Source organism: Amblyomma maculatum, chromosome 1 (genome assembly GCF_055883805.1).
Source record: "Amblyomma maculatum isolate TAMU_Amacu chromosome 1, ASM5588380v1, whole genome shotgun sequence".
NCBI classification, from domain to species: Eukaryota; Metazoa; Arthropoda; class Arachnida; order Ixodida; family Ixodidae; genus Amblyomma; species Amblyomma maculatum.
This window is the reverse complement of record NC_139344.1, coordinates 213,511,004-213,655,182: the sequence shown is the minus strand read 5'-3', so window position 1 is coordinate 213,655,182 and position 144,179 is coordinate 213,511,004. Positions and strand designations below refer to the sequence as shown.

The window sequence follows — 144,179 nt, the reverse complement described above, 5'->3', positions numbered from 1 at the left end:
GCAGTGCACGTTACATAGAGCTCAAATTAGTTGAAATCGTTGCGGTGCCCTTCACTACGGCATGCCTCGAAGCTCAGTTTAGTTTTGGCCCAGAAAAGTCTATTTCCTTCTTTGCCTTTTCTTATCGCGCAGGAAAGTGGGCCTCTCGGGGCGCTTTATTTTCCCTGTCAAAACACCCGCCATCCACAGGTAATATATGCTGCGAGGGAGGGCAAACACGTAGATTAAAAACAGGCACGGTCCAAGGAAGGAAAGTCTCAGATTGCCCTTAAAACTAACTAACCCTGCCCGTGATACTGAGGGGCTATAATAAACATGTTGCCTTATTCTATTTTCATTATAGCCCCCTCTGCGAATAGAGCAGTGTCCTGTTTCCATATGAAACGAGCGAAAACCCACAAAGGAATGCCTGTGTATCAGCGCAAGCGCTCCCTGCACTCAGTGGCAGAAGCGATAATCGTGACAAGATGGTAGCAGAATGCTAACACGTTCTACGTTCATTATTTACGCTTATCTCGGCTCAAACTGCACGAACAAGCCGACTCAAAAAGCACTGATTCACTTTCTGGGCGTTTTTAGTGTTCAGAACTCTACTGTTTCAGCGTGCAACGTGTAAAAAAGCATTATTTTGGTCGACAGATGAAACCCGCGACTTAAAAAAAAAAACGCTTTAGTTGTTTTCACGTGTTATAGGGTTATATCAGGTATTTCCACCAGATTTAAGCCGTTAGCAGTCGCAAGCTATGATTACTTAGCATGGAACCTAAACCCATCAGCGACATTATAATGCTAAGCGAGAACTGTTCGTTTTCCTAATCTGTTTCTGCTTGCTATTTCAGGCCCCGTTAAAGCATTGTTTTAAGATGGCAAGACGACGAAAGGTTCTGACACAATATTCCCATGCAATAATTTATCAGCACGCGAATTAAAGCTTATGACAGTAGGTATCATAGCGGGAACAAAACAAAATTTGCTAACAACTGAGTGCTTTGTTAGCATGTACAACTCGCGAAAGGAAAAATAACACAAATATACGAGAAATTACTGAGGTCATTTCATGCACACGCAAGTCCACCATGAAAGCAACAAAGGAGCATGATAGGCAAGGACATAAGACAACCAACGTTCATACATGCAGTGAGGCTCCGAACTCCGCGTTGAGCGAGCATACACGACCTTTAGAAAAGCCAAACTGCGCACGAGTGAGCCATTGTAGAAACTGGATTAAGGAGAAGGACCACATGTGTCACTAGCGACAGCTAGAAAGCTTTAACTGCGGAGGAGCAAAGAAACAAAAAAGGCAGCGTTCGAGTGGCGTCGTCCATTAGCCGGGCGCAGCGGCGCTGCCGGTAGGCAGCAGAATTGGGCTCGATCAAGTGCGTCGACAGCCGCGGGTTCGGGTGTCCCCTATCGACGGCGGCAGCAAGGGAGTGGCCAGGGTGCCCTTCGGGGCCTACGTCAGCGCAGGAAGGGGCGGGCCCGCAGTCCCTCCTCCGAGGCCGCGTTGCCCCCGACGCTCTCTCACCCACGCTTCCACCTCCTCGCAGCCCGAGCTCGGGATCCGTCGCGAGGGGGAGCGACTCGAGCCCCGCTTTTTTCCCAATCGGCCGGCCAAGTCCACGCGGTTTTGTCGGCTTGTTCGCCTCCAGCGCAGTCGACTGAGCGCAGCGTTGCCGAGAACTCACCACTGCCGCCGCCCCCACGCCGGGGGATTGCGGACCCCGCGCGTCAATCCACGGGCGGCTCCCACCCTCTCCCCCACCCGAAACATGGCGCGTGCTGGCAGCGCAGCGCGACCGGGCGCCTGAGAGCCTCCGCAGCAGCGAGACCATTCGGCAGCATGCATAGCCTGTACGGTGACCATCACGGCCAGGGCTACTATCGCTACAGCGGCTACTCAACGCCGCCAGCGGCCGGCGGCTCCGGGGCCAGCTCGCCCGCGCTCCTGTACGGCGCGGCGCATGGCCAGGAGCCGCTGGGAGCGTACCCGGGCCGCATGGGCCGTCAACCGCAGTACGTGGCGGCCCCGTACGCGGCCGGCGCCATGACCATCCAGCAACAGGCTCCCAAGGACATGGTCAAACCACCCTACTCGTACATTGCGCTCATAGCCATGGCCATCCAGAACGCGCCCGAGAAGAAGATCACGCTGAACGGCATCTACCAGTTCATCATGGACCGATTTCCCTTCTACAGGGAGAACAAGCAGGGCTGGCAGAACTCCATCAGGCACAACCTGTCGCTCAACGAGTGCTTCGTCAAGGTGCCCCGCGACGACAAGAAGCCTGGCAAAGGCAGCTACTGGACGCTTGACCCAGACAGCGTCAACATGTTCGACAACGGCAGCTATCTGCGCCGGCGCCGGCGCTTCAAGAAAAAAGACAGCACAAAGGACGCCAACAAGGACGAGACACAGCGCAAGACGACCGAACTGGAGGACAAGAAACCCGTCATCAAGCAGCCGGCGAACAGCGTTCCCAGCGGTGGCCGGACCAGCGGCGAGAGCCACCAGGCGGTCACTCCCAAGACGGAGCCTGTGGCCGATTCCTGCTTGCTTGCCTCGTGCAAGTACGAGGCGCGACCCCTGACGCAGCCGCTGGCCGAGCAGCAAGGGACTTTGGCTCTTGACCCGTCCTTGTCCGCATTCAGCGTGGACAGCCTCATGACGCGCGACCAGGCGGCCGACGACCTGAGCCACTACTCGCGGCCCCTCTTCCAAGCAGCCATGACCCCCTGCCCGAGTCCGGCGACTCTGAGCTACACGTGCAGCTCGCCCGGAGTGTACGCTGATAGGGGCTCGGCCGGCGACGACGCTGTGGCGGTCAGCGGCGGCACCGACACCCTTCCTGCAGGACAGCAGCAGCACTACACAGGCTCGCGGCCCGCCTGGTACACCATGCAGCAGCAGCTGCTCGATCCCTCCGAAGCGTACGCAGCCTCCAACGGGTTCAGGGAAGCGTACGCGGGCGCAAGTGCCGCGCCAGGAAGCAACAGCACCACCGGCGGCCAGAGTTCGTACCAGGTGGGCTTCCCGCTCAACAACGCTTACCAGAGGTCCTACACGGCGGGCTATGACTGCACACGATACTAGGTACTGTGGCCCCTCTTCTCTAGAACAAGTTCTACGGTCGTAGTGCGTCGTGCCCGCGGTCTGTGCGTGATCCGTCTTGACCAAGAGTCTTCTGGAACGTGAACATTTTGTGTGGATGTGAACTGGCACGAATTTGAGGGTCCGTGCTGCGCCCGAGGCTTAGGACGCGCTGCCTGGCCGACAATAATGGACACGTGCTGCTAGTCTCTGAATGAAAAGTGTTAGGTAATGTCCTCATGTTGTTTCGATATGTATATGCATTCACGTTCTGCTCATTCTTCATAGACAGGGCTGAACCCCACTGAGGCGACGATGCGTCAGCGGCGCTTCTTGCTTCACTGTGGTTCAGCTCCGTCCAGCGATTCTTGTCAAACATAATCATTACTTGTTCTTTTCTGTAGGCAGTAAGCGCTGTATAAATCTCATATCATAAGAACTGCAGGAAAAACATCTTAAAAGCGTCTTCAAGGAGAGAGGATGGGTGCTTTGTACCATCTTATACGGCCATCTTAGGGCACTGTAGACTCTCAATGGTTTCAGAAAAAGCTGTGAGCAGTGTAAAATAGATCCTGCATGAAAAAAAAAAAAGGAATAACAAAGCGACTGCAGTGGGAAAGTGCACAGGTCTGCTACGCCACCATTAATCATCTCATTGAATTATCGGGACCAGATTCACGAAGTCGTTGGTCTAACCGGATGCGTACGACCGTACTACGTCTACCAGGACATCAGCTAGCCGACAACGCAACTCGATCTTGCGCACGAAGGCTATGACGAGCAGTTTCGTGAATTTGGTGCCCGCTAATTTGCCGGAAACATACCTGCCTGGCCCGTTTTACTGTCCTTCTTTCGAGGTGTTTCAGTGACTTTAAGTATTGACGCTAATCGATTTACGTCGCTTCATTTGAAACGGTTCAGTTACTCGGAGAACGCACGAAAGCAGCGCACAGCGCACGCCCTACTTGAAGCTCAGTTTTAAGGGGAATGCACAGACGTATACCCTGTCTAATAGTGTGTTGTTCGGAATGCAGTGAAGCTAAGGAAAACCGGGGCCGAGTTCCCATACCGTACGTATACCGTCTTTGCCAAAGGTAACCAGGCTGCATGTTTTTCTTCTCACTCGTATTACAGGGCCCGTAAGGCTTCCCAGAAGATTAAAGCGCCTTAGAAGGGGAGGACAAATGCTCGCCATAAGATTAGAATGATTCACAATTTCAGCAGCATGAACTTTCTCCTAAATAAGTAACAAGCAGACAGTGAAGCCTGGTTACTTGTGGGAAAGACAGTACGTTACAATAGTGTATGATTATGCCTCGCTTCCACCGTCGTAAGCCGAACTACCAACACTGCCCGAGCGATAGGTGCTAGCCAGCTGTAAACCATTCTTATAAGAGTAAAGGCTAGATGTTTTGACAGGTCGACACCTGAATCAGTAAGGCTAGCTGTCGTTTACTATTCGGTGCTAACAAAGTGCGACGCAAAGTGTATGTCATATTGTCACCTAGCGGTGACATATACATGTATACTTGGCGCCTCCATGCAACCAAACCGGAAAAGTTACGCATACATAAACCGACATATACCAGTATGCGCACTCTGTAATCTATCGATCAGGTTAAAAACAAACATACGCGGACAACCAGTGCTGAGGGGCATACAAGGTGACTGGCTTGAAGCACGGGTATCCTCTGTACTCCTTTCGTGTGTTGTCAAAGTAGCAACGTTGTTTCAGACGGTAAAATGCAGAGCAACCTGCCAAACTGTCTGTTCTTGCAGGCAGTAGTATACTTTTGCTTGCACATCCACCAACTCTAGGAATTGGCTTGCGTATATGACAACCGAACTGTGGTACCTATGAAGGACTTTAAAGTTCCGCTTTTTCGCTCACCTTTCTTCACCTTAATTTGTGCAGTAAAACTTGGGCAGGAGACAAAACTGTCCAAGAGCGGCAATCGTTCACCATAGAGTCATTTCAAATGGAGGATGCGATCACTCACCGTGTTGCGCGCGAGCCTTCCAGTATCCTCTGGTTTTTAATAATATTATATTTTTGGAAGATGTGTCTTTCGTTGTTTGCTACCTGATGAAGCGCGAGATGCTGGTTTGTGTGTGATTTTTGGGCCCGGGAAATTAAAAGGACATATATGTCCTATGTCACAGGGAGGAATGAAGAAATGAAAACTAAGAAAAAAAAAGAGGAAGCTCAACTTGGAGTGAAGGCTCGAATAAAATTACACGAGCCGCTGTATTCGAGGGTATACTCCGGCAATACCTGTGCTGGTACTCCAAATAGCATCGACTATTGGAGCACCATTGAAGCCAGCCTCACGCGCTCGTACGTGAATTGGCCTTTCAGCAAACTGAAGGTGAAGCGTATAGCGTAGCAGTGCAATCGAGTCGGCTTCCACATGTCTCCGAGAACAGGAACGGGGTGCAACAAAAGAGAGAGAAAAAAGAAAATGTCCCGAGTTGCAATAGGCGAACAAAATAAAACACTGAATCTAAAATGTAGCATTTGTTTTTTTCATACAAAGTCTGCGCTCTCTCACAAACCTATACCCCGCGCAGCCCTGCTCAGTTTTGTTATGCGCAGTGCTTTGTACGCAGGTGTCGCATCATTTTTGCTTTAACGCGATAGAGTTGATGGCGAGGAAGAGAACGACTCTGGGGAGAACAGAAATGCTGTTTCAAAGAGTAGCAGCCTTACATTGCTCGTCAATTTCTTGTCCATTGCACAAAATGCGGTGAAGCTAGCGGGTACTGAATGTCAATGGTTTTCAAGAAATTGAGATCCTCAACTTGTGGACAAGTGAGCGCTGAAATCGCACGTGTATGGTGAATTGTGTAATAATAGTGCTGCCTGATAAGTTAAAAAAGCGCCCCACCCGTTTGTATCACAGAAACTAGAACGTAGGTATTTCTCATGGTGAAGCATTGTGAGGCGCTGCGGTCGTCTGACGAGAGACTGCAGAGGCTCATCATGCTTTCCGCCATGACAGTGAAGAACTGTAAATATGTCGCGAATGCATTAGTCGAGCGCTGTCTTCGACAGGGATAGCGCTTGCTTACGACGGTTTAGGATGAGTCCGCAAGATTCAGAGTGAGCGATCCTGCCAGCTTGAGGGCCTGAAGAACGTTTTCTTGTGAAAAAGAAACACGTTAGGTTGCTACTGTTCGTACAGACCAATGTATGTTCGCAAGCTATTTCTGGAAATTTAGCGATATACGCGCGGCTGTCAAGTGCGTACACGAAGCAATGCGTTTGAAAGGTGCGGGAGCGTAGGGCACTCGATCGGTGTCGTTAACGTATACTATGCGGCATGCACGAGCCGGGCTCCTTTAAACTGCCACCTGACCTCAATATCAGAAGCTTGAGTTGATTTTAGAGACCACGCACATTACTCGAATGCTGGCTGCGGTGACTTGGAAAGGAGCACTTGGATGCCTTTCTAGGCGTAGCGATGCAGTGTTTCAGCAAAAGGTAAAATAATACGCTATGTTATAACCGTATGAGTCGCATTCTTGATAGAACATAGAATAAGTGACTTGGACTTAACACAGAAAATTTAATCCATGAGTCCATCGAGTATTACATGCAATAGTGACCTGATGCAGATTCGAGAAGAGGGCTGCAGGATTCAGATTTAAATTTGAAAACGGCGAACACCTTACGTCAACTAAATTGTGCAACATTTTGTTGTAAATGCACCGTAAACAATGCTGGTTGGTTTCTCTGATTATTTTTGTGCGTGGTTTGTGCTTTTAGAGGAACATAAGAGGGGCCTGCTTTCGGGGTTCCCTCTTTGCTTCACGATTAGATTGACTCTATGAGGTACACCGCGGATGAAAATTATATCACAGCTACAAGCACTGGCATGCTTCGGAACGATTGAGAAGTTGTTCCACCGTACCGATAGCCTCACTACATGCAGGTTGTCACGTATTGCAGTGTGTGAATTGGGGCTATACGGTATTTTTTTTAATGGCTCTAGCAACATATACGCTCTGGGCTACCTTGCGTGCGGTATCCACCTGTAAACGTTTATTCATGCGTAGTTTTGCAACTGAAGCAGTAGTAATCATATTAATATCTGCAGTAAGTGGCTGCCTTGAATGAACAAATGCCGGTCTGAAATCCTTCATGTGGCCTTGGCTAATTGTCTTCTTTTGGAAGTAAAAAATCATTAGGTATCATACAAAACTACAGTGTAAATTTTTGAAAAATATATGGCTCATACTATGGAGACATGTAGGTTACACTGGCGTGAAGGACTTCAAATAAGCCACATGCATGATATGGGGAGAGTCCCGGACACAATCATGGATGCAATAACGTGAGCCACACGTTGACAACCATTTTTACGACGTGCCACATAACGAAAATTAATGGGATTTTGGTACCTATGAGGGTATACATACCACTTGCGCGCTTGTGCTTCATGGAAGCAAACTTTTCTGTTCTCATTGAGCTAAGTAAGGGGATAGTTTTAACGCAGTACGGTGGTGTCTATTATTCCGCTAGCGACTGTTCGTTTACACCATGTAGATTACAATGATTTGAAAATTCTGTAGGCAATTTAATAGACAGTGAAAAGGTGGGCACAGGTTGCCGAACAGCGTGCTATAGATTATTCGCACCGCAGCTGATTCCGGCACGTGTTTTGCATTTGACATGGTGGCGCAATGCCCAGGCGGTACTGCAGTGCTGGGAGCAAAATCGTATTTTTGGTGTGACTTTCATCAGTGCACATCTCAGGGTTCGGCGCTTTAGTGCGCAACATGGCTGCCCTCTATCGCTGAGAAAACGTTAACTGTGCGGCGGGCAAGTACTCGTGATGGAGGGGTGTGCTCGGGCTTCGCGTAAATGCGGTAATTTTTTGCTTAAGGAATATTGATATTAGTATCTGTTTCGCATTTTTTTTACTGGGGACCTTTTCCTGTACTTCCTAATGCATTTTTCATCTTTCGGTGTATGTTCAATTTAGCTTGGTCAAACGACCGGTGAGAACGAGAAAATCCTGCACAGACCTGGGCCTGTTTAAACGCTCTTAACGACGAGCCCATAAGCAGTGCAGACCATTTCAGTCTACACTGGAAGATTACGGCGGCTCACTTGGGAGAAGAAAGAGAAAGGTTGTTTGCGGCATACCGAAGACCGCGGGTTGCCTCAGGGCCGCAAACGCGAGTGACGACTGCCGAACAGGCCAGCACTAAACGTGATACAAGGCGCGAGTCCGAGCACGCGACGGCTGTATGCGCGCGGCTATGCGCAACCACGTTGGCCAGAAACGAATATATTTTTGGACCGATAGCGTGCGCGTAAAGAGGAAATATTCTCGCTGTGTTTACATCCCCTTCCCCTCGGCGTGCGAGAGACGAGCTCCCGGAAAGGAGGCGCGAGTGCGTACAGCCGCGCGGACGTAAAACCAGCGGCCCCCTTTTTTCGCTCGGGACGTAAGGTTCTTGGAGCGAAGCTCCAAACAAGATGTTCTCTGCCCAGACGTCGGCTTTCTGGTCCAGAAATACCGGCCGTCCTGCAGGGCGCGCGGATGCGGGCCTTGTGTAAGCAGGGACGCGACTGCGCATCTCTTCGCGCTTTCCGGGTGGTTTTTGTCACGGGGGACACCTGAGTGAAAACATGTTTCATCCGCGGTCGGGCTGCACTGCTCGCATCGACTGGGGAAGTCCCATGCGGGGGCAATCCGCCGAGGAGCGGAAATGTGCCGGATTATTGCGGAGCGGAGACGCTGCTGCCAAGCTTGCGCCTTTCTTCACATACCAAATGTCACACTACGTGCGAGTTACTGTACAAAGGCCTCATGCTGCCGCGCGTAGAGTTATGTCCGGAAGCGTCGCCTCTGTATCAAGCCACGTGTGCGGGGTTCTTTCATTTGTAGCGGGGGTTCCGTATTTGCAGCCTTCAGCTGCCTGATTTGTGAGGCTGGCTGATTCATTATCTTGACACCTCAGCACAACAGTCATTTTAAATAGCCGTTGATAAAAAAAAAAAAAACAACGAAAAATTCCAGGGCTGAGCTTATATCTTTCGGGGAGGGCGTGCTGCCGGGCTAGTTGGAGTTGCATGCCATGAAGAGGGGATACGTGAATTAATAGACGAGGGATGAAGAAAAGTGACACGTAGATGGCGATTGACTATAGCTCTAAACGTATATAATACACCTTTATTTGCTCGATGACATGACAGAAATGCGTCATTTCGAAATTTCCATCGCGTCAGCTATTTCAACGACTTGAAGTAATCTATCTATGGCCGTGTGACGAGATTATTTTTAAATCATACAGTGCGATTACAATAATGCTAAAGTTGCAAAGAATACCCCTTATATTAAAACGCGGGTCGCCGTTTCCAAAGAATGAAATTTTGTGCCATGCCGAACGACCATTCTTTTCCATGCTGAGGAAAGTCACTGTCACACTTGGCGTAAATTCTTACTCGTTTGTGTGCATATCTATTTTTACTTTGCCGCCTTGAAGAGTTATAATGATTTTTAAGAGCGCGATAAAAACGTTTATGATTACAACACGCTATACATTTTGCGGCAAGAACACGGACGAAATATGGCACGAACGGGCTGTCTGGGCCAGTGTATTTGGTTCATGTTCCTGCTATAAAGTGTACCACGCTTTATTATTAGGAACGAAAATATTTAGACGGACAGCGGCTTACCGTTGTCCGACCGATCATAATTTATATTTGCCGCTGTTCATGAAATACAGCGCACAATGTCAACGAAAGGGACTATCAGAGAAAATGACTTCATCAGTGCCGTAAGTGGCATCAAAACTGATGAGTGACATCATTAGCATACATTCTAATCGCGAAATACCTCGAGGTTGATTTGCTCCTCGGCAGCGGTTTTCGAAAGCGGGTGCAGCGAAAAGCGGACAGGTTATGACGCACAGTATTCTGCAACCCATGCGAAGGATCCACCAAAACAGTGCAAAAGGACATGCACAGAGACTTCCATAGCTGGTCTGTGAGACCCTGACACTGTTTCACTAGACGTTTGGCTCGAAAACGAATGCAACAGGTAGGTAATAAGGAATTTAGGTTCTGGTCTTAGGGCTAGCTGACACTCATCAGCTTATGCTTTATCGTTGCAATATCTTTCAGAAACAGAATACTATTGCAACGACCAAGTTGATGCCTTGTTTTTGCCATGTTATATCTGAAAGACTCCTTTGTTTAGCGCTAAAAGCGAAAACCAGCATTGCTTTCACACCAAATAGGCCTGCTTTTTACAAGGCCTACACGCACGTCACTTTTGGCAACGTTTGTTCAATTCGGGATTTACCGCATGACAGGCGTACTGTGGTGGTTCCGGCGAACAGGTTTGCTTTCAAAGAAACTCAAAGCCTTTTCGGGGTTAGTTCGGCGCTATATGTATGCATGCATGCGGAGTTCCCGAAGCAGGGCGCCACAAAAACCAAATAATCAGACAACTTGCACCGAATAGAAGCCGCTTATGGAAACAAACAGGGTTGCGGAACTTAGACATTGTTTTCTTTTGAGGAGGTCAGGTGCGGAAGAGTTTATGTATTAGCCACACTTAAGCCGGCTAGGTGCGTTCAAGCAGTGGGGCTTCAAGGTTTTTTTCTTCGTTTTTGTGAAAAAAAAAATGACTGTTTACCATTGTCGCTCTTTGCATCTAGAATTTTGTGACAATATTTGCTTGCATATTTCTTGTTTATTTTGAAGCAAGAAAAGCTAAAATAAACTTTTTGTGTCAAAGAAAGAAGAGTGCCCTACAGAGCACTTATTGGTCGGAAGCCACATTATACGCTGTGAAATCAGAGGGACAGCAAATATAATTAATTACGCATAAGGCGTAATATTGAAACGGATCATAACAGTTGCTTCGGCTTTTCTTCTTGTTTTGGTTCGTGTAACAAACTCGTTATTTGGCTGCCTGAACATCTTGCATTTTATTATAACAACAAATAATTCGGAAAAAGTTATTTGACGTATCATCAGTGGCAAAGTAAAGACCTAAGAAAGGCACAAAACCATACGCAGTAAGGCAGGCCTAGGTTAGTGCAGTCTGACTTGGTCTGCGTTACCTAATGAAGTTTTATTGCCATTCTTCTCGGCCCATGCACTCAGAGATACCTCCCGAAAACATCACGCGAGACATGTTTTCATTTTCTTCTAACCATAAAATACCAGTATACTTGATCATGTTGCAGGATTCAAGGACTAAATTTTAAGCGCTTTGATGAGTCCCGTATACGATAACAAACAGGGAAGTTCTGTTTTATGCGTCTATCGTATTTCCCCTTTAATAGATGCAAACAATCATTTTAGAAAGATGAAGCATCTTTTTAGTTGGTCTTGAAAAACAGTGTAAGTAATCTTTTTCGATTTGCTTCAAGTAACAAAAATATTACACATGAGCTTCTAGTCTTATAGGTAGTCGCATGTTTTTCAGTATATGAGCAATCTTGGTTGGTTAGAATGTTGCCATCTTAACAGCGAAAAAAAGTAAAGAGACCAAAAGGAAAAAAAGCACTGTACCCTTCGCAAATATAAAGATGTCGTTTAATGAACAAAATTTGTGAAATATACAAGAAAAGGTGAAATTATAGAGTACACAGATAAAAAAAAAGGCAAAAGAAACGGAAAAATGAGAAAATAGGAAAATAGGAAAAGAGAAGAATGTGAAAAGTTATATTTTGTATCAAATGCTCCAATGATGGCACTTTGTATTTTACAGGGAGATCTAGCGAAGGCCTAAGTACACATTATCCTTTTCGTTGAAGTGCATATATCGCATAACCCATATATCCCCTAAACCAGTTCTCAGGCTTTCTGTTTCGGAATTTGTGGCTGATAGCGGCTCAAACGAAATACGAAATGCACTTCTTGGAGTGTGCTTGCTAGTCTTTAATGGAGCTCAGGAGTGCCGGTTGTTTTATTTGTTCTTCCTTTTTCATGTGCATAAACTTCATGACTACGAATATATTTGCAAATTTTCATGAATAAACTTGAGTTTTTAGGTCAGCGGAAGTTCAATAGTCACTTTCTTCGTGTCTGCAGAGTGCTGTTTTCTCTGTCTTTCTTTTTTGGAGTTGGTTGATATAACACAACACAAATTTGCCATTTTATGGCCATACTGTTAGCTTTAATAGGTTAGCTTGCAAATCAGAGCAGTGACTTCGGTAGTTGAGGAACCCAGCTAAAAATCCCTAGAGCCAACAGCAGTGGCCTATTTTGTTCTTGCCATTTGCTTTAAAACTGGGTCAGTACGCTCGAATTTTTCGGGAGTGTTAGAGGCTTTGAGGCTATAATTTAAGATGACATGTATCTCGATGTTATACGCTCTCGGTTTGTAAAGTTTAGGTTCCCGTAGCAGCAGCTCCTCAGCGCCAATGTGAAGGAGCGCTAAACGCTACCCTAAAACTTGCCGCGAGAAAAATTTACGAAAAAGCGCCAAAGAAAATCGCAAGCCAGTGCAGCCAACGCCTCGAGGTATATCGCAAATGCAAATCGAAATGCAACCACTGCCATTGTTTGCATTGAATTTGAGCCCATAACTCATGCAGCAGCGCAAGGTCATTTTGCCAATAAGTCGGACAAAAATATAGTCAAGAATGTCGCTTAAAGAGTGATTAATACACCTGAAGGAAATTTCACATATGTGTATGAGCTATAGACTGAACCACCTGCATCACAGCCAATTATTCGGCTGCAGCTTCTTCTTCGGCCCCGGTACTGTGCCATTCATAGTTTGCATTATGGCACAGCCCATATGAATCGAGGAGTCTTGCGGTCAATGGGTTGGCATGCCAGGATTCTAATTCCTGTATTTCGAGTTCGGCTTTCCAAGGCAGGCGTATAAACTGGCCCATTTAAGTGCGCCAATAGCAATTCCCGTGACCAGTCAACACATTTTTCCCATTTTTTGCTACAGCCAGGCATATGCTACTATGTTCTGTGTTAAATCTAAGCGCCTGGTAAGTAAAATAACTCAAGGCTTCACCATCATGTCTTATGACGTGTTCTGGCACAGGCACATTCTTCTTTATTCGCACTTAGAGCACGCCAACACTTTGCCTCTGTTTCTCATCTATTCAAGACATGTGTGAGCAGTTATTTCTCCTTGTGAATAAACGGATTATATGCGTTGTGTTTCGTGCACAAATCACTTGAATATCTCGTGGACACAAGCTGCTACCAAGGAAAGGGTTTCTAGGAGGCGCGTTGCAGTTGATCTTAAGAAAGAAAGAAAACAAAAAAAAAAAAACCTTGTTGCTTTGTGTTGTGCCATAGTGTATATATTTCTCTTTATTTTTATTTTTACCTACTCTGTCCTTTCTCCCTGTCGCTCACCTCTTTGATTACCTCTTCCGCTCTCTCATCATCCCTTTATTTCCACCGCCGCGGTTCAGGTGCTTCAGATAGCAGGTAGCAGATATCGAGGCAGGCAAGCACCTTTTCCTTCCATTCAGATATGTAATAATATAACCACATACTACTACTGCGTTTTGAGAATTGAGAGCCCAGCAAATCGGCCAAAACTATGAACGAAATTACATAACCTTGTTTCTAAACTTGTACGAGCAGATTGATTAATTCTGTCAAGTTTCTTCGTTGCGACACAGCTTATTCATATATATGGCTATTAAAATAAAAATAGGCTAATTATTCCGCGACAGGCTCATGATAGTTCGGTGTGCACTATTGTAATTCTCTACACGGTCTGCCAAATAACTGAATCGCCGGCAGTTATTTTTCGATTACAGTTTAAACTATATCATGGTCCCCGTCAGAAGAGCTTTGCTACGAAGTAATGGTCTCTTCTTCAAACATGAATAACAGTGCTGAGCAAACGCTATGCTGGTCAACAAACTAGGACCGCTTCTAGTTTCGTTATTAATGCTTTTTTCCTGAAGTTGTTATTACGTGACCGTTTAAAGCAGCACAATTTTGATGTACTCAGGAAAGCTATTGAAATTAAATTTTTGTGTATTTACTTGCACATGCGGTTATTTGCTTAAAAAAAAAGAACAAAAAAAAAACTTGTCTCAATTGCAAAGCAAACTCGAAACGCCTCATTAGAATGACATCGGTGATTAAAAGAGGAGATCTCTTCCATTTGGTTGACAAGATTTTTCTCATAGTTCCGATGATACACGACGACATATTTCAAGCTATCATGATCCTGATCATATGTTTTCAATGGAAGATCGAAGCTCTGACACTGCAAACCACGATGTTTAAAAGCTAGAGGACATGAGAACACGGTTTGGATGCCCACTCACAAAAGCAGCGGCTGCTTGAAGTAACCATAACCAGAGTTCGGTAAGGTAAACCACACGCCTCTCAAGCTGTAATTAAGGCGTGGGTATCGACTCTCAGCACTGCAAGTACTGATGCATGATGAATGGGATCGTCTTGCCTATGAGATGAGAACAAAAACAGACATGCAGGTTTAAGATGGTTGACTCTCCTTCGTGCGACCACTGCAGAAGTGTAGAAACAACTCAGCACTTCACTTTGTATCTGCATCGGTTTCTAGCCAGCCTCTCAAAGCAGCAATGCGTCGAATGTGCTCCGGTCAACACGCAGAGGACGAGATTTCCCAGTTTGAAATAGGATAACTTGGGTGACTTTTTTTTTATTATTATTGGTCACCCATCAACGCTGCGGAAGAAACTTTTCTCTTTTTCCTTTTACTACTTTCATCCATGTTCTCGAGATGGAATTGGAGTAGTCAACCGAGAAAAATGCCTGGTTGGCCATTCTCTTTTTTCTTTTGCGTGTGTGTCCCTTCCTTTCGTCGCATATGTTTGTAGTTGTAGATTGAAATGTGACTCCGATATTCAGCATTCCGTATATAGACATGTTTGCTAGGCGTACTGGAGTATTCCACATCAGTATGTAATAGATGAGCCCGTGGCGCTATTACGAAACTTTGAGAGCACTGGTTACCCCCCCCCCCCCCTCGCGTTTCCCCTCCCTTTAACAAAAAGTAAGTCTGAGGAACTGACGACGCCATGGGGCATACAGGCAGTGGGGTCGTCTGCAGTTCGGGCTAGCATGTGCGTCAAAGGACATATGTCGCTTGTCATTCCGAGGAGACAGACAATTCTGAGGCAGTCCGGGTACACTGTCAAAAAATATTTCCCTGGTTTACGGCGAACCTTGGAGGTAATTTATTGCCGAGCTGTTTCCGTAATTTATATAACGGGCATCTTCAAAATATCGTATAAACCGTAATACAGACTCTGTTATTTCATTGCGGAATATTCGTTTCTGAATTACAACGCCGTGCCTTTTTCTGCTTAAGGAATCCAGCCCAATTCGTCATTACATATTTCCTCTTTTCTAATTATACAGCAGGCAACCCGTAGCACATACCTCTATAATCCGATTACGGAACTCTCTGCTTCTTGCGTTACCGGCCCACAGTCAGCAAAACACGAAATCTCTTCGTTTTTACCGGAATTATTTTACAGGTTGTATATGTCAAGTTCATATCAGCCGATGGGATAGGGTTATTGATTTGTCCTTTCGTAGAATGTATACGTATTTTTTCAGCGCGTGTAGTTCAAGCTGTAGAGTAGCGTCATCGACCACATGTTGAAGAAATGCTGCAGTGGTCGCCCCTCACAGTGACTGATGAACAACATGCTACTGCTCAAAAGCGATCGAGGTAACGTTAGTTTTATCACTGTCGTTAAGGTCCGGTCGCACTAGGTAGAACCGATGACGAAGATATACAGGTGTTAAACATGGAGATGCCGTCGTGACGCACCGTCTGTTGCACTGTAGACCAACGAGGCCAGCACGGCTAACCACCACATGTTTTCGTAGGGTGACAAAGTTCTAGGCCCGCCGAAACCTGGTCGACGTCCACACAGTCGCTCAATCTATATTTTTTTTTTGGGTAGGCGGCTGAACGAAATCCTCACGCCCAATGAGGCAACGATCACAGTAGCTGCGTTTGCCTATACCTTATCCGTATTACAAAGAAGCGAAGCGAGCGGTTACATTTCTAATGATCATAGTTCGATGTTCACCAGCGATTAAATGCTGCCATATTTTTAGCAAACGGAAATGGTCATCGGGTGCAGTTATATAACAGGGTCACAAGAAGCGGGAAGCACCGATGTACCCCAGTCTGCCGAGCAACGCTGCAGATAGTTCGAAACATTCGTTGGCGCAGCTTGCAGACAATAAATAAATAAATAAATAAATAAATAAATAAATAAATAAATAAATAAATAAATAAATAAATAAATAAATAAATAAATAAATAAATAAATAAATAAATAAATAAATAAATAAATAAAAACACATTGCCGTTTTAATTTATACAAACAGTTGCCGAAATTGCTTCCGAACAAATCCATTTAAAATCATGCATTGGTCACATCTGAGAAGGCAGATAAAATTAGAGGAAGTGAAGGTCGTCAACATCGTAGCGAGCTCTCGAGCGTTTCCCCAGCAGACGATCGCATCATCGGCGATTCTTGCAGAGTTATCGTAGTTTGCAAACGAGTAAAACTACAAATGATGCGCAAGAGAAGATAATACTAGCTATATGAGGAAAGTTCAGCCTGCCCTTTGAGCCATGTAAGCGAGCAGCTGCTCGCAAGACATCAATGGGGGCTAGCTGGTTGTGCCCGCTGACGGATTTAACGCGCTGTTCCTAGGAATTGCACAGGACAAAACGAACAACAGCTGAGAAGCATGTGTCTTGTTAGCATGCTAAATCCATCAGCATGAGAAGCGCAAGCAGCGATATATAAAGAAAGGTACTGCTGGGACACGGGCTGAAGAAAACATACATTCGCCAAACAAAGAGTGTGCTGGGGCACATTCGTCGTAATTAACCGACGCATTCTTCTTTCTTGGGGGAATTTCACGCTCATGCACTAAATGCCAAGCGTTGTAATAGTACCTTAAAGCAATCATTTAGCGAACGCACGGGTGATATCTGCTTGCTGAGAAGCAAAAAAAAAACAAAAAAAAAGCGAGCAGCAATTGCCTCGTGAGCTGAAGGAGGAGCGCGCGGCGTTTCTGTACGTGGCGATGTGAGGATTGTATCGGCTATTGATCGGTGCTTGCAGGGGAGCGTCCGAGTGGATTTTCGGGTGGATTCTGCCGGCCCAAGGTAATGCGTGTTCGACTAACACGCACGCAGCTTCTCAAGCGAGCCCGCCATGAAGAAGCCATCGCATTTTACAGTTTGCCTTGCTCCTTTCAAGTTTTACTCCAGGGCGCTTCGCACCAATTTCACTTTTTAATCGTCAACCCGCCACACCGTCGCCACGCACTTCATGAGATGCATCTCTGCCATGTGAATAATATGAATACTGATGATTTAATAATGCTGCTTGAGCCCATCAATTTAATTATCCTGGAGAATATCGAGACGATCGACACGAACAATCTCACTTCAATGATCATAAGCTCATGCACTATGGTGAAAGGAAAAAAGAAATTGAGAAATTACCTTTATCAAGTTTGTTGACCTAAAAAAAAAAAAAAGATAAAGAAACTTCGAGCGGCCGTCATCGACGGCTTCCCTATACAGCTCCTGAACATATATAGCGAACAAAGTGCAGCAGACGACGTGGTATCAGCAATCAGAGCTTGCCCGGCAAGAAAGCTGTTCGCACAAGGAGCGAACAAAATTAATTGTAAAATTATCTCACCCAACTAATGAACTCCAACCTGAGGAACTGCATCTTGACGTAGGCTGAGCAAAAAAAAAAAAGAAAAGATAAGCATTTTATGTGTTTATATCCCAATCACGCCGGATGAGCACGGTAAAGGAGCAGGGGGGGGGGGGGGGGGGTAAGAATGCCGCTTTGCTTTCTCAAGCTAGTGTATCTCCGGAACGATAAAAATTCTGCTACGCAGTATAAGCATGAGATAATGCGGAGATGAAGTTACCGGGACACTTGTTTTCTACACAACACTCATCATCTTAATGAAGGGTTTGCAAACCTCGTAGCCATCCCGGCGACTATCAGCTTTCGGGTCAAAAACCAAGTTTGCACAGGTTATGTTGTTCGTGAGAGTATGGGGCGCAAGCGATTTACGACTTCTTTAGCTAGCGTTTCACGAAGACTCGCCAAGCAGACAACTGTTCGTGACAATGACCGATAGAACACGCAGAGCATGCTAGAACACAATACAACACGTGTCCGTTTACAACATAAACTGATACGTGTTGCAGACTGCCGTCAGATATAACTATTTAGGTGTGCTTGTCAATTCGAAACTATGTTGACATAGACCTGTTGGTTATGTTTCTGAAAAAGAAAACAAAAAAAAACGTTGTGAATGTTTTATTCTATAAATCTTACATTATGTCTCTGCTGAACATGCAAGTAATGTATGAGATCCACCCACAAATTTTCACAATAGTAAATTAAGAAAGATTCACAACTTCACGACGCGTTGCGTTTCCGGAAATTAGAGCAAACAAGTCAGTATGGCAAGTGTAAAACAGAAATTAGATTGGGAACCTCTTGAAGTGAGAAGAAAATTTTTCATTATATCTGCAACAAAGCTGCTAGTCCAAGAGGAAAAAAAAAAACAATTGTTTTATTCACACCTGTGATCTGAGTCCATTGATCATAACCACAATATGTGTGCGTTCAGGACTCGAACCAATCTGTTTAAATAATCTTTCTTTGCCTTATCTCCATCTATCGGTAGTACTGACACTGGAGTGTTTGTATTGTTAGTGTATTTTATTTTTTGTACATATTTTCTGTTTTGTATACCCCTTTCCCTACTGTAAGGCCGCAAGTAGAGTTGTGGATGATCTAAATATACACAAGTCGATACACTGCAGTAACCGACTGAAGAGTGAGCGTAAAAATAAACAGTTTCGGTGCTTTTCACATTTTCTATTTTTCTTTTGTCACACAGACGTACGTCTCAAGAAGGGGCTGATGAGGGTGCATAAAAAGATGCATAATTTGTTTCCACGATACCGCCAATGATGTGACATGTCCTTTTTGCACAGCTCACGACTTTTGCTCTGGCATAGAAAGCAAGGTGTTCGCAGAAGAGCATTGTCAGCACCGCAGCTACGTTACTGGCCTATGGCTAACGTCAACGTGTGGCCCCGTTTTAGAAAATCCTTTTAACAAAGTGCATCCCTCCTCCAAACGCCTAATTATTGCTATCAACGTTAAAGGAGGTCGGTACACTATGAGGATCCTCTTCCCTTTCATTATGTTCTATTCTTAGCACTCCCTGGTTACAGCGGCACGAGGGGAAGCTTCAGCTTTCATTTGCATATAGGAGCAACACTATGCCACCAGAAGTCATAACACCGCTTTTTAAAGTTCAATATCCTGAATATTTCTAGCATAAAATTATACACGTTGCGAGTTGCTTCGTCATTTGTGGTTAACGTTGCCGGACTCTGAAAGCGTTTTCATATAGCAAACCATCGCTAATTGCCGAAGTCTCTGGCGAAATGTATTTAATTGCCACCTTAGCATCATTACTTGTAAGCCATGTACTTGTACTTGCAGCTCATGAAACATCATACTGCCTTATACTCAATTCAGAGTTCTGCTGATTCCGCCATAAGCTTCCGAATTTCTGCATATAGTCCCGCCTTACTTTCTACAAAAATAAAAGCAGGTTATGGTACTTGCATCAATAATAGGCGTTCGCTTCAGGTGTTCCCGAAATTCCCAAGGACAGCACCCCGAGAGGTTTTTATCGAAGCTTATTTTGAACATTTGGCAAACTGAAGTTGACGTTTTAATATGTCGCCTTACAAGCCACACAAGCCCGATTTCAGATAGTATAGTGGAATACCTTGAACCGTGTTGCTTTTCACAGAACAAAAAGCGAGGTTTGCTTCGTGTTATAGTTTAACAGAGCTATTTACTTTCGGATGCCACAAAGCAAGAAAAAGGTCCCCCGGTCGTACTACTTTCACATGATTATACCACTCAAATAAAAGCTCACTGGATATTACGCGTGCAGACTGGGTAATTGAAAAAAAAAAAAAAAAAAACGACGCTGCAGCTCACTTCATGCTAGTTTGAAACATGAAAGAATCCAACCTTTTTATCACACTTCGGTTTGCTTGCGCCGATCACCATATAGGCATTGTCGCAAGCGTACAAAGACGTTCTGTGTACTTTTGGGTGTCTGATGACCACGTACACCGTTCGGACAGAACGCATTGCATAATGAATAATGAGTTATATCTCTGTGAATTCAACTAGCAATTGCTTTATTATTTTTTTTTTTATTATTGCTAAAGCACTTGTAGAGGTCGTGCCCAAAGCACACCCAGATGTATTTTTGGTTAGTAGAGCGTTAACTTTAACCGGTTACAGAAAGCCCTGGCCCTGAACATACTTGCATTATATATATATATATATATATATATATATATATATATATATATATATATATATATATATATATATATGCATTATCAAGCGCATTTGCATTTGCTTAAGTAGCCAGATCACTGTGTTCTTGGGAGGTCCTCCTCATGCCTAGCAGGTACCTTGCGACACCAGGACTATTAAAGGGACAGTCTGTTGAAAAAGCGTATAAAAATATTGACATATTCTGGTAGCACATGGACGGAATAGTGAGGATAAAGCTCGCGGTTTAAGCGAGGATTTATCACAAATTGGCGCCACTATCCCTAATTTGTGTACGTTCTCTCGTTGCGACGAACATGGCACTCAACTCGAGCGACTACATTTCATGGCTGTGCCCCAGAGTATGTATTCATAGTTAATAATTCGAAATCATTATTTGTCCCATTACGAGAAATGCCAGGAGTGGTCGTGCCCGAGAGAGGGTTATAGAAAAAGGTTTCATCAGCATCTGCACAGAAAAAGATGGCAGAGGTTCAATATTATTGAACCAAGTTTCACGAACGTTAACCATCGATCGCAGCCGCAGTCGCTGCTACCTTCTTCGATGTTGGCTCGCTCCGCGCTCAGTGGCAAGCTTCTCGGCAACGAACTTGTCTGGCTTCTCGTTGTTCAATGGTCTCGGCGTCCTGTCAGGCATGGCGGCGATCTCATGTCTTTAGCTAGATGGCGTGTTTGTGTGGCTCGGTTAAATGCAGGAGAGGCGCAGATGGTACTTCATGAGGACGACGGGGAGTGTTTTGTGGTTGGAAATCGATGAAGACGACAACGTTTACTGAACAGCGCGGCGAGTGTTGCAGTTTTACACGAGGCGTAATCGGCTTCGGCGATAGCATGCAGTGCTCTCGTGCCTGGGCACGACGATGAAGACAACGATGTTTGCTGTTGAGCGCTAGAGTTCAAAGACACAATTGTATCATCCATTGACCTTGAAATTTGTGCATTTGGCGACCTCTATGCGACTGGAGCTTCCTGACAATTGTATCAAAACTAACGCATTTTCGTTCATATCAACTTCAGACAGCGTGATTTTCTTCATTTGAGAAAATTAGAGCTACTTTTATTGCTCAGTCGTGTATGAACCTTTTTTTTTTTTTTAGAAGCTTTCGAGAAAGGAATGACACAACCAACGCCACATGCTACATTTTCTGGGCCACTAGCTATCGGCAGAGCTACTAGCTGCAATAAGTGTTTTGGTATTTCTTATAGATATCCCGAGTTTTACTTTATTGATAGTTTCTTTAAAACTACCTTAGTGCTATCAATTATAGTTTTGTCAAACGTTCTGCTTCTTTTATAATGACATGTTAATTTTACCACCACTCGTACCTAGGTGGCTCGGCATTTATCGTACCACAGAGTTGCATAGCACAGAGTCACTATGCTAACTATGTGTCACGTGGTAAACATCGAATTCGCCATGTCAATGTTTTAAGATTCCATCAACCATTGAGAAAACGAGACTATCCCATGGAAAAATGTTTAAAATAGCTTAGCAGTATATCTCAGAGCCACAGCCAGGTGTGCGCTAATTTGAACAAAAACCTTTCGATTGACGCAAAAAAGAATTGAAAAATTCGACATATTTTCAGGCGCAACTACCATCTCAGCAACGCTCACCTGATACAAGCAAATATTCTACCCGGACAGAACCCTATCATTCGAATGCTGTGGATCAGTGCGGCGTTGTGCACGTATTAAGAGTTCAAATAGAATCAACATGAGCATGTAAGCCAGTAACACGACTACCTGGTTTACTTGAGCGGAATTTCTGTATCCTCTCTTATAAAAAAGGCAAGAAGCAAACATGTGCAGAGAGACAATTTATTTTTTCTTATCTAGAAATTAACGATTCACTGAGAGACTCGGAGGCGAACTTCTACTTGCTGAGAGATTCAGGGGAGCGCAGACGGCAATAAAATAGAACTGTCAAGCGAAAAAATAGCCCAACATAAAACAAATAGTGTCAAAAATAACAAAGAAACCTGAAAGATGTTGTCAATAAAATTTGTAGAAAGAAGTGGTTAATAGTTGTGTAAAACAGGCAACTAATGGTATATTTAGCGACAGTTTGGAGATCAAGGGAAAGAAGCTTGGCTGAGTGTGGCACAAGATTCGTAAATTATGCATGCCGCGGCCGGCGCAAGACATGGCACCGGCGATCACTGGAAGATGGCCTTCGTCGCACAGTGGTGATCATGACGTAATCGGAACTGTTCTTATTTCGTCTCCGAGTGATCGGGAAACGGCAGCCGCATCTCGTGGGGAAGTTAAGCTCTCCGCCTTTGCAATGGATAGTGATCGTTCTCGACCTTTTCACAGCACGCCCACCTCGCTTCATGGTCTTCATTGCAGTACAAGAACACCGTAACACACGTATACCTTCGCACGTTCTTTGAATGCGCACATCCAAAGCAAATACAACCAATTTGGGAAGCTCAAACTGCGTGAGATTAGATTACGTATACAACTTCGAGTGGCACCGGGCCGGATTCTCCTAACGCGTAGCTTTATTAATCTTCTTTTGCCCTTCACCGCGCTCATTCTCCCTGGTCCGCGGCTGTCACAGGGTATCCCTCGAGTGAAAGGGGAGGGGGGAGCTGTGGTGCGCACTTCCTTTCGTGCCTTCCCGGCGCGGCCGCGGCGGTTCTCATTACCGCCCGCAGTACCACTGGGCGAGGGGAGCCGGGGTGCCGCACAGCGTGGCTAGCTGCCGGGCGAATTAATTCTCCCGCTCGCTCCTCTTCCACGCAACTCGGCGAGGCAACAGAAAGTCCTACTATCGATTACAATAAGCTGCTGCGCATCCGGAATCCACGCTGCTAGGGCGCCTGTCTGGGGGAAGGAACCCGGAGAGATCGGGGCGACCACCGCCACCAGCAGCAGAACAGGATCAAGCAAACCGCAGCGGCAAACACGATGAAAAGGAAATGATCCCGACGCCTCCGGGCTTTTGATAGGGGAAGGTGGGGACAGCGTCGAGGGCGGGGGATTCCACGGGGGGGAAGAGATCGATGTCCCTTGCCGGCTCGGCCAATCAGGGATGCGGCGTGACGCAAGGAGGGGAACGCGGGCGCATCCCAGGGTTCCCGCAGAGCCCAATCCCCACGGCTGGCGCGGGAGACGCGCGAAGTGGGCCACACTGGGGCGCCGGAGGCGCTCGCGACGCCCAGCCCACTCCTCTCACCCTCTCGCGCCCGCTCTGTCGAGAAGGTGGGACTTGGGCCCCGGCCGCTTCAACTGTCTGCGCTGAACATTCTTCGATCCATTCTTGTAGCATGCAACCGTTGCTGCTCTTTATTTTTTCCTCCTTACCACTCCGCTCCATGCTCTTCAACTCCCCACGCTGATCGCAGGCCAGCCGTCGAAGACGTCGGCTTCTTCCTAAAAACTGCAGAAAAAAACTTCAGAGAAGGGCGCTAAATCTAATAGAGTGCAAGAGAGAGAGAGTGGGAAAAACGAACAGAAACCAGGCATCGCACACGCTCAGAAAGGCACTTCAGCTCAGTGCACTCGTCTGCATTTTCTGTCTCATTTTCCTCCTTTTCGTCTTCACTTATTCGTCCACTGCTTCACTCATTGCGGGAGCTTCGTGACCGACTTCCATGTTTGCTTTTGTTCGGCGGTAGGCGTTGTCACGTCCCAGGGGAATAGTGCAAGCGAGAGGCTCTGACCACTGGCAGCCCAATGCAAATCTTATCAGCAACCAGCAGGGTTCGCACGCACGGGTGATCGGGCAGCAGCGAAGCTACACGTTTTTCCTGAACAGTTTATTTGGGAAGTACCAAGAAGAGTGCGGCCCGACCACTTCTGGGCACGGAAAGTTCTGCGCAAGAAAAAAAAAGGGGGGGGGGGGAATGGAAGTTTGCTACTTAGCAAAGCAAGTGCAAACGAGCACTATAGCTAACAAACTTACGAAGATTATTTGCTTCCCGGAATACGCCGTGCCTGACGTGCAGAATGAAGTTAGAAAGTTGTTCGCATAAAGCGACACTGAAGGCAAGCTACCTTCTCCAATCAGTCTAATATGTGGGCTTCGCAGGCTTTATTTCAAATTACCGGCTTTCAGAAAACTGTCGTTCCGTCGACAGATGACCGTGAATAGCGAAAACTGTAGTTCATACTGGAGGAAAGAAGACTGCAGCATTTAACGACGATTGAAATTAGTGGACATTCGCTGCTGACGCACGAAAGACTCTGAGAACATAGGTAAAGAGATGCATGCAAGGTGAAAGGAGACGACGGAGGGGTTGACTAGAGGAAGAAATACCGGTTAGCTACCCTGCATTAGGGGAACTTGAACAGTTGGCATAAAGGAGACATTAAAAGATATCTAAGTTACAACTTCTCAGTGTGAGATGTCTAGTCAAGACGCCGTGCCCGACAATGTGATATCAGTCAGAATTTTGCAACCTCAGTTAGGAGAAGGGCAACAGAAGGGGACAGGAGCACCGCAGCGGTGGCGCAGTGTTTAGGGCACTCGACTACTAATCCAGGGGATCTGGGTCCCCTCGCGGCCGCAATGAAGGCGCCTGTACACTGAGTTAAATCCAATATACGATACAACACACCAACTGGAGAGGATAAGCGCTACTCGCATGGTAGGTTTATTTAGAACGCTATTACGTTTTTCGGTGCACAGCCGGTTTATGCAGTCGCAGTCAGCATGGGCTTGCCAAAGGAGATTACGTTACGCAGGTAGACATTGCACAGGCGGACCGCAGAGACGGACTATTGACCTGCAGAAAAAATTTGAAAGGTGATCGATGGGTCGATCCGATGGTATAAGGCGGGAGCATGGATTGTTCCCACTGGATAGGTAACCACTCACGCTTTATTGCATTCTTTTACTTCTCTTCCATTTATTGCTACTTAATTTCGGTTAAGTGCGTGGCCCGCGCACGCGCAGCAGCAGTGATACAGCTCCGCCCATTCTACTAATTTTCCCGGAGTCGCGCACGACATGCAGTGCCGACTCCACGTAAAGGTATTCCTTCCTGCAGCTCCCATGACGTGCTATGATAGCTTAGTAGAATGAGTGCTGGGTTCCAAACACCAAAGTTGGCAGTTACAGACTTGTCGCCTGCATATTATGTTTATTCAGTTTCTTTGTCCGTCATCTCTCGTCAGCGGCGTCGGACGACGGAGAGCTTTTTATTTTTTTTTTCCGTGACTCAGGGCCTTTAATGCAAACGCACTAAAAATGTTTTGAATAAGCCCGTAGGGGCGAGTCGATTGTCCTGTTCACTTCTCTCATCTCTTGGCTTCAACTGCAATTACGAAATTTTAGGAATTCAATTCAATTTTAATATATTAGGGTTAGCGTTAGTTACAGCACATACACGTCAACTCTACCAATTAACCCAAAAGCCAGTTTTGTCAAGGCAAAGTAGCCTGGTAACCTGTTATACGTGCACTTCTTCGAAAAGCGGAACGGTGCCTCTCAAGCCTTTATTGGAGTTAGTGATTGCTGTCCGAAGGCTCCGAAAAAGCGCTTTAACGGTCGTCTTTTACAGTGAAGAAGCATGCGATTTTCTCTGATTTGGCTGCGTGGCTTGAGAGAGTGAAGAATGTAGGACGGAGTTCGGCCTTGGCCTCACGTACAACACGCAATCATGGAAGACCAATGAGACTACACCAGTCCATCCCATTTGCATCAGTTGGACAATGCTCCTTACGTCTTTTGTGTGTGCGCGCTCGCATGCGCGTTTATTTCTCCGTGGGTGTATGTTGGGTGCGCGCTCTCTGAAGACTGAAGCGCTCGAAATATGGTTAAGTACGGAAAGGCGACGGAATAAACACAGTTACATTGGCCTTTCGGGATACAGGTGCTTTCATGATTATGTGTCAAGACTCAAAAGCGATGCACTGCTTGCATAATTGGCCTGTGTATGTCATTGTGTTACGACTATATTTTTTGTCTCTAGCTGAGATATCTTAGCCGTTCCATAAATACTGATATCCAAAAAGGTTGAAGCATTTAAAAAGGGTTGAACATGCTTGTTTGTTACTATTTGGCAATGAGAAAGGGACGAAGAATGGAATGTAAGGGGACGTAAATATAAAGCGCACCATCTATACTGTTCTGTCCGAATAGGCGCGAGGATTAAAAGTGGTTGGATATTAATGAATTTCGCCGACCACAGCAATGCTCACTGGGTAATGGCTCGAGCACACAGGAAGGGCTTGAAATCATTATCGTGAATTACGTATCGAAACAGCTATTACAGCAAGGAATGCGCGTTAAGAAACACTTGTTATTGAGATTATTTACAGATGTTTAATGGGTGGGAACTTCATACTTTGCGTAGTACGAACGTCAGGAAAATAGCAAACACAAATTTACAAGTGTTCATCAGCATTAGTGAAAGTGATTACAGAACACAAGCCGCCGAGGAAGACGCCTATGGTGGTCCGCTTTCCGCAGTATAAGATGGGACGCGGCTTCACGACCGGCGTGGGAGCCGTTTCCGTATAGACCCATTAATTCACCCTTTTTATAGTATAGTTCGGCACACCACACGGGACCTTTTTCAAAACATTCGACAAAACTGAGCTTTTTGAAAGGTGCCATTAAGCTGCAGGGTAGAAACAGCGATGAGTTCAACTCTTTTTAGCCGCCCCTGCTTTCATACCAGAAGGGCTTTACGTAGCAGAAATTCGCCATGCGGCGCACAGTCATCACACGCTCATTTCCGTTGGCTTGATTTTGAATTTATCATATTTTGAGCATGCCGAACAGTGCTGCTACTCCCAAGGCTCGCATATTTACGTATACACAGTAAAAATTATAGTACTATACACCATAGTAGTATGCGTGAGGCAGCGAGGGCTTTCTGCCATTGGGGAATAAGGTATGCGATTTAAACGTTTAGTGAGCTGGAATAGTATTTTGCACATGGAGTGTATTTGGGAGCTTTGTCCAAGTTGTCCAAGTGTTATATAATCACCCAAATTTCGGTTACACGTCTCTATCGCATTATTGTACATGGTTGACCACGTGACATTCGTCTACGACAGCAGAAGGATGTTGGTTTTAACACACGAGGGATATCTATGACGATCAGACTGTACAGATAAAGAGAGGAAGGAAAAAAAAAACTGCAATCGCTTCTTCTTTAATCTTTGTGATTGTGGATCTTGAGACGGGCTGGCTGCAGTTAGCGTTGTAATGAATAAAATGACGGCGCAGCGATTTTACCGATTTTACTGCAATTTCGTTAATGCCTAACTTGACCTATCAAGTATACATTTGACGTCACAACCATCGCTCGGCTGCTAAAACTGGATCTAGAACAAGCAAAAGAAAAATAATTATAAATTGTTTTACTGCTTTACGCATCATTACAATGAAGAAAACAGGTGAGCAAAAATTTGGAGCCTGTACTTGTTTAAGTGCCACCATCTATCAAGCTCGCAATGCTAGCGCCAGAGATGCAAAGCGCTCATTAAGCGAATAGCTTCAGAAAATTATTAGTTTTCCTTTCATTACCATTTTGAAAACTAGATTTGCAAAATAAAAAAGATCTATGCAAAATGCACGTCGAAGCTCCACACTAATAATAATTAAAATTATAGCGACTTTTTAGCTCCGTGTTTGAGTGTACGACGCGACAGCGTTCAAGGCTTCACTCTACGGCTTCTCTTGCAGACCCTCATTCGCGTACTGGCCCTTATGCCAGTCGCTTGATCACTGATCCCTTAATTTGAACCTGTACTATCTCGCGCATACTCATTAGCATACGTCGTAAAATGCCACATTATATGAAAGAACTGCCAACATAAATATAAAGCCCCGCTTTAGCTAAGCCACACGAACGGGCCTCCTAGCATGTCACCTGCCAAATAGCAACTGCCGGAGGCAGAGAAGCTAGACGTGTTTCGCTCACAATGCCTACAGTGATTGAAAACTGAAACGCAAGACTCCGCGAGTGACCGTCGTGCGGCCACTGCCGGAAGATTGCGCGCAAATCTATCCAGGCGGCCGTGCATGCAGCAGTGTTTCCTCGGCGTTGTATCAACGTCTCGGCTGCCTCAGTCACCGGGGGCGAAATTACGGCGCTTGGAGCGAGGCGACGCAAGGAAACGCAGATATCCGCCGATTTCAGACCACATGAAAAGCCGCGCACCAGCAGCGACTTCCGCATTACTGCACCATGCAACATGACCGACCAGAAAATCCCATGCTCTCTTCGAAATGCCGCCGATATCGAAGCAAAATGACGTAGTCACAAGCATTCAGCACTGCGCACGCGCCAGAGCTATGACTTGTAATTAGCGTAGCAGTTCGTAACCGCGCTGAGTGTTTTTTTTTTTTCCTTTTTTTTTTTTTTTTTTTTGCTGAAAGCCGGCTTCCGCACTACATCTCCGCACTAACTAATCCACCAAGAAGCGCGAAAATCACGCATTGGCTGTATGACATAGATGTTGGAAGGCTAAATCAATAACTTGCCAATATGTCATAAGGCCATCGCGACGTGCACTCTATCGCGAAGCCAAAAGGGTTCTCGATGTGCCAAATCCTGTTATTTTGAGTCTTTTATTTATGCACTGCTTGGACAAATGCTGCTACCGTAAAGAAATTTGTGCAGTTTTCATGTTTTAATCTACCTCTTATACTACGACGGCTAAATAATCTAAGCATATAAGCTAGGACGCATCTCATAAAGGAAACGCATAAAAAAAAAACTGCATTTCTTGTGATGGCTGCAATTAAAAACAGTCGGTGCAACGAAGCAGATGTATTTAAAACGTGGGATTGTCTCCATACCTCTCTCTTCGCTACAAATGCCTGCGCTCAATTGGGCGCCCAGCCAGTTGGACCAGCCACCACTGCGAGGCGGGCTTCTACTCAGCAGCCACGCCTCTTCAGAGGAGACCAAGGCGTCCTGATTTATGGTCTGTCGCTCAACTTCTCATTAATCCTGGATGAAGACGGAGTGCGCCATCCATATCCCCTCTACAGTGAGACGGAGCAGCCGTCCCCGAATACACTTTTCACGCATAGCTCGAAGTCCCGCTTGAATATATGGTCTCATTCGCTGTCCACGTTGGCGATTAGTACTTACGTACGTTTTACCCTAGCGCATAAGCCCTCGTTGTGGTTATCAGAAGACAAAGGCGAAACTGTTGCAACTTACTCTGCCAGAGGCGGGTTTTCCTTACAATAGGAAGCTCGTAATATTTAGCGAAGTATTTACTGCTAAACAAAAAAAAAAAAATAGAGAAGCCTGCCAAAAAGGACACTGCGACGATGCTTGACCGGCAGTTTGCCATTTCAAGATAGCACAGCGCTTCCGAAAAATCTACGCATTTGAGGAAATTTCAAGCTCCGGCCAGATGCAGTTAGCGTTAAAAGTTTATGGAACTCAACTCTGGCTAATTAATTCAATTTGTCTGCATCTCTAATACAAGTTCTTATTCTCGAGCAATGGGAGGCCGTGTTGGTCAGCTCAGACCTGGGAGTTGAAACCCGGGCCAGTGAATGGGCTACTCGGGTCGCTGTCGGCCGTCGACTGATAGCCGCCTAGCTCGGACCATCTGCATCTTGCCTTTTCTGACGAAATAAATACTTTGCAATCCAATCTCTGCACCCAGGGGCTTCTTGGTTGAGACTTAATGGTTCACTGCTTAGTCCACACATTAGAGATACCGTGCAGGGTGCTTGAAAGAACGGCGGTGCAATTAATGTTGTCCCGTAACTGAGTGCTTCACATACTTTTTACAACGGGTACGTGTACAGGGCGTTTCGTTTTGGAAGATCCAAAATTTAAAAAAAAAAAGGGGGGGGGGGGGTAGCTGTCTTAAGAGTTATGCTATAGGTCTGAAGCTATATTGAGGTGCGGCGGGGACATCAGGTAAGAGGCAGACTGCTTCAATTAGTTCGATAGTTAGCTAAATGTGTTAACTCTCTGTTTATTTTTATTTTAGGGAGTATGGGTGGGGGGGGGGGGGGGGGTTGTATTTGCAGAATTTAAGCTCGTCCTGAATAGGGTAGGCGAGGGAACAATTTTTTCTTTTTTTAATATTCAAGCGTGCGTACAGGCCCCACAGATGATATGCGGATTCACGCCCTAAAATAGCATGTGTGATGCAGGTCGCTCAACTCAGAGTTTTGTCACTCTATTGACATCAACTGACAGCTACAATTGTTTAAAAAAAATTTTCTCGGCTATACTGTTGGAAGACGAGCTGCAATTCTGCAACACAACACATCCCCTAAAACAAAGAATAAAGCTCAGTTAAAGTGTTTATTTAATTAGCTAACTAATTGACGCAGTCCGTCTCTTGCCTGGTTTTCATTGTAGCCCCCAATACAGGCCTAGCCGAATATAAATCTGATGCAAGTTCCTAATTTATAAAACATTTTGGACCTTCTAAAAGAAACACCTTCGATACCGGGTGTTTCAGCAAACACTTTCAAAAATGGCTAGGCATAAAGAGTTCTGAAAAGAAAAAATATTTGCTGATATAAATTCAATTGTTGCGGGCACAATTAAAATGCGAAACGCTTCTAACTAAAAGTCAGAAATAAAAAATTAACTCACAAATTATTTAGCCCAATTCGTCTCTTAGGGTCAATGGGGAATTCGATGTCGCGTACAAAACGATGCCATGTCAGATTTTGAAACGAATGAAAGTTCATTTTCTAAAGACAGAGCGAGGAAGTCTGGTGCTCACTCAACCGAAATTGATCATATTAGACGCGCAGGAAGCTCTGTGCAAACACGACGTCCGTTGATGACGTGTTACAGTGACTAGAGTGCCAAATCCTTACTGCTTGCTTTACGGGGCCGTGCCATGCGAATTAATCCGCTCCGTTGCTCTAAAAACTTTAGACCACACAGTTCGCAATGACTGCTCTTTTTGTCGCGCCAATTAAGCTACGAAACAAAAGAATGCGAATGGAAAAGTGAGTTTTTCGTTGTCTCAAAACCATATATGGCATCGTCTTGTCCCCAGCTTCAAAGTTTCAATTGACACTAGTAAGTAAGTGAACTGCGTTTTTAAATATTTATTTACTCTGTCTTGCTTAATTGGGCATACAATTAGTAGAGTTCTGCAGTAGATTGTGTTCCTGCTAATATAAAGTTTTTCTTTTCCGCGATAGAGCTCTCTGAAACACTCCGTCCGGGCCCATATGAAGACAAGTCCCTTTGTCGAAACGTTGGATCGGCTTGTGAACTAAGGCTCTCCCTTAACATGTTCAGTTCTGTTTTATACTGTGCAGCCATCTTCTTCCCTCTTCTACACTAGGTATGTAATGCAAATATATGGGAGAAAAGCGCACCAAGACGGAGGCTTCTTTGCTGCTCGTATATACATATTGCATATGTCGGAAACCTTTCAACTTGTCAGAAATTCCTGGGAAATTAGATTCAGATATTCATGCGCTTAGAACGAGTCCTTCTCTTTTATAAATTGCGTCGATACACTTAGCTCTTAGAACTTTCAGCAAAATCAAGTTGTTTTTGATTATAAGCCTAGTAGTTTGGAAGCTACTGTGGTGAGAATTTAACCTTGGCGTTCTTATTTAAACATGCTGTTTATTTTTATTTTGGTTTTCGGGGCTATAAATCCGGTGCTGGAGGAAAAAAGAAAAGATTTAAAAGGAAAGGAAACATCAGGGGCACATCAGTACCGCAAGCGACTTCATCATCATCATCAGCCTGACTATACCCACAGCAGGGCGAAGGCCTCTCCCATATTTCTCCAATTAACCCGGTTCTGTGCTAACTGCATCCACTTGACCCCTGCGAACTTATTAACCTCATCCGCCCACCTAACTTTCTGCCGCCCCCTGCTACGCTTTCCTTCCCTTGGAAACCAGTTTGTTACCATAAGCGACCATCGGTTATCCTCTCTTTGCACTTGTCCTGCCCATGTCCTTTTCTTCTTCTTAATTTCCGCTAGAATGTCGGTAACTTGAGTTATTTCTCTGACCCGCTCTGCACGCTTCCTATCTCTTAATAAACATTGGCAATTTTTAATATTGGCGTACGCGAACAGAAGGCCATCCATCAAGATAACCGGTGGGATGCGTGTGGCCATTTACCGAGCCTTTGAAAGTTAAAAACTATGACAAACACCTCTGCTTTGTATCAGCCCTCACAAGCGAGGTCGGGGCGTGCGAATGTTCGGAACCCATTCAATTTCCCGGTATGCCAAGTGCGGTGCCGATTGCCGAACTCAAATCGCAAGTCCACTCGGGCAACGTTGTGACCTCTTTTGAGGATGAGTGGTACTGGGATGGCTGTATGAACAGAATCCTCTGACCGGGACCCAAAGCAAGGAGGAAAAAATAAAAAGATTCAGAATAGGGTCAGAGCGTTGACCGCGCCTATAGCTTCACTTTTAGCATTTCCAGGGTAGCATTCTGCGCATGTGCAGTAGAGCTCTGCTATACCCCTATCCCCCCAACAACCGATAGGGGCCCTCTGTTATCAAACTCCCTATTATAACTTCCCCTGCCTTGATGACGCATGATGTGCATATCTTCAAAGAAAGATGGGATGCCATATTATGTAGCTGAAGTATCAAATCCTCTCAACGGACAACAGAAGCCTGTAAGTCATTATTTATAGCAGTTATGATTTGTTTACCTGTCAGAAACAGAGAAGTATTGACACAAGTATAGTAACACCGTGTCGGCGATCCTCGGACTTTGTTTTAGCAGCACTGGAGAACTTTCTCAGCGAAGATACTTCCCCAAACTGACACATCGATATCAAAATTCTGCACACGCCTCCGAGTTGGCAGTCGATTCAGTGTCTAATCACTCAGTCGCGCTGTGGATACCATTTGAAAACAGCGATGCATCTTTCGCTCTTCAAACTCATCGCAATTATCATAGCAGAAAAGCGCAACAAAATTGGCTAAAAGAGTTTTTCGGCCATTTGACTGCGAGAGTTTGGTCGTGTACGTCATCCTTGTTTTGAGTAGTGCTGCCATATGCTATACCGGGTGTACAAGCTAACTTGAGTCAAGGGCTAAAAAATAAAATTGTTGAGATGGGCGAGGGAACCCAGTTGCATATTTCTGGCAGCCACTTCTTTGCACCACGATCATTTTTTTTTTCTTTGCAAGTAATTAATGAATTTAGCTTACTTAACTAAATTAATAAACATTAACGTTAGACAACAAAACGTGATTTGAGAACTTGGAGATCACCTACAGAAGCCCTTGTTGCATTATTTACAGCAAAGGAAAGCCTTATGCGTATCTTTTTTTCTTCGATCCAAAGAGAGGACGCAAGTATAATGGAAACCATGTAATTGGCGCATTCGCGCGTCTTGATAGTACTGCTCTCAACTGTGGTATGAGAAAACGAAATAAGCTGGGGCCATGACTCAATGTCCCCTTCGCAGCGGTATAGGGCTCAATTTTGGCCATGGTTTCTTCGTCTGTGTTAGCCAAGCTACAAAATGCAGCTCTATTTTATCGTTTTGTTTACAACTGGCCAGTAGAACATTTCTGATTTGTATCACAGGAGGGTAGTCTGTATCGCTATTACACAAAGCACGGTGCGCCCGCTACAAATTTTACCACCACGCGCACCAGCTGGCTGATGCCGGCGAAGAAACCATCGACAGTATAGCGGCCTGCCACTGCAACGGAGCCGTCTTGTCAAGGCTGCAGCTGGTTTCAATCGCTCAAACCACGTTTGAAAGTTGTGCAATCGTGGCGCACGAATGCGCTAGGCACGCGGTTTCTTTTGTATTTCGTGGGCTTTCTATCAAGCCGGAAAAAAAAAAAAAAAAAAAAAAAAAAAAACATGTAAGGCTTTCCTTATCGCAAATAAAGGAATTAGGTTTCTGAGGGTTCTCTCTGTCCTTGTAGGTGTCATTTATTGCCTAAACTCAATACTCAGTAGGGTAATGAACGTAATCTATTAATTAATTAATTGCAAAATAAACAAATGTTGGCGGTGCCCAAATTGGCTACCAGCAAAATGCAGCTGATTTCCCTTGCCTGCCTCATTTACTTCATTTTTTAGCCCTTGATTCACGTTACCTGGGAATAGCTTCGTATATATGCGTTTCAACACTAAATGTGTTAATCTTAGTCACGGTAAAGAACTTTCATCCAATGGGCATATTCAAGTTGAGCGCTATGGGCGCAGTCCTGAATTCGGGATCCCATTAGTTATCGCCCCCTGCTGAGCATTCTGAGCCAGTTTCCTTCTCCGGCAGGGGTCTTAGCTTTGACCGTGAGGGTTGTTTGAATGCTTTGAAAAGTTTGGCTGTTCCCTGTCAAATACATATACGGGGTCGCCCGTGGCCTCTCAAACGAGCTGCAAGGGCTGCGTGCGACACGTGGGGTACGTGTTTTAAACGTAACTAGAAATATATCTTCTTGCGTGCGCTGAAGTCCGTTACAATTTCAATTTGTATCTCTTTGTTTTCTGCCTCTTTGCTTAGAATTAACCAGTCGCTGCGTAAGTGTGCTTTCTTTTTCATCTAATAAAAGCGGTATTCTGTTCGTTTTTTTTTTGTTTTTTTTTTTAATACATGATCCTGTAAAATGAGAACCAGTGGTGCTTCTTTAACGGTGAAAGAAATCAAGAGCATAATGAAATTTCTATTTGCTAACTCTGCACTTCTGTTAAGTTAATGCATATTATCCAGGTATTATTTTCTGTTCTCATGCCAAATAAGCAACAGTAATTAAAATTGCTTTGTATTGCTTTTGCACAGCCTCGAACAAGGAAGCTCTTAGACACCGGTTAACAAGGAAAGGCTGAAATCGGCAATGTGGCAGGTAGCGGATTTTCTACAGATCGGAGATTGATGCAGATTCATTCGGAGATAACAGGCTACTTTCCTCTTTTCAGCGGCAGTTATGTCCTAATTTCCTGCTCAATCGCGCAAGTGGCTGGCTTGTTCGCTCTCTCATAAGGACGTAGACTGCTCACGTATACTACGGACCAACGAAGTGCGACGAAGCGACGACGGCTGCTGTCCGTCCAGATGTATAAAGGGCCAGGAAGATCGTCTTTACGGCCTTCCTCCATTACTTTTGCGCCATTCACCGCAATTCACGGAACGTTAAAAACGAGGCTTTATCCAGACCGCAGTAGACAATGACGCGCTAGGGTACTGAATTCAAATGCCAACATGCGCATAGCTTATTCCTCGTGTTTGCGGCCAGACATCGACATGAAACACGTCCATGAATGCACATCTCGCATTATGGTCAACATACACATGGAAGCATACCAACAGCTCGGAATAGGTGAACGCGAAACGCTGATAGGTTGTGCTGCGTTGAAAGGTTTTGTTCGCGATTGACTCCAGCCTGACAGCATATCTCAGCAAACGCTGTCCATAAGTATATTCGGCGGTGGCGCATACGAGCGCGTGCGACATAAAAGGGAACAAGGTTGCTGCTGCCTTACGTCGAAAACCGATTGCATCATCGTAATTATGGGAAAAAATCTAGGCATGCGCGTCTCGTCGAACTGCATGCGAAGTGCTTGACCAGATGCGGGCTCCCTTTTCTAAACCTGAAAGTACTCACAGGTGTTCCATCGGAGGTGAGTGCACGGTGTACCTCCGAAATTCAGCACAACCAGAGGCACATCGCTCGCCTTCGTAAGTACCTGTTAGTAAGTTCACTTCGTTTTTTTTTTCTTCTTACCGTTGTTTCTTGTCATATATCAGGCTATAACATCTACAATTGCGATGGTAAATAAAAATAACTGTTTTGTTATTACTGCGATTTCAGAAGGTGGCTTTCATAATTTCATACGTCTGCTTTAGAACTGCGACGTCATGGCGAATAAAGTCGGCGCTGTGTTCCAAAACAAAAAGAGTGCACTGTAGAATCTTCACTGGAGAAATGCGAAAGCTTGAGCGTTGCTGCTGCCCACGGTACATCGCGCACGCCTTGCATAGCTTTTGCTAGCAAGGCCAGGGCTTGTGGCGCACAGTGGAAATTTCCTTTCCTTGGCACGCGTTCGCTGCAGTGCTCCTGCACTTGTGGGGTTGGGAGGTACGCCGTCGCTCCCGTCACGTCGTTCCTTGGCGCGTGTTCATTGCAGTGTTAAGAAAGAAAGAAAGAAAGAAAGAAAGAAAGAAAGAAAGAAAGAAAGAAAGAAAGAAAGAAAGAAAGAAAGAAAGAAAGAAAGAAAGAAAGAAAGAAAGAAAGAAAGAAAGAAAGAAAGAAAGAAAGAAAGAAAGAAAGAAAGAAAGAAAGAAAGAAAGAAAGAAAGAAAGAAAGCAGGATGTGCCATGCATGGACTCGGGAATAATTATGACTGTTTGGAGTACTCACATCGCACGGCCCGTGGGCGTCTTTTACGACTATATTTATTCCATCCATATGTACAGTTGTTTTGAAATACTCTACAAGAAATAAGCATCTTACTATATCTATGCACACACAATTTCCTTATTCTAATAATAATAATAGTCATTCCATGGGGTAAGAATAAATGGCAGAAGATAAAATCATGCCAGAGGTAATATATAGGAAGAGGAAGAGTCCAGGCAACTGTTTTCCGGTATGGTCATAATCACCCATAGCCATAGCTCATCACGAGTGTAATCAGAGACAAGTGATCGCTTCCAGTACAGGCTAGATGTCGGAGCGTTACAAGGGGCATTTACAGAAGCTGTCATTCATTCAGTGAAATTGGGCGGTATATCTTGGACGTATGGGATGAGAATTCAGCATTTTTCACAACATATCTAACTTTGAACAGTCACATGATGCTGCAATAGATCACATGATGTTGCAGTTGATCCTGTTGCAGGAGCAGAACTTGGCGGAACAATTCACTGGCGAACGGAACGTACGTACTACGCGCCTCTTAGTACAGAGGGTTCTGTCCCGCTCATCATGACTACAGTGAATGGTCTGGGTAATGTGAAGAGTTTGTCAGATGAATTCGGACCTTGTAGATGGTTGGGCAGCTTTTCGCTGCGCCCGCATGAAACCACCGCATTAATAAGAAGCCTTCTGCCATTTCGAGGCAGCTCTCCAGATAATAAGGCGCATAAAGGCAATCATCTCTAATCATTCCTTCTCATGACATCAGGCTTCAAAGACAGGCTGAACATAATTATTTAGTGACTGTCGTATCATTTCTGTTTTTTCTAAGGATTTCATTGCCAAGGCTACAGAATCCAGACAGATTGTTCTCATGTGCAAGAATTCTCTCCTCCGAGACACCGTATACGTTAATTTAAAAGCAGACTTCAAAAAACAGGCACTGAGGCAGATTCCGCCCGTTTAGCCGACCAAAAAAACCCTGCAGCAGCACACCGCTGCAATGTATGCACCCGACACATTTAGGTAGGCCCTGCCGGGGTGGCGCAGTGGTTACGGCGCTCGACAATACTGCTCCTAAGGATGCGGGATCGAATCCCGGCCTCGGTGGCCGCTTTTCGATGGAGGCCAAAACAAGGCGCCCGTGTGCTGTGCAATGTCAGTGCACGTTAAAGAACCCCATGTTATCGAAATTTCCGGAGTCCTTCACTGCGACTTCTCTCATAGCCTAAGTCGCTTTGGGACGTTAAACGCCACAAACCAAACGAAACGAAACCAAACATTTAGTGAATATTTATTGCAACGGTGTGCTTTCTCACTTTGCCCTCCGGGCCTCCTCCAGACACACAAGCACACGAGCTGGGAATATAGTGTTATTCCCTCCTCCATTTGTTGGGTAGCCTTATATACATTCTCAATCTGGTTCCACGTATGTTAAATAGTTCGTTATAAGTTGAACTACCGTTATAAGTGGAAGTTCTACTTACAACCGGAACTTATTTGACACGTATGTAGAACCAGATTAAGAGTGTACCGAACACATACACATTGCTACTTTGTGTCTTCCTTTTTTCCCGCCTCTTATGGCGTGTTTCGACGTTATGCACTTACTGTCACTTGCCGTTACGGTCACTATAGCATGCTTGAGTAACCAAGACGCATAAAATTTGGCCTATTACACTATACGTTTTGAGTTTTCGTAATAATTAAACATTTATAGCACTGGTTCTTTCCTTTCGAGAGAAAGATACAAACATACATTCGCAAACTAAACGCAACATGTGGGAAGACTCGGGATAAGCGGCTGTGGCTTGGATTACATGCAGGACAAGGGTCGGCACATTTGGCAGCGACAGTTGTATACGGGACTCATTGCATGGTAAGCGGTACTGGCACTCCGTATGTATGTATGTATGTATGTATGTATGTATGTATGTATGTATGTATGTATGTATGTATGTATGTATGTATGTATGTATGTATGTATGTATGTATGTATGTATGTATGTATGTATGTATGTATGTATGTATGTATGTATGTATGTATGTATGCATGCATGCATGCATGCATGTATGTATGTATGTATGTATGTATGTATGTATGTATGTATGTATGTATGTATGTATGTATGTATGTATGTATGTATGTACCATGGCGACAAACAACTAACGCGTTGTCGTTCCAGTCGATTGTCACCAATATGTTGCACCGGGAAGCTTTTAATAAGTCAAACGCGAAAAGAGTCGATAGTTATCACAGTCCTTTACGCTGTCCTTCGGACCTCCCGTTCAAGCTTGCCCACGGCTGTACAGACTTCAACAGCTTCTCTTCGTACTGGCTGTGCCGATGTAGAATAAAGTAGTCGTCATTTAGCGGCTCTATCATCCCCTGAGATTTCAGCGCGCGATGACAGGCGCATGGAAAACAGATTCTTTCAGTGTCGCCACTTATGCTCCCTTGATTTTGCTCCGAGTCACAGCGCGCATGCTTGTTTTCTGGGGGCATGCGCATTTTCTGCTCGACGGAAGGTGACACTTCGTCGCTGGTCCTAGTTTTAAGAAGAGTTCTTTTGTTCAGTGTGGTGTCGCAGAGCTGACAATGTAGCCAAGTTTCATTGTGAAATACCAGTATAATAGGGCTCTGTCACCAATCACACGAAAGGCGGAGCGCGTTTCACTCGTTATCGGCCATCAGGATACTCAAAGCAGGAACACCAGTGCACGTGTACGCACTACGCACCTGGGTTAGGAGAATGTGAGTAGATATGCCTCCGTGTATCACTAGATGACCCGCTGATTCTTTTCTCTTGAGCTGACGACCACCATGCGCGAAGCTGACAAGAGGATCGCGAGCTAGCGCTTCGCATCTATACCCACGCAGGTTTTCCAGCGTAACTATAACGCAGTTACGTACTCATCAGATAGCTCTGGATCGAAAGGAATTCGAGTAAGGACTTTCATGTATTTCGAGTGAATTGCTTTTTATACTGGGCAGTCTGTTCCGGGATTTAAAATTCACACAGCCTTGGCACGAAAAATAAAAGTAAAGGGAGGCTTCCTTTTGGTGTCGCGAAAGCAAGCAACGATTCCATAAAACTCGGATGTCGCCAGGGCTGCTGTCACAGCCGCATCAATTGCTCCCAAGGGTGACGTCCGTCCTGTTGCGGCATGCAACCCAGCGGTCAGCGGTCGGACCGCGCGTGACGCGGTGGGAGTGGGCCGCGGCGCGCAATTGGTCGCCCGTGGCCGGCAGCGCGCGCTCTCAGCGTTGTCGGCGCGCGCATGCGTTGGCCGCCGTTCTTCTTCCCCGCCGCTTCCGGCAGCGGCGGCCCCGTGTTATTCCTGCTTGCTCCTCATCCGGATTAGCGGAAGCCCTACCTGGGGGATTGGTCCACGGAGAAAGCAGACTCCCTCCCCGACGATGCTAAAACTTAATCCGCAAAAGAAAAACAAGCAGCCGGGCGCATAACCAAAAGGGCGCCACAGTGTCCGTCTGGCGCACCCGGGGCCCTCGCCCCGCATGAGGGAAGAGAAAGAGTTTTCGAGAAGCAGCCGGAGCAAGCGCGCTTTTGGGGACTTTTGTTTGTTGTAATAACAAACTTATTTATTTATATGGATCCCGCGCAGGAACACACGCACGCAAGCGCTCACATATAAAGATATATAAACACATATAAAAAGGCAAGAAAGAAAGCTGTTACGGGTGGTCTTTCCAGCGGAAGACCTCATGAGGAAAAAAATCGGCGGCTGCAGAGCTTACCGCGACTTCGCGCCATGCAGCCGCCTATTCGGAAGCCCTTCTCGCCCGAGCGGCGAACGCGGCCAAGAGCGCGCGTCAATTCGGCCGCCGGCACAGCGGCGTCATTCGGAGCCGTCCTTCGATGCCGCCCAGCCGCGGCGGCGCGTGCCGTGAGAGATCGCCGGTGGCCGCCTCCTCGCCGACACCACCGTGAAGATGCAGGTCAGTGGCGCTTTCTCACTCCCTCTGTAAGACCGCCGGGATGCGCTGCAGAGGCCTGCTGCGATCAGCGGAATCTCTCGGGGTTAGGTCGCCCAGCTGCGCGCGCTGCAGGCCGTTAAATGAGGTAACGGCCTAAGTGCGGGCGCTAAATAGGTGCCTGCTCGGCAGAATAATAGGCACTGCTAAGCATAAATGCCAGCCTACAGAGGTTTGACTCATGCTTTTAGTGGTGCCGGCGGCGGCGACAGAAGTCGATACTAACCAGGGGATGGCGTTGCCTTTAGGGTTGCCACCGGTCATGCTTTTAGTGGTGTCGGCGGTGGCGACAAAAGTTGACACTAACCACAGGATGGCGTTTCCTTTAGGATTGCCACCGGTCATGCTTTTAGTGGTGTCGGCGGTGGCGACAAATGTTGACACTTATCAGAGGGGGGCGTTTCCTTTTGGGTTGCCACAGGTCATGCTAACGTACCCAGTTATGTAGCCGGCAATATAATTGTCAGACATAGCAAGCTCAAGGTGCAGTTTTGAGGTTGTAGACGAGTAATAAAAAAAAAATGGATGCTGCAGACGCTTGGCGCCGTAACACAGCTGTCGCGAAACGTTTGTGGCTCGTGTTCCGTTGTCTTTCCTCTATAGTCTGGGAAAGGCACATTAAAAGCCTGTATACATAACGTGGCGTGACCGACTTGCTACGTGTTAGTATAGTATATAAACAACTAAAATATGCTAAAATATGCATAGCAGTTTCGAAACCTAATGTATAATGTTCGTAAGATGCGATCTCCTTTGCATAAGAGTGCGAACATCGAAATGGTCAGGTGAGGGTAACAGGATTTAATTTCATCATTCTGCGATATCGGTTCCAGCAGACGGGCGTGTGTGCAATGGACCGTCCGCTGCAAGGGAAAAAAATAATAATAAAGAACGATGCACCTTAGAGGATATCTGCTCTTTCTGACGTCCATGTTAGTTTCCCCTGCACAGGCGCATTTCAATTTCTCTGTTTTTGTGCATTAAACTCCGCCACATCTTTTTTCCGGAGTATCAGAGCAGGACTGAGACGCTGTGTTGTGTTCGGAGCGTCCTTGTGTATGTCGCTATGTACAGACAACTAAGTTATCGCAAGAGCGCTTCGCAATACGACCATTACAGTGACACAAGCTACCATGCTGTATTCCAAGAATGAGCGATGATTGGCTAGTTGGTATGACATGATTACAAAATATAAAACTGAGCAGGGTACAAGCTGAACTCGTCCCCGCTTGCTCTTCTCCTGTGTCTTGTCCCCTGTTTTATGTTTTGTAACCATGCTGTACTTTCTCCTTTTTGTTCTTTGAATCGAACTAAAGCTATTTATAGTCACCAAGCATATTTTCTTCGCACAAATATGACAATAGGCTGTATCTTGCTGTACTAAACATGGGATGACAGCAAGACTATTGCAGGGTTAGATGTGATACTTCATAACCGGTATTTGATGTATGGCTTTGGTGAGCTCGTAAGCGGTACGGTTCTAGTTTTATGAGCATATTCACGAAATCGTCTTCGAAATTCAACTGAACGCCCACGGATTAATTTATCTTCTGCACGTGTATTAAACTTAACGAGTTCTCATTCTTGTGTAGTTGTCTATTGCAACAGATATAAGTGATACGTCCCCCAAACCTTGCTAAAAACTCTTTTTTTTTCACCCACCTTTTTGATTGCCGCCTAATAAGTATAACACCAATAGTGTTTCCTCTCGTGATTATTTACTACTCACATTGTCCCGTAGTTTTTATATTTTATTAATTACTTTTGTAGTTGCCTCAGCTGCTTTCAGAGTTGCTCCGGTAGAGCTATAATGGAATAATGTATTCGTAAAACGCTTTTGCCATTAGGTTTCAAGCCACACTGACTACATATAACCTAATACAATGATGTCTGTTCTAGCCAGAATAACAGCAGTACTCGATCGGATAATAGTCGCTGATGAATGTTCTTCAGGCTGTGAATGACGCTCTAGAGGAGACACGCCGAATGACACGCTAGACGCTGGAGGAACAGTGGACGATACTGGCTGCAAGAATTATGATTTAGCTATTTCCATCGGCTACTCGCAGTCCACATCCCTTTGACCGCGTTATCTGTGTGGCCGTCCGACATATTCCCCACCATTATATACAGCTGAGAAGCTTGAGTAGCATCATGTCTCAACATCCGCTTCTGGAACATTGTAAAGGACGGAGGCATAGAAGTAGGAGCAGACTGTACAATCCACATTTTTTTTTTTTTTTTTTACTGCGGGAAGTGAAGCGTAAGAAGAGTGAAAGCAGTAGCAGATGCACGAAATATGCACGGATGGCTAGCGCAACTGTGCGCCGCAAAAAAAAAAAAAAAAAGAAAGAAAGAAAAAAAAAGAAAACGAATATTCAAATATGCATTGATTTTTCCAATAAATCCAGAGAATGAATTCTGGTGCATTTATCACATTCCATATTTTTTTCCATTGCAAGGTCTTCTTAGTCTCGTTTTTTGATTGCCTCCCACGAGCACTTCTAGCATTGAACTCTGCCGTTCGATGACGGCGCCTTCTGCAATAGTCAGCCAAGAGGCCAGCTCCGCTAAATATTTTAGCGCCACGCTATACCCTCCCAACCAATCGTCCAAACTCTTTCCATTTTGGCACACGTAACATTTCTGCATGAGAGGTCGCATAAACTACCGCTGTTTTTAATGTTTTGAAATCAACGGCATGCTTATTTTGCAACTATGGGTTGTATACCTATGGCTACACGCATAGATTCCGAGTAGGATACAGCTAGGTACACAAATGCTAACTGGTTTGGTGCTAGAAGGAGTTGTCTGTTGCTTCTGTGTCCCGATATTTTGCGACATCGGCTTAAAACTGCTAATGCAATGCTCCGAAATTAATTAGGTGCTTCTTGGGTGCTATAAAAGAGTTGTCAGACATTTTTGCTTCCCGATTCCAACATTGCTGCTTAATACCGCTGACGAAGTGTTCCGGAAATTTATAGGTGCTCGCTGGGTGTTAAAAGGAGTTGTCTGCCGCTTCTGTGTCCCCAGCTTTTGCAATGTTGACGGTAGCTTAATAATACTGATGCATTATTCAGAAATTTGAATCAGAAACTCCATCACACTTGTGCCTCAAAATGCTTCAGTACAAGTCTGGTAACTATCATGGTAAGTAACAACTATGCTGCCATTGACCAGGGCGTATCCTTTGTTGCGAACGGGCACCCTCATTAGAGAGGTAATGCGCTCGCGCATATTTCAGAGCAAAGTTTTCCGGATCATTAAACTTCAGAAACGACTTGTACAGAATACTGTTGCTGTGGCCTGATTGGCCCTGCCCTGATGTTTTGGGAGCAATAGCATCAGGCGTAATCATTATATTAGCCAACCTCTAGCTATTTGAGGCATTTAATTGTTCCCTCAGCATGATGGGCTTCTCTGCCTCGTATATTTCTGCGTTAGTATCAATATAGTAATCTTGTCGAGCCCAGAAATGCATTGAGAGTTTTTAATCAATGCAATTTCCTACGTGTAATATAAAATTAGCGTATAGTTTTGTTGTCTATGCAGATCATGTTAAAGAAAAATGATCTAAGTTACGAGAATTGGCACCTTTGGGTTTATCGAATGGACTGTTGATAGAACTAGCGCATATGCTTTCTAAATAAAACTTGCATAAGTATTCACATTCCAGGGCAATTTATCCAACTGTATAAAAGTACTACTTGAATTTTACTTATCGCGGCCGAAATCATTCACTTCCAGGATAAGCTTGCTGGAGATATGTGAAGAAAAAAAACTAAATATGGAATGTCATTACTATGTAATCAGTTACAGTTGTGTCTCTTGCTTGCATTAATTTAGATAATGATAAAATCTCAGCACTATCTAGCCTTCGTCTTTGGCACGTTTTTATGTGGCAGGTTTCTTCCATTTTTCTTATGTGTACTTCGTTCATATCCCGCATAAAATTTACAACTTTGGCGCTATAGGCGACGGCCAGCACCACTGCAATGCACGTTGCGAAAGACGAGCAAATTCTCAAAAGAAAATCTATGAAACGGGGCAGGGACCTTATGATGTCCACTTCAGGCGTCGCAAGTTGCTCAATACGCTGGAAATGCTCTGTGTATGCGCTACTGACTTCAATGTGTCCAGTGTGATATAGCAGCAGCCTGAGAAGCCTTTTGCAGGGGACGCCAATATGACAGCTTATCGCCTGTACTCACTGCGGAAACTGCGATTTCTTGCCTTATAATAATTTGTTTTTAGGACTGGTTTTGAAATTGCGAGAGAGTGAAGAAAATTTCATTGGCACGTCGATAAGCGTCATTCGCCAGGTTATAAACGTGACTTCAGGGAGCAATGTGCAAAGTCCTTTGTCGCAATCGTAATTTATGGCCAAACTGTAGCAAGCACGACATTTGTTTTTTTCCTGTGTAAAAACAATACGTTTCTTTATGGACCTGTATTTACTCGTTTCATCTGTGCATTGAACTGCATTTGTGGCTATAGTGTTGTCTTCTTAATGCCAAAAGTGTTTTTTTGTACCCTACTTTACGCTGTCGAAATCATAGGCGACACTTTCAATTCATCACGCGCAAAAAGCTGGAAACCTCAATCATACGCTTTAGGTTAAGTTGTACAATCCCATGGCCCATTTTCGCGCTATGAATTTTATACCTTACGTGCTTGTTTCGAGTATATGCGCAGTTGTAGTCTGTCAATATGCGAAAATTTAAATATGCTTTTACATAACATATCTTTTTTTTATTAACTAAGTGTTTACAATCTTTGAACCGTTTGAACAACAGTACAAGAGGAAGCGAGAACACGGCTCACAAAGTTCAATCAAAAATAACTTATTTTTACCACTGAATGCTGTTTCATTTCCAAAACGTAAAGCAACCTCATTTTTGCTTGCGTACCTTCAGGCATCCACGGCGCTGATCGTTGTTCGCCTTTAGGCTTAAAAGGGAGTAGTATATGAGTATACAAGCTGATAGCCTGAAATAAGTCACTTCATAAAGCACGACGTACTGCTGCCATTTTTAAGTCTAAAAAAAACGGTGGTTGTTTGGCTACGGTTAAGCTTAGTGTGTACGCGATAGCTTAATTCACACGGTTACACGTGGTAAAGCTCGTTATTGTGCCGAAAGGTATTCCTTGGCTATGGCTACGAAGAGGCTGCGGTGATCCGTGTTGAAGTTTGTTTTGGCTTCAGCTTGGCGCACCTGCAGTCACGACCCCTCTCAGAAAGTTCAAGTTATGCACGATCCCCACTGGGGGGGGGGGGGGGGGGGGGGGGGTAATCTTGGGTTGGTACATTTCTAAGTCCAATTCGAACCTCTAGTAGTTAAATTAGGTTTTAGAGAAAGGAAAGCGCTCTACACTTTTGGGTGGACACCTACACCAAACCAAGTCAAGGTCCTGTTTTCATTATGTTTTAGTAAATTTTAAATTGTTTTATAAGAAAGGAAAGGTGCAATATCTGTAAGACTTCTCGCTGGCACCTGAACCGTGCCGTGAGAAAAGGGAGAAAGGTGGTCGTGAAAGTGGAAAGAGTGGAAGGGGTCGCGATATGGAGAGCAACGGTATAATTTCGGTCATCGGGGGGCTTTTAACGTGCGCTGACATCGTAAAACACAGGGCTGCCTCTCTATTTAAGTTAGATTTTGGGGAAAGGAAGGCGCAGCATATTTTTGGGTGCACTCCACGGAATCGCGGACAGCCACGATTAATTCAGTCAAGGTAACTTGAAGCACCAATTTAGTGTTACGCGAAGACTGGCTCTACCTAGCGTAGTGAAGCTCTCGCTTCAATTGTAAATGGTTTATAAGAAAGGAAAGCCGTAATATCGGTCAAGTTCACTTGAAGGTCAAATTCCTGCGCACGCAGACCTTGGCTTTACATTTAAAAACTGTCTGTTAGTACAGTTTCAAACGACCGAGCAAACATTCACAGTAAAGCAACGCACTTTCATCATGATGTGGTCTTTGCTACCGTTTTCTACTGTGATGGCACAATTCGAATTCGAATACTAGAGCTTTTGCATCATTCGCATCACTCTGCTCTCACAAACATTGTGATGACGCTAGTTAGCATTCTCTTCTTATCCTTTCTTTCACTATCACAAATAGCAATGATCCGACGACATCAAACGCAATTTTACGAACTCCCTTCTCCATATACCGAGTTCGTGCTTGGGCTTCTTGATTGCAACCACCCAAAACACTGCGAGCACGGTCGCTTCGACACTGCTGCCACGTCGCTGTAGAGAGTTGAGGCGCATCCTGTCCCCTGCACACAAAATCTAAGCCAAATACACGTGAGCCGTGTGCTCTTGAATGCGATGTGACATTTACGAGAGACATTGGGATTTGGTTCCGAAGGTCACATTAGAGAGATTTAGCATTGCGGATACGTATACCAGTTTACCAGGCGCTACCTTGCCTCCCGCCCCCCCACACACACACTCTGCCACTGCCCATGCGGAACGGGCGTCCGGTAAACCGGTATACGTTTACGTTAGTGCGTCTCCGGTATGCTCAGTATACTATTTTCACATAGCTGCGCGTACACATGCTCGGTTTGCGATTGGCGGCCCCCCCTTGCGCTGACCATTCACGGCAGCCAATGAGAGGGCTGCCAGAGTGCCAGCCAATTGTGAAACAGACCTTAAGCATGAAAAGCAGTTTTGCACTCTACGCCGCGTCCGCTAAAGGAAGCCTTGGCATGAAGCACAGTCCAGACACCGCAGTCTTGTGCGCTTGGCGTTATGATAGCTGTTTACTCACCCAGATCGGTATCAATACCTCTTGAAAATGTCGCATGCAGTGCTGTTTTCAAAACTGGAAGCACTGTCAAATAATATCGTGCTTTCCTGCTCTGATTCAAGCTCAAGGTTTTAGGAAGGCGAAGTGATTCTTATTGGGTATTCTGATTTGGAGCGAATTCGGTGTGAGTTGTTTAATGAACACTTGGGGTACGTGAATTAAAGAGCCTTATTGCTACGCTAAATGAGGAACATCGCGGTACGAGATACCGGAAGGTTGGATTTTTTTATTTCGGTTATTCGCCGCATATTACTCTGCAGAGTACCAGTTAATTGTATGTCATGAGAAGAAAACGTTTTCATCATCCAAGGAGGTTAATCCAACGCAAACAAACAAACAAACAAACAAACAAAAAAGAAGCCAAGGGGCTACGCACGTCATTTATACAAATTTATACAAATACCTCACAGGTTCCAAACATGGAACATTGTGTGAGGGGGAGGGGTTACAGTGTATCAAAAGGAACAATGGTACATAGTTTAAAATACAAAAGTTGACAGTAATACAGGACTGGAACTGCAAATAAGTATTAGAGCATGCATGGGAAGTAATAAACCGAGGATTATGACATTATACAACAGTTAGCGGCATTGGACGAAATCAACCTGCACACAGTGAACGCAATATAAAAAAGTTATTCTGACTGCAAAAATGGTACTCAATTCGTTTTTGAATTTTAGTGGGTCAGATATGTTAGCGATGCGTTCGGGAAGACCATTCCAACCCTTTATAGCCCGTGGCAAGGCAGAGAAGTTAAATGCATGTGTTCGGCCGAATAGACGTTGAAAACATATATTATTATTCAGGCGGTGGGAGGTGCGAGTCGGTCTAGTAAGTGGCACTGTTGATGCATGGTGACTGTAGATTAGTTTATGTAGCAAGCAGATAAGCGCGATATCCCGACGTGATTGTAAACTTGTGAGTGATAAGGACAACTTGATGTTAGTCACGCTGGTATGGCGGCTGTAATCATGGGAAATAAAACGTGCGGCACGGTTTTGAATAGTTTCTAGGGATTTGATTAGATACTCTTGATGTGGTGACCAGATGGCTGATGCATATTCTAGTTGAGGACGAACGAAAGTTAGAAATGCGAGCTTACGAGTAGAAATAGGTGCGCTATGTAGATTTCGCTTTAGATAGCCGAGCGTGCGCGATGCTTTGGCGGTTATATTTTCAATATGCGTCGCCCATGAAAGATTTTCGGTAAAATGAACGCCGAGATATTTATAAGAAGATGTGCGGGTTGTGAAATCCTGTTGAGTGAATCATCGTAGGTTGAGAGGGAATGCTTCCGACTGACTGTCATTATTTTGCATTTTTCCGTGTTAAGTGTCATTTGCCATGATCTGCACCAGTTAGTTGCGTACTCCAGGTCCTGCTGAAGGATGACATGGTGAGTGAGGGAACGGATTTCACGATAAATTATGCAGTCATCAGCGAACAGTCGAACTGATGATCTTATGTGAGATGGGAGGTCATTAATGTATATTAAAAATAATAAAGGACCGAGGACGCTACCTTGAGGAACGCCAGATGTGACGTCGCTAAGGGGTGATGAAAAGTTATTGAAAACAGTGAACTGCTTGCGAAATGACATAAAATTTCTAATCCAAGAGATTGTTAGGTTGTCTAAATTAAGCAATGACAATTTAGCTATGAGGCGACAATGGGCGACGCGGCCGAATGCACAAGAGAAATCAATGAATATGCAGTCAGTCTGGCAATTTTCGTCCATGTTCTTAAAGAGGTCAGTAGTAAATTCTATTAATTGTGTGTCACAGGAAAACCCTTTTCTGAAACCGTGTTGGTGTGGGAAGAAGAAACTGTTTCGCTCCAGGTGGAAGGCAACGTTAGATGCAATGATGTGTTCTAGCAATTTGCATGGAACACTTGTTAGCGATATGGGGCGGTAGTTACTGACAGAGTGTTTGTTACCAGATTTATACATGGGGATTATTTGACCAATCTTCCAGTCATGCGGAATTTCGCCAGCTTCTAATGACTGTTTGAAAATATGACAGAGGATGAGGCTAGAGGCATCTACAGTGTGTTTTAGAATTTTGGTATTTATTCCGTCTAATCCTGAAGAAGTAGATATTTTGAGACTTTTGATTAGAGATGCAATGCCTTCTATAGTGATGTCTATTGCACTCATGAAAGGGAAATCGGTTTCTTGTGGGCTAGGTAGGTTAGAATAGTCTTCGTTAGTGAAAACAGATGTGAAAAAAATCATTGAAAACTGTTGCACAGCTGTCCTGAGGAATGGGACATCCGGTTGCATCCAGTAAAAAATATTGTCAGACGTGCGTGATGGGGGGGAGATGGTTTTCCAGAATTTGGCTGGATTATTTTTCATGAGCGATTGAAGATTATGTGACAGAAATTTGCGTTTCTCCTTACGGACGGCATGGCAGTATGATGCTTCACATAACTTATATTGTGTTTTCGAATACTGCGTGCAAAGTCGCTTCGCTGATTTAAAAAGGCGTTTCTTCTTGTTTTTTAACTTGTACGAAGTGATTTGTTTTAGATACGTTAACACGAAACATTATTAGAGGAATGCAATTGCGCACGAGTTCTGTCATTTTTTCCTTGTATAAAGACCAGTTTTTGTTAACAGACCAGGAGGAAAAATCGCGAAAAACACTGTTCAGAGAAACATTCCAGATCACGATTTATAGCGTTGAAGTCAGCCTTGTTATAATTTAGGATTTGTTTAGGTTGAGCGCGAAGTGAAAAAAAAGGAGCATTGCCATTCCTTGCCATTCCACCAATTTAGTTTAAACAAAGAGTGTTTAAAGCGACTTCTCTGCATATTTCACCCAAGCCGCATAAGTTGAGTTTGTGACATCCAACAAGGAACACAACAGTGATCCCTACAAGATAAGAAGGCTAGCAAAGAAAGAGTAGGCGGTTAAGGAAGAATACACGAAATATGGCGAGGTTTAAAAAAAAAAATGTTTTCTGCACTCTGAGCATATATACTTAAAGGTCGGAAGGTATATTGAACGTTGTGGAAAATTTGCGTTGAAGAAAACAATGGCACAGAAGAAGAAAATTTAGGAGAAACAAAAAAAAAAAAAAAGATTCGTCTTGAAGCTTTGTCATTTAAAAGTGCCGTTTTGTCTACCTGCTTTGGTTTACAGGGTTTAATGTCTAAAAACGACTCCGGCGATGAGGGGGGCTGTAGTGGAGGACTCCAGAAATTTTGACCATCTGGGGCACTTTAACGTGAGCCGGTAACGACCGGCCGCGATGCTTTTCGCCTCCGTTGAATAGCGGTCGCCGTGGCTGAGATTCAATTCCGTGTCTTTGGGCTCACTGGTCGAGTACCGTAACCATTGAGCCAACGCGGCGGGACTTGTCTTTCAGCAACGCCTGTGGAGAAAATGGCATCATAAAGTAACAGAGTTATGCGTTTTTAATGACAGGAAATTCCAGGATTAAAATTTTACGATTCGTTTTGCTCGACTAACAACTTTCTTTTTTAAGACTGGGAGTCTATTAAAGGACACGAGAGGATTAAGTCATATGATGTGAGAAAAGTCTCTGGTCTGCAGTATAAGTGTTATATTTGGTCTGATAGAAGTGGTCACGGTGGTGGCGGATGTGGTGGTGACTGATGACAATGATACTGGGAAGGGGAAGCTGGAGATGTTTTAGAATCCGGCAAGCTTGAATGGATCGAAAGTGGAAAACTTGGAAGGGAAGCAATCGAAGTCGTTTTTGCTACTAGCGCATTTGGAATGGGGACGTAATCGCCATTTAAAACAACGAAGGAGTTCAGAGTTGGACTGCTCATCACCAGTTAGGGAAGGCGTGATTCCATCATCTGGATGGGGCGGTACAGTGGTGAGCAGCCTTGTTAGAGCAGCCGACGGCGCTCTGCGGTCTCTGCGGAGCAAGTCAGCGACATCTAACGTTAAGCTCTGTGTATGAGTTATCCGTCCCGCGCGCATGCGTATCAAATCAGAGGGATGCCTGCTCTTCGCCTCCTTGCCCAGCCCCCGCCTTGCGAGTACCTTTCAAGCCGCTAGGGCCACACTGCCTGCATTTATGGGGACTCAATTATTGCACATCGTCTGGGGAGGATCACCTGGCAAAAAGGGTGAAGTAGAACCTACGTCATGGCTACAATCCTGGTTCTCCTGCCCTCTCAGCAGGCTTTTTTCTTTATTAACTTTTCCCCCACTTGTCTGACAACCCGGTGGCGTGAATGGGGGAGCGTGTGCATCCTTGCCCTCGCTTCACGCCTTTTTTTTTTTTTTCGAACTTTCTTTTCCTGTCTTTCTGACACCGGGTGAGGTGAATGGGGGAATGGTCGCCTGGCGTACAGAAGGAAGCGCGCACACACATTCATTGTTAAAATGTATTTTTTCTTCGCTCCCCCCCCCCCCCCCACACACACACACACACTTTTTTTTTTTTTTTTTTTTTTTTTGTGCGTGTGCTTACCAGGGAAGAGACTTCGGAGGCGCTGCGCGCGCACTCAAAAGTTCACTCCCCGTTGTTGATTGCACATCGATACTTCGCAAGCATCCGCGCTACCGCTAGAGGTCTCATATGTCTATCTGAAATTCCGCTAACCACGTCCTACCCCCATTTCCCTCTCCGTGTTGCCCTACATTGAATGTCCTAGGTTTTAACGTGCTTTCTATATGTACCTTTTTTTTTTTTTTCAATTCATTTCATCCCCTTTTTATTTGTTTATATTACACGCACTTACCTGTTTGCTCATCCATGACCTCGCCTTGTTTTACATCGCGCAAATCTGGAGGAGTTAACCTTCATGGTCTGCACAGGGTTGTTCAATATGAAAAGGAACAAAGTTATAGTATTCAAATGAAGTTAATCGTTACTGCGTCATTCTATGTGCTAAGCATACTTTTTTTTTTCTTGTTTTACTGACAAGGATAAATTTACTACTTCAGTAATTTTCGACTTTCGTAATTTCTACTAAAGTAATTTTTGACTTTGGCAGAGAAAAAATGAACCATCTTTTTGCGCAAACTGATAGTTCCCTTTCATACTGAGAGACCTTGTAAAAGTACCACGTGCGGAGAGCAGTGTCAGAAATCGAGCAGCTAGCGCAGCTCGAGGAGGTGGCACGCCTACGTGCTTACTTGCTTTTTGCTTTTCCTCTTTTCGTTTACAATAGCAGGTCGTCAAACCGAGTTTCTGGAACGAAGCAGTAGCAAAGTATTTTCAAGGGAAGGGAAGAGCGCGATACCCCATGTCACTACCAATGCGGCTCTTGTAGAAGGGGGGGGGGGGGGGGGGGGGAGAGGATATGAAGAGGGGGGTTAACGGGGCCCTATAACTGTCTCTTGAGCTTACAGGGATACACTGAACGGGGCCGCTCGTGTCACCGGGGCTTGTATTCGCCGCCTCTAGTTAGGAAAGAAGGGAAAAAAGTAGAGGAAAGCCAAGGTAGCATGCAGAAGAACCACAGCCCACAGCGCCGGAGCGCCCGTCGCTATAAAAAAAATCGCAAAAAAAAGCGCGCAGAGGGCAAGGATGAGCCAGCCTACTCCCCCATCTTTCCACCCGGTCATCAAATCGGCGGGGAAAAAGCATAGAGGGAAAAAGTTCGAAAAAAAAAAGCGGGTTGATAGGGCAAGGAGGACCAGATTGGTAATACGTAGCCGTGACGTAGTTCTACTGGTTATACGTCGCCTTTGTTGTACGTGATTCTCCTCAGTTGACGTGCAATAATTGAGTCCCACATTTGTGAGGCTGGGAGGGTGAGGTCAATTGGAATGACGTCGTTGGTTTAATGGCGAATTGCTGAAATCTGTGCTCCGTGCTGCTGGTGCTGATGAGACCGTATAGACCCAGCGACCTGTCGTCGGCGCTATCGTGTTGCATCTTCTTTTTCTGGGCGTGTTCGCTGTAACTGCATCGCATTTTATTGTTTTTAGCTTTGTGTATAGTCGCTGCAGCGCTTAATTTCCAGCCTACCTGGCGTGTTTGTGCTAGTGCTCTTCGTATTTGTGGGCTTACGCCTCTGCAGCCTCGCTGGACCTTTGTCGCGGCAGTTCCTTGCTTGATCGTGGCTGTCGCTGAAAGCAAACTTGCTGGAGAGGATACCCAAATGCTGTTACTCAGTTACGGTACATCCTGTGCTCGACCCGCCGCTCAGGTTTGCTTCACTTGTAGTGTGGACTGTTCGCAACTCCAAGAACGTAGCCTCCGGGCACATCGCCGTTGAAACGCTGATCCTTTTTCTGTGTCTACCGTGCGCGACTCTCCTGCTGGGGACGGTGTGCAGGGGTTTGTACACGCGAAATTAGATTCAAGATGAAAATATCACGCTTAACTGACAAGAAAACAAACGCCAAAAAAAAGTGCGAATATCCTCATATTGGTCCGACGGCAGTTTGTTTCGGCCGTGCCACGACACATATGAAAAAAAAAAAAAAAAAAAGTTCTACTTAGCAGTGCCCATGTCATTTGGTTTTATTTACGCTGCTGATTTGTGTTTTGGTAGATCCTGAGCTTCAGCTATGTGCTATTCCCAAATGTAAAATTAGGTTCCTCAGACTTGCTGAATTGAGGTACAAAGTGAATGTTGCTTTTTTTATATTTGAGTTATGACAGAGGCCGTCAATGGGAGTACTGAAAGTCTGGTTATGAGTCAAGTTTTACTGTCCGTATAGTTAATGCACAATCCAGCTGAGGGCAGGAAAGGACATCATCTGAGCTTTCCAGCAATGACTTGCTGCCCAGAAGGCTTCAGCTGGGCAACATAGTGAATACGAATCTAGCAGCCAACCGTTTTTGCTGTTTAAATAAGAGATCTTAATTATACCAAGATAAGGTCCAGTGTGCCAACCAAGATCCGTATAACTAGTGCTATGGTATTTCCAGTTGTGATTTATGGATGCGAAAGTTGGACTGTGAAGAAGGCTGACCGCCGAAGAATTGACACGTTTGAATTGTGGTGCTGGCGGAGAATCTTGAGAGTTCCTTGGGCGGCCAGAAGATCGAATCAGTCGATATTGTCGACCATAAACCCTGACTGCTCATTGGAGGGTCAAATTCTAAAGTTAAAGTTCAGCTACTTTGATCATCTGATGAGAAGAGAGGAGTCGCTGGAGAAAGATTTGATGTTGGGAAAGGTTGAGGGTCACCGGAGAAGGGGTAGGCAGCGAACGCGATGGTTAGATGGCATCCTCGAGGCGCTGCAGATGAAGTTAGGATGTTAGGAAGATAGTGAGAGACCGGAAAGCGTGGCGTGATATGGTCCATAGGGTCACGAAGAGTCGGACACGACTGAACGACTGAACTGAACTGAAGGTCCATTCATCCAACCTTTATTCACATGTTTGCTGCTGATGACATTAAGTATCTTATTGTGATGATGTGACCATTCATTCCCCCCCCCTCTCTCTCTCTCTCTCACACACACACACACACAAACACACACACACACACACACGCGCACGCACACACACACACACACACACACACACACACACACACACACACACACACACACACACACACACACACACACACACACACACACACACACACACACACACAGCACATTTATATCTTCTAAGTAATGCGCTGCCACTACATTGCTGTAGAAGCCATGACCGGCTTACTGTCATCCATGTTTTATTTGTGTGTTGAAGACTAGAATCAGAAAGAAGACTTCTCTTTCCAGAGCGGTACATAAATCAGATACCCATGCACGGATCCTTCTTTCTGCAGTGGTGACTGGTGATTACCAAATTGTTTCCTTGAAAAGAGTAAGTTTTTATCAGAAGTAGGCTTTTTAGATGAAACTTTTACCAGCCTGGACCTCAGCCTCTTTCTCAATCTTGAAAAGATGCTTTGTTTTTCTTTTCAAGCCCACACATCACAGGCCTCACCATATTTTCCCAGGCAAAGGCTGCCACTGAGGCTTCTTAACCTCATGCCATCTTAGCAATTTTTACAGATTTCGTTATACACTGCGAATTACTCTTTTAGAGCTATTGATACTTTATCACTTTCTAAAAGCTACACATCCAGCACATTTTACTTGACTCGAGTTAACCACTTATCTTGTGCTTGGCACTCATTGACCTCAGATCCCCTGCTCCGTGAAAATCCACCGTCACAGTGCGTTGTCTGCTTCTAGCGGCTAAGGCAGCAGTTATGCCAAAGCCACAAACACTGTCTCAGCTACAAGTTTCATCTTGTTATTGTTGCAATCCAAACTACATGTGGATTATTTGTTATTTCAGGGTTATTTGTGCTGTATGCAGTGCATATTACAACATAAAACAACGTGACTTTGGTGTCGGGTGCAGTTTCAGTGAACTCAATCGGCACTGACCTCTCCAGAGTGGGTACTGCTGTACTGAGTGACGAATTTAAGTAAAGCATTCAGTTGTATCCATAAATCAGCAAGGTTAATAAATGTTGCAACAGCAGGCTTAGGTATCCACACCACATTAGTATGATCCGATTTACTGTATATTATCCTTTTAACATTTTCATGGATACTGAGAATGTCCTGATGATTGTTCACACAGCCACCTGTGGTACCATTTTGTTAACGAGCTGTTACAATAGTTTCACCAATAAACTTACCATTCACTTATCTGTCTTTGCTATGGCCCTTAGAACACCCTATATAAGATGCTGCTTCCTTTCAGCCACTTTTTCTGCACCCTGCACACCGTCGCGCTCAGATTGACTTTCAATGTGTTGTTGCAGCTTGATGTAGAAATAATGCAAGGTTTATGGTTCTAAGAAATTTATCTTCTGGTCTTGTTGCTCAGTGAAGCAATTTATCTAGAAAGGCAGCTCAGTAGTTGAAGCAAATGCACAGTGATCAAACCAAAATGACATTTTCATACCCTAAAACAAAGCTGCACAGTACTATACAGTGCAGCAGTGATGGAATATATGTTCTCTGTAAATTTTACTGTATCAATAGACAGGAGGAGAATATGGTCTAGGCATGTATGCAGTGCACAGGGCAAATAACAGGAAGAAAGTGGAATTGTGCACAGGTGCAAAGGAAAGGGAGCCTTTGTCAAAGGTACATGGCAGAGGGATGTTGGGAGCTTGTTGCCATATTAGATGTGTAGTTGAAGTGGGCAATTTTAGATACCAGACGGGCCAGCGAGATTATGAATGCTATCTAATCTGTATTAGGATGCTAGTGTCCTGCTGTGGAGCACGCTCCTTACCTGCTTCGTCCTGATCCTGCTACGTAAGTGTTCTGTCTGTTTCGCACTGACGCCTCGCACGCTCACAAAGATGTCAATTTTGTTCCTGCTCATAAAGCAGCAGCTCGATAACCGCTGCAATTAACGCGAGCGCGAACAATCGAAATCACAAAGAAAAAAGAAGCGAAACTATACTACGGCAGACGGAGCACGAGCTCTGTGGTTTCGTTTTCGGCATTTTTTTTTTTCTGGACCTCTGCAGCTTAATTAAACGAAACAGGTTGTTACATTCCACAGAAAGGCGTTAAAGTTTTTATAGGTTTAGGCTGCCGCCACGAAAATAACGGAGGTCATAGCGCACGCCCGCTGAACGCGATCGACGCGATGCCTGTGCTCAGGCACGACAGCGCGTTTAAGATGTTCTGTCCACACAGCAACTGTGCCAAGCGTTGCAAACTCATGGAGATGCATGCATATATGTTGGATTCAACAGGATAGTTAAGCAGGCGAGTTGGTGATACATTTTCCAAAAAAAAAGAGCGCGAACGAACGGGGACGAAAGGAAGAAAACGCAGGAACTTTGTTTGTACGAAAAAAAAAAAAAAGAAAACGTGTGGTGCACAAAACTAGTGGATTCTTCTTTTTTTTTTCACGTGCTTCGCATTTGGTACATATTATATTGCGCGTTTATTGGCTGGTACGCTTCCTTTATTATTTTTTGTCCCACGAAAAACATGACAGCGCGGGTTTCTATCAGACAGATCGAGATGCAGTCATCTGAGTCAATTGAGATTAAAATTTAATATGTGGGCGCATTTGTGCCTTATGCAGTCACTTTGCGGTCAGATATAAGTCTCGTGCTTTCTTTGGAGCTGGAAAAGGCGTGTCCTGATGAAAAGCTCGCATGACTCTCATGCATCCGCCTTTGTATTGTGACTGATACGAATGGTTATATTATGCGCCCGCGCTTCGCCCAAATTATTTTTTTCCATTCTTATATATTTTTATTGGCTTTGGAACATCACCTAACTATATCTGGGGTATATACGTTCTTTTATAAAACAAGCATGCAACCATAGGAATATTGGCAACATTAAAAAATCCGGCCCCTGAGATTGTGTGGGCCTTCCTTAATTGTATCTACGAGTTTGTGCTGTAAAGAACACTTTACGTATAGCAAACCGCACGAGCATGAATGCTCATGCAGGAACGATCGATGCAGGCAGTGTCCACACTCACGCAGAGCAGCAATTAATTGACCAAAGGTGCTGGGCGTGTAAGTGCAAGCTTTACATTTGCAGACCATAAAAAATGGTCTATTTGTTGGAGATGTAGGTCAGAGGATTTAATTTTAATAGTATTATACCTAGCTCGCGGAAGGAGCAAACCTTTGTCACTCAGCTTGAAATATTTGACATTGTCTTCTAATAACTGGTTTGATTGATTTGTTTTATGGAATTCAACGTTCCAAAGCGACTCAGGCTGTGAGAGACGCCATAGTGGAGGTCTACGGAAATTTCGACCACCTCGGGTTCTTTAACGTTCACTGACATTATTATGCACGTTAAAGCTGTAAGTGCTATGCCACCATAATGATCATGTATGACGCATACCTGCTAAAATACTACGATAAAGAGTATCTTAATTTCTAAATAAGGTCTATAGTGAACTGAGCGCCACAGCTTCTGTCCACCAAATGGTAATTTGGTATCATCATCATCATCATCATCATCATCATCGTCATCATTATCCTGACTATACCCACTGCAGGGCGAAGACCTCTCCCATATTTCTCCAATTCACCCGGTTCTGTGCTAGCTGCATCCACTTGACCCCTACGAACTTCTTAGCCTCATCCGCCCGAGTGGCAGGCATCGTAATTAGGCAGCGGTATAAAATGAAGGTTGTACAGGCCTATGCACCTACACGTAGTTATGATGACCTGGCAGTTGAAAGCTTCTACGAAGATGTAGAATCGGCAATGCGAAAAGTAAAAACGCAGTATACTGTACTAATGGGCGACTTCAATGCCAAGGTAGGGAAAAAGCAGGCGGGAGACCAGGCAGTAGGGGGCTATATGGCATTTGTTCTAGGAATAGCAAGGGGGAGTTACTAGATGAGTTTGCAGAGCGCAATAACTTAACAATCATGAATACCTTCTTCAGCAAACGGAAGAACCGGAAATGGACATGGAAAAGTCCTAACGGGGAGACTAAAAATGAAATTGACTTCATACTGTGTTCAACCCCCGCCATTATGCAAGATATAGAGATAATCGGGAAAGTGATATGCAGTGACCACAAGATGGTGAGGTCCCGAAAAGAAAAAACGCAGCAGATTAGTAAGAAAGAAGACCATTAATGAATTAGCGGTGAGGAGGAGGGCAGAAGAGTTCAGGATCTCGCTACAGAATAGATATTCAGCTCTAACCGAGGATGGCGACATTACTCTACAAGCAATAAACAATAATTTCAGAGATATCATTGCTGCGTGCGCTGTAGATACCGGTAAGCTATCTAAGGAGACGAAAGATTTGATTAAGAAACGCCAGAGTATAAAGCTTCCAATCCAACAGACCAGATAGAATTGGAAGAAATATCCAAGCTAATCAATAAGCGCAAAGTGGCCGATATAAAGAAGTATAACATGGAGAAAATTGAGCATGCTGTAAAGAACGGGGGAAGCTTTAAAGCAGTGAAGAAGAAATTAGGCATAGGCAAAAATCAGATGTATGCGCTAAGAGACAAGACGGGCAACGTCATCACGAATATGGACAAGTTAGTCAAAGTAGCCGAGGAGTTCTATACTGATCTCTACAGTAGCCAAAGTAGACAGGACCGTAATGAAATTGGCCGTAGGGAAAAGCAGTCAGACGTTCCACCAGTGACGAAGGACGAGGTTAAGAAAGCAATAGAAACTATGAAAAGGGGAAAAGCAGCTGAAGAGTATCAGATAACTACAGATTAGTTGAAGGACTGGGGGGGATATATCGTGCTAGAAAAACTGGCCACCCTGTATACGCAGTGCCCGGCGTCATCAACGGTACCGGAACCATGGAAGAACGCTAACATTATCCTCATTCATAAGAAAGGGGACGCTAAGGACCTTAAAAATTACAGACCAATCACCTTATTGTCTGTTACGTATAAGGTATTTACTAAGGTAATCGCGTAAGAAGACTAAGATTGAGATGGAGCACATTTGGCAAGCACTCGCAGATTATGACTAGCAGCTTACCGGTATCGCTCAAGAGGAAAGTATACAACAGTTGCATTTTACCTGTACTCACCTATGGGGCTGAAACGTGGAGGCTAACCAAAAGGGTTCTACTTAAGTTGAGGACAAATCAGAGGGCCATGGAACGAAAAATGGTAGGGGTAACATTAATAGATAGGAAGCGTACAGAGTGGGTCAGAGAAAAAACTCAAGTTATTGACATTCTAGTGAAAATCAAGAAGAAATGGGCATGGACAGGGCATGTAATGTGAAGACAGGATAACCGATGGTCGCTTGGGGTAACAAAACTGGATTCCAAGGGAAGGAAAGCGTAACAGGGGGCGGCAGAATGTAATCTGGTATACGTGCTCTTTTCTGAATTTAGTTCTATATATAGGTCCACCAAATGGTAATCTGGTATACGGGCAGTTTTAGAGCGCAGCTCTTTGGTACCCCTTCCAGCGTTTCGCGTCGTCGCCGTCGCAGCCGTCGGCGTTGTGCCTGGTAACCAGCTCCGCGGCCCCAGCTGCGGAGCTGGTTACGACTCTTACGCCAAATGACGTCATCACTGAACTATCCCGCACAACAGAAAGCTGTGAGGAAAAGTCTGCACATTGTCCCGGCTTTAATCTGCGATTACTTAACTGATTAAAATGATATCGCGCTAAAAGCTTGCAGTGATTCACCTTCAACGCTCATACATTGTAATCTGCAAATCTCGTTCAGTGCTCAAAAAAAAAAAAAAATCAGAAGAAAAAAACAATGCTTCTGCTTCACTTTAAGGGGGAAAAAATAAAACGCTTTTTCGAACAAAAAGGGTGAACGGAGTATGGCTGGGTTACACAGAAGCTAGAGCTTGAGCAGCATGTTTATATGTTTATGGCTTATGGGGTTTAACGTCCCAAAGCGACTCAGGCTATAGAGACGCCGTAGTAGAAGGCTCCGGTAATTTCGATCACCTGGCCTGGCTTCTTTGACGTGCAATGACATCGCACAGCGCGCAAGCGCCTTGCGTTTCGGCTCTGTCGAAAAGCGGCCGAATCCTCGTTCACAGTAGTCGAGCGCCCTAACCACTGCGCCACCGCGGCAGGGCTGTGTTTATATGTGACGGCTAAATATCCTATATACTGCAACAGCCGTTTCTTTCCTTAGAAGACGCTCAGCAGATGCGCCATAATTCTCTATCTGCCAAAGTAATCCTTCTTTTTTTATTTGGCAACACTAAACGATGGTGAAAGGAAAAAAAAAAAAAAAAAAAGAGGAATCGGTGTCAGCTCCTTCCTTGTCAACGGGAATTTTCTTCTTTCAGCTTTCTATCTCTACTTTTTAAGCGTGTGGCTTAAGTTGTGCGGGCGTTCGTCAAGATTTATTCCCTAGCTCGAACAACAGATTTATTCCGAACAGATTTATTCCCTACGGCGAACATTTCGGCAACCCCCGAAGACTTCCTTATCGATAAAAGCAAACTTCGGGTTATAACGGCAGTTGAAGGAATTTTATTAAGTTCTATTTTTATTTCAAAAAATGAAAAACATTCAATTTAGTAAGATGTTTCAAAACGAATAAACAAAGAGTAACATAGATTCACTGAGGTATGGCGAGTCAGATTTGAGACACCTCCTGTTAGGGATCTGCAGTCGAGGGTTTTCTCCTGTAGAGACATGGTGACGTGATAAAGGACTAACCGACATGCATGGTGCAACCTGTGAAAAGCTTAGCATTTGGATAAAATGTGCCTCAGCGGAGCTGCAGAGTTCACATTCTTGAGCGATACCTCTATAGCGGTATCCCTGGAATAAAACATTCATTCAGTCCATAAATAATGAATGAATCAATGTATCAATCAATCAATCAATCAATCAATCAATCAATCAATCAATCAATCAATCAATCAATCAATCAATCAATAGTTTTGTCTTCTCGCTGTATGGTGCTGTGGTTGCTGCTGCTTTTTAAGAACAGGTTAACGGCACAGCAAATAAAATTATTCATCCCAAAATTGACATCAACGGAGAAGTGTACGTTGAACAAACACGGGTTTTGGCACTCACGTGGTTTTCTTTCTCAGCACAGCTCTTTTCTGGCGAAATCTGCGTACATTAAATTATTGAGGGGCTGTATATCAGCGTAAGCTCACTTGCTGTTTTGGTTTATGCGGTGGGAGGCAAGTATAAAGTTCCCCCCGCTTGGCCTATATTGATTCTGGGTTGAAACAAATATTAAAAATTAAAAAAAAAAATGAAACAGACCCATTGTTGAGAACAAAAATAGTACTCCCGCACTTTTTTTTTTTTTCGAATCAGCGCAGTCGCTTGCGGCACCAGACAGCTACATTTCTATTGTCTCTTTTATGATAGTGTTTTTTAAAAAAAAATAAACCAGAGACACTTCGGATCGTCTACGTGTATGAATGCGAAAGCTCGCTCGCGCTATGCGACGCTGCGACGCTCACTCTGACGCTTTCTCTTGCGGCCCGTGCCACCACGTGGCTTAGGGAGCGGAGGCGAAAGACATCGAGGCACCCTAACGTGGCTGGTAGCGTGATACCCTCTGCAGTCTCTCTGGTGGCACCTGCTCCACTCATCCACCTCCTCTAAAAGCGTCCGCTGCGCTAAGTCACGTGGTGCGGTAAGGTGATTAAGGCACACAATTGCAGATGCATAAGTCGTCAACTCTAATCCCTATCGCAAATTAGCATCTAACTTAAAGGGGTCGTGAAACGAAAATGTAGCTGCCCAGTTGCAATTTTCCTTGCTTCAGTAAACATTAGGCATGCCGATTCCAAAATATCTCGTCGAAATATTGTTTCTGCATTTAATAATGTCATTCTGAAATCACAGCATTTTTGCAATCCTGAAGCGACCATGCGACCCTGTAGGCCGGAATTAGAAGTACTCGCCTACGTCACGTTTAGCCGTTTGGAAACGCAAACATAATCATTATTTCCCATAAAATAATAGGTTCCTATCAAAGTTAGCAAATAAAAATATAGTATATCAATTATTCGCACACGCAAACGCATTTCTTTAACAATCTGTACCAGGGCAACCCCTCGTTACTGTCACGTGACGCGCGGTCGGCGGCGGCGGCGGAGGAGAACGGGTGCGTCTGCTTCTCGCTGCGCTCTGAAACGGAGCGAGAGGTGACGCTCAAGTTCAGGTTTCGGTAACGACTATACCTCGCGCCGCCGGGCACTCCAAATGACAATGGCTCCAATCTTATTTTTTTTTTCTTTTTTTTTTTTTTTGTGAACATTAGTGATGGAGCACAACGTCTTGAGCAGTCTCATACCACCGGTACAACTTGGTTGTGCGGCCGCTGCTGTATATATATTTTTTTATTCTTGGCGTCATTAAAGATACGATGTAAATACGGTTCCAGGTCAAAGAAATTGACAAGTGTGTTCAATCCGAGTGGTGGGTGGAGTGTTTCAGGGGCGGGCGCCGCGGCGCGTACTCGTATATTAATTGCTCGCCTCCGCGCTGCGCCGCATCATTGAGAATAGCGTGTCGAGCTTCACTTCCTTTATTTCGGCTGGATGACCTGAACTATGGCACTACACGGAAAGCCGGAAACAGAAAAAAAAAAAAAAAAGGTTGGTACAATGTACTTGGGTGGCCCTTTCACCCAACGCGTTGTCGCAGTTTTGCTCCCCCACCTTCGCGACGCCCCTTTCGTAACCTTTCTCAAAAAAAAAAAAAAAAAAAAAAAAAAAAAAGGAAGCATACTTCCTACAACGTCTACAGTGCTCAGACTTCGCCTATTTTTCCTGACAACGTTAGGTTCTGGGTTTAGGCGCGTTGTGCGGGTTTGAGTGCTCGCTATGCCAACCGTGTGCGTCGCGAGATTGCAGCACGGCTTCTCCGAGTGGAAGTAACGTTCGCTTTCACAAGTTTTGGCACACCGATTGGGTTCATGTGTTCGTACTACTTTCTACTGGAAGTCCGAAATGAACCTCGGCGTCATTCGAAGCCTCGGCATGGACCGGAAACGAAGAAAGCTCACCTCAAACGATGCGTCGTACCGACGCAAAACCGCTGGCCCAGTGCATTGGCAAAAAAAGTGTAGGTCGCGTGATAAAGGCAGTAAAAGTAGTTGCGATTTGTAGCCTTACAGATATGCGTATTTGAGAACCATTCGACTCGCAGAAGCCACCAGTTCTATTTCATTGTTTCCTGCCAGACTGCCATCGTAGCAGTAATATGCGCATTTTGGATTTTTATTTTTTTTTATTTTGAACGATACCGTGAGGCCAGCACAACAGGTGCCCCTACCAGCATATCGTACCACCAAGAACAGGCCCCTTGGTTCCACTTTGATCACGTTCTTTCCACAGCACTCATCTAGTCCCATAGAACCTGATGAAGACTCCAAAGAGGAGGATCATGTTGAGCAGAGCTCAGAATCCTTCACATCATTTAAAAGACATTTCTAGGGTAAAAATTGTTCACCTCAGAAGCTCATACGCCCCATGTCCTTGCATTACGATGGTGTGATTACCAGATCAACCATCCAGGAAAAATGCATTCACACAAGTGTTATTGATTGGAAAGGCAGATAGATTGGCTTAAAAGTTTAATATCTGACCTGCTACTCTGTACAGGGAAAGAGCAAGAGAAGAACAAAGAGGGTCGTGACTTGATTAAAATATATACAGGAATAGTAACTTGCACCACAGTCACGAGTCAAGTCCTGTGTCATGCAAGAAGCAGCAGAAAGCCTGCACTTTCTGTAGAGCTTTCCATTTCTGGCCAACCGGCCAATAAGTCCTCTGAGAGAGGCCTGTTGCCAAAACACTTCAAAGAAGTAACACGAGTTATTGTTTTGCACGCATGTACTGGGACACACCACTAGTACACGCTCCACAGTCTCCGTAATATCACATGTGGAACATTCTGGGCAGTCCGCCTGTCCAATTAAGTATAAATATTTGTGTGTGAAACCACATTTAGATGCAGTCTATGGATAAAGCATGCATAATGGCATATAATTGGCAAGTGGGTATGGATCCACTAAAGCACTACCTTGTGGCCTTGAGCACAAGTAGATATAAGGAATTCAGTGATGTGTAGTGCCAAAGGCCAAAAGCTGGTAAGGGTATGGTATTGAAAACTTCCAAAAATTTGTAATGCAGGCTTTGAAACTGTGAATGCACACCACTTCTGAAGTGGTTTCCCACAGATGTGGAAAGCCTCTTACCAAGGGGCCACAAGCTCAGCAGCGGTTTGTGGAGAATTATGCCCTAAAAAAAATGAGTCATGTTCTGAGCGGCATCACCACAATTGTAGGTGACGCTTGTGGTGATACAGATCTGTGTATACATGGATAGAGTTGTAATATTCTCACCAGATGTATGTCAGATTAAGTTGCTTGAATCTACTAACTGGTACCATGGATTTCTTCAGTATCCCGAGAACATGCAAACGCACCAAAGGTTGAGTTATTACACACAGAGGTTGGGTGGGGTGGTATGGGAAGTCGTAGCGTGATAGCATTTGTAGTTAATGACAGCGGAGTGTACGTGAAAAACTGCTGTTCAGCTGCTCGTCATCAGTCGGTGGCAACGGTGTTGTGCAAGTAGTCGTAAATACACACAAAGTGGTTCGTGTGACAATTATGTAGATATTGGGCAGGCACGTGACATTCTGAAGTAACAGCGCAAAACGTGGATGGGAGCACAAGACGAGAAGACGACACAACGTCTCATCGTCTTCTCGTCTCGTGCTCCCGTCCACATTTTGCGCTGTTACCTGAGGATGGAAAACCAACAAGCCCAACCTGCTATTCTGGCTAACATGCCATTGTTTGAGGTGCATTGCGGCAGCCAAGGTTTATCTCAAGCACCTGCACTTCTATGTACATGTTAAAGAGTACTGGGAGTGGTGCTCATATGGGTGTGTACCATTTTCCTGGCTCGGGCGATCAGATTGCAAGCGGGCTAGCACACACAGCCCAAAGCACATGTAGCAGAAGTTTGGACTGTCGAACCGCGACGTCTTCAGTTCAATTCCTTCCCTTATATTTTTCAATTTGTATGAGTATCATAGTCTGCGCTTGTATGGTTAAATTGCGAAGGTGTACATATCACCTGCTCTCCTGACCAACCTTACTCTGCATAAGTATTCACCAAGCAGTTTTCGTTCCATCAAAAGGCTTTCACAATATTCAGCGACACAAGCAGCTACTCAGACAGCATCAGTGTAGCATTCTTGGAGCTTCGCAAATCTGTGGTTACATTGTTTACTAGCAAAACATGCACGGTATGTAGATATGTGCACTAGGACGCATAAGATGCCGTGACAATGTGGGCTGCCCTTACGTCTACAGCTGCCCTTTAATCCTGTTACATTCTAGCCTGCAGTGAATTCAGCAGCAAAAGATTTCACAATTAAATCATCCCAACTTTATATTTCCAGACTTGACCCCAGCACCGACGAAGTTCATTGTATTACCAGCATTTTGGTGGCATATTCAACCAGCAGGCCAATTAACTCAACGTCATTCAGGTTCTAGTGCAGATGTTTCCATGCAAACTATGGGTATCATCAACAAAGGAGGCTTTACTATACATACCTTTTCAGCATGCTGTTTTACGACTGGTTAAAGTCTGGTACATTTCAAAGTATAAAGCACATATTATTGTATGCATGCCTACAGATTGCAGATTATGTTGGCTTGCTTCTGAATGAAACTGCAAAATGCTGCAAACAGTGGCCACCTTTCAAAGCAGCTTTTGCAGAAAACCATTTGATTTTTCTGTTCCCCATGAGCCACTATTTTTCGAGGCCGTGTAAAGGTGAACGCGGCAACTAGAAAATCTAGGTTTGTCAGTGCCACAAGGACCACCACTTTGTAGTACATTTGGGCATTATCTAATGTTACCAAATGAGTGTTAAAGAGAGACATGTTGCTTTCAAAATAATTTATTGGTTGGCCGCGGGTTCATCAGTGCATACAAAATATTTAGGCTAGAAGGAAGTTGACCTAGAGCAAGTCATCTTTTATTCATGCTTCTTCGCTGTCTTCCTCTCTCCAAAATATACAAATGTGTATATACAGCTTCACAATCATGATGTGTTGAGGTCAGTGCTGAATAAAAAAAAAATTCATAGTTAGAGACTGAGTACACAAAATTCATTCAAGTGAGCCTATATATGTCTTGTAAATTCCAAGGGAAGGCAAGTATAGCAGGGGGCAGCAGAAACTCAGGCAGGCAGGTGAGATTAAAAAGTTTGCGGGGATCAGATTGATGCAGCTGACAGAGGATCGGGTTATTTGGATAGATATGGGAGAGGCATCTATAAAAGCAGGTATATACACAACTGCACAATTATGATGCATTTGCGGTCAGTGCTAAAAAAAATTCCACCCATCAAAGGTATAGGTGGGGAGTGAGTACACAAAATTCATTCTAAGTGAGCCTATATATGTCTTGCAGATTCCAAGGGAAGGCAAGCGTAGCAGGGGGCGGCAGAAATTCTGCCAGACAGATGAGATTAGGAAGTCTGCGGGGATCATATGGATGCAGCTGACAGAGGATCGGGTTATTTGAATGGATATGGGAGAGGCGTCTATTATGATGCCTCCCCCATTACGATGTATCTGCGGTCAGTTCCAAAAAAAGAAAAATTCTAAAGGCAAAGGAAGGGAGTGAGTACACAAAATTCATTCTAAGTGAGCCTATATATGTCTTTTAGATTCCAAGGGAAGGCAAGTGTAGCAGGGGGCGGCAGAAACTCGGGCAAGCAGATGAAATTATGAAGTTTGCGAGAATCATGCGCCTGGCACAGGATCGGGTTATTCGGATGGATATGGGAGAGGCATTTGCCCAGCAGTGGGTGCAGTCAGGCTAGTGATATCAACAAGACTAACAACTGGATGAGTTGGTACTGATTCATCTTAAAACCAGCCAGAAGACGAAACACGTGAGAGGAGCACAAGACAAAGTTTGACTAACAACTGAAATGTTACTGAAGGAAAGAGGCAAAAGAAGATTCGCACAGAAATGCACGTGCACGAAAAACCCCCAAAGCAGTGAAAGCGTGGAAAGCAGAAAGGGTCTAAAAAATCATCTAAAAAAAAGCAAATTTCTTATGGTCAAGAACCACTCGTTACAAAAGGGAAGCCACAGATCCAAATCCAAAGGCACACTATACTGCAAAGGCTAAGGACGTGTGTGTGGCTAAGAAATCAGTGAACAGTCTTTTGGGGCCTTTTTTACATGTGCATCTCTGTGCAAGTCTTCTTTTGCCCCTATCCTTTAGTAAAATTCCAGTTATTAGTCCAGCTGTCCTGCAATTCTCTCTTCTCATGTTTTCCAGCTTGTTTCAGAATGAATAAGGTGATGACTACAAACCTTGTGCAAACTGGAAACCAATGTAACTGTCAAATGGAAACCTTTCCCTTATTTGGCTTGCATCACAAATAGGGAGGACTTTACTGTGATGTCTGCCGAGGCATCCGCAAAGCCAGTGCGCAAGCTGGCTGTAGCAGATGTAGCGGTGCCTCCTGTTGACAAGAGAAAAAGCAATATTCACTTTTCAGCATAGCAAAATGAAAATATGGTTTAGGTCTTTTACAAATTTGAAAGTTATTCATGCATCTGTACAATTAATTCCCGTCCAACAGAAGCTGTACAGTGTAACTTGCACTGTCAATTTATTCTCCCTGGAAGTATGGCAAACTTTGAATTCTGCTGCAGGTGATTGAGAGAGAATGAGACCCACCCAATATTAGAACTCCAGTGCAATCACAATTTGCCACTGCAGCAAAATAATGCCTGAAGGCAATGCAGCTTTTGACTGACAAAACCTGGTAGTCGTCTTACACCCTCTATACTAGTGTTGTGGCCGATGTCAATGTCCACGCTGATATCCGCATAGCACGAAGATGTTAAGTATGCGACTTATGCATTAAGCAGCTCTGTGCATGGAGTCATTCTATTCGAAGGAGCCATAAACTACAAGTCCACTTCTGTCAACGGCTCTCAGTTGTTTTCTCACAGCACGCCACGTGCCAAACTTTCTGCAAGTGCCACAAAACTACTCTATAACTTCATTTGCTAACTGTAAAATTTCCAACACTTACTTAAGCTGTGGAAGTTTCGGTGTACTGGCCTTTGGAAGAACGTCTTTCTTTTTTTTTTTTTGGTTGTCACATTTCAGCACATGTAAAATGTCAGTGTCAAAGCATTTTGGAGAGGTTTACTGTGTGGAGGTGTTGATGATGGTATCAGTGAAGTCAGACAATGTTTTTAATTATAATTGCGCACTATACAACACTCACCTAATGCAAGTGGGTAAAAAAAAACTAGCAAATAAAACTTTGAGTGCTGGTATGGTGATTGTTCTGGCAGCAAGTGGGGACAGGCTATAACAAGAGTTGTCGGGCTAGTTAGTGATCGTCTGCAGAAGCCAGTCCTGCTCTGTGTGTTTTTCTCTTCTGTGTCGTTTTTTAGTGCATTTTCCCAAGGCTTCTGCAGGAGACAGGCTACTTCACTGCATGCAATTCCACTTAGCACAGAGTCCTCCGAAATGAGATTGCTTTTGTACTTATTTACTGCATTTCTTGTGGCATTCCTTATGTATTCATGTTTTGAAATGCGGAGGTGTTTTTTTTTTTTTTGCCGTTACTTCACATCAATGTGCATGCCCTTTCCATTTAGCAAGTTCACATTATCAGATGATGCGTGTTTTCTCATTTACTCGTGCATGGAATTAAGCAAACCAGTAATTTGCATGGTGAAACGTCATGCTCGTGCGCACCTTCTACGAAAACAAGAAAAATATGAAAACCAGCGATGTTGTGTTCGTGCTACCGTGGCGCAATATCGACACTGTAGACAGTGTAGATGATCGCAAGTAAGTAACGTTAAATGGGAAGCTTTCCTTTATTAACACTGCCTTCCGCAATAGATTTCATTACAGCATTTCTTGCTCGAGAAAATGAAAAACAGGTGGCCGCTTGTTCAAGTTATGTCGCCTTTCGCTCAAGGTTCTTACCTTGTGTTCTCGACTAGCCGTCCATGATCAAGAGGCATTTGGAGTAAATGCGGATGATCTGTAACACCCAGAGTCGCCGCCGGGATCTCGCCAGATGCTCTCAAGAGCAGTCGGCATCGGTACGCACCGTCCGCAGCTGCACCTGTTCGAAAGCTTCGGTTAGCGATTGCGCACTCTCGCAACGGTCAAACGTAGGCTAAGCTGCAAGACTCGGACATACATACCAATGCGTAGTTCCGAAACGGCTGGGATCGGGAGGCTCACGGTCGGGGCTTCTGCAAGCCGGAGTTGTGCCGCGGTTACCGCGGCCTCTCGACACAAGTGTTACTGTACCGGTCGCTCGCAGGCTCCATCTTCACCGACCTGCCGAAAAGTTGCGTCGGCGTAAGGCTCAAAGCCCACGATGTAACCATGTTTTAACAGTAGCAACTATATTCACGCTGGAACCCACGGAGGAACCTAGGCGTCGGCCATATAAAAAAAAAACCTGTGTGAGCGTAGAGTAGGGCACAATTAGAACCTCTAAAATACACCGAGCTCGGTCAACTTTGGCTCAGCAGGCTCCGGCAACGGGAGCTTCTCATTGGCTTAGCGCTATGACGTATCTGTTGAGTTGAGGAGGACGCGCGCTAGGAAACCGAAATTCTGTTTTTGTCGCTATTAAATCAACGCGGGCGATGAAACGAATCGAGGTATACTATATGATGCAGGACAAGGATTCCATTTAACCAAGCCGTGCAAAATTTCCGGAAAACGTTTCACGACCCCTTTAACTAGCAGGCGGATACTAAATGGGAAGCGCAATGTTATGATGCCAATCGGAGCACTGCGAAAAAAAAAATGGTTGCTTCATATTTTTGTTGGGAAATAGGGGATATATTTGTCCTTTAATGACGCCGCACTAGTAAATGGCATCCCAGAGGCGACACGGGCAGGGACACAGGGTTATTTGCTTGCATGCCATCTTTCCACTCCCCACTTCGGGAGCACTGTTGCGACGCAACCTTTGTGGGAAGCAGTGTGCGTTGACAACAACACTGCAGACGGATTTTTGTGTTATGTGGCTAGTAAGACGTCCGCCTTAAAAAGCCACTCACTGAGGTGCAATGCAGAACGAACAGCAGATGATAATGATCAGGAGAGCAGCCAACTTGGGTGCTGTTCATAAATTGTAACGGTAATCTAAACTCAACGCATACCTTCTAACTTCTCCTCAGTGATCAATATATCATTTCGTAACACATGAGTTCTTTAAAAGGCAGGAATTGAAAGCAAGGAATTTAAGATAACCAAATAGAGACAGTGGTCTGCTGCTCTGTGCCACAGAGAGGTAGCCAAGGGTAAGGGAGAAGGGAAGAAAAAACAACGTACTGCACGTATAAAATGGTGCCCGTGGCACAGTCATAGATTATCACGGTCTCCCACCTGTTACCACGACGACGGCGTAAACTGGATCACTTCCAAATGGCTGTTTGTAACAGCAGTATTATCTTTTCTCGTAAAAACTCCGTGTAATAGGATGAACGCAATTGAAAACGATTGGAAAGCGCTATTTACTAGCAGAAATAGTCGCAAACAAATGCTAGCAAATCGGCACGGTCCAATACAGAATAAGTTTTTCATGACAACCTGCATCTGCTCAGTCATGACTGGCCACTCTATAACACTTATCGCCCAAGTTCCTGCTGCCATGGCTCAGTGGCTATTTCCCCGAGATCACAGACTCCATCCCGGCTACGCGACCAGAGATATGAAGAAAGCCCCTGCACTGGAACTGCAGCGTACGTTACAGAAACCGAGATGGACGAAATAAATATTTAATCACCCTTTTCGGCACGCGCAGGGTATCCTCCGAATAGCTCTACGCCACACGAGGCTACCGGCACAGTATGGGAAGCCTAGGGATACCTGGGGAAAATCATGCACTTTACAAATGCACATCTCTGCATCCCCGAGTGGGCACTGTTATGTAGCAGCCATAAATTATTTGCCAGTTTCACATCACCGCTGGTTGTGCGTGGCTCTAGCCCGGAGGAGTGAAATAGCGAAAATGGTCCAAACAGCACCGAGAACAACACAAGGTAATATACATTTACATCCTACAAGGGGCAGAGACAAGTTCCCCAAGGTTATCAATAAATCATGTAGCAGGCACCTCCAAAAATGTCCACTTCCTCTAATGGCGGTACGGTGCGCACACTGCCGGGCACCACAAGCACAGCTGGCAGTCTAGCACTCCGTGAGGCATGAAATTCAGTGTTAAAGCTGTAGCTATAAAAGACCATATTTAAACAAGCGCGCATTCTGCTTTGCTTGATGTTTTTCTCCAGGTGGCATGCCTTTCGATTAATGTCGTGGAGGCATGCAATTGGTCGTCCTGCGTTTCCCCACTCGCATGCCTCTTCTCGAGCTTGTGGATTGGTTGAAGTCGTTGAGCAAGTTTCCGTGGGTTCAGTATGAATGATAAAAACTTCTTATGAGCGACCGTTTGCTGCTGTCTGAAGAGCAGACCTGTTTTTTTTTTCTTTTTTTTTTTTTTTTACCGTTCAAGCGGTCAAGGCTATGTGAGAAGCTTGGTAACTACGGCAAGATTATTTTTAACAGTATACATATGTAGTTGACATATAAAGTGTTGCCCAAAAGTAACGCTGGTTGCAAGTGAGGGGTGGACCATCAGTTGTAGAATGTTTTGTACACCTGACGTCGTGTCTTGTAATAATCTCTTTCTTGATTATTTGTAGAGCCGAATGCTGAGGTTGCCTACAGGCTATCAGCCCAGCCGTCACAGAAGAGAGCAGCCAATAACTAAATGAGAAAACGACCACTCGGGAAATGAGTCATTGCAATCAAGATAGGTGTGTGTCCTGTAGGTTTGTCTCAGAACGGCTCAAGAGGCGAAGCAATAAATGGAACATTTGGTTTTGACAATGTCTTTGTCCAAGCCAGTGCTCTTGTCTGACCACGAAGAAAGCAAGCGAGCGGTTCTCTGACGAAGCGGCAGGACTTCGTTTCCTAATGGTAATCCTGGCCTTCAACGCAGTTTTAACGATTGGCCTGTAAAGGAGCAAAGCTTATATGAAGTTATGGACTCCTGCATCACTGAGGCATTCCACTTTCCAGTATCAGCATGAGCAGCACAAGATTAAATTGTATCCTGAGTGTCGTTTTCTTTTCTTTCTTTTATCTCTACAGTTTTGTTCAAGCCGCTATAAAACATACAATGCGGTCAGTGCAGGTGGATTGTACGGAATGGCGGACGATATGTACGTGTTTGCTGGTAGTTAAAACGTAATTCCTTAACTGTTATAATTACCAGCACTTTATTCTTTGCTTTAGGGTCAGGTACTATAGCGCTGAGTTGAAAGCCTTGAACGTCGAAGAGGAACATAGTTTCTAAAAGCTCTAAATAAGAATTGCAGTTCGAGATATGAAGCGTCAAATTACGCGCGCAAAACGACCTAGTGGGAAAACAGTAGCGCGAAATATTTGCCGCGGGGGGCGGGGAGGGAGAGGAGCGGGAGGGGGGGGGGGGGGGGGGGGGGGCTGAAAATTAATATTACGTCTACCCTTTAATCAATTGTTATAAGCATTCCGGACTCGCTGTGTTTGTGTTTAGGCGCTCCCGACTCGACCGGCTTCGGCTTTGTTGCTGGTGATAGTGCAGGATGCAGGGAAGGTATAGTAATGGTTTGCTTCCCCTAATCGGCCGAGCCGACGCATATCCTCCCGCTGCCCAGCGACGCTGAACACACTTCAGTTCCGTAATTCGTTGCCGGCTCTGCGTTCTCAGCGTCGCTTTCCTCAGTGGGTTGGAAATTTGGCACTGACGGTGCATAGACGAGGGGCGGCCAGGAGCCCAAATAACGCAACTCTGTCTTGCTCTTTCCTCAGTTTTGCGCTGTCGGCGTCCGCAGAGCCACTTCCCAGTGTCTTTTAACCCTTTCACGCGCCACTTTGTGTTCCGGCTGAAATATTTATCCGCCTAACTTAGTATATTTAGGAAGACCATTTATTTGTATTCTAGCTCAAAATACTAGCAGTTGGTTTTTTTTTTTTGTTTTTGTTTTTTTACAGTTATGCGCTGAATTCCGTACAACGTGTCATAATTGATGGAAATCGACATATCGAAATGCCGCAACACATCAGGTAAACGGCGGAACGATCATGGAAATAACGTGTTTTAGAAGGCCCACGTTACACTTGTAATTTCTAAGAAAAAAAAAAGTGGAGCATGTTAAAACTGGGGACAAAATATATCGGCACATGAAATGGCGGACAGTGTGCTGCCCATCTCACTGCTTCACGAGATGTTATTTACCACGCTTGCGATATGGCATAAAAAAAAAAAAAAACCTTATTTGTGATATGAATGACGCTGTATTCGGCCCAAACAAAGAAATCTCTCCTAGGTGAAGCCCACTGTTCGATAAGCATGCGAATTTACTTGTATACAAATGCGCACAGCATGTCAAAGGGTTTTAGATAAAACTGTACGTCCACTTCTCGTGTGGCGTCACGAACGTTGCCCAACTGCTCTGCTCCAATCTGTTGGGTGTGGCAGAGATTACTTCGTTTTGACGCGTGCTGCCAAGGCGAGTCAAGTGAGCCCGAAGGTGGAAAAGGAAGGAGCTCACACCAACGCGATAGGTCGATTTAAAGACCGCAGCGCTGCCGAGGTTAATGTCTTAAATTTAGCCCTGACTACCTTGGTTGAAAGCGAGGGTCACGACCATTGCATGAAATAACAATAAAAATCTGCTTATCCTTTCCGAGTTACTATACTGTAGACCGAAGGTAAATCGCCCAACTAGCTGCAGCAACGTGGCTACCTGGGAGGAGACCGGAATATAATTTTTTTTTATTTCACAAAAAAATCATTTTACTACAATATGCACTATATCATTGGACCATGTATAGCCAAGGGCTAGTGCTGCACGATATTGTATCGATAAAATGCCGTTGTTTGTAAAACTTTACTATCGTTCTCCCTGTTCTGTTAACGATTCTACTTTATTTCAACACTTCGTATCTGGCATGAGCAGAAGCAGTTTCTTTGCATGCTAAGTAGGCTCTTGAACACATAAGGCGCGCCCATAAGGCCAAATGCATTCGTTCCGGCGACTAACGGCTCCCACTCCTATTTGTTACTCAAGTCCGGGCAGCGGTTTACTGCGCTCTTTCCCAGTCGATTGACTCAGGGTCGTGAGTCGAAGACGGGAAGAAAGATACGCAGATACCATAAATAATTTTCAGTAAAAAGCCCGATCAAGGGGCCGCAAGAAGCTGCTTCGAATGTGCGCATGCTAACTGACCACCTTCACGTGGCACGCATTTATGCGCCATGACTCGTGCCTCGAGGCCGCATTCTCGTGCGGCACACGGCTGTTGTCTCTGCCACGCGAAGCTGTGCCGATTCGATGCTTCGCGATGTCCGACGAGGCCAGCGCTGCTGAGACCTCTGAGCCTCTGGAGTCGACGCCCATCAGCCGCATGGATGAACCGGGGTGCCAAACGCCGGGCGACGACAGCTTCGCGGCGGGCCCCGAGTGCCGCGTCAGTGGGCTGAAAGCGTGGCACGGTCCAGGCGACGAAGATGAAGACACGCTGCTGAGCCCGGCACCGACCAACGTGACGGCAAGTAGTGAACCTATGTGCCGCATTTGCCACGAAGGAGACCAAGGTCTACCGTTGCTTTCCATGTGTGTATGCTCGGGCACTGTGGGGCTGGTGCATCTGCCCTGCCTCGAGCATTGGCTTACGACCAGTGGCAGTGAAACATGCGAGATTTGCCACTACCACTTTAATGTAGAGCGCCGGCCCCGGAGCTTCTGTGAGTGGCTGCGGTGCACAAACGATAGCCGGGGCTTCCTTGGAGACCTGATGTGCTTCGGTCTACTGTCCCCTCTAGCCTTGCTCTGCGGAGTGCTCTGTCTGCGTGGCGCGGATGAGCAGATGCGGCAGCAGAGGCTGTGGGAATCCGTCGGACTCAACACGCTCGGTTTCCTACTATTCAGTGTGTACAGCACATGGGCGGTGCTCGCATTCCGGTTCCACTACAGCAGCTGGAGGAAATGGCGCAAGGCCAACCCCTACGCCAGGGTCCTTGATGCACCACGCCACTTACAGGATGTGCCCGAGAACAACGGAAAGAATGCAGACACTGTCATTCCCCTTGTGACGGTCCGACCTCCGCTGGCGGGCGGGAGCGCCTTGCCTTCGGTGTCGGACCTCGATTGTTCTTTCGAGCTCTGCACCCCCGACAATGTGTCCTCTGGCAGCACCATCTGTACGTCGCAGCTGTGAAAAAAGGCCAGCTGGCTTTTAATGTAATTTTGTTTTTTTTTTTATCGCTCAAAGAGTGCTTTTATTTTTTCACTGACTCCCGAACTGTTTGTTTTTTCGATGTTGCTTAGTGAGAACTTTTTACTTTTCAAGGGTTGCCTGGACAACACATTTTGGAAAAGATGTGTACTGAGTGCAATAAAGTGTTTTTGTGTGACTGCGGTTCGAACTGCACATCGTCTTTTCTTTTTTTTTTTCGCCACTCGAATACGACTAGCGCTTTTCCGCAAATCCGCTGAGGGCAGGACAGAGTTAATGACATCTAGTGACAGAGTTAGTGACTGATGTTTTGCCGCAGTCCCTTTATTCTTGGCGTCCAGCTTGGAATTCGCGCAGCTACTTGAAAGTTAACTCGCGGCCGTTCTTCGATGGAGGCGAAAAGCAAAGCTCCCGTCTGCCGTGCGATGTCAGTGCACGTTTAAAAACCCCAGGTGGTCGAAATTTTCGACGCCTTCCACTACGGCGTGTGATAGCCCTAGTCACTTCTGGACGCTAAACCCCATAAACTAAACCAAACCAAGTTCGGTATTGACGTAAAATGGACGAACTTCTGCGTACAGCCATCGAAGGGACAGACTAGTCTGCTTTTCCTTTTAGCTTTCTTACAGATACAGACGCGATGAGCGGAGCTTGTAAAGTATACACCCTTTCAATTTTTTAATAGTGCCGCGCCACTGTCAACTGCACCGTGAAACGGCGCCGAGTCGGAGCAAGGCGGAAATCGGAAGAGGGAACGAGTAGGGAAAAGGGGAGGGGGCGCAATCACGCTACCTGGGCGAGTGTCGTCTGTTTGGCTGTTCTGCTTCATCGAGAGCAACCCCTCGAAGTTTGATGTCCGGGGTCTGAAAGCTTATTTTGTCTGCATTTGAGCGTGCATTTTGATTGGTGTACACTTGTAACGTTCCAAGTACTACACACTCCCCGGTTCCATCTACGGGTACTGTCTAGAGGAGGTTTCTTTTGGAAGCAATTAGCGTGGCGATATTTAAATGAGGGCAACTAGTTGTTGTACATTCGAAGTTCAGATATTATCCGCACTATATGAAGCGGAACAACAAACAGTGGCAGTTTCTTGGGGCGTCGATATATGCCAGACGATTGTGGCAGGGGATACTTCATGCTAATCAGAACAGCCTAGCAAACGACGATCCTTGAAGCAGCAGGAATAGGGAACCTGCGCTGCCCAGGGGGCGCGCTTAAAATCAGACACCCAGCGCCGCCTGGTTTCAAAATGAGCAAGCGTATAGTAGGACGGAGCAAGCCGCTTGTCGTGCCGTGGCTGCGCCCAACGGCGAATTGTGAGCTCTCTATTTCGTGCATAATGCTTTTATCGCAGATTTACAGGGTAGTCCACTGTTAGGGTGAACAGGAGGGCAGGCTGTTGCACGCCGCTCCACCCGATATGGTCCTCTTAGTGTTCTGAAGAACTTGGAATTTCCTTTTTGATTGACTTAAAGGCGCAACCTGAGCTCCTCAGCTGCCTGCCAACTTGGCTCGCGCTGCCGCTGCATTATTGAAGCTATCACGTCGCTACGCGCAGGTTTGAAATGGTTCTCGTGAGTTCAGTCTTTCTTTTTTGTTTCTTGCTATATATGGGGCGCTTGCAAAGGTGAGCGTCCCTGCGCTGCAATTACGCGCGCACTTTCTAGCAAATAAGATTACCTGCGTTGAAGCATCGCTAGTGGAGAGTAAATATATCACACCAAAGTGAAACAACCTCCCTGCTGTACTAACATTAGGTAGGATTTGGAAATACTGCGCGCGTTAAGCGCATTGAACGCGTGCAGTACTTACCTACTGCCATTTGAGGAACAGTAATGATTCCACAGCTTCATGATGAGAAAATTTCTCGACCGAAAAGTGCCTCATGTGTTGCGAAATATAACGCACCGTTATTTAGGGCGATGCTGTTGACCGCATCTATAGAGAAACAAAGGCCTGTAGTCGCGTTCCAACACTTGCCTGTTTACGACAGCGAACGACTATCAATTGATGGTTTGAACTGTATTTTGTTCATTCTTCGAAGGGAATAAAACCGAGATCCGCTGAGAATCATCGATAGAAAAGGCTCGCACAGGACAGTAAATAGTTAAGTGGCCACAATTGTTCCGCTGATAAATTTTGGGCGGAAATTATCGGCGCCCTACAATGAGAGAGCGTGGGGGAAAGTTACCATATCTTAAATCTTCTTAGTCTAAACTCTCGCTCTCTATCTTAAGAGACAAGAATGAATTACATCGAAAGATGGGGTTAGTATCGGTGATGGTTAGTACCAAAAAAAAAAAAATAATAGCGCAAACATGAAACAACAAAATTGCTATGCTTTGTTCTTTGCACAGAATGAAAATTGCAGCATGCACCATTTAACGGTGTGATGTGCGTGATCATACATTGGCGCCCCCCCCCCCCCCCCTCCCCAAGCCACGCTATGCGCAGACTGCGACTAGAGATCGGCGTATCTAGATTATTTCGTGCCCAAATAAAAGACGAACAATCATGGTGACAGCAGTATACGTGCTACGCAACAATCATTCAGCGTGAAGCAACTAGATCGTACAGCGTGATATTTCCAATACGGAAGTTGTTCTGAATTGAGCATGAAGACTAACTAAAATTGTACGTGTGCAAAACAAATATTGCACGAATGTTTTCAGCGATACGTCAGCCATCAAACTAAAACATCCAACTTAAACGCAAAAAGCGCTTTCTGTGAGCCTGAAGCAATACATATTTTGTTTGTTTTGTGGTGTTTAACGTCCCAAAGCGACTCAGGCTATGAGAGACGCCTTAGTGGAGGACTCCGGAAATTTCGACTCCCTGGGGTTCTTTAACGTGCACTGACATCGCACAGCACACGGGCGCCTTGCTTTTCGCCTCGGTCGAAAAGCTCCCGCCGAGGCCGGGATTCGACCCCGCATCCTTGGGAACAGTAGTCGAGCGCCGTAACCACTGCGCCACCCCGGCAGGGCCCCAATACATCTTTTATTCGAAGCAAATAATGAATGAAATAATTCTCTAATTGGAGAGTTGTTTTCAAAGAAGGCTCACTTACTGACCCATAGGGAAATGTTGAACGGTCACTAGGGACTTGCGATAGTTAAAATCGGGAAGAAGTGTGACAGCATGCCGGTTAAGGCATTACCTGGCTCTTTGTACTTCCGACAATACTGTGTATTCGGTTAATGGGCTAACTCTTTCGTTTTTTCATCTCTAGACGATTGCAATATGCACACCAGGATGCCACTTACTCTCGTCCTTTATTATTGACTTTGAGTTGCCGTTCATCTTGCAACGGCCCCCTCAAGTGCACGAGCAACGCTCAACGATCCGATGTTCGCGCGTGAGCCTGAGGCCCACGCCAGCTCTGAAAGGCGCCCTTCACAACACGTTCTCATCAGATTGTGCAAATGATAAAAGCGAATAAACAGAACTCTTATATGTACGCTATGACAGGCGAAGCCACGTTATAAAGCGTAATAAGCAGCGCCTCAACAATCCTCCTTAATCATGCAGTCTCCTGACTCCAGCCGAGTTCTACCGCCACTGTGTTTTGTATGATTGCGGTGGAATGGAATACAGAGCAATCTTGTTATCGTAATAGAGCACTTTTTAACGCAGCAGCATGCCTTTGCTTTCGCGATAAATTAGTCGCTCTTCAGCGCCTCCAGCCGCGGCAGTCTCAGCCGTCCGACCAAGATAGTGGCACGACGGCCACTTGGCGGCGCTGGCGGTACGCGGAAAACTCCAGCGCAGGTTCCCTATTGTGGGCATGCCCTTGCCCTCACTTGCTTTGTTATATCCTGCGTCTTCCGCCGCAGCAGCGCCGGTCGTGCGATACTGTTAAAGGTTAAAGAGTTGGCCGGGTGTACAGAGCACGCAATTATCTCGGCGCAACTAGTACGATCCAAGGAACGAACGCGCCCAAATGGAAATTCATGTAGCTTTTGAGCACCGTGCTTTTGAGTACTCGGTATCGTCTTTGTATTGCTTTGAATCGTCTCATGGAATCTTACACGGCTGTTTTGCCTGATTCCATCGTGCTTCCGACGCTCACAAGCCACTATGCAAGCGTTCGATAAATGTATAAAGTACAGGTGCATCGAAAGCAAAACGGAGCGGTGGCCCAACTGAAACTGCATGTCAGCGCTCTGTCTACAGATGCTTGCAGCAAACGAGGGTGCGTCGGCACATCCCGCTAACCCGCCTGGATTACCTGATATTTTACTTACCGCCGGCACGAGCCAAGCCAGGCTGCTACCATCACTGCTCGCCAAGACAACGCGTATTCGTTTTGAATGCTACATTGGCCACGAGCGAGGAGTTTCGCGGGGCGGGAGGCACAGAGCCGTTGCCTAGCAAACGCCGCAGCTGGTGGACGTCGCGCGCTCGCCGCGCCATCCGGCAATCAAGAAGCAACCGGAAGATGTGTCGTCTTTAATGCAACACACCTAGATACAGTGAGTAGCGCATCCTACTTCTCCTTCTCTAGCGTGAGGATGATAGTAGTGACGATGATAGGCTAGCCAGCGGTGCATTTCAGGCGAGCGTGTACTCAGCATTGGACAGAATTGGATTGAACTAGATCAGATTGGACTGGTTTGGATTGGACAGGTTTGGATTGAATTGGACAGGACTGGTTGGATTGTACTTGATTGGATAGGATTTGATTAGACTGGATTAGATTACACTGAATTGGATATGATTAGATTGGTTGGAGAGCAGTAGGCAGCCCAGCGCTAGGCACACATGCTTTCGCTATGTATATCCTGGCCTAGCTGAGCTAAGCCACGGCCAATTCTTTCCTGCGTTCCTATCGGCCAAGCAAAATTTTGACCGAACTGGCCCGCGTCCTTGGATTCAGCAGTTGAGCGCCCCACCGCGGCGGGGCAGAGGATAAAAATGGCTGCGGCTTAGCTCGCCTAAGACAAGCGAATGCTTTGTTGTGCTTGCTTAAGTTATGTTGCTATTAGCCAGGTTAGAATCGTATAGATAACTTAGTGTGCTGAACGGAAGCTCTGTTAACCTGGTCAAACATCGTTTGCAGCTGTTTAACCCCTCCAAAGCTGTCTGCAGAAGTAATGGACGCCACAGCCGGGTCCAGGCGGCACGAAGGCGTTGAAGGCATTTTGAAGGAGGATGTCCCAAGAGGCAAGCCAGATAGCCAACGGTGACGGTGGAGGCAATGGTAGGCAGGGGACTGAATTACTTAGTGGCATTGTGTCAGGCAGTGTTGTATATTTGCGGAGATTTTTACCGTTAAGTACTTTTCCTTTTATTCATTTGAATCATATTGCTGCCTGTCGAACTGTACCCGGCCGCTCCATTGGGCGCGGTCAGGGCGCACGCTTCTGTCGTTCAATGCTGTTGGGAGCGCTACAATATTGTAGCGCATTAGCGCTGCGTGTGGTAGTGTTCTATATTTCGCGGGCCTTCTTTGAATGCCAGACAAAAGGAGCACGAATATGGGTAGAAAAAGTTGTACCCGTTTTCTTAGCTTCTCTACCACTTGGCAAAATTCATGTCGCCCTAACGTTAATAAAAAAAAAATGCAAATAATTTCGGTTAGTTATCTCCTCCAGAGGAATTTTTAAAAATATGCCGCAAGGAACGCGACATGGCTGCAAACAATGTTTCTTTGGCCATGAATATAAAAATAATGTGCGGAAGACTGAAGTAATGTTTAACAGCCGCAGAAGAGAAAGTAGCTTGCAAGAGCCAGCGAAAATTTCGAAGTGGCAATGGACAAAATTCCGAGAGCATTGTGGAATCTACACTGCAGAAAATGCGAAAGCCTAAGCGTTGCTGGTGCACACGGTGCATCACGTTTACTCTCGTTATCATTATCAATTAAATGCACCGTCATTATCATTGCTAATAATGTCATCATAGGCATTATCATTAATTAAAGTGTCATTGTCATCGCTACTATCATACTCACGGTAGACAAGGAGAATTATGATTCACGTTTGACGATCCCCGACTTGGCGTATTTGGTTAAAGCGCTCGGCTGTGGATGCAAGAGATGATTGTCCGATTCTGTGTCGAGGAAGGATTTATTTATTTAATTATCTTCTTCACGGTATACAAGGAGAATTGTGATGTGCTTTTCACGATCTCGGGCGTGGCGCAGTTGGTTAATGCGCTCGGCTCGGCTAGGGATCCAAGGGATGGAGTTTCGATTAGCGATGGACACAGGAGTTTTATTTTTTTGCTGACGTCATTTGATTAACAGCTATAGTGTGACCGGATTAACGAACGCCGACAATACCAGTCATTAAAGCATTTGGCCCTAATATTTTTTCTTAGGGCCAATAGTGAGCGCAGATCCGTCCTGAGGGAAAAATGACCACAGGTGGAGTGCATTTGGCAGGTATTCTTCGATTATGAATGGAAGTTTGCTGGTATCCTTTACTGGTAGTGGCAGTTTACTAGTACTGGTATATAACAGTTGCATCTTACCATATACTCACCTATGGGGCTAAAACGTGGAAACTAACGAAAAGGGTTTAACTTGAATTGAGGACGCACAGAGAGTCAATTAGAGGTGCAACGTTGTGAGACAAAAAGCGCCTTGACTGGGTCAGAAAACACGCGTGTTAGTGAGATACTAATCAAAATCAAGAGAAAGAAATGGGCGTCGACAGATCATCTAATGCGAAGGAAGGACAACCGATGGTCCCTAAGGGTAACAGAGCGGGTTCCAAGGGAAAGTAAGCCTATACATGGAGGAAGCGGAAAGGTAGGTGGACGAATGAGATTAAGAAGTTTGCGAGGAAGAGCTTAACGCAGCTGTCATAGTACAGGGTTAATTGGCGGAACATGGGAGACGCATTTGCCCTGCAGTGGACACAGCTAAACTATTGCTGCTGCTGGCGATGATAACTTTTTTTTTTTTTTGGTGCACGAACGTTGCTTCTTGCGGAAGCCTGTGATAAAACGAAGACTAATTTTTCTTATCCTTATGGTGTTGACGATTATTGGTGATTGTTGGGGGCCCGCTCCAATTGCTCTTATTGCAGATTTTTTAGTTGTCAACACAGTTGCTACGATCCGTGGTTGAAATGCTGGTAAGTGTTCTGAGCCGTATTTTTGTTTGCACGTGTACAGGGTCGTCCTAAATATGTGCAAACACAGAGAAGCGTGACCGTGCTACGCGGAACGTCATGGCATCCGGTGCGCGCCGCGCATAGAAGCAAATGGCGCAAGCGCAAAGGGGCCTGGAGGCGGTGCTTCGTGTCGTCTGCTGCAGCACGGAATCGCACCGTGTTTCTTTACTGAGAAGCGCACCTAACTGTGTACTGGCAGCGGCCAAACGCGCCGAAATGGCGTTGTCGCGGTTCACTCACTGCAGCGTTTGCTCAGTCGTATAAAAGGCTATCAATTGACCTATCATACTAGCTTGAGCGTGGCAATGTCTTATCCGCCGGCGAGGCTGATAAGCTCTTGCAAATGAGTGCCAAGCTAAGATGCTGGTCTGTCTTAGTGAGTGGTGCTCGGATGATTTGACAAAATTCGCTTTATGACACACTTCTTTATGTTCATCGTTGGCAATCGACGCGGTATCAACTTTAAAAGTACGAAAGCCACTATTTCCTTTGTTGCTTATTAATTATGATGTCCCAGTGATAAAAACACTATTAGTGCAAGGACAGTGCGCTTTCGCGCTGCAGCAGACGACACGAAGCACCGCCTTCAGGCCCCTGCGCTACTTTGCTTCAATGCGCGGCCGCGCAGGATGCGCTGACGCTCCGCGGAGTGCGGCCACGCTTCGCGTTGTTCGCATATATTTACGACGACCCTGTACGTGTGTGTTTCGTGCGTGAGTATGCGGATGTGTTTCCACAAATGTTGGTAAAATTTAAGAAACCGCGTTATCAGATACGCATTACCGTTTATTTATAACACCCACATCTCACAAAGGTGAAAAAAAAAAAAAAAAAGGCTCCGTTGGTTTTTCTTTTACGCGTATCCGCGCAATTTTCGACGCACTGTTGCCATATTCCTTCTGGAAGTTGTTGTACCTTCATTTTTTGTTACGACAAACGTATACAAGCAATTTTTTTTTCAGACTTCCCAAATATGCGGCAAAATTTGTCCGTACGCGTCACTTTACCATCACTAGGAAAGCGGCACATTTGATTTAGCTGGAGGGCTGTAAGGAACGCTTCATTATGAATTTGAAATGTGCGGACTAATATTGAAGCACCTAATTTTTCATCTGTTCAGCTGTGTCCGAATGAAAGACCTCTGACGTCAGACAGTTTTTGAAGCGAAAGCTTCAATACGCCAGTTTTTCGAGCCGTCAGCATCACGTAGGTTTTCACCTTCAAGTGATCTTGACAGATACTTTGTAAACCAATTTACAATGGAAGCGAAAGCTTCACTACGCTAGGTACTATAGCAGTTCTTCATGTGACACTAAATTTGCCCTTCAAGTGACCTTGACCTAATAAAGTCTGGGTGTCCACAATTTCATGGTGTCCACCGAAATGTATACTGCGCCTTCCTTTCCCCAAAACATAACTTAAACGGAGAGGCAGCCCTGGGTTGGGGTGCGATGTCCGCGTACGTTAAAGACCCAGAGGATGGAAGAAGGAGGAAGAGGAGGAGGAGGAAAGGCATGGAGGTTAACCGGTAAAAGAAACCGGTTTGCTACTCTACACTGGGGGAAGGGGGTAGTGGATATAAAAGTGGTGGATAAGAGAGGGATGGCAGTATAGTCACATCAAAGCCATATCACGTCACATCACTTCACAGTCATATCACGTATCATAACATAAAAAGCACAGCCTATCGATCAGGCCCGTGCTTGTCATGAAGCGGAGCAGTGCCTGGGAGGCCTTCACCGCCGACGATCGCCGCAGTCAGTGACCTAGAATCTTGATTTCAGTCAGTGGGTGTCCATATAGACGCTCCAGCGCACGGCAGAGGCACTGTTTTTCCCTACTGTATATGGGGCACTCACATAGAATGGGGTCTATATAGATGGCCAAATTACTCCGAAGTCTTCCACTACGGAACCTCTTTCTCTTCGCTTCCACTCCCATTTTCCTTCTCTCAAGTCTGGCAGATACTGCGCCTTTCCTTTGTTAAAAACCAATGTACAATATGCAATAAAAAATATGAAAACGTAACATGATCCTGACCTGGTAAGGTGCAGGTGTTCACAATTCCGTGGCGCCCACTCAAAAGTATAAAGCGTCGTCCTTTCCCCAAAACCTGATTTAAATAAAAATTATGAAAAAACCGCGGGTTGAAAAGCGGGTGTTAAAGAAGCTATCACTGCAACGCTCACAGCTTTCGCTTAATCACTTGAAGTTGAAAATGGGTACAAAATACTGGAGGCCGCTCCCAAGTATACATGGCAAAATTACTCTTGAAAAGGAATTAAATTACATTAATAATTACTTTGGAGAAAATCGCAGAAAAGTAATTAAATTGCATTACTCATTACTGCTCCCAAAAAGTAATTAAATTACATTACAATTACCTCTACTCAGTGATTCAATTACTTTCTAGTTTCCATCCATGCAAAATAACAAGTAAAGCTAGTAAACAAAACAACATGTGTCCAGACGCGAAGCACACGTACTCTTTCGCCTTCCCGCCAAATTCCGTCCCAGAGAGCTATTCCTTGCCTCTTTCCTACAGCACTTGCCAACACAAAAACAAAACAGCAGCAAAAAAAAAGAAAAAAAGGAAACAACAATAAAAGCAGAAGCATGGTCGAACGATCATGAAATGACCGGCGAACCCAGCGTCTTGCTGGCCCGGAGCTGTCTCCGCCATTTGAAGAGGCCGAAGAAGCTAGGTTATTTATTGCTTCCACAGTCCCAAGAATCGACGTTGGCACCTTGTGTTCACTGCTCAAGCCACGGTGGCTCCCGCCACGGACCCTTCCGCCCATCTCCCCAAAGCCCATTCCTCCCTCGCCCCATGGTGACGGGCGTAACCACGCACTATTGTGCTCTAGCCGACGCAACAGCGAGTGCCACTGCGCCACGCTCTCAACTAATTCTCTTGCACCACCACTCCCTCCAGCATGCCCTTGAAGCCTTGTATCCTGTTGTTTGGAGGATGGTTGCCATGGAATAGCCACACTAAGTGACCCTGCCACCACTCGCACCACTCGCTGGCACGAGGTCTCAGACGCACTTTCCTGCTCAATTCTGTCTCCTTTTGCCGATCCGTTACGCTGGCTTCGGCTTGCGCACGTCGTTCCTGCTTTCGCGGCACTCTACTTTGTTGTCTATTGAAGGCGTAGTGGCGCACTTTAATAAAAGTAATTTCGAAAAGAGTTAATTACTTTGGCTACGACATTACTATCAAAAAGTAATTCATTACATTACAAATTACCGAAAAAAGTAATTTAATTATAGTATAAAAGGAAATAACAAGAAAAATAAGATTGGGATGGAACACATTTGCCAAGCACTCGCAGATTATGTCCAGCAGCTTACCGGTATCGCTAAAGAGGAATGTACATAACAGTTGCATCTTACCTGTACTCACCTATGGCGCTGAAACGTGGAGGCTAACCAAGAGGGTTCTACTTAAGTTGAGGACAACTCAGAGGGCTACGGAACGAAAAATGGTAGGTGTAACATTAAGATATATATGAAGCGTGCAGAGTGGGTCAGAGAAATAACTCAAGTTACTGACATTCTAGCGGAAATTAAGAAGAAGAAATGGGCATGGGCAGGACATGTAGTGCGAAGAGAGGATAACCGATGGCCGCTTAGGGTAACAAACTGGATTCCAAGGGAAGAAAAGCGTAGCAGGGGGCGGCAGAAAGTTAGGTGGGCGAATGAGGTTAAGAAGTTCGCAGGGGTCAAGTGGATGCAGCTAGCACAGAACCGGCTTAATTGGAGAAATATGAGAGAGGCCTTCGCCCTGCAGTGGGTATAGTCAGGCTGATGATGATGATGATGATGATTGTCATTACTGTAATTCAATTACTGCCATGTCTGCTCCCAAGCGCATTGCACGTGCACGTCACCATGCAGCTTCGCAGAGATGCAAGGCTGCTAAGCCGACCTGTCTCCGTGGGCAGAGTGCAGTTAGGAGAAGCGCCACTTGGGAGGGTGTTGCGCCGTTCGATGCATCGAATGAGCGGTAACAATAAAGTTAGATACACAGCGAGTCTGTTCCATAATTTTACTCATCATTTTCAAGGTGATAATCCGTGTGTTGGGATGCAGGCAATCATTCGAAATATCTAACCCGATATAAATGGGCCGGACAGTACGAGGAAGGATTGACGGATGTAAGCGCTTAATTATTGATCACCTGTCGTGTGGAGGCAGTGATCATGCGTTCTGGGCTTTCACTGACGAAGCTCCTTATCAGCGTAGTCTAGCGATGAATGGAATTGGGTCCGGTCAGGTAGAGTGCATGTTATGTAGGAGGTTGTGGTAGTGTTTATTTCCACTATACTGTCGAAATGCGACTGTCAAGCCTGCCACAAATCACATCCGCGGCTGTGTATGAGTAATAATAACCACGCACCACAAGAGCTCCTGCAGGTTGTACAAAATCAGAACGTGTCTTACCGGCTGGACTGATGGCAACGGCATGCACACGAAATACTGTAACACATACACTACGTAAATGGGGCTCCTCCGCCGCTCCACTTTATCATCGGCTGTGGCGGTTGGTTATTTTTATTCTTGTGGCTCTGAATGGCGTTTCGCCATTCGAGCTTTTCATAGGAATGAAAAGTGCCGTCATAGGTCCAAGGTAGATTAAGGTGAGCGCAGGTTGTAATGATAGGTTCACCCCGCCGGGGTGGCGCAGTGGTCACGACGCTCGACTACTGTTCCCAAGGATGCGGGATCGAATCCCGGCTTCCGCGGCAGCTTTTCGATGGAGGCGAAAAGCAATGCGCCTGTGTGCTGTGCGATGTCAGTGCATGTTAAAGAGCCCCAGGCGGTCGAAATTTCCGGAGTCCTCCACTACGCCGTCTCTCATAGCCTGAGTCGCTTTGGGACGTTAGACCCCGCAAAACTAAACCAATCTAATGATAGGTTCATGTGTTCAAACAACGCTCGATCGTCCATCCGATACAACGAAAGCAAATACTGTTTGCTGCGAATTCAGGGAGGCGGGAGAAAAGGCTGGGACGACCACCGGAGTATCGACTCCAGCGTCAACCGTCATCTCGTGTTAAACCATGACTCTGCGCCCATAACGCAGCGCTTCGAGAAATAGTCAGCCAAACGCGAAGAGGGAATCCTCTCCGCACGAAGCGCGCGCACATCTAGGCGCGGGCCATACGCAGCGGTGGCGAACGCGCGCCGCTGCCCAGCCGGCGGCAGCGGGCAAATATTGTCGGCCAGCGCGCGCGCTATTTTGCCCGCGCATCGGGCCGTCGACTTCCGGCGTTGCGGCGGCGCGAGCACGGATCCAGGTCGTCTGCTCACTGTCGTGCGCGCCGGAGGCCGCCCTGTTTGGATGCAAGCGCCGGAAATATCCGCCACCAGACGGATCGAGCGACCGGGGCTCCCGATCCTCCAGCGCGGTGAATTATTGCTCTGCTGAGGCAGAAAACTCCGCGGATGGATCAACCGCCCTCTCCGGGCGCGTGAGGGAGATAAGGGCGAGCGCGATGGCTCGCGTCCAAATGGGCTGCCGTCGATAGCCGGCTGGCGAGGATCGGGGCTCTCCATGACGTGCAAAGGGTTCGCTCCTTGGAGCGGCACTCCCTGGAAGACGGTCGCCCGCGCACCCCACCCCCATTCACCAGCCGACGGTCGCCGGAAATGGAAATGGTCCGCGTACTCTCGGCGACGCCCCGCTGCGGTCGCCGCACCGTCGTCGCCGCCGCACCCGCTCAGCACAGCCGGCGTGTGCCTGGCTCCGTACGGGTGCGGTCACGAGGAACCGAAACTGTCGAGAACAAAGTCTGTGGGCAGCTACCGCCCTCGCGTGCCTTCCGAAAAGCGGCGATTCATTCGGATTATCTGAAGCTTCTAAGTGATCCTTCGTTACTACCGAGCAACCCAGGTGCAGCATCATAAGGAATGAACGAGTCCACAAATTTAGCGCATATCGCGCCGAGCCATTATAGTAGTGTCACGAAAAAAAAAATTGCAAATGCGCATGTGTAGTGTTCTGGTATATCCCTGTGAATTCATCAGATACGCGTAAGGGCAGCCAAACTGTCTGCTCATATTCTGTGAGCTTGATTTGTGGAAAAATCTGCCCGATACCTGCCGCACACTTCCATTCAATTAAATCTAAAGTCAGTACAGGCTGCGATATCTTTAATGTACACTCGCTCGCGCGAGCGAATAAATTCCATCCAGGAGATAAAAATCTTTCCACATTTAACTGGGCAGTCAGGATTCAGCTCTCATCTTATCTAATCGTGCACGACACCTTAGCGAAGTGCCCACTATAGAGCCCCTCTTAGATATCTTACACCAGTTAAATATCAGAATGGGTCCTCTTGCGACTGCACTACTTGTGAATTGTGTTCTATTTTGGTGTGATGTGGTATTTGTTCAAGATCAAATTATGCTCACTAATGTCTTTTGCATGTTACGTTTTCTTGCAGTTCTGTTTGCGATCTCGGTTCTTTTTTATTCGTATCCTGACATGTGCCCTGAAAACTGTGGGCATTTTTGGGTCTCAAATGTTTATTAATTAAGATACTCTGTACGCTGCGGCCTAGTACAAGCCCCAGTCAATTGCCAGATATTTTTCAAGAGCTTTTTTGTCTTTGGAACGGAACCCCACGATATGTTGGAAAATAAAATACCTATATGCAAAAGTTTTAACGTTGGAAAGCTGCATAGGTATTTGAGCTACACTATAAACCACTCAACTGCTCCTCGGGGATCGAACCCGCGATCTCGGGTTCGATTCCCACCGTGGCAGCCGTGCTGGAGGCCAAACGGATGTGAGAGAGAAATACAAAGGCCCGTGAGCTGTGCGATGTCGATGCACGATAATGCACTATAGGTGGTAGAAATTAACGAGGATCCTATCCACTCAGCAGCAGCAGGGTATGCATGTGCTGATTTATTTATGCGCAAGTGTTTAGGACACGGCAAACTACCTCTCATGAGGTGACGTTGTAAAAGTAAGCATATCGAGGTAATATACCGGCGTTTTTGAAATTCGGTGCCAAACTTGAAGGTTTGGTTGTGTTTATGGGTTTAATGACCCAAAGCGACTGAGGCTATGATAGATGCGCCGTAGTGGAAGGCGCTATAAATTTCGACCACCTGGGGTTACTTAACACTTGCATTGACATTGCACAAAACACGGACGCCGTCCTTCTCGCCTTCATAAAAAAATCGGCCGCCGCAGACGGGATTCGATCTTCCAGCTTTGGGAACAACAGTCGAGCGCCCTAACCACTGCGCCACAGTGAGGGGGCGAACATCAAGTGTTAGAACGTATCATTTTGCGTCTGGCTGTGCAGTGTGTAGTTCATAAGTGGCACAGGCTCAGTCAGTGCTTTATTTCGCGAGCATGACACCCGCAACGTTGTTTGAGAAGCTATTCGGTGGCCACTCACAAAGAAAATTTTTTTTGCACAAAGCTTGCCTGCGCTGACGTGTTTCTTCTTCACATTCATATGGCGTATTATGTCACTAAGCCCTTGAACCACTTAATTAGCCACCACGATATACATATGAATCAGGTGACGATCTCGTCAGGCTGATTTGTCCTTTACATTCTGCCGTCACGTATCCTTTGCGTTTTTAGGATGCCGCGATCAGTCGAGCAGCTTGAGAACTGCGTAGAGCGTGCCATGAAAAACATGCCTCTGAGCATAAAATTATTTCGTCAAGCGTGCTCTTATTACATAAGAGTCCGTGTGCACCATAAGCAAGAATTATTTTGTATTTGAGCTTGGAAATCTGGGGATGCAAATTGCTCATTCACGTGAGCATTCAGAAGGGCAAAATTGCGCGGTGTTAGACATGCGCTGCGCGGCGGAGTTCGGGGATATATTTAAGAAGTATGGCAAAGTTTCAGGACAACCCTTCCCACCCATCCACTTCAACTACCTACGCTAAGGCTTGCGTATCTCATTCTCAGTCCTGCGCCCCCCCCCCCCCCCCCCCCCCTCTTTTCCTTTTCTGGAACAACTTTCCAAGGTGCACATCCAGAGAACATGGCAACGCTCATCGAAGAAGGAGCAGCTCGCTTCCCAAGCAGTGCGCCGCTCTTGTGACAAATGAACGATGTAGATGGCGCTACTCTTTGGTTTAGAAGGATGCGCTGCAGGGTAAATTTCTCCCTCGCTTTATTTGTTTTTCTGTTTGTTTGTTGTTATCACGGCGCGAAGGGCGATCCGCGCAGATGAAGAAAACGTCAGCGCCGACCTTGCAGCTTTCTTCTTTTTGTTGTCGCTTCCCTCAAAATGCAATCTCGCTTGCCTGTTTTCTTCTTGCCATTATGTATTGAGGACAAAAGCAATACTCTTCATGTAGGTCTTCTGCGAACTTCGCGCTGCAGCTTTTAAAATTCTTTTCTTTTTTTTTTTTTTTCGTCTCGCCTTAGCTACGATATCAGTCAGACAAAATGCTGCCGTTTTTAAGGATCAACTATCGCAGCTCCTGTTCTGTTTATGCTTCTACTCTATTTCAGCCATTTCAACACTTTCTGTCTGTCCCATCGGCATGTGCAACAGCCGTTCTCTCGCGCATGCTATGTAAACAGATGCTCATGAACACATGAGACACCCACATGTCCAAATGCATTCGTTCCTGTGACTGCTCCCACTCTTATCTGTTACTATAGCCCGCGCAACGGTTTACTGCGCGCTTTCCCAGTCAATCCGCGCAGGGCTGTGTGTCCAAGGCGAAAAGAAAGAAACAAAGATACCAAAAACAATCACGAAAAGCACGATCAAGTAGCCACCGGAGGCCGCTTCGAATGTGCGCATGCTGTCTACCTTCACGTGACATGCATTTAAGCGCTGTGTCTTGCGCCTCGACGCCATATATCCTTGCGGGGAACTGGCCTCTTGTATCTGCTGCGTGAAGCTGTGCTGATTCGATTCAACGCTTCGTGATGTCCGACGGAGCCCGAGCCGCTGCTACCTCTGCGCCTCTAGAGTCGACGCCCATCAGCCGCAGGGTTGAACGATGGGGCCAAACGGCGGACGACGACAGCTTCGCGGCGAGTCCCGTGTGCCGCGTCCATGTGCCGAAAGCGTGGTGCGATCCACGCGAAGAAGAGGGCGCACCGCTGAGCCCAGGGCCGGCCAACGTGACTGCGAGCAGCGGGCCCATCTGCCGCATCTGCCACGAAGGGGACCACAGGCTGCCACTGCTCTCTATCTGCCTCTGCTCGGGAACCATGGGGCTGGTGCACCTGCTCTGTCTAGAGCACTGGCTCAGCGCCAGTGGCAGCGAAGAGTGTGAGATCTGCCATTACCGCTTCAATGTGGAACGCAGGCCCCGGCGCTTCTGCGAGTGGTTGCGCAGCCCAAACGTTCGCCGGGGCTTCCTCGGGGACGTGATCTGCTTCGGTCTCCTGTCGCCGCTGGCTTTCCTCTGCGGCGTGCTCTGCCTGCACGGTGCGGCGCGGCAGATGCTGGAGCAGAGGCTCTGGGAGTCCATCGGTCTTACCACGCTCGCCTTTCTGCTTTTCAGTGTGTACAGTGCGTGGGCGGTTCTCACATTCCGCTTCCACTACCGCAGCTGGAGGAAATGGCGCGAGGCCAACCCCTACGTCAGGATCATTGACGCGCCACGCCAGGTACAGGAACTGCCTGAGAACGACGGCAAGACGGAGACGGCCATTCCCCTTGTGACAGTACGACCGCCGCTGCCCGGCAGAAGCGCTCTGCCTTCGGTGTCTGGCCTCGATTCTTCCTTCGAGCTCTGTTCCCCAAACACCGTGGCCTCTGGCAGCACCGCTTGGGAATACTGCACCTCGCGGCTGTGAGGGAAGGCCGGCCGGATTTTAATGTAATTTTTTCTTTTCATTTTATTTTTTCTTTTATTTGTTCTGCATTTTTTTTTTTTTTCAGTGACGCTGAAACTGCGCCTAGTGAGCACTTTTACTTTTTCAAGGGTTGCCTGGACAGCACATTTTGGAAAAAACAATGTGTACTGCTTGGAATAAAGCGCTTTGGAGTGAATGTGGTCTGGACTGCGTGTCATCTATTTTTCTGATCCTCGAGCCGCTAAAATACGTCAACTTATCGACAAAGGAGTGGTTTACCGCAACTTAGCGCAATTCTGTGGAGGGCAGGGCACTCTTAGTGTAATCTGTGCATGACTAAGCTGATGCTAATATTTAGCTCCTGTCCCATTCTTGGCATCCAGCTTGGAATTCGCGGAGCTACATTCGCTCATTAACGATGTAGTATGGACGAACTCTTGCACATAGCCGTCTAGAGGACAGTCCGTTTTTTAGACACATACTGCGCGATGAGCGGAACTTGGTACACAGCACCCGATTATCTCGCCACAGCCGAGCAAAGTAATCCACAGGACCAATTGCAAATTCGCCTAGCTTTTGAGCGCTTGATATAGCCTTGACACTATTTGACTTCTCTTTTCTCTCGAGATTGTGCAAGCATACTTTCCCTGATTCCATTGTTTCCGACATTCACACGCAAACATATAGACTATGATATTCGATATATGTAGAAACGCTTTTACTGGTGCTGTTCATGCGATTTTTGGAGCTCAACAGCCCACTATGTAGCTAAACTGATTTACCGAACGAGCACTGGTTTCTGGCGATATGATTGGAGACTGGAAAATATTCGGGATCTGTGTTTTAGTTACACAGAATGGGCGTTTATGCAAGTCATTAAGAACAGTTTTGAAATGTATGGCGTCCACTTCCGTTGCGAATGCGTTGAAAAATTTGTAAAATACACCGCCTAAAGAAAAGATACACCTGGCTTGTCAGTTCCTTGTGTAGCCTTTACTTGCTGCCGTTATTTGCAGCAGTCGAATTCGTTCCTTCTTGTAGCCGAAACCCATTGTACGTAGATAAGAAAGGCTTCACCGCTAAACTGGAAAATGGTGTATAGGACTTCGTATAGGATTCGCACCGTATAGGAAAAGCCGCGGTCCTTAACTCCGACATATACTGTAACTGCTGTAGCATGGCCGAGCCTTTAATGCGGCAAGAGCGCTCCTCGTGGCCGCTTCGTCTTCTTTCTTGAGGCTCAGAGTGGAGGCTACGTGGACCGTATTAATGGTTCGTATGCGGGTTGCGAGTGGTCGCAGTTGAACTGCAACACGACCATGTGAATATGGCGTGCACGCCTCGCGTTCCCGTAGTCATTTCGCCCTCGCTTCGACTCAGAGCGTAGGCTGCGCGAGGCATGCCGCTTCTTCGCCGGGGCAGGCGAGGGACCGTCCGATCATTCGCACTCTGCAGCCGAGATTGGGCGCGCTCGCATGCGCGAGGAAAAGCGTCGGCAGCGGCTTAATTCTGCCGTACGCGAGCGGTCAAACCGAACATCGCCGCCTGATGAACGCACGATATTCGGGGGTATCGCACGCATAAGAGGGAAGCTGCCCTCTCCTGCTCCCTTTGCCGGGTCCAGACCGTCGACGGAGCCGCCGCCTGCAAAACGCGCGTTAATGCATACACAGCAAGCAGCTTTGAGAACATCGCCGCAGAAACAGCTTTTCGCTTAATTGTTTGTGTTGAGCTGTACTTTATTCGATGCTTATTTTATTTTTTGTACTTACCATTAGCTCCTGCACGGCATGTCTTAGAGGAAACAAATTTTGCGACTAAGTAACAGCATAAAATGGGACAACGTCTGCTTTAGAATCGGCAAAGTTATGAGAGCAGTTCACTTGTCCCGATGAAACGAGTAGTGTATTTATTTTTTATCCATTCACAATTTTCTTACAGAATGATTCGCTTTGTTTTTCTTATATATTCCCGCATTTTCAATACTCCCGTATTTCACTTAGGAGGGCAGCTAAGTTTATTGGCTGATCACGCTGAACAAAAAGCAATAAAGAATTTACAGTGACACTAGCATGACTATGCAAACGTACAGCTTGAGTTCTTGTGGTCGGGCAACGCATTTGAGGGTCGATATATATCCTAAGCGCCTATCGCATTGGCTCATGCCTGGCTACCATCAATCACTGAAACTTTGGAAATTAGACGAAGGGATTGCAGTGCTTGAGCTGACGTTTCCTTCTTTTTTGGATATGCATCATTATCATCACCATCAGCCGGACTATATACCCACTGCAGGGTGAAGGCCTTTCCCATTATCCACCAATCAACCCGGTCCTGTGCTAGCTGCATCCACTTGACCCCCGCGAACGTATTAACCTCATCCGCCCAGATCACTTTCTACCGCCCCCTGCTACGCTTTCCTTCCCTTGAAATCTTGTTTGTTACCCTAATCGACCATCCGGTATCCTTTGATATTGAATTTGGAGATTACATGCTCAGTAAAAGATGTTTGAAACTGATATGAAAGAGCGAAAAAGCTCCAATGGGTCAGACGCAGAAAGAAAGTGGGCAATATCTTTTTAGCACCTCCTTTTCATTGCAGATGCGGTCACAGTGCAGTGATATCTATACCGTGAAAACAGCCTATATTTCCAGCAAGTTCGTTATCATCAATATTGTGATAAGCCGAGAGAAATTCGCAGCAAAGACAGGCGCCTCTCCTGTGTGTCTCTAAGTGGTCCTGCCCTTGAACCAACCGCCGTACTGTACCGGCCCATTTAAAACTCGAGGAATCGTAACACGGACCAAAATTTATATTTTTGCCAGCGTTTCAAGGTCTACTCGGTCTCTTCTTCAGGGGAAGCTAAGAAATGTCCAGCAGGGAGTCGGTCTCGGAATGCTGTACTAAAATAAAAATTTCGATTCATGTTACAATTCCTCGAGTTTTATGTTTAAACCCAATTAAATAGACCCGTCGAAGATGCTCTGGGCTGATTTGTGGAATTTCTGCCATCCACCTCTCTCTCTCTCTCTCTCTCTCTCTCTCTCTCTCTCTCTCTCTCTCTCTCTCTCTCTCTCTCTCTCTCTCCCTTTGCCTCTGGTATTCCAGCAGTCATTTGTACTGCTATTGCGTAATACATTCTCCGCTCTGTATTTAAACAGACAGTTTTGTTACTGTATAGCGATCCAGTAAAACTTGCTCTTCGAAATAAAATAAGGTGGAAAGACGCAGCTTAGAGAACTAGGCAAGCGTCTTGCTGGCGGAGGTTGGTGCGTGAATAACGGCCAGCACCTGCAGCACGCGCAAAAGACGGAGGTTGTGCCATCCCCAGGCAGCCAAACTCGACGCACGTACCAACTTATTGCCGCCTCTCGACATCCATACGCGCGGACGTCAAGCGCTGGAAAAGCGAGCAAGAGTAAGCAGGGGCGTGTCAAACTGAAATGTGCAAAAGGTGCCGAAGCAAGAAAAAAAGAACGAAGTCGAGAGGTAAAGTGTGCGGAAAAGTCCGCGATGAGTCGCGGAGCAAGTGGAGAAGCGCGGAGGAGCTGGGAGTTGGAGGGGATGCATGCGGCGGCGACCCGTTTTGTCCAGTTGCCACCGCGAGACCGCCGTCGCGCACTTCCGCGGCGGAAAGCGGGAGGCCCGGTTATTTAGGGACGTACACTTTCTGACAAGGCTTTCAGGCTTCCCAATATTTGCGGGCGGCGGCACATCGCGGTGTCCCCGCGAGGCCCTCGCGGCGTCACCGGTCGCCTCTCCGAGTGCGCAGGGCGGACAGCCTTCTGGAGAGCGTCCAGGAGATCGGTATTTCGGGCCCTGCTTAATGGACCGGGATTAACCCTTTCAGCAACCGGAGTAGCGGCGGTTTGTCGCGATGAATTAGCTCCGTGCCGCCTTCCCAACGTGGTCGGCGAGAGCCGGCTGTGCGCGCCACGCCTGAGTCAGGGTTAGGCGGTTCTCTTCTTGTCTCAGTGCATAGAAGGAGACGCCCCGAGTCCGGGCGCCCAACGAGGAGAACTGTTTTCTTCAACTTTTGCGGCTTCGAGGAATCTCAGCGGCGTTCTTCCTCGCTGTCACGTGTCATCGTCTGGTATGGCATGCCTGCATCACACTAAAGAAAGCTCGCTGCGTCACCTTGACCTTCCCACTCGCCCCCTTCATGAAGGCAGTGTATTGCACGCGCAATTCTATGAAACGTTTCATTTTAGACGTAATGCATTGCCCTAAGTCGGTGCTGGGCCTTATTGTCGAAGTTCTCACCCAGAATGAAAACTCTAAAGGCTTTGTTTGCAACAGTCTGGATCAACTAATGGCCCATTGGCTTCCGGTAGGGATTTAACACAATAGCGCTTTAAATTAGGAAGCCTCTGCTCCGGAATGTGTTTTCTTTACATGTATCGAAAATTACCTGTAGTTGCATTGCATGACTTTCGATTTATGGGATCTAACGTTTCAAGCCAACTCAACCTGTCAAGGACCCCATAGTGGAGAGCTCTGGATAACTTCGACACGAGGTGCACCTTGCGTTGCGCACCTCCAAAGAAACGAGGCCGTCCCGATCCCGTTTCGGTGCACTCGAAACAGAAGTCGCCCCATAAGGCACTTCAGTTTCCAATAAAACTCACTTTTAACTGGCACACCTCGAACAAATTACAGACCGGCTTCCAGCTGAAAATGCTCCGTCTAGAGAACGTATAGTCTTCCAGTGCATGGAGCTTGAGGCACCGCATGGAAATCAGCATATATTTAGGGTTTATTCCAGGTGGGTGTTTTCAGTTATCTGGCACTTTGAAACTTTTATAACCCTTGCTAGTTCCGAAATAGCTAAGCTTGAGGATAAGTCTTAAAGCTGCCTTTTAGAAGCTGGTGTGCAGCACAGGTAACTGACCAAACGTCTAGTTGGCATCAAGCGCTATCGAAGATAATAATCTCCTTCTCGGCTCTACCGTAGTTAAAGTGGCCGCTGTGAGAATGAAATGAATGTTTTCCTACTGCAGAAACAAAGGCAGGCCGGTATTCCACAGATACAGACTTACTGCGCGAGAGATGGCCATGGAGATTTTTTTTTTTTTTTTGCAGTAATTAAGGAATAGAACCATTGCATTCGGCAAATAATTTAAGCGCGACGTGTCACCAAGCGATTGTTCACGATGTAATCTAAAAAAAAAAAAAGGATGTCCTGCATAAAATCGAGTTCTCCTAGATAAACCAGTTCACTGTTTGTGATTTTACAGAAACTCAATTTTTTTGGAATTTTGGCTCACTAATACTCGAATTTAAGGCAAAAATATATAGCCAAATTTGTCGTCTGAGTTCCAGAAATGAAAGAAAAGAAAATTGGAAAGCCCCTAATTATTATACCACTTTTTTATTTTGTTCAGCCATCTATTTCGAAAACTCCCGGGTCTAGGGGGGTGGAGATTTAGAAATGCAGGCTCTCAGCCGCAGCGGACGTCGCTTACTACAATGATTATGAAAATTAGGTAACTAATCAACCAAAGTTCGTTGCTAATTGCGTTGATATCACAGAACCTGGTGGTTAGTTACAAAGGGGTGAAGGAGTACGAAAGGCGGGAAGGTTAACCGAGAGAAGAAATTATTGTGCTACGCATCACTGGGGAGGGCGGTGAACTGCTGTAAAAAGCATAAATAGTCATAGCATATCGTGCAGGCCCGACACTCATGAAACGGAGCAGTGTCTGGCAGCGGAGGTCACGGTCCGAGAACCATAATCTCCGTCAGTGGGCATTGGTGAGGATGCTCCAGCGCACAACGTAGAGGCTGTCCTTCGGCAACGTATGCAGGGGATTCACAAAGAATATCTGCTGTGGTCTCGTAGCACCCGCAGATCTCACGTGCTGATGACGAGGGTGTAGCGCGCGGTTCACGTGACTGCCACACCAGTCGCATGCGACACTGCGAAGTTGCCTCACGTCAAGGTAGACAGGATGGAAACCGTAATTTCAGGTCAGGGTCTGGGGATTGTAAGCGTGGATTCAGAATCTGGCTGGAATTCAGCCCGCTGAAGTGAACGACAGCAACCTGCTATGTTGCACTCTAAACTGGAATCGACACGCTGTCGCCGTCGTGGCGGGCAGCTCGCTTGGCCTCGTGTCTTGGGAGCTATAGGTCAGCGTTTACAGAGCCAATACGCATTTGGAAGTTATCGGCAAGGCGATAGAGAGTCAGTATTTAAAACAAAGAAAAAGACGTTCTTTGAAGCTCTGAAACGCGACGGAATCCGGCGCTTTTTCCCTCACGACGAACCTAAACTGAGCCAGCGTGGTGCGTCGGAAGGTTGGTAGTGCGCTTCGATGGCCAAATTCCAACTAACTGCGCTATTGTATCAAGTCATGCACATTCTTTGCATAGTCGCTTAGTACAAGGGAAAAAAGAATGGCCATCGCAAACTGCAGTGTGCATGAACGCTTTCCATACGTATACACGTCATTCCCGGCCACCTATTGCTCCAATATGACTCTTACAGCAATTACAGACTCGCCTCTACTTGCACATAAATAACTAGATAAAGTTTTCAAATGATAAATTCCATTCATACGCCAATGCGTATACATAACCTCGCCGCTTGGTTCAGTGGTTACAGCTGTAGACTGCGGAACCCAAGGACGCGGAATTGAATCTGCGGCAGCCGCTTTTCTATGGATGCAAAAACGTCCGTGTACTGTGCGATGTCAAAGCATGGTAAAGAACCTCTGGTAGTCGACATTTCTGGAGCACTACACTACGGCTCCCCTCGTAGCCTGAGAATTGCTTTGGGACATGAAACCCTCCACACCAAACGAAACGTATCCGCATACGTCAAATGTGCACAATCTGCCGAGAACCAGCAGTTTTTCTAACCCGTTACGTGCAGTTGCTTGAAACTGCTGTGAACGCTGGTCGTTAGCGAGACGACTAAATTAATTGTTATATATATGCATTCATGCAATAAGCTTTCGCATGCATGAGGGCTGTATGAATTATTGGGCAGTTTTGATTGGTATATAACAGTTACAAATTTGCAGTATGAGAAAACGATGACAGGAACATCGCGAAGTCTGATCAGCCGATTTTAGTTCTCAGCGGGCCTTCGCAGTTGTAAGCTGCTTACGCAGGCAGCGTGCCCGGGGAACGAACGAGCGAGCGGTATAGCAAAGAAAGAGCGCTAGCAGCTTGCTCGCGTGGGGATCGATTTATCCCCCGGAAATGGCTCCGCTATGGCTGTGAGTTCCCTATATTTGCACTGCTCCTCGCGACTTTGCGGATCAAAGAGATAGATTCACGCGCTCGGATTATTATGCTACAAATGGACACAATTCCTTAGTCAAGGCGAACACAAAAACTTGCGTGTAATATGAAGCGATTAAGAGCTATACTAGTCGAAACTGAAATATACTTAATCGCGATCGGTTTAAACAGAAAATATATATATATATATATTAGCGGTAAAGGTACTTTGAGTTCGGGTTTCGAAATTTGATTTTTAATCGAATAAGGTAGTTATTCTTGGCATGCTGGCTCCCGAGCACAAGTTATGCTCAACCAAAGTTCCAAATTAGCTAAGCAGAGAAGCCAGAGGCGTGAAGCGACAGTGACATAATCAGCGCATACAGTTGTGTCATTTAAATTGCTGCATTACTTTAAGCGCATTTGCAGACCATGAAGTACCACTTAGTCTCCGCGCTTGCCAGCCAAGCACTCTTCCCGCCCCTGTCATCACTCACTTAGAGCAGTTAGTCGATGAATTATAACTTTATCAACAAAATGAACGACACTGACACGAAACCATGCATGAGATTCTAGAATTTTTGTCGCAGCGGGTAGGTGTCAGTTCCATTGCTGCCGTTGACTTCATGATACCCCGAATTTCGCTCAACCAAGCGCGACAACCCAACGATAACATGCCACCTAAGTTGTTAAAAGCAGACTACCACTTGCCTACCTTTGTAATGGTGACGGCAATTCTTCTGCGAGCAGAGCTTAAATTACCATGATTTACACGTTAAATACCGGCAAATAAACTGTTCATGCGCATAAAATGGCGAAATACAATCCAAGTTACTTTTTTTTTTTTTTTGTCCACACAGACTCATCTCATTCACCCCCAGAACAAGCTTTTTTTTTATATATTTTTTTATTCGAAGGCTTGCCACGTGGCATAGAATAAGGCTGTCTTTTAACATAAAGGAAGTCATGAAGTATATTTATTCGCCGAAAACATTACTCGCCGAAAAAGCCTGCAAATTTAGTTTTGAAATAAACACCGAAAATTCTTCAGAGTTTTTAGAACATAAAAAACGAAACGTCTTACCCCTAATTGTTGTCAGCGAAAAATCTACTGCTGTCTTCCCCACTTGCTGTACGATGTGACGTCCTGTGACAAACATGGTAAAAACTCATTCTTCTTCAAGGGCCGCATTTATGAACATAATTCCTGCACAGACACTTTAAGGCTTTTATTGCAGTAGGCTGCACAGGTTATGCATTTGAGTTTCGCGGATAGCACCGTAAAAATTAATCAGTCTGATCTGCCGAACTGCATTTCTAATCACTGTATCGTGGTTAGGTGAAACACGTAAGATGCTGGTCGAGTGGACTTATGAATGTTCACTCGGGCACTGTCATTGAAAACAGTTCATTGTTTTAACTGCAATAAGATTTAACTATCGAAAGAGTGGTAGAGCGTCCAAGGTCTAATACACATTAAGTTAAAGAGCCCGCTATCCATCCTAAGAGCAGCAAGGCAGAAATGCGGAAAGAGAGAGAGAGAAAAAAAAAGGTTGCCTTGCACATATCCTCGCCACGGATTAACGTCTTTTTCCAGTCTCCTCTCCTCAGAGGTCCCCCGAATTTGGGCAGAAGTCGCGGAAGCATGGCATCGTTTCTTTTTTTTTTTCTATGACTCCGCCATTTGCTCGTCCGCTGTTTCCGAGATGTTCGCGCAAGCGTCCTTTCTGGTCCTATTTGTTTCCTGTTTTCGTCACTTCCCGTGTGTTCGCGGCGGCCGCCGCGGTCCTTTCGTCCTGCCAACCCCGTCAGAGACTAATGATTTTCTCAGGGCTCGAGTCCCGCCTCCTCCCTGCTTACCCGCGCGCCTGTGCGGTGCATCTTACAGTCGCGGCATTGATGTATTACAGCCCTCTCTCTCGCCCTCTTTCCCTCCGAGCGAAGACTGCGCATCTCCGCCTCGCGGAGCTCGCTTCGGCTCATGCGCGTTCCCGAGCGAGTGGAGACAGTAGGGACCGGCGTTTCCCACACCTCGAAGACGGGCGCGTGGGTGGCGGTCTGCCCTCTTTCCCTGCACCGCTTCCAGGCTTTTTTGCCACGCGGCTTAAAGCGTGCAGATGTTTTGTATTCGCGCTCGGCGGCCCCGAGTCTCACGGCTGCCGCCCCTCTGCGCGCCTTGTCCTGCGCGCTTCCTTCTGAAGCGAGCGGTGGCGGGACGAGGCGTTACGAGACGAGCCCGAAACGCGCTCCTTTCGAGACGACAAGCGTCCGCGTCACCGAGTTGTAGCGCGCTGCTTGAGTACCATGCCGCTGTGGGCTGCTGTGACTCAACCCACACCCAGGGAGCAGGAGTTGTAGAGTGGTCGGTTGCAGGGTATCCTAACATTTCCTGGTGGCAAAATGTCCTCCACTGAGCTACAGTGTGATCTGGTTAGTATAGCGATCTTTGTACCTTAGGTATGTCGCTTTGTAGTACATCGTCTTGTTACATTGTGACCACAACGTCATAAGTTGTTGACGTGTTTACAATGCATCATCATCATCGTCAGGCTTACCATGTATACTGCTGGACAAAGGCGTCTCCTATAATAGTTAACACTGTCCAGTGCCAACTGCGGCCACCGGATCCCTGCAAACCGCTTGCTCTCATCCGTCCACCTATTTTCCACCGGCTGCTACGCTTGCCTTCTCTGGAATCCAGTTCGCCACCCGTAACGATCACCGGTTACCTTGCCTTCGCATTGCAAGTCTTAAACCATGTCCATCTATTTTTCTTCATTTCACATAGCGCATCAATAATTTGCGTTTTTTCGTGACCTACTCTGTTCTCTTCCTGTCCCTTAACGTTACACCTGTCACTTTTTTTTTTTTTCGTGACTCACTGCGTGTTTCCTCAGTTTAAGTTTACCTATTTTCGTTAACTTCCGCGTTTCTTCCCCATATAGGCGAGTACTAGTGAGATAAAGCTGTTATATACTTTCTTCGTAAGCGACACTGGTAAATTACCATTCAAACCTGGGGGTGCGTGCCAAATCTACTCTACCCCTTATTCGTATTCTTGATTCACCTTCGTGCTTCCGATTTCCGTTTTTTTTCTGCTTTGTGAAGAAGGGAAGTCAGTGCAGCTGCCAGGCACCTGACCCCTTCTTTAATGTCCTTGTAAATGTTTATAAAAATGATTTCCACGTGCTCCCGAATGAGCGTCACTGCCGTGGATCCGAACAAACCAGTCTCCACACGGCAGCAAGACAGCTGTATAGTCCGCTCCAACCACATCTATCTGCGCCTGTGTGTCAGCGCCCGACGTTCGCCACGGGGAGCCTGTAGCGTGAACGAAAGTGAAAACTCCAAAAACCACCGGCCTGGAACGAAGCATATTGCCACTCCCGTCTTCATCGGACATAGGATTCGAAAGATAAGCCATCTAGTTGTCTTTTTTATTTTGCCAAATTTATGGCGCCATGTTGGCTTCCTATACACCAACTGGCTTGTTTGGAAAAACAATCGACTAGCTTCAGGTTAAGTGAGCTCACTCCATGAGGCGCCGGTCCACAGCAGTTATTAGACTGTGACAAATACTTCATTTTAAAATAAAGCGTCAGTATGAGTACGCCTACTAATTCGCTACTGATGGCACCAGAAAAGGGCGCAGCTCTGTTTATTCTTTCACTAAAAGTTTTAAGCAGGAAGTTTCAAAGTGCACGGTGGAGGCGTTGGTTGAACTGAACCAGGAAGGTATTAACTCAAGAGGAAGAAAAATCTTAACTCAATAAATACCCTCATAACTCAAGCCTTTCCTTGCAATATCCTATGCCTGCGGCACTATGTTTACATAGCTTGCGAAAGTTGGAAAAGAAAGCAAAAAAAAAAAAAAAAAGAAAAAGAAGCCCAGCCCAACGTTGAAACAAGGAAAGGGGAACAAGGGACTGTTCCGCTCGAGGCTCACGCGTCATCCGCAGATACGCCCGGAGCGCGGCGCCCCGAGCGACAGGTGAACAGGATATAGGAAGAAAGCGTGACGCGGAGACTAGGGAACTTGGCTGTGCAGAACTTTTGAATCTGGCAGCTAGGGATTCCCTTTTCCCCGCGGGTACTGCAGCAATGGCGCTGACAGCCGCTAATTGATCTGCGGCGCGGCGCATAGCGGCGCTTATGTTTCAGTCTAGGCATCAGCGCTTCCGGACGTCGGCGAGTGGAATGTTTACAGTGGGGCTAAAAATGGTGCTAGGGCTTCAGCCAAGCAACTAAGAAGGATTGGGATCAAATGAGTTACACCTTCAGAAAACGGTAAAAAAAAAAAAAAAAAAAAAGTTAACAGGAACTGTGCAGGAAAGCTGCAGCTTCGTTGTGCAGGCAGCAAGGTGTCTGGGAAAACAAAGGCATTAAAGCTATATATTCTCACGGCATGGATCTTTCTCAAGTGTAACATAGTTTACTTATTTTAGGAATAGCCGACGGTGACCCGACACTGTGGGAGGATCGCTGCCGTTGTCTGGGTTGAGAACTGCAAATTGAAAGGAAGAAGACAAAAAGGAAGAATGACATTTTAAAGGTTACTCATAAGCAAGGCGAAGCGCGTAAGGTTTGCAGGCACCAGCAGTCTCAGCATTTTTTTCTTTTGTTTTTTAATAGCACAATGCGCAAAATCTTAAGCTTCGAAGTATTTCAAATGTCATGGCCCAGGATAATGTAAATGAATTATCCAAAATCTGTTACTATTTCGTCCTTATCCTCTTGTCATTCGCTGAATGTAGACAGGGCCTCGCTGTCCCTGATGTGTACCAGTTGTCACAGCGGGCAATAAGACTGAAATAAACCCGAAAGAGAAGAACCATCACACATGAACACCGCTCTGCGTATGTACTACGTGCAGTCTGTCTGCACACTTGTCTGGGTACTGCCCATATTGCGCAGGCGCTGCCAAATGTTCAGGGGCACAGTTTTGTTAAAAACGAAAGAGCAAAGCAAAAAGCTTGTATCGTCTTTGCGAAAATGCCTAATATGCAGCCTAAATGGAGCTAAGTGAGAGAACTTCCAACTGTCATAAAAGCGAGACATTATAACTAAGCATTAAATAAATTCTTCTTGAAGAGATAAGCATGTTTGGTTTGTTGTGGTTTGTGGGGTTTAACGTTCCAAAGCGACTCGGACTATGAGAATGGAGGGTTTCGAACATTTCGGCCAATATGTGTTTCTTAACGTGCACTGACATCGCACAGCACACGGGCGCCTGGCTTTCCGCCTCCATCGAAAAGCGGCCGCCTGGGCCACGTTTCGATCCCGCATCCTCGGACACAGCAGTCGGACGCCCTAACTACTGTACTACCACGGCGCGACAAGCGATACGCATGTGGCCACGTGGCTTTACGTCCAGTCAATCATTATCTAAAACTAACCCATTTCACGAAGTCCGCGTAAGAAGCATTTAATTTGAAACGTCCTGCAGGAATTCTACAGCTCGCACAAATATGTCTAGTCTTCGTTCAGTTTTAAATGAACAGCACGCGGACACCACTCTGTACGTGGTCGTACTTCAGCATGAAACATTGTTCCTGGATGCGCCGCATCGTTGATCCTTTGTAAGATACAACTTTCCAGGGGTGTTTTGACTCACCGCAGAGGGAAAACCTAGCGCCTGGCCCACTCGGAGGCATTTCAAAAAGCAAACAATCCGTGTTTTCTTTTAAAACGGCGCTTCGTTCCATCGAAAACACTCTTCGTGGGTCGCTGCAGCGCCGAACAAACAAACAACCGTGAGTGGTGAGCAACCCGTGTAGTCTATGGGGCCCAATAGCGGCAACCAAACTGCGCATCTTCTATAAAAAAAAAAAAGTGCAAAATATAGTGACGAGAAAAGCGACAGCAATCTCAACGAATCGCAGCATAGTGCCTTACGTCCTGACAGCTAGGCTGTTACCTTGCAAACAAGCGTTCTTACGCTTATCCACTTTTCATCAGTTTTCTTGTATCGCGGATGTCGGTCGTGCATGTTGAATCAAGAACGGCGCGCTCCCGTTTCGCAAGACATCGAGATTAACCCTACCGCGTTATAGACTGCACCGACTCTCACACTTTGATGAATACATCACACAAAAGAAGGATGCCGTTGGTGAACACAGTCAAGGTTAGGTTACACGTGACATAAATACCCAAGAAAGTGGAAGCTTGGACGGCCGTCGCTGTAACGCAGTTGTTAAAGCATCGTACGTAAAATTCAGAGGTTGTGGGTTCAGATCCCACCAGCGGTACGTATTCGTTTTTATTTTACTTTCTAATCAATGATCATAAAGCCAGGAACAAATAGAGTAATAACTTCCCATCAACATTACAAATTAAAGATAATGTAAATCGAAACCTTCCACTATGCTCTCTTTGGTTTCGCTGAACGCTCAATTCCTTCATATGCATGCCATAACGAATCCCTAATTTCCTTTCCTTTGTATGTGGAAGAAGAATCCAATAATGCTTTAACCGAGCGAAACATTATCAACTTTAATACAACACTTTCTACAGTTTGGAACTCTCCGGGCGCGGCACTCTTAGCTGAAGACGCAGACGAAAAGAATCTTTTTGCTATATTCATCTAACTCAAGACGATTGTGCAGTGGGCAACTGCTCTGGGCTCGGCTATACTGACGTCAGGAACCGTGGAATGCTTGCTTAAACAATTGTGTACATTAAGATATTACCTTCTAGACGTATTGATAACAAAGCCGTATGATCGTTTCGAGGGCTCTTGCAGACTATATAGTCTCAAATAAGGGTTGCTTGTCACCCATGTAATATACGCAAGCATCGCAAGGATATTCCTTAAGGTGCGAAACTTTAACCTTACGGCGAACTGGCCTCAAACTTAAGTCACAATAAAGAGATTTTCATATACCTCTATACTAGCCTGTCAGAAGGCTGAAAGACATCTTGCCGAGCGAGTGTATTCTTTTTTTTTTTTTTTTTTGTCACTACATCGCTAAATCTAGCAATCTTACTCCTAACTGTCTTACTGCACCGGGGTGGCGCAGGGGTTACGGCGTTCGACTACTGTTTCCAAGGGTGCGGGATCGAATCCCGGCCTCGGCAGCAGCTTTTCGATGGACACGAGAAGCAAGGCGCCCATGTGCTGTGCGATGTCAGTGCACGTTAAAGAACCCCAGGTGGTCGAAATTTCAGGAGTCCTCCACTACGGCGTCTCTCGTAGCCTGAGTCGCTTTGGGACGTTAAACCGTGCACCAAACCAAACTAAACCAAAAATAAACCTAATAATCTTCATCATCATCATCATCATCATCATCATCATCATCAGCCTGACTATACCCACTGCAGGGCGAAGGCCTCTCCCATATTTCTCCACTTAACCCGGTTCTGTGCTAGCTGCATCCACTTGACGCCTGCGAACTTCTTAATCTCATCCGCCCACCTAACTTTCTGCCGCCCCCTGCTACGCTTTCCTTCCCTTGGAATCCAGTTTGTTACCCTAAGCGACCATCGGTTATCCTCTCTTCGCACTACATGTCCTGCCCATGTCCATTTCTTCTTCTTAATGTCCACTAGAATGTCGGTAACTTGAGTTATTTCTCTGACCCACTCTGCACGCTTCCTATCTCTTAATGTTACCCCTACCATTTTTCGTTCCATAGCCCTCTGGGTTGTCCTCAACTTAAGTAGAACTCTCTTGGTTAGCCTCCACGTTTCAGCGCCATAGGTGAGTACAGGTAAGATGCAATTGTTATATACTTTCCTCTTTAGCGATACCGGTAAGCTGCTGGACATAATCTGCGAGTGCTTGCCAAATGCGCTCCATCCCAATCTTATTCTTCTTGTTATTTCCTTTTCATGGTCCGGATCTGCGGTTACTACCTGTCCTAAGTAGGCATATTCGCCTACTACTTCCAGTACTTCGCTACCTAATGTAAATTGCTGTTCCTTCCCGAGGCGGTTGAGCATTACCTTAGTCTTCTGCATATTGATTTTCAAGCCTATCTTTCTACTTTTCCTGTCTAGGTCATCAATCATTATTTGTAGTTCATCTCCCGAGTTGCTTAGCAAGGCAATGTCATCAGCAAATCGCAGATTACTGAGGTATTCTCCATCTACCCTTATCCCTAACTGCTCCCATTCCAAGTCTCTGAATACTTCCTCTAAGCAAGCTGTGAATAGTACTGGGGAGATTGTGTCTCCTTGCCTAACACCTTTCATTATGGGAATTTTGTTACTTTCCTTATGCAGAACTATGGTTGCTGTGCAGCCACTATATATATCTTCTAGCACTTTCACGTACGGCTCGTCTACCCCCTGATTTCGCAATGCCTGCATCACCGCCGAGGTTTCAACTGAGTCAAATGCTTTTTCGTAATCAATGAATGCTATGTATAAGGGCTGGTTATATTCCGAGCATTTTTCTATCACCTGATTGATGGTATGGATATGATCGATAGTAGAGTACCGTTTTCGAAACCCTGCTTGCTCCTTTGCTTGATTGAAGTCTAAGGTTGTCCTGATTCTATTAGCGATTACCTTAGTAAATACCTTATACGTAACAGACAGTAAGCTGATTGGTCTGTAATTTTTAAGGTCCTTAGAGTCCCCTTTCTTATGAATGAGGATAATGTTTGCATTCTTCCATGGTTCCGGTACCGTCGATGACACCAGGCACTGCGTATACAAGGTGGCCAGTTTTTTTAACACGATATCCCCCCCGTCCTTCAGCAAATCCGTAGTTATCTGATCCTCTCCAGCTGATTTCCCCCTTTTCATAGTTTCTAATGCTTTCTTGACCTCGTCCTTCGTCACTGGTGGAACGTCTGAATGTTTGTCCCTACCGCCAATCTCATTACGGTCCTGACTACTTTGGCTACTGTAGAGATTTGTATAGAACTCCTCAGCTACTTTGACTATCTTATCCATATTCGTGATGACGTTGCCCGCATTGTCCCTTATCGCATACATCTGGATTTTGTCTATGCCCAATTTCTTCTTTACCGCTTTAAGGCTTCTCCCGTTCTTTACAGCATGCTCAATTTTCTCCATGTTATACTTCCTTATATCGGCCACCTTGCGCTTATTGATTAGCTTTGATATCTCGGCCAATTCGATCCGGTCTGTTGGATTGGAAGCTTTCATTCTCTGGCGTTTCTTAATCAAATCTTTCGTCTCCTTAGACAGCTTACCGGCATCCTCTCTAACTGTCCTACCGCCTACTTCTACCGCGCACTCAGTAATGATATCTCTGAAATTATTGTTCCTTGCCTCTAGGGTAATGTCGCCATCCTTAGTTGGAGCTGAATACCTATTCTGTAGAGAGATCCTGAACTCTTCTGCCCTCCCCCTCACCGCTAATTCGTTGATGGGTTTCTTTCTTACTAATCTGTTGCGTTCCTTCTTCAGATTTAGGCTAATTCGGGACCTCACCATCCTGTGGTCACTGCATCGCACTTTCCCGATTACCTCTACACCTTGCATAATGGCGGGGGTTGAACACATTATGAAGTCGATTTCATTTTTAGTCTCTCCGTTAGGAGTTTTCTATGTCCATTTCCGGTTCTTCCGTTTGCTGAAGAAGGTATTCATGATTCGTAAGTTATTGCGCTCTGCAAACTCAACTAGTAACTCCCCCTTGCTATTCCTAGAACCAATGCCATAGTCACCTACTGCCTTGTCTTCTGCCTGTTTTTTCCCTACCTTGGCATTGAAGTCGCCCATTAGTACAGTATACTGCGTCTTTACTTTTCGCATTGCCGATTCTGCATCTTCGTAGAAGCTTTCAACTGCCTGGTCATCATAACTACATGTAGGTGCATAGGCCTGTACAGCCTTCAGTTTATACCGCTTATTAAGCCTAATTACGATGCCTGCCGCCCTCTCATTAATACTATAGAATTCATCGATATTACCCGCTATATACTTATTGACAAGGAAACCTACTCCTAGTTCTCACCTCTCCGGTAAACCTCGATAACACAGTACATGCCCATCCTTCAGTACAGTATATGCCTCCTTCGGCGTCCTAACCTCACTAAGCCCTATGACATCCCATTTCATACCTTCCAGTTCCTGCAAGAGCACTGCTAAACTAGCTTCACTAGCTAGGGTTCTAGCGTTAAACGTTGCCAGGGTCAGTTTCCAATGGCGGCCTGTCCAGCGGAGCCAGGCTTTCTTAGCACCCCCTGCTGCGTCACAGGTCTGACCGCCGCCGTGGTCAGTTGTTCCGCAGCCGCTGGTGACTGAGGGCCAGGATTTTGTGGAGCTTATCATGAGAGGTTGTGGCCAATTACTGCACCAGGGTGGCCAACTCCTGTTCTGGTGAGGGAGTGCGTTGCCGGAGGTGTTCACCGGCATCAGGTCGCACCCCAAACCTGTTTATGCAATTCCATCGGCACGCGGATTTTTTTTTTCTTTTTTTTTTTTTAAATCCGGTGGAGAATTGCGCGGCACCGGGATTTGAGCCCCGGTCCTCTTGCATGCGAGGCGGATGTTCTACCGCTACGCCACCGCTGCACATTTGATAATCTTACAAGCGCCATTTTTATGAACTTCAGCGTTCTACGTAGTGGCTTTAACAAGAGGTTCAGGGTCTGGGCTCAAGAGCAAGTAAATGTTGCTTACGGTACTTGTATGCGTGAAGGCGGAATAAAGTGACACATGATATATCGAAGAAATGAGGGTCGTTAAGTTACACATAGAAACAACCTTTAAAATTCTGATTGGTTACCATGGCTAAGCTGATTCTCCGCATCGGCTATTTAATGGGTAATAGCTTTTAACTGATAGCGACTGATATCCCTCGTCAGAAGCGGAGTCTTATCTGTGGCACTGGCCACGAAGTTATCGAGAATAATGTTTTATTGTTTGGACATGAGTAGAGACAGACTGATGAGACATACCAAGAAGTAGCGGACCATGACATTTCGCCTTGCTGCACTGTTCGGGTAGCCATTGCTTTATCAGCAGCGCACTGCACGCGAGCTAGCTGTTGCGCAGAGCACAATGCAGTGAGCAGCGTATAAAATAGACATGACATGGAAAGAATGAACGCATAAAAACATCTGCCGCATTTCTAGAACCATGCCGTATTCCTCGAAAGAACGCATGGCTTTCATCGATCTTTGTTTTTCTACGAGGGCGAAGGCCGCGGGCTTTTTGTGCAATTTCACCTTACACAATCGTCTAAGCGCATTGAGCTGAGCTCAAATTCTGTGAACCTGCCTCAGATGGGGCTATGTTCTTCCAACCGCGCGTGCCTTTCTCGGCGCTTGCAGGCGGTGTGCGGCTGGCTCTGTCAGCAGTATCTCGATGGTATTGCACTTTGATGGGCAAATCACGGAGACCTTACGGCATCGGGAAAGATGGGCTTGCGTGACAAGCATCGTATGCCGCGTGAAAACGTTGTCTTGGATGCCAGCCGAGAGGGAATGGTGTTGCGTCTGGAAACCAAAAACTCTGGTGTTCACCGCATACCGCTGCTCACCGCCATAGACTCGCTTTTTTTCTGCGACCTTCTGCGCGGTCAGAGTGACTTTGTGGCGGTGTCCACGTTGGGGACGCGTTACCAGTTAGCCCATAAATCCGTGCTTCTAGAAATTTGGACCGGATCATGTTTCGATACGGCTATAGCGTCCACTGAGCAACTGTCGCATTTTAAAATATAGCGCTGACGGTGCGTCGAAGTCCGATCGCGATGTCTGCACCTTAATAGAAAAATATTAAAATAAGAAAGCAACGAGCATTTTTTACTAGCGAAAAAAAAAATGTAGCGGAAAAGCCAGGCTGACGTTTTCAGACATGACTCGCTGCTAACTGCGTTTACTGTCTGTAATGCGTCGGAGATAACACTCAATGGTGCATTCATTGTGAACATTACTGGGAGTGCACGCTCTAGATTGGGTGTACCGCTTGGTTTGCTCATTCAACGATGCATGACGTGATCACAGAGCAGTACTCTGTGAAATACAATTCAACGTGAGAACAGCAGGCATCACTGCATGTCCTTTTCGATAATCATGCCTTTACCAGGCCGACTCCTCGTCGTTGCTGGACTACAGTGACGGGATAGATGCAGGCAAATATCAGTGCCCACAATTTTGATGAACCGTGTATGCACACATTAAAGCCACTGATGATGACAAGGGACAAAGTTTGTTTGACGCAAGCCCGTTGTTGGCTCGTCTTCTGCTTTGCACTGCGCTACCGCTATATAGACCTTGGCACATTTCCGTTTAAACTCCAGTTCCTCTTCAACAAGTTTCGATTGTGGTATTGTTTGTGTTGATTTCTTTTGACACAAGCCACGAAATTTATTTTATTTTGTCCAGCTTTTTCAGAAAAGCCTCATTTGATTGTCACCATGAAGACCCGGCTCACGTCCTGTATGTGTTCTCACCACCACGACCGATTTTTTTTACATTTCACTAGTCCCTATGCACCCGGCGCCCTGTAGAAGGACAAGAGGGTATCGGTGATCCTTGTGCTTCACAAAGCACAAATTATCGAATTTATACGACATCATTAATAAGCATAAACAGAGTATTTAGTTGACAGTCGTTTGCAATGAAAGCCGCTTCAAGAACGAACCTACAGACTAATCGAATGTGTGTCGCGCTTTACCATGCACGCGTACACGAATACGCACAAGTCGCGCATATACGTTTTGCTTAGTATACATGCAAATAAAAACATTTTGGACAAATGCGCGCTTCTAACTTGAACAGGCGCGCATTCAGGAGAGCGCCTGAAGTTGTCGCCCTCTCTCCTCTCGGAAATACAGCTCCGCCTTCCCGGTTCTCTTGTCAGTGTTCTTGTTATGAAATGGGAATGGTCTTCTGTACCCCCTCTCCGCCTCCCCCGCTCAGCGCAGGAAATTACCTGGGGCCCTCCCAGAAAAAAAAAAGAAAGAAAAAAAATCTGGCTATGTGCTTGACACTAGGCAACATTTCTTAATTGTTCAGTGCAGAAAATTCTATCCAGTTATTGTTATCAGTAAAAATCGATTCTCTGTCCCATTCTGAGTATGTGTTTGTTCCGGCATGTCTGGCCGCAAGTGATGCATTCAAGTCTAGTTTCTAAGATATCACAGGCAACTGAAATATTGTAAGATACCATATCCGTAAATCCTGGACAAGTGATTTTTGAGCGAAAAGTTGTTTAGAAAAACCTTTTTTCTTATATCGGCGCGAAATTGCACCATAAATTCAATATATTTATAGTCGCACACAGGGCAGATAAGAGTTCGTTTTAATCGGTATACCAAACAGTCTGAGCAGAAAATGTAAATTTCTGCACCTGAAAAAAAAAAAAAAGTGTTTTCCTATACGGCTGTAACCAAGCTCAAATTAAAGCGCTTGCAGTGTAGACTCTCTATATTCCACGAGTTGCTAAACAGGGGCTGCAGCTTCAAGAAGAAACTAAATTCACCGTCAGATGCGCCAAACTTTACTCTTTTTATTTTTTTTTAATGTGTAATTTGTTTTTTTTTTTCTTTCTTTGCTATCAACGTTGTAACCACGTTTTTTTTTTTTTTTTCATTTTCGCTGGGTGAAAGCCGATTTTGCTCTAGCTCCTTCAGACTGCCAGACACCAAAAACTATCAATGAGAGGAACTAGGTGCTTTCATTTGGGTACAGTGAGGTGAGCAGTTTTATATAGTTTTGAGTAGCGAGGAAAACCCCCGGAAGCTTTTATTTTTTTCTCGTTCAATTGCACTCGCTGCGAAGCTAAATCTATCTTATCCATACCTAGCGGGCCCAAGAATTACAGTCAGGTTGCGCATGGCTCTTTAACAGCATGCCACAACCTCAAATAACGGCCGCATTAATTAGCACAATGCCCAAGGAAACTCTTGCTCATAACAAGCGCGTAACTTGTTATTGTTGTTGTTGTGGCTGGTAGGAAGAAGGAAAAGAAAATGCACGGGTCTGTTACTGGCTATGTAGCTGAGCTACCTCCGCTGCCTCGTGCGGACAGAAAAGAGAGAAGAAAGAAAAAGAAGAGGGAAAGAAAAACGCGCCGCAACAACAGCCATCGTCCACCACCGAAACGGTGGCGGGTGCAATGACGGCCTACAACAGATAAAAATTCGGTGGCAGGCTAGCCATCATGAGCGCACAAGGTCGTAAACTAGCCACGATACAAATGCATGAGTCTGCGAAGGGAGTGACGTCAGCAGGCGCGAAAAAGCTTGAGTAACCAGCGGCAATCAATTGCTCTATCTATGTTTAAAATAAGCATTCCCCTCTGCTAGGCGAATACCGTTCTTTTGAAAGCGGAAGCTAAGGTATCGCTTGTCGCTCGCGTAATGCCTTGCTTTCACATTACAAATGCCCAGTCAGCGTGTAGTACAAGGATCTATGGCTTAGCTTAATATCAGCATAGAAGAACAGGCTTCCCCCGTCTTGGCATCCACGCTTCATTGCAAAATCTTGGAATCGTTGAGAACATGCGCCATTCTACTCGTTAGTGTGAAAATTTATTCACCCCACCTCTGTGTTGATTGTTTGTCCAGCGAATAATCCGGCTCGTTAAGGAGGCTAATGCGCGCACTATACAGAATCGACTTTGTCCCACTGGCCGGATTTAAAGATGCGGTCCCTGATATAGTAGTGTTAGGCATTGTTCAGTGAGCGCCTCTTTTTCTTTTTTTTTTTAACCCGGGTTGGGAGGGGAGGGTTGACCTTGGCTGGAATGGCTGAATAGAGCAGCGATGAGTAATCTCACCTTGCACCGAAATGTCAAGCGGACAGCTTAATAAATAAATGATTAATTTCAGAGGAAAGCGCAAAGATGGCATTTATTAAAGACAGGAAGATTGTGTCTGATTTATTGCGGCTACATAGACAATTCCAAAGTATATAATACTGCGAAAGGCTGCAATGTATCGTGGGAATGAATTTGTCAGGTGCTGCTCAAAGGGCGTTACCTACCGCGGTATGTGTGCTGCAGCGCGTCATTTTATACGTCCATATACCATTATTAGGTTTTGATTTTCATACAATGTTAACAGCATTAAGAAGTTACCATAATTTCACTCAGTATTTATACGCAATGAGTTTGAGCACGTGAAATTTCTTTCAGTCAAATGATGGAAAGACAAGAGAGCACACCTGCGCAAAATTAATTCCTCGTAGGATATAAACTGTTATTGGGAAATCACTAATCATGTCATGTAGCATTGCGCAGAATAAACCAGCCCGCAGCAAAGGTTATGATGAAGCGTTTCATCCAGTCTAAACATCAGCAGTCACGAAGATATTGTGTAACTGGACTAAAAAAGGGGTGCATATAAATGTGCCAGAAAAGTACCTGAGGGGTTGGTACAGTGACCATATTGCACTACAGGAAATGATATAAAATGTCAATCAGGATAGGAACAATAAACAATTCTAAATGTGTAACAATTGTGTAACAATCTCCTTGCGGCATATGCGTTTATTATTTGTGTTAGGTTGTATATGACTAGATTGATAATGTATTATTTCACTGGTCTGTCAAACTTTGCTTGGATGCCGAGGCCTCGTCAGGTTTTTCAGCCTTTTGCCTCGGCTGCCCCTTTCTGTAGAAAGAAAAGAAATAAAGAAAAAAGCGACAGCCTCTTCACTTCTACTCAGCGCGTTTACAAGATGTACACGGAAGGTTGAATTGGTAAGAGCAAAATATAACAGTTAGAGCAGGAGATACCTCTGCTTCGCTGCATACAGCGCCCTGTTATGTGCTGTGAGAATAAATGAAACGCGAGCACCAAGTATGAAACTCGAACTTCCGAATCAGAAGGTCTTAGCAGAAGCAAGCGCAGAAATAGTGCGAATTAATTTAACTTCAAAGCTAATATATTTGTGTGTACGGGCTGGATGTTCGGTTTTCTTGTTCGCAGTTTAATTTATTGCAAGCAGTACATACCCAGAAATTATGGACACGCTGCTCGCGTTTCCATCGGGAACTTGTTTATGAACGCGTTATTTTATAACAATTTATAGCTATAACAATTAATATATTCGCAGATTATCGTTCGGCAGGCTTTTTGTTTTGGTATCTATTATTAAAAAACGCGCCTCATTGTTCCCCATGGTAATCTCAACTGCGCTGCAGATGCGCAGGACAAACTTCAAATGCGAGATTTCGCTACGTTTCGGAAGAGTACGCCATTGTCATCAACATGTTGATAAAAATATCTTACAATAATGTACAGTTTCCTCGCAGTTAAAGTGATGTCCAAGAAAGCTGGACTTGCGGTAGTTCAGCGGAGGAATATTTCAGTGCATCTTTGAGGACCTACGCTCTGAAAGGAGAACGGTGAGTCTGAAGATTAGTGCGAAGAGATCTGCAATAATGTTCAACAGTCTGAGAAAGGAACAGCAATTCACAACAGGCAGCGGTGCATTGGAAGTCACCACAGATCCAGCCCATGAGAATTAAAGAGGGAGGATAATTAGAATGCCGGTGGAGTGTATTTGGCATACTCTCAGATCATGAATAGAAACGCACCAGTATCTCTCAAGAGCAAAGTGTATAATCGATCGATCGATCGATCGATCGATCGATCGATCGATCGATCAATCAATCAATCAATCAATCAATCAATCAATCAATCAATCAATCAATCAATCAATCAATCAATCAACTTTATTGAGCATTTTTTTTCTCCTGTCGACAAAAAAACAAATGCTAGGGTAGGAACAAAAAGCTACTAACACAGTAACTTGACGAGGTTCCTACCACTGTTTGGCATGGACGACAGACAGTCATGTTTTTACAGCGATCTGCTTGGAAACAACAACAAAAAGAAAACAAAAAAAATACAGTAAGTAAAAGAATGTGCAATATGTGCAGGTACTGTGTCTGAAACTATAAACGTTTTCTGTGAACCTCGGATGATAACAAATATTTGTAGGGTAGTGCTCGTGTGCAATGACCAGAGAAGCTTTTCTGTTTGCACTGGCGCCGGATCTAAACAAAGTCACGGCTGTATTTATTTACTTATTTATTTATTTGAAGATCAGAGGCTTCAGAAATCGCCCAGCTTTCTCTCTAATAAATGCTTGAAAATAAATTGAAGCTAGTGGAGAAGACTATAAGGAAGACGATAAAGCTGAGAGACGAAGTGAACAGACGGAGAAGGTAAGGTAACAGACGAAAGCTTATAATCCTTCCTAGATATAATTATTTGTAATCAAAATCACGAAGAAAAAAATCATGGGCAAGGCATATAATGCGGAGAACAGGTGATCGACGGTACCACACGGCAACGAACGGGATGCTTACATAACAAAAACGGAGCAGCAAGGAGGCACATGGGAAATAATTTCCGTGGTATAGGATAATGCCTGAGTGTTGTAGAGCGCGGTTAGTTGGAGAGATATGAGCGAGGCGCTTGACTTGCAACGGACGTGTCTGCGCTGATGATGACGATGATTAAAGTACAAATTAACCTAATTAGGAGAGAATAAAAATACACTGAATGCTGAAAAGTGTCGAGCTGCTGTATTCGCCGCCTCACCACTACTTAACAAAAACCTAACATAAGGTTCCGCCTTCTAGTGGGCAAAGGTGCAGCGTTGATATCCGTTCTATACTGTCGATGTTTCGATCCCAAGTTCTCCCTGCAACGTTATGCTTATTTTGACATATAAACGTTTATCTCGTACAAGCTATAAGTTAAACTGCAGTCTTTAGTTGGTTAGCAAATTAATTGTTATTTTTTTGTTACAACACACCCGCGCATCTTTCATCTGTAATTGGGGGCCCAGGACGTGTGTTCTTTCTGTTCTCACTTCTTTCGCTCGTCCATTTCTCCGCTGCGTCAGTGCCTTCCGTTTTGTACAGGGTCATCAGCACTTCCTCCGCAAGAGGCGTGAACTTGGCGGCAGCAGGGGATCTCTGCAGCAGCGCCAGTGCCTGGCATCCGTACAGTGCCACGGTGTCCGCCCTTCGAAAAGTGTAGGCGCTTGCCCGCTTGCGCACTTCGGCAAAATGGGTCGCCCTGGGGTCGCACACTGAAAGCCTGTCTTGTGTTCTCCGACTGCTGGAAAGAAGAGGCAAAGGGGGGACCGACCCGAAATTCCGCCTCTGGCAGCTCCTCCGAGTTGAGGCGAGTCAGGGGTATATGGAAAACAAGGGGGTCCCCATGAAGCGCCACATCTGGTTTTTACATTGGGCCACGGAGAGGGCGCGGGAAGGAGGATGCAAGCCGGCCCAGATGCCTGCCGCCGTCTTGGAGCTGTCGACGGCTCCCCTCGCGAGGAGGGGAAGCCACGCTCGCGCCCGCTGCGCGGGGAGCGTCGGAATTCTGACAATGAGTGACAGTCGTATTAGGACGCGTGAAAGATTACACTATCCGCTGAAAGCCCGCCTCCGTCAAAGGTCCCGTCGCTGCGCGTCGCTAAAGGATCGCTTGACCCTGCTGCAATCAGTAATTGCGCTCCGTTTTGGGTTTCGCACGCTATTACGACGGCGCCGGCGTGACGTGTCTCGCAGACAATCGCAGCCGCCGCCTCGTTTGCGGTGCGGCTGCGTTGCTACGCGTCGCACCGTTTCAACTTTCGCGCCGGGACTTGCGAAGGCGCACTGGCGCCGGCGAATGTGAGCCCTCAAAGGCGGCCTTTGTACTCACGCAACGGCCACGGGCGAGGCTAACAAGGAGCCCGATTTGCACTCCCCCCTCCCGTCGCCTCGCTCCAGGCGATGCGAGGAATTTTGAGAGGAAACAAGCAGATCAGCGCCACGTTCAGGTGAACAAAGTGTTAGTATAGATGAGAACTTCAATCATCACTATATTAAGAACATGGGATGCCATAGCCATAAAGTATACTTTTATTGAAAGAAATAGAATATCTCGTCGCCCATGAGAGACGAAGGGATACGTTAAGTGTGAAGAGTAATGGGCAATATCACGGGAGCCTACCGCATATCTATTTTTATTTATTAACGATAAAAATGGGAGATAATGTAGTTCTAATTTGCGATATCTGAAGCTCCTAGAAACTTCCTTCATACATCGCCTATTCTACTAATGGTTGTTGAAGAAAATTGTGAGCTGCAGCATCTCCTTGTTTACAATGCTACTGCGATTATTCAATTCAATTCAATTCGGTTTATTTTCCATCAAAGCGGCAGGGGCTCGAACAAAAGTGAAAAACACTTCACTTGACGAGGTTCAAGCCCCTGTGTACAAGGCATACAGCGGTCGTACAATACAGCATACAGCGGTCGCAAATGTTTAGATAAGCAGTGCATAATCTGCAGGACAACCTTTTATAGAAAAAAATAAATGTGCAAGGACATAGCATAAACTGAAGCAAACATAATAAAATAAAGCTTCATTTGTATGTTCAAAAATTCCTCAATCAGTGTAATGAACACAATACATATATACAGTATAGACAAAAACAAACAAAAAAAAAGATATAAAGAAATAGTCATCATTATACAATTCTTTACGAAGGTACCATCTCTATTATGATGCAAAAAAAAGTCTTCAACGTTGACATACTAACATTTTCTACCATGATATTGTGAGTGTGGAGATAATTAAGTAACGATGGAAGTGAAAATTCCAACATTTGACGGCTAAATGTTGTGCGTAAAAAAGGAACTTTCCAAATTTCTGGTGACCGGGATGTAGACCTACCCTCCCTTAAACTTAAATTTGCAATGGATGTGATAAAGGCCTCATTGTTATGTAGACCTTGCTTGTACCTTCTGGCCAGGGTGAAAAAGTAAAGATTATGTATGGGAAGTATTTTAAACTCCGTGAAAAGGCTTTTGGTGTGTGTATTTGGTTCTGCACCTGCAATGAGTCGAACGGCTTTCTTTTGTAGAATGAAAATTTGGTTTAAATTTGTGAATGTAGTGTTACCCCAAACAAGAAAACAGTAATTTACAATGGACATAAATAACGAATTAAACAAATGAAGTTTAACAGCAGGCGGTAAGAAATATTTGAATTTAGCTAGTATACCCACGGTCCTTGAAATTCGAGAAATCACGTTATTAACATGGACATCCCAGAACATATGTTTATGGAAATATACACCAAGTGTTTTAATTGTATCAACCACCTCTATTGTTGAGTAACCAATAGATAGGTTTATACCCTTTGTCGTTGTAGACTGTCTTGGGGTGAAAATTACTGCCTTAGTTTTTTTGCTGTTTAGTTTCAGGGAAATTGATGTGCTCCATAAATATAAATCGCTGAGAGTTTTGTTTATGTCATTTTCTAGGCAATCGTAACTGTGACTACAAAACAACAAGGTGGCGTCATCGGCATATATGACAAACTTTGCAACCGAGGTGATGCTCGTTATATCATTGATATAAAAATTAAATAGTAAAGGTCCCAGGATGCTTCCTTGAGGTACTCCTGTCGTAACTGCTTTGTAGTTCGATAAATATTTACCTATTGCTACACATTGCTTACGATTTTGCAAGTATGATGTCATTAATGCTAATGGAATTCCCCGCATGCCATATAATTCTAACTTCCTTAATAGTGTTAGGTGACTGAGACTATCGAATGCCTTAGAAAAATCAATGTAAAGGCCCGCTGCAATTTTCTTGTCTTCAAATGCTTTCAGGATTATTTCTTTTTGCGTTAAAAGAGCAAGCTCTGTCGACCTGCCTTTACGAAATCCAAATTGAGATGCACTGATAAGATCATGCTTATTTGCAAAATTTGTTATTCTCAAGTGTATGAGTATGAGTTTGTTATTCTCATATGAGTCAGGAGCTTAAGTAAACAAAGGGGGCGCCGAAGCCCGCACAGTAAATGGAAGGTCTGGCAGTAAAAAACAAACAAGAAAAAAGCGCCCCTTGGGATTATTGAGGAGTCCTGTCCTTTTCACTCGGACAGACGGGACGAGGAAGAAGTCATTTTTTTTGCCGCCTGAATCGGCAGATGGAAAGGAACGTCGCGGAAGGCCATTAAAAAAATAAAAATAAAGAAAAGCTGGAGATATCCGTACCATTATGTAGTACTTCCTCGGTGTTGACCTGAGCAAATCAAAACTAGACGAAAGCATGAAAAACCGAAAACCATAAAAGCCAACGCGAAGATTATGGGCTGCCCTGTTCTTCTGTCCTGCATCCTCGATATTCGCGCACCTTCAGTGCGAGACTACAAGCGTTATCAAATTGTGGCTGTGCTCCGCGCTGTGTTATTATGTAAGTACCAATGCAAAACATTACTAAGGCGAAAGTCTTATATCTCTTAAGACCAGTGGAACCGAGCATTCGGCCTCAAAGGATCGTACCAAAATCCCTAGATTGCTGAACCAGTACTGTGACGTCGTCACGGAGACCAATCAGCAAGCGGCGCCAAATTCAAAAAGGCCTCTTGGCCCACTTGACGTCACGGATCAGAAAGCGATCATGCAAGCCTTTGTAATGAGCAGAAAGAGCTACGCCACCCCATATATGGAACTCACGCAGGTAGAAATTCAGAAACTAAATGTAATAATCAGAGACTGCACCAAGAAGGCACTCAAACTCTCGGTCCAAACACCAACTCAAAATCTAGAGGACTTAAGAGTCCATAATAGATGGACAGAAATTAGAGAAGCAGTAAGAACAGCACAAGTGGGGAGGCTGAATGACACCGAAGCAAGCAGAACCATCCTAAGGATGGTGGGCCTAGAACGGGTCGGAGTAAACAAAAAACGTCAGCCTGGACTCCAGACGAAGGGACCTACTCAGGACACCCCCAATATCTAAATACATGCACCCGGAACTTATAAGGAACGACCAAATCAAAGGGCCAGAACCCTAGAAAAAGATTAGCGCCAATGCCGCCAGAAGACGTCGCTTGCCACCGTAGGTAAGGGCGTAGCTGCCTTAACGGCGGTTGTAGACGGCGAGGGCAATCCAGTAATCACCGCATCTATCAACACGCAAGACATCTAAATCGCATAAGTTGCAGTGGCGCTAGCCTGTAGAGAAACTCGCACAAGAAAGATACTCGGCGACAGCCAAACAGTAATACTTCACTATACAGCAAAGGCCGCATCTCTAAGGAGGCAGAACGCATCACGAGAGGTCTGGATATGGGAGAACAAGAACATTAATATGGGCACCGGCCCATGAATACGTCAGAGGGAACGAAGCAGCGCGCATCCTTGCCCGAGCAACTTACCTCCGGGTAACGATGGAGCAATCAGCATGCAAAAACCTAAGATAGGCACAGGTCACATATCGAGAAATCACGGAAGGCTTCAGACTGAATAGAGAAAAATTACTGCCTCTAGAAAAATCACCTTCACTAAAGGAAGCAATGGCCTTGAGGGAGATGCAAACGAACGCCTACTTTTTACCAGAAATCCAAGGTATATACAATGCCAAATGATGCCAAATTTATCCGCAAGCCTCGTGGAACCGAAGGAAAGTAATAGAGTTCAAAATAAAATTGACTTAATTTGGGTAAGGTGACAACCGAATCGGGGTGGAACCGAGTTAGACCGGGCTGAGTAAAGGTAGACGTAGTGAATGCGCGAGGCATTAAGTAGTGATAGTGTTAGTGCGGAGAAAAAAAAAACGAATAACAAAAATTATAAAGCATTAAAAAGCAGAGCAAATAAACAAAAATCACGAAGAGACATTCATGATTTGGCTTCACACCATGTAAGCATGCCTAACTGTTGCTGGCATTTTTTTTTTTCTTCGCTGCAGTGTTGTACTTAGCTATGAAGAGAGTTCTGCACGCTTGTCTACAGAGCGATTGACATGTGGTTCGGTTTTCGTTGCCGACATTGGACACCACGATTTTTATAGCCTTAGGGGTTTCTTTTTGCAGAACGCACTATTGGGGTGCCCAAATAAGTGGCGTCCTCACTATTTTATCAAAACTTATAAAAGTTATATTCTGCATTGATTCCTTATACATAGGATGTAATGAATGTACAGAACCTTCCCTTTGTACTGGTGCTGATCTGGGCCTCCAACGTTAAACATGCGTGTTGTGAACATTAGTCTCCACACTGGACTCCAGGCTCACTCAAGCTGTCCGCGACCACCTTCTTCTTGCTCCCCCCCCCCCCCCCCCCCCAACTGTTTGCTGGAATGTTAAATGCAGAAATGAAACAAATGAAAGCGCCAGCGTAGCATTACTGCCAGGGAAGTGTTTGTTACGCTCGAGCTGGGCACAAATTACCATCTGGGCATGTTAATATGTGCCCGAGCCTTCAGTGGAGAAAAAATATTTCGTCCTCTTCTTTGGCTAAAAAGTTTAAGGCATGTGGCACGCAACACAAGTATAGTCATGTCACTATTCGACTGTCCTGAAATCAGATTATAAATGTCCTGCCAACTGGCTAATAATTCAGGACTTAGATGGAGGATGACGACGTGACCGACGCTAACTTGAGTGCTATACGTACCATCTGCCTTGAACAAACAAGAAATGTTTTTGTTCTAGACATGGCTACGGAGAGAGGCCAACACGTCTTTACGTATTAAACCAACTCTGTACTCCATGGTTTACATCGTGGTAAAAGACCTAGGGCTAATTTTGATCACACGCGGTTCTTTAACTTGCACCTAAACCCCACGAGCATTTTCGCATTTCGGTTCCATCTGATTGCGGCCGCTCTGTCGGGGACGGAACCTGCGAACTCGTCGTGCACTTTGAGAGCTGCAACCATAACCAGCAAGCGTTGATCTAGTCCAGGAATAGATGTTTGAGCCGAAAGTTACACTTTCCGGCGATAATGCGGTTATTTTAGGCCTTTTGGTCGTTTATTTCATTTCCCTTGGAGTCCAGGTCATACTGTGCTGAAAGTTAATTAATTTCTGTAGAATTAGGTTTGGTCTGGTTCATGGGCTTTGACGTCCCAGAACGACTCCGGCTATGAGAGATGCCGTAGGTGGACGGCTCCGAAAATCTCGACCACCTGGGGTTCTCTTTAACGTGCATTGACATGGCACAGCATATGGGCGCCTTGCTTTTCGCCTCCATGAAAAGCGGCCGCCACGGCCGGGATTCGATCCCGCATCACTGGGCGCAACAGTCGAGTGTCCTGAACACTGCACCACCACGGCAGTGTGTCTGTAGAAGTAGCATAATGTTTTTGTGTTTCTTCGTTCGTGTGACAAGTATGTGGGTAAATCTGCCCAGAGAACAAGCAATTTTTATTCATTATATAGCCATTAACTTTCGCAAGAACATGGTAATATTTCTACGGTTCTTGTCTGATCATTATTTCTTCGTGTTAAAATGGAGTGAAAAAACACGTTTAAAAGAACCAAGTTTTATATATTTCCTGCTTTTACAGAAAGCTTATGCATTAACAGCATCATTTTTTTTTATTCTTTTCATTCGCAGGCAACGCTATAACGCATCCAGGGAGCTAAGTGCAGTGCCCTGTCTACCGAAATATGGTCCGCCACGCGCCTGCCCGGAGTTTCGCGCGGCGGTGCGTCGTCGCATGCGGATGTCGCACCGGCCTCGCGCTCCGGTGGTCCGACCACCCCTCGGAACCGTGGGTCGCCAGAGAGATGGCGACCGTGGCTAGGCAACCGAGTGACGCCGCCTGATGAATTGGCGCGTAAAAAAACTGAGCGCGCGACCTGCACCCGCGCGCTGTTTAGCGTTCCACGACGAGGGACGCGGTGGCTTTCGTACCGCGCGGCGCCTCGGAATAACTCGCGCTCCCCGGGCGTGGAACGGCCGCAGCCGCGGCCCAGCAACGCAGATTCCGCTCGATGTGCGACTAAACGCGACTCAACTTCATCATCGGCGGCGTGGCATCGTCCGCGCCGTTTCCTGCCGGCGTTTATTTGGACGGCTGTCTTTTACGCGCGCGCTGCGCTCCGCTCCGGCGAAGAAGGAACTCGGCAGCTCCTGGCGAAGCGAGCGAGAGACGGGACACACGCGTGTGGCCGTTGCAACCGCCGGCACCGTCGAAAAAACCTTGCTCGCCGCTTCAGCGCGCAACCTAAAACATGCTGCATGAGCGATCGGATGCTTGCGTTTGTCATTTCTGGCACCCTGCGAGACCGATCGTTGAGGCAGTTGGCTACACTCCCTTATATATAGTATAGCGCAATAATGCGTGCACTGCTCGTTTTTCAGGTCAGCAGCGAATGACGATCCCTGGACTTCAAGCAGAAATAACTTTGCCATCGCGGAAGTATGTTGTACGACGCAGCAACTTGCTCGGAGCAACCTTTTCGGTAAGAGTCCTTGCTGTCCTTAATGCCAAGTCTCGTTCCTCTATTCGAATGACTTAAACAACTAATGTATTAACGCGCTGTCTCCAAACGGTTAGCAGATTCGTTATTATGGAATACAACTATCCATATTTCTGCTCATTCAACATACAAGCCTATAACTGCCTCACTTAATTATGTCTTTAAGTTTCATCTGCAAAATGGTGTGACGTAGATAAATGCCTGATTTTGTCTTTTGAACCTTCAATTTAGGCTGTTTAAACTTATAGAACTATCGCACCTTAATCGAAGCGTGATTTTTTTTTTTTTTTCTGCGTGTCTGCTATTTGGGAACATTTGCTGAACAATCTGCAAGCATCGCACATAATATGTAGGGCCAATCGGCTCCTTGGCACAATATTCCACACTTCTGTAATCTTCGAAAAGTATTTACGCTGTAATCAGTGTGTGCTCTTAACAGGGGTATCAAATGCTAACAGCTGAAAGGAGACCTCATTGCCACTGTGAACAACTTTAAATATTTAATTCCCGGAAATTAGCATTTGCAATAGAAGCAGCTGGTGATAACTAACTCCTTGAAGAAGACATGGAAGTTCCACCGTACAACGTAAGCCCCGTCGTGCACGGAAATAATAATGTTTGATTATTAACTGGACTATCCTTGTCACACAGAAGAGGGAAGGCATGAAAGATATTAATTTTGTTGCGTTAGCTTTCTCTCTGTGCTTTCTGCATCATGTAGAATGATGTAAACTCCAACTGTATTGTGCTGTATCATTGTATGTTCACCCGTTGTTTATTCGTCACAGTGATGAGTTAAGTACGGGGAGGTTTTAACTCACCCGCGAAAGAATCGGTGCGAGGACAAGTGCAGAGTGTGATAAAATGATTACTTCAAGTTGAACAAAACAAGAACTGAGCCAAAATGAATGCGAATATAAGATGGCGCCCCCGCCTTAGCGCTAATAGACTGTCAGACAGCGCTCACTAATAGACCGCTGTTTTTCTTTTTTTTTTCTTTTTGTTTACGCTGCATTGATTTGTCATTCAAGTAAAAGATCAACTTAGTGTGGCACAAAAGCACGAGTGACGGCTGACGCCCCTTCACCTCCTTGCCTGATTAGGAATATGTGAATAATAAGGTTACCACAATGTTTTCTTTTTTCTGGGACACAAGAGAGATTATGGAAAATTTACTGCATATCGCTGTGTTAAGCACACTTGATCCTGCAGAGTGAAATAAAGTAATGAACAGTACATGTACAACACCACTTACCTACCCATTTACTCTTACTCCGCGTTTATCGGCCACGCAAACAGCATGATAGGAGCTATCGTTCATACTCCGCAGTAATCTTTTGTTGTTGCGTGAAAATGTGTAAGCCGACTATCATTCACGTTGCGAGTCTACTTGAATGTAACACTTCCATGAAAGAAATATGCCCGTTAAATAGTTAAATACGTGCTTTAATAACACGTTACGACAAAAAAGGGGGCACATATACATACACTGCAGTGTGCGTTTAGTGCCTCATCATGCATAAAAACGTCGAAACCTTACAATTTTTCGGGTAACATTTTCGCACAGCGCTTCTTATATGAGAGTGATGTCCCGGATTGTGGTAGAGGTTTGCTTGTTCACTTTGTCTACTGTTGGATATGCCTAACTCTTAGGTAATCGCGATATATAGTTCGATATGTTCATAATTCGATACCAAAAAGTGGTAGTAGATAAGCTTTTCTGCAATGTGGAAGCAAGGATCCATTGCGCATGCACGACTGTGACGCGTTTCTTGCTGCACGTCGGCGGTGGTGGTAGCATACCACGTGTTAGGCATTGCTATACCTAACGTACTTTGCATCCAAGCCGTAGTGGGCGGTATTCTGGGACCAGCAGCTGTCTCATAAGATGTCCAAATATGTTGTCAGTGCGCTATGAATAGAATAACCGCTCATTAACACTGAGAGAGAGCTGGTTGCCGCAGCGCTTTTTGCGATGAAGTGAGCGAAGCATACGAGGCGAAGGATGCCGCTGTGCCTTCGGTACGTTGGTGTCACTGCATCACAGAACGTTTGCGTGCAATGTGAGTGCTAGAGATCGAATGCACTCTCCACATTCACCCTGTCACACGGTTTACGCTGCCAGCAGGAGACCAATGCCGCGAAGCCGACCCGTCTACGTGAGTGAAAAGATATCAAATACTGCCGTTGGGAGAAGCGCCACTTGCAGGAAAGCGACGCGCCTTTCGATGTACGGAAATAGAGACGAAATTGGATTTCAGCATACAGCGTGACTTTCCTATTTTTTCGAATGATCTTCAAGGGGCTTTTCTGTGAATTCAGTGTAACTCCTCTGCATTTTGCACCTTTACCCAGCCTAATGTTCTCTTACAAAGTTGAAGCAATCCTTAGAGTAGATCAATACAATATGGTTCTGGGCCAGTTGCTTATTCATACTTGGTAAGAAAACAGCGCAAAAAAGACACAACAAGACACAAAACAACGATGTTCCATAAAATCTCCTATCTTGTGATCATTGACGAAGAAACTGTACATTAACTTTTAACTATATCATCACATGTGCATATAGGCCTAATCTATCACAGAAGCTTAACTCCAATAAATTGTTAAACTCGCATGACTGAATCGATGAAGGAAAAAATGCATTGAAGATGAATAATTGTTGTCAGTTATGGTGCCTCGTAAATATGCCAGTGGCGCCGTGTTGCTAGCGCAAATAGAAAAAATGTTTGCTTGGGCAAGTAAGAAAATGGCGGAGATTTATTCATATACTTCAACCATCCGCCGCGCTGGCTCGGAGGTCAAGGCACACGGCTACTGAAACCGAGTACCTAGGTTTGAACTCGATAGAAATATGATACATCATTTCAGCGCAAAAAAAAAAAAAGAAAGAGACAAGCTAGAGCTGTGCACGGGCCCGGGCCTGGGTATATTTGTCTCGGACGGACCGGGCTGGGCCAGACGCGTCAATCTTGAGCACATGCGACTTTTACAAAAACGCGAATTTGGTAACGGGGATATAGACTTCTAGAATGCGCAGCATTTTCCCGCGCCTTCGCCAGGGAAGAGTTTCAGAGTTCTCTCCTGGAGTTGGTCAGCCTTTCCTGCACACCTCTTCGCCGTGAACGGAGCCCGCAAGGTGGCTAGCTATACAGTTTCAAGTTTCGCGTCGGTATCCATTTCGCGATTCGTGCCTCGGTTGAAGCTGTACCTAGCTCAAACCAATTGCGGTGCTTGAGTTTCAACGCCGGCACCTCGAAAACACACGCCAATGACGCACTGTCAGCGAGACGAGCTCACTGAATACTTGGCCACAAAATCAACCCCCTTGCTTTGATTCAGAACTAGCCCACTTTTAGGGAAGCAAAGAAGCTTTTTGACCAAACCTTGAGTTCCTTGCTAAGAAGACCTTGTTAGTCATTCCAACCACAAGTTAGAGCACTGAAATAAACTTCAGCGCTCCTGCGTTCATCATCCAGCCGCGCCGCAAATACCTCAAGCATTCAACAGTGCAGAGTTTGTTGTTTTTGCACACTAATTTAGAATGACAGTTCTACAATTATGCTGTGTCTCTATATATTCTACAAATTGGTCATCTTAAACGCGAGAACGCAAAATTTCAAGATCTTAAACTCATCATTCCTACATTATTTCTTTCAGCATCACCGTTTCAACTTCAATGACATGTCGGGCCGGGCCGGGTCCGGGTCTTTATATCTGAGCACCGGGCCGAGACGATCCGGTCTTAAGCCATCTCAGTGTCGGGCCGAGCCGGGTTCGGGCCTGTAGTATAGGACCTGGGCCGGGCTCAGACTCAAAATTTCGGCCCGTGCACACCTCAAAAGCAAACAAACAAACAAACAAACAATAAAACAGACGGTGGAAGGGAGGGTGGACACCACGGACGCCGGCTTGGTGTCCACTCTCCCTCATAATTTCGTCCAGAACCAACCAAACCAGCCCTACTATTTTAATGACACACACACACACACACACACACACACACACACACACACACACACACACACACACACACACACACACACACACACACACACACACACACACACACACACACACACACACACACACACACACACACACACACACACACACACACACACACACACACGCGCGCGCGCGCGCACGCACGCACGCACGCACGCACAAAAAGATTGGACAAGATCCTTGGTCGGTAGTGGTGAGCATATGAAGGCTCGCACATTAAAATTAAATTGTATTGGTTTGGTTTGTGGAGTTTAAAATCCATTTGGGATTCTCGGGAGCGCCGTGGGAGCCTTTGGGAGCGCTGTAGTGTAGGGCGCAGGAATTTTCGACTACCTGCGATTCTTTAACGTGCTCTGACATCGCACAGCACACGGGTGCCTTGCTTTTGCAAAGCGGGATTTTACCTATTTGACCACAAAATCCCTTCCTACATAATAACCAAGCATCCGCGGGCGTCTAAAAACTGCTTTTATGCAGTAATGTCCTTTACGCATTCTAAGTCGAGTCAATGCTAGCATAGTGGCTATAAAGGGTAACTACGCAGCTACGCGGTTTTTTTATTCTGATAGCTGCCGTGTAAGTGACACTGTTCCCAACGATGTTCTTATTACACCATTTTTTTTTTTTTCAAACATTGTTATTTGCTTCTGGGCCATGTTGGAGCTACATATCTGATGCTTCTACTATATGGCGTGTTTATTAAATCAACTTTCGTATTTTAAAAACCGCACTTCGCTCTCCGGCTATCTGTCTCCCTCCGTTTCGGTACTGAACTCTGGCTATAGCGTACTTACGGCATCGTCTAATAGGCACAAAAAAAAAAAAAAAATCCTTCAAAACCCCGAGACGAGGCAGCGTAAAAGCCAAGAACGAAATTCCCTCTCGGCGTGGTGCGTCGAACTATTTCAACCTACAGGATAAAAACGAACGTAGTGACACGGTCTTCCGTTTTGCTTATTATCATTTGGTCGATCCTTCCGCGGCATGAAAATGTTCGGCGCTGACAGGTGAAGTTTACAAGAGCCCGAACGGAAAGAGCTTTCGGTAGACGGATGAAAGACATCACACGCAGTACAGGTCCTCGCGCGCGCAAGTGCAGACAGGGGGGAAAGGTGAGAGAGAGATGGACGAGAGAGGACTGAAGGGAGGAATGGAGAGATGCGCTGCGCGGCGCGCCGAAACTAATCAATAAAAAGCGTAGCCGGCACGAATTCGTTCGAGATTGGTCGCCGATTCTATTTTGGTAGCGCGCGAGCAGTGCACCGCAAGGGTCTCTGGATCCGCGTGGAGGGGAAAGCCGGTGACGACAAGAGTTTGAACCACGGTTGACAGCTCCGGGGTCAAGGCCCGTGCGCGAGCGTCCGTTGCCGGGGCTAAAAGGAGGCTAACTTCCTTCTCCCGGACGTTTTATACGCGCGCTCCTCCTGGGCCGCGCCATTAGGTCACGCCGTTCGCTTCGTCGCGCCCGAGGGATCTACCGTGACCGACGACGCGCGAAAACCTGAGGCCAGAGGGAGGCTGCAAGTGAATCCCACGTCTGGGGGACTTAAGCTGCCGGCTTAGGCCGGTATACTAGGCCTAGGCCTCTTGGCAACTCCCGAGATGAGAGTGCGCGCCAATGAGAGCATAGTTCCTGCAGTGGGTATTGGATCGGCATGCGACGGAAGCGACGCTCATTAAAGATCTGCTGTTGTGGGTTCGACGTTTCTCGATTCTGCAGGGGTGGAATTCGTCGATTAAGCGCAGAACGAAGGGAACAGAAATCGCATTTCTTTCTGTGTTCGCGCTCCATTTAAGATATGCTGCGGAGTTCATGGTGTTCACATTTTTTGTTCGCTTTTCCGATTCTGCGACAGTAGCCAACAGACGATTACTAGACTGGGTAGAGTAGTGAAGGATGACTCTTGATCAGGTTCAACAGGTGTAAAGCGCACGCAGCGTTGGAACTTCATTTCAAGTTTTAATACGGAGATAATGAGGAAGCAGACCTTCTTGTCCTCCGCACTTTAAAGCGAACATTAACCGACCCGTGATAGCTGAGTTCAAACTATACTACAATGAAAGAGAACGAATACGCATTCTGTGGATCGCCGGGATGGCACAAATTCGATTTCCATAACAATGCGTCTTTGAGTAGGCTATTTTGCTTCTTTCTGAAAAAACCTCTGTGTCCCTTCCAAGCGCAGCAAGTGTGTGGTACCTAGAACACAGACTAGAAATACAGGGAAATACAATAAAGAAATAAAATTGCACGCTGGACAGTAAGATTCGAGCATAAAGCTTAAACTTGAAATATAAAGAAGAAACTGATAAAATCAGTTCAAAATACAAACAGCATTGAAAAGGAGAAACAGCAAAAAGTGAAGTAAATAGAATATTTAGGCTAGAAAGTGGAAGTTATATGTGAGAATGTACTGTTTAGAATACAACGCTGCGAACATCCAATATAAACGAAGAGAGCGAGTTTCTGAAGATGTCAAGGTGAAGACAAAAAGACTTAAACAACCTTTGCATTCTGTCCACAGTTCAATGGGAATGAAGAAACGGAGGAACTTGAAACGGTCTGAATTCCCTCATGCTCTTTCGTGGAACGCGCAGTAGGATGTACTCTAAGAGCTGAGAGCACATAATGTGGCCATGAAGGAGTTTGTAGATAATAATAATAATAATAATAATAATAATAATAATAATAATAATAATAATAATAATAATAATAATAATAATAATAATAATAATAATAATAATAATAATAATAATAATAATAATAATAATAATAATAATAATAATAATAATAATAATAATAAACATTTAATGACGCCATAGTTAATTGCAATATTCAAGAGGTCTTGTCTAAGCCAGTAGCGGCTTGTGGTGCTTGGCCCGGCAGTCGACGCGGCAATACAAAACTTGTTTAAAAAACGAATTGACATCCAAAAAGGTTTCCTGTTTCTGACAGGTGAAGTGAAAGTGGACACTCCCGACAATTAAATATCCAATGTAAAAAGGTTCATATAAGTCACTCGTCAATTAAATACCCGGTGTGAAACATTCAAATCAAAAGGAGTAAAATTTTTAGCATGGTTATAGATGTAGCAGAAACATTTTCATCCGGCAAGTCACTAAACACTGTAGACACGTACAAGCAACATCTTGCCTCGCCGTATAAGGAGTTTGATTGTGGGAACGAAAAACGGGAAGCGTAACGAAGCGTGAGCTGTCTAATATGCTTAGCTTTAAAACCAGGGCCCGCTTGCACAAAACAATCTTAAAACTGTCTTAGCTAAGTCCAGACTTAACTGGAGTCTAAAGAATAGGCCACTAGCATGACCGCTTAAGACTGGAGTTAAGACTGGGCTGCAGTCCTGACTTGAATAAGTCGCTTGTATGTTTACGACTCTAGTGCTGTCTTGGTTAAGACACAAGGACGCCAGGTGTCTAAGTAGAGAAATTAGGGAAATACAGGGATGCGCTGGCACTGTCCCTGCTGTAAGATGTACACATTCCGTCCATTTTGCGTTGTGTAAAATCCGTGCCATTGTTTTTTGCGGCTTAAGATTGTGTTACGAGGAAAAATACCCCAAGTGGTTGCTGAGGCCGTTCTGGGAAGCCACTCTGGTGAACATGAACCCGAAGCGTTCGACGTTCGGAACACGAGCCGTCTTAAATAAGCTTGGTCTTTCTAAAGACACCATTTAAGTCTGGACTTAGCTCGGACTTTATCGTGCAAGCCGGCCCAGGTTGCCAAAAATGCCGTAGTGCAATTGTATGTATTAAAAGTGGGCAAAATATAGGAAAGCCAAGTGCTTTAAAAATGTTATTTGATGACACCAATTACAAATTGTACGTTACATTATTGAGAATACTATTCAAAAGCGAATCGACATGTGGCGCCAAAGATGGAGACAAAAAGCAAATACTTTAATGCCATAAATAAGCATACCGTACGCAAGTGAACGTACAATCTTTTTTTTTTTTTTTTTTTCACTGGGAAGGGAAGCAATGCTTCTGCAATGATAAATCAACCAAGCAACACTCTTAAGTCAATTACAAAACATGTGGCCAATGAGTCTCCCAAGGCATACTAGCCTTCGAAGAACACTGCCTTATATGTTATTGAGGGGTCATAAAATTTTACTTGAGAGCAACAACACGGGGCACAGCGAATGCTATGGAGAAAAACAGGACAGCCAGTCACCTCTGTCGTGAAAAAATTTCTAAAGCAAATTAGTTCACTCTTTGAGTGGTTCAATTTAAGCGAAATCATTGTAAACCATTCCATTTCTCTATAGATATCATTTTGCAGCATTGTGATTGCTGTGTTATAGAATAAATGACTAGAAAGAGGAACAGGGCCAACAGCATATTGGGAGACCCTGCAATTGGATCGAGTACAAGCAAAGTCATTGACAAATATGTTAAAAAGCAGCGGAGACAAAACTGAACCTTGTGAAACACCAGTGTAAATGGGCGCTTTGTTACTAAAACGTTCTTCGTTTAAGGACACTATTTGTTATTCGTAGGCAAGATAGTTTGTTAGCACATTATGAAATGGTCCTCGTAAACATAAAAAATTTAACTTATTTAATAGAATATCATGACTAACAGTATCAAAGAATTTGCTAGCATCAAGAAACAAAGCTGTATAGTAATGAGTAAAGATAATAATAATAAGGCAATGAAATAATATATTAGTTAGTCTAACTTCAGGGCAAAGACATCTTCATTTCCCTCTAATTAGCCCTGTCCTAAACCAGATGCCTCACCCCAGGAAACTTCCTAATCTCACCCTAATCCCAATCTCATGAGCACGCCGCTACACGTCTGAATTGTTTCATTACTCCGCGTCAGACAGCTTACAATGGCACTACTCGTTCATCAGAGAAGGAAATGCTCCGTGAGGCTCGTCAGAATCTGACCACATGCTTTATTAGGATGGGCAGTAACTATTGGGAAACGCCCATTAGCGTGAACGTCATGAAACCAGTAGTGGAGGCGGACGTATGAAGGTGCAAAAAGTTTTCTGTATTTTTTCTGTTTACTTCGCATTGAGAGCCGCCTTCTCTGGACAATGCAATATGTCTACATATGTCTGGTTCTATGTCTGGTATCGCTGGCCTTTTTGAGATATAGGCACCTCCAGAAATGAGTCGATATCGTAGACTAGGTGACGGCACTAAATGGAGAAGAGTGGCAGGCGGCCTTCTAAATTTTTTTCTGGATACATACATAATTTACTCCTCGCTCTACGCCCCATGTGAAGTGGGCGCTACCTGATAATGGAGACCAGGTTGCGCCAACTTCACACCATGTAAGGCAAGCTCCACTGTTCCAATGGCTCGATTTCTTTTGGCTTTGTGAGGAGGTAATGCCAAAGGCGCAGTATCTCTACTCCAAATTTGCATTCCTCCTCGCCATCTTGTCGTCACCTAGTTAGGAATATCCATGGTGCTGTCCCTGAACTTCGAGTTCATTCTTTATTTCCCATAGTTCCCTTTCGTAGCTGGTTAGGCAACGGTAGCAGCAAGCAAGTACGTGGCGCTCCTGGGCGTGCACAGGAGCAAGCACCCCGAGAAGCGTGAGCGTGCCCGAGCGCCGCGCCGTCGAAGTTGCAAATTGGCGTCGCCGAAGGGGCCACGTGACGACGGGCGTTACGTGCCGGCTCGCGGCGCGAGCCCACGACCGCGTCGGTGGTGGCGGGGGGAGTCGGCTGCTGGGTAAATAGAAGCTGCGAACTCGGGCGCCGCTGGTGACTCTGCTGACACTCGTAGCGGTGCGCGAAAGAAGGGCCCCGGCGCTCCCTCTCGTGGTCGCCCGTGTCCCTTTGTTGGCAGGCTCTCGGAACGCACGCCCGAACCGTCCCCTTAGATCAACATCCCGGGGTCTCCCCTCGTCTCCCCAGCAGCCGAGTGGCAACCACTTGAGGATCGGTAGGATGGAACATCGCCTTGCCCGTCAACCTTTTATTATTCTTTGCCACCCTCCGCGCTTCCTTCTTGGAAAAATAACCGCAGGGCATTGTGGTATTACTTCCATTTCCCTGGCGCGCCGGGCTCCCTTTCTCCGGTTAGCAGATCACCCCCCCCCCCCCCCCCCCCCCCCCCGGCTCTCGAGAGCTGGGCGTCACGCAAACACCTTCTCTGCTGCCTTCTGGCCGCAGCCGCTGATGCTCTTTTGCTTCTTTCCGAACTTCTCGCTGTCGAGTTTAATCGGAGACGGAAAAGTGGCGAGCACCGACAGGAGAAAAGAAAAAGCCCACAATGAGGATCAGCGCCAAGTTCGAGAGGGGCGGGAAAGGAGAGAGAAGGTGAAATAAAAAGATCAACCTTTAGAGGAGCCCGAAGCTATAAAAAAAAAAATGAAAACAGAGCGGGCGACAAAAATCCCGCTCGAGGACGCACTGCGCCGGTGAGGGCGAGCCTGATTCAATCCACGCGGCTCGACAGCGTCCACCTGCTTACGAGAGTAGAATGGGGCTCGGCGGTGGTGTGAACTCGAGACCGCCTGTTGTGAACGAAGGGAGGCCTGTCCACCCGCCGCCTACCCTCCCACAATCACCCTCGTGGGGACACAGGAGGATTTGTAACCCCATCCGCCGAAGCTCTATGTTTTATTTTTTTCCTCGGCTTATCCGCCAACAGGCCGCGCCGTCGGTTTTTCCCCGCCGCGGTCCAGAATCGAAAGTGGACGGCCTCCTCAATGCCTCCGAAATACAAACTCAGATTAGTTCTGCTCACTTTGCCTGGCATGAGAATGCTACAATCGACACGTGTATGTTTGAAAGATGCGTTTTTTAAGAATCTCTTTCTGTGCCTTTGATACGTATTTTGCGGGACTGGCTGTCAAAGGCCGGGCGCTTTGTGTACTACAACATGGCTTGAGAGCGGCAGCGCGCTTGCTTTTTTTAATGTTATTTTTTCATCGCATGAGAACCCAGTGTTCAGTTTCGAGAGAGATTCCTGAAGTGACAGGCACCCTTATGTCGTATAGTTTACAGGATTGCATAATGCATAACTCGGGGCTTATGTATGAAGGGAAGAGAAGAAAAAAGAAATCACAGTTAGTTGCGTTGCACCACACACATTAAACAGCACTGTCTATATATACAAGCACACCATATTTAAGACTGCTCTATGCATTGGTTCGATTACGGCACGCGAACAAATATTACGGTTCATGCCATGGGCATGCGCCGAGGTAAAAAAAAAAAAAAAATTGTGCTATGCCCTGTCACTATAAGCACGATTATAGTCGGAATGCTTAATAGAATATGACGACAGAGAAAGCTGGAGAGAAAGCCATTGTATGGACTCGTAACAGTCTGCAATATGAAGCGGCGCTTTGGACGTCTTGCACAGCCCCTTTCCAAGCCATTCATACATCGGGAATTCTATTCACTGAGTTACGTCCTCTTTCACAGTCCTTCGGTTTGCATATGCAGTCATGTCTATAGTTAGTATGAACACCTTGATTCCTGAGCAGAACTGTCTATAAAGCGAGTCGCCCGTAATAACGAATAGCAAGGAATTAAAAAAAAAAAAAACACGCTGTGATTAAGGTAAGTTCTTGATGATAGGGGTGGCCAGTAAAGTTGGTATGAAGCAGTTTTTGGAACTACAAGCTCACCATCCCGGAAAATATTCTGACTGAAATGGATAGATAAGTTAACTTCTACAACAACTGTCCACGTAAATGAATTCAGCGCTCAGTTAGTTGAAAGTGACTTAGCTTGACTTCTTACTCTGAGCAAGCGGCAGAGAGAGTTTTTCACACCCATTCATGTACGCAATACGGAAAGAGCTAAGGTGTACGACCCGAGCAATTTCGCGTTGTAAAGCATGAGAGTACAGAAGGAAAAGGTCATTACTTAGTCATTTACGATATTTAATTGCGTTGTTCAACTGCACTGCTCCCAAAGGGCAAAAAACGAGGCATCTGCAGGTGCAGGAAGTAGAGAACTTGCCCTCATCACTGTCCTTATTGACGCGACAAAACTGCACTGACCCCAATCAATGGCCGCTTTGGATTTCCACATTGTCCATTGTCCGGACATTGAGCGATACATTCAAAAAGTATGTTCCGCTAAAAACGACCATAATTCGAGTTGTCCATATTATCGGAGGTCTTATTAACCAGGCAACAGGCAGGACTGTAGTACGATTGGTGGTCATGTGACCGCTGCTTATACATGGTATAAGGCCAGGTGGAGGGATGTGGGAGAGGCATTTATCCCGCAGTGGACGTAGTCAGACTGATGACGATGATGAATACAGCGCTGCGTCAATAATGCTGCACGCGTTAATCTCCAATTCAAACACTTTTTGTAGCGCGAGCTACGTTGGCCTCAGTCTCGCTATTTCGCGGTGCCTGTCCGTGCCTGTCCGAAGAAGAAAAATAATAAGAAGCAGAAGAAGAAGAATAAAAGAAGAAAAAGAAGAAGTAAAAGAAGAAGAAAAAGAGGTTAAAAAAAAGAAGTAAAAGAAGAATAAAGAAAAGCAGAAAAAGATGAAGACGAATAAAAAGAAAAAGAAGAAGGCAGATAACTCGGTAGTTGGTAGAGGCGAACGACAACAACGAGTTGCTAGGACAGAGGGTTCGTTTGAACGTTGTGACGGGGGTGTGCCTCGGAGTTCGACATAGAGACGATTTCATACCACTAGAAGGCCTCTACACCCAAATGAGAATGGTCAACGACGAGAGGCAAGGGGGACTTATACGTGAAGTGATTCCCCTATGGCATAAATAAAATTTAAACCCATGTCTTTACTTTCAAGCCGAACCTAAGCGTAACCATGCAGATTTCTCTCGCTTAACTCCAGGTTTAACAACAAACTAAACCATAGCTAATTTTTTGGTCAGCCATGGGCACAGTGTCCCCTCCTTTCTACCTTTGAATTGTTCCACACTCATATGTAGGTGCACTGTATGGCTAGCCTCATACGGGACTGGATACTAACCTTGAAGGTCCGTGTGAGTCTCCGTCAAACAACGGCGTTGCGCTTAGATTTTAGACCTTGCTGTTAGCAGCGAGTGATATAAGGTTTCCAGCCCAGTATGAAATACAAATACTGCGGTCGATAATCATTCAAATCAAGAATTCTGGAGGCGTGATCAAAATAATTAACAGATTCAGTGAATCTAATCGCATCTGCCAACTTGACATTCTGTCGCATTTTGCCCCGTTTGCCTTGTCTTCGTATCCACTCCGATACCTGTAACAGACCACCGGTTAAAGTGCCTTAAATATAGGGTTTTTTTGCTTGATACGGAATCGTAAATAAGTTCGGTGCAATCCGTCTTTTTTGTGTAAGTTGTCTGCGCATGTGCGAAACGTGCCCTAGTGGTCCTTGATGGAATCAATCTGTACGGCGTTGCCATGGAAATCGTCCAAAATGGCGTCGCTGTTGCCACGACTCCGCGCGAACTTGACAAGGAGCGACCAATATGTGAGCACCGCTCCGCGAAGAGCAGAGCGGCAGGAAAAGCACGTACTTCTCCCCAAAGCAACGCCTAGTAAGCGCGGTTAAGGCAGTCTAACAGGCCCCCGCTACTCGTTCCAGCCGTGTTTTTCTTTTTAGTTCAATTGCTTCTCAAACACTTGCACAAAACGGGCATTCGTAATTCATTTCGTCTGCGTTCGTCTTTCACTCCACTTTTTCTTCGCACCAGTTGTACGGCAACGTTAGCGCGATGATCTCAGCGCTGTCTGCTAGGACGCTGTCCAGATTGTTCTCTAGCGATCTCCGCACGGCGCCGCCGAATCCTTGCACAAAAGGTGGATTAGTCAGTCCAAGAAAAAAAAATCGACGACACTGAAATTGGCGTTCATCGGAACACATGTAAACACGAGACCAGGGTCCGTATTCTGAGTTTGCATCGTTTTCAGAAGTGTCGTTATTTCCCTGACCTAGAATCAACTCATCAAACACCGGAACCAGATGTCAATTCGGTTGCTACCAGTTCTGATTACTGCATACTACCGATCAGATGACTCGAAGTCAGGGAGACGACACTGCTGAAAAAGACGCAAACGCAGGAATAGGAAGAGGGGGGCTCAAGTACACACAGAGCCCCGAGTGTGATTGTGCGTTCCCATCGACGACCAGTCGCCATTTGCAGACCTGACGATTTCCTGCAGTAATGAACACCTCAAAGAAAAATTTCTCAGATGATTTTCATAAAGCCCTTTTCGTTGCATGTCTGATTTCACACAGCTGTCGGTACACGCGGAGATTCGATACACGGATTCACTGGTGCGCGTAATAGTCTTCCCGTTCAAGCTCAATATACGAACCGCTTGGTAGAACAAAAATTTGGCTCTTAGTACACCAAATTTTCAGAAGAAAATAAGGAGCTTTGAATAGTTGATTAGGCTAGTAGGCCTTGATTTCTGCTCTCCATCTATTTGCATTAGTCGGTGACCAGGGAAATTAATACACGTATGTTTCCCGCCATTTTGTATGTAGCTCTGGTTCCGGCTGCGGTAGATCTCAGAGAGCCTATCTTCTGCTTTTTGTTTATTTTTGTCAATGTTAAATTCGATAAAACCGGATAACATATTGCGGCTGCTTATTAGGTTTGCGTACATTTGATGACACAGCAGCATCACGGATCCATAAGAGTGCTGTACTCTGATGCTCGGACTAGAAAGCACGCTCAAAATGTAGCTTTCTTTATGGGATTTTATGCTATATAATGCACTGAAAATGCTAAATATTACACACAAGTACTTCATAGGGCAGCCAATCGCAAGTCATTGTGAGCAAATGTGGAAAACGCTGCGCGACACAGCAGTGATGCGTTCTTCAAGTTAAACCAAAGCCACATTCGCCGCTAATCACGTATAAATTATTCAACGATACTTACTTTCTTGAATATATTCTACCCTCTCGTGCCATCGAAACATGTTTGACAATTAAACACACTCACTTATACACAAACAAGGGCTTCGCGAAGTGTGCTCATTTTGATCTTTTCTTACGCTTCTTCGATCTCCGTAGCTTGCGTTGACTGAAAGACATTAGTAAAAAACTGATGCCCCAAGATTGGGATGGAGCGCATTTGGCAAGCACTCGCAGATTGTGACTAGCAGCTTACCGGTATCGCTCAAGAGGAAAGTATACAACAGTTGCATCTTACCTGTCCTAACCTATGGGGCTGAAACGCGGAGGCTAACCAAGAGAGTTCTACTTAAGTTGAGGACAACTCAGAGGGCTATGGAACGAAAAATGGTAGGGGTAACACTAAGAGATAGGAAGCGTGCAGAGTGGGTCAGAGAAATAACTCAAGTTACCGACATTCTAGTGGAAGTTAAGAAGAAGAAATGGGCATGGGCAGGAGATGTAGTGCGAAGAGAGGATAACCGATGGTCGCTAAGGGTAACAAACTGGATTCCAAGGGAAGGAAAGCGTAGCAGGGGGCGGCAGAAAGTTAGGTGGGCGGATGAGATTAAGAAGTTCGCAGGGGTCAAGTGGATGCAGCTAGCACAGGACCGGGTTAAGTGGAGAAATATGGGAGAGGCCTTCGCCCTGCAGTGGGTATAGTCAGGCTGATGATGATGATGATGATGCCCCAAGCCCAGCAAGTAGGCGAACGTCTCATCTCGTGCGAAGAGATCGCTCATGAATGTCGTGTGTGCCAGGTGCCTCGAAAAAAGTAAAAAAAAAAAAAAAAAAAAAAAAAAAGATCCGTCTTGAATTGATCGAGAAACTAATAAGTGCATGGTTCCAGTTTTCTTTTTTGGTTCCGTCTTTTGAGCGCTATTCTTCCCGTATCTTGTTCTGACATCTTTGGCCTGGCGTGCGACACTTCCTCTCTTGCGGGTACGGAGAACGTGGCGCGCGCGCGCGATCGCCTCCGTTTATCGCGCCACGTGCAGCTCCGTCCGTCCGACACGAGAGGGATCGGATTCGCGGCGCGTGGACGGCTCCCGCCGCACGTCGTGCGCTGCTGCTGCTGCATGTGCGCTGCGCGCGGCCGAGATGCGCGCGCTACGAAAATAACCGCCGTCCGGCACCCTCTCAGGCCCGCGAGGCCGTATGCCGCAGATTTGTGCCCGCTCGCAGACAAAGATGCGTGCTGGGGTTCGAGGCGACGCGAGCGCGCGAGGAAACTGTAACAAAAAGAAGAAAAAAACAAGGAGAAAATAAGGCAGTGGGAAAGGGATGGTGAAATGAAAGGAACAAAAAAAAAAAAGGTTAAAAGAGTTGCTCAAAAAACGAAGCGAAAGGCAGAGAGAGAGCGCGCCTTGCGGGAGAAGTGGCACGGCTCAACGGCGTCGCATAAACAAGATGGGCGTAATATAAATTTCTTCTGGCGCCCTCCCGAAATAGAAGGAGCGCCCGGCGGCGTCCGCGCCCGAGCTCTTCCACTCTTCCTCGCTGCACCCCCCCTCATTCTCGGCGTCATTCACGGGAACACCAGGCTGGCGCTCCGCTAATTTGTCAGCCTCACTCGCGCTGTCCCGCATCACGCCGCCGCTCACCTCGTGCGGGCGGCTTTTTCGGGAGCCTGGCAGTTGCGCTCCCAGGCAGCCGCTGGCTGCAAGGTGCGGCATAGACACCGGTCGCATGGAGGGGGGAGGCGTGAAACATGACGGGTGCGCGTGCCACGGATGCCACGCTGGAGACGCATGACGGCTCCTTGTTGTCGAGCGAGACCGACTTAATTGCCGGCGTTCATGTTGAACGCGGTTTGCGCCACGCGCTTGTTCGTTCCCGATGACAGACGGCCGATGTTTATGACTGCTCTCTCCTTCTCTCTTGTGTTTCAGGAAGACGCCGAAGCCTGCCGATGGTGCCTATGCTTTCCGCGGATCGCGCCGGCTCTGGATCGTCGCGGTGTCGAAAGCTGCGGGCCCGCCCAGCGACCGGCTTCCTAGCCCGACGCTTTTTTTCCTCATGAATGCGGAATGGCTTTTACAGAACGGTGGATGACCCGTAGTATGATTTGGCAACGAATTTCTCGGTACGTCAGCAGCTGCCTGTCGGATAAGAGAAAAACAAATAGAATACATGGACTGCAGGACGACTGGCTGCGATCCAGACTGCTGAACCAAATATACAGCTTTGCGATAAGCGAACCTTCTGACGTTCTAGTGAGGATTTTGTAACTGAACTAAATTGAGGCCGTTAGCTTTAAGGCATACCTGCATTCTCATCATTCAACTGCGGTTCCGCGCCGGAGGTTTCTTTGAGCCACGAGGAGCAGCGCCTGAGCTAAATGTAATGTTTAGCTTATGCGGCACAAGTCAACTGCTTCTCATCCCGATTCTGCTGGCCTCCTGGACTTGAGACAGATGATCGTGCATTTGTGAAAGATTAATGTTTACAGCGGCAACAACGTATATGAGGAGTACATGCAAAGTTTGAGTCCTGATGTTTTCAGGTGAGTTTTATTAAAAGGAATAAGTCTTTTAGGGCAATGCAGAACTAGACGTCATCAAAAATGAGAAGTACAATTGGCGAACGTGCTGAAAATGAAACCTATGATTCCAGAATCTCTTTCACCAGTGCAGGTACCGTCCAAAGCCGAAAAGAATAACATGGCAAACACTGTAGCACTAACAGCATGTCGCTGTTTTTGCGTGTTCTCTTCTGAGAACTGTAGGCTTGCTTCAAGTTCAACTGTTCCACTTAGTCATCCAGGGTCAATAGGTGTTATCGCATTCACTTGTTCAAGTTTAATGGCGGTAATACCAGCGAGTGGTGGACGTGACGCGACCAGTTTTGGACAATATGCTTTACGGTCACACGTGGCCTATATCTGGGGTTGCGCCAGCCGAACGAATTGCAACGTCCGTGACTTACGGTTAGAATGCGCCTTTGCAGCTGTTACGTAAATAATTAAAGTGGAAAAATGTGGCTGGCTGATCACCACCAAAGGTAACGAGAGAGCTTGGAGAGCCATATATGACGTAAGCATCGGAAAAGATTGAATAATTTTATAGGACCCACGTAACGAGGTGGCCGCTGTGAGAAAAGAAGTGAAATAGGGTTAATTAAAAACAGCAGCGAAACGACGAAACACCCTACTATAACGATATATTCCGTTTTATATTACTTTATGTGGACAAAAACCAACAATAAAGGCTCTGTGAGAAAAACAGAGCTACACAACAGGAAACAAGACGTCGTAAAAGCGACGGGGGCGCTGGGCTTATTGGATTCATGCTTAAGTGTTATATTATGCATTAGATGGCGCCATTAATCCTCACTGATGGTTATTGCGGTTACGAATCGTCATCAGGGAAGATAAAGGTCGTGCTTGATTCTTCAGGCTTCGTGCTGGGATCGCCTCCATTCTCCGCCTCGTCCCTCTCTAGTGGTCCCACTTCGAAGTGATATACAATGGACCAGGTGGAAGCCTCCGGTGCCCTTATCAGTCCCTGTCGACTTACATGCTTTCAGAGAAGCAATGATGCTTAAAAAAAGCAAGTACGAAACAAAAACGGCGCTGAAACCCACGTGTTCCGTTCCGCGAAGTAATACGTAGTTAGGATGCTCCCAATAATTGCCTTCTACCTGTTTTTGTCGCATCATTCCTTCCTGTTAAAT

The 144,179-nt window shown here is 45.7% G+C and overlaps 3 protein-coding genes and 1 long non-coding RNA gene across 4 annotated transcripts; all 4 read left to right on the top strand.

Moving 5' to 3' along the window:
- The first annotated feature begins 1,733 nt into the window (after positions 1 to 1,733).
- Positions 1,734 to 3,242, top strand: LOC146205574 (forkhead box C1-B-like). The gene has a single exon (XM_084586929.1). It carries the CDS (start codon positions 1,841 to 1,843, stop codon positions 3,089 to 3,091), a length of 1,251 nt encoding a protein of 416 aa, XP_084443055.1. The 5' UTR covers positions 1,734 to 1,840; the 3' UTR covers positions 3,092 to 3,242.
- Positions 3,243 to 40,646: 37,404 nt separating this feature from the next.
- Positions 40,647 to 143,767, top strand: LOC146205571 (uncharacterized). Its single transcript, XR_014703204.1, has 3 exons — positions 40,647 to 40,727; positions 125,501 to 125,601; positions 142,397 to 143,767. It is a non-coding gene; the product is annotated as an uncharacterized LOC146205571 (long non-coding RNA).
- LOC146205573 (E3 ubiquitin-protein ligase MARCHF3-like) lies at positions 75,069 to 76,473 on the top strand. The gene has a single exon (XM_084590261.1). It carries the CDS (start codon positions 75,309 to 75,311, stop codon positions 76,275 to 76,277), a length of 969 nt encoding a protein of 322 aa, XP_084446387.1. The 5' UTR covers positions 75,069 to 75,308; the 3' UTR covers positions 76,278 to 76,473.
- On the top strand, positions 92,182 to 93,417 carry LOC146205572 (E3 ubiquitin-protein ligase MARCHF3-like). The gene is made up of 2 exons (XM_084590260.1): positions 92,182 to 93,250; positions 93,313 to 93,417. The coding sequence occupies exon 1, from the start codon at positions 92,349 to 92,351 to the stop codon at positions 93,225 to 93,227; it is 879 nt and encodes a 292-aa protein (XP_084446386.1). The 5' UTR covers positions 92,182 to 92,348; the 3' UTR covers positions 93,228 to 93,250; positions 93,313 to 93,417.
- Positions 143,768 to 144,179: the final 412 nt, after the last annotated feature.

Coding starts and splice junctions, on each gene's coding strand:
- LOC146205574 (XM_084586929.1), top strand. CDS start 1,841: ATGCATAGCCTGTACGGTGACCATCACGGCCAGGGCTACTATCGCTAC.
- LOC146205573 (XM_084590261.1), top strand. CDS start 75,309: ATGCGCCATGACTCGTGCCTCGAGGCCGCATTCTCGTGCGGCACACGG.
- LOC146205572 (XM_084590260.1), top strand. CDS start 92,349: ATGTCCGACGGAGCCCGAGCCGCTGCTACCTCTGCGCCTCTAGAGTCG.